Source organism: Myotis nattereri (genome assembly GCF_964212035.1).
Source record: "Myotis nattereri genome assembly, chromosome: 12".
NCBI lineage: Eukaryota > Metazoa > Chordata > Mammalia > Chiroptera > Vespertilionidae > Myotis > Myotis nattereri.
Genome location: NC_138087.1, coordinates 8,954,169 through 9,098,347, shown reverse-complemented (window position 1 = coordinate 9,098,347; position 144,179 = coordinate 8,954,169). Strand labels below are relative to the sequence as shown.

Here is a 144,179-nt window from a genome sequence, read left to right as displayed (position 1 = left end):
CCTTTTAGCAAATTCACCTCCTTAATGGACTCATTTGTAACTTTCGGCAACACTGGGCAGCGTCTCTCCCCAGCACTCCATGAACACGGGCCAGTGCGTTTAAAAGCAGCGAACATCTGGTGACTGTAAATGAGGAGCCCAGAGAAAACAAAACGCGACATAAACAAAAGGCAGCTGGAGGAGAGCCAACAGGACACCCCATTCTGTGGTCAGAGCAGCCGTCCCGTCCCCCGTGGTGTGCAGGACGCCCGGAGAGGCAGCGTCTGCAGTTCCTGGAGAAATGTTACCGCAGCAGCTTTGTTTACAGAGCATTTACTGGGAGCCAGGCCTGGTCCGGAGGCCACGACCCAGGGCCCAGGCCCCGCTCAGGCCCTCCTCCCCCTGGCCTGTCTCCGCTCCACCCTCCCCATCGCAAGACCTTTGCGCAAGTTTTTCCGTGTGCTGGAGCACTCCCCTCCCTCTCCTCCTCTGCCTAGCTAGCTATGGCTGTGTAACAAGTTACCCCCAAACGTAACCACTTAGAACTACAAACACTTACTCCTGCACAGTGTCTGAGAGTGAGGAAAGCAAGGAGCACCTTAGCTGGGTGGCTCTGATTTAGGGTCACTTGTGAGGGTGCAGTCAGGCTGACTCAGTCTCATATGAAGGCTGAACTGAGAGACTGCAGGATCCATTTCTAAGCTCAACCGTGGCTGTGGGCAGAGGCTCAGCTCCCCACCACACGACCTGCCCCAGGGCTGCGTGAGTGTCTTCAGAATGTGGTGACCGGGTCTCCCAGAGCAAGTGATTCAGGAGAGAGTCAGTACCCAAGGCCCAGTCTCTTAGGATCTGATTTTGGAAGCAATCGGATATCACCTCTGCCACATTCTGTTGTACACTGGATAGAATGATGTCCTCAAAATTCATGTGTACCCAGAACCTCAGAATGTGAATTTATTTAGAAACTGGGACTTTGCAGATGTAATTAGTTAAGATAAAGTCATTCTGAGTATGGTGGGCCCTCGATCCAACGACATGTCCTTATAAGGCCATGAAAAGGCCATGAGCAGACACTGAGACACAGAGGAGACACAGGGAGGAAAGCCATGTGACAACTCAGGCAGAGATTAGAGTGATGTGTCTGTACACCAAGGGGCGAGCCATGGCCCTGCCAACAACTTGATTCCAGACTCCCAGCCTCCAGAACTGTTGCTTTAAGCCCCCTGGTTTGTGGCACTTTGTTACTGTAGCCCTAGGAGACAAATACATGTTGGTCACACACATTCCTGGTCCATGTAGGAGGAACCATGAGGCTGTGAGTAATAAGAGGTGGGGACTCGAGGGCTGCCTAACACATTGCCTAAGCTACTCCATTTACTCTTCGGGCCTCAGCAACCATGGCTTTTCTGGGACACGTGCCCTGACCCCATGTGCCCAGGGCAGGTTCCTGGAGAATCCGGATAGCCTTGGTAACGCATTCCCACTTGGATTCTTTCCAGTCTTTCTCTCCTATTGAATTGTAAGATCCAAGTTGAGGGCGGTCTATCTTGATTGCTCCTGCTCACTCCTATCCCTGGTGATAGGCCATGTCCAGCATGCAGTATGCAGTAGGTGTTCAATGAGTACTTGAGTGACTGTTAGATGTGCTGTATATCTGCTACTTCTATGACCACCCCCCCTCCCATCATCAGTGACCCTCCCCTGAGGCTCAAAATGATAGAACTCACCCAGACCACTCAGCGCATCAGTGCAGAGCTGGGATTCAAACTAGGTCTGTCTGTCCAAGTCCTGGCTTTTTCCCACTGAACTGACACCACCTCACACCACTGCCAATGATGGGTGGGGCTTCAGGATTGAGTAGAGCCCTGAGGAAAGGTGCCTGTCTCAGGGCAACACTGGAGAAACACTCGCCTACCATAGTGTGGCCAGCTGTGACCTTTCCCAGGGCATCACTCACTGACTACCACTGCCAGCACCCGCTGACCACAAGGGCCTGCTCCCACTGACAGGCATTCAGACTCTGCTAGCTCAGTAGCAGGCCCAGAGCTGTTTCTGAAAAGGAGAGTAGTTGTCAGGGTAGGATGGCAGGGCCTTGTTCCCGAATCCCAAGGGCCCGCACTGCAGGGCACCTACAGGGACTGCCAAAGGCTCTAAACAACACCTTTAACTGCCATTGCCGCTCCGAGCACATTGATCTGTGGGTCCTATGGACCAGCGGCGGGGCAGCTCGCACAGCAGCCTGGACCTGTTGCAGAGCTCTCTCCTACTCTGGAACCCACTCAAAACTAGCAACTTTTGGGGTCACCCAATAAATGGGACAGAGGAATGCACCCACGTGAGGAATATTCTGTCTCCAAGAGCCATGGAGGCCCACTAGGCTTCGTGCCTTTTTTGAGTTGTAGGAGAGGTCAGATGCGATGACTTATGTTTTGCCTTAGAAGGGATATCTCCACATGCCTCCTCACGACGGGGCCCCTAGAAATATCACTGAGGTAGAAGATCCCTAAATTTTTGTCGATCTATTTCCCATCCTCTGACATGCAAATATCTTACCAATAATTCTAGAATGGCTGCTACTTCTTTTTTTTTTTTTTTTTTTTTACATTTTATTGATTTTTTACAGAGAGGAAGGGAGAGAGATAGAGAGTTAGAAACATCGATGAGAGAGAAACATCGATCAGCTGCCTCCTGCACATCTCCTACTGGGGATGTGCCCGCAACCCAGGTACACGCCCTTGACCGGAATCGAACCTGGGACTCTTCAGTCCGCAGGCCGACGCTCTATCCACTGAGCCAAACCGGTTTTGGCGGCTGCTACTTCTTGCTCACTAGATCCAGTCTGCATAATCTCACTAATGCAATGGGCCAATGCGCTATTTGTGGAAGGCAAAAGTGACCCAGATCCTGAAAACTATTGTGCCTGGGGCTGGAGAGTGGATGTGCCCTGAGACAGGGCAGTGCAGCTGTATCACTGGCCTTCCCAGCCGAAAGCAAACTGCTCTGGTCTTGTCTAAAGGAGTAAAAAAAGAGGCATTTGCCAGACCAATAGCTACGTACCCGGCAGCAGGCGAAGTGCCCATTTGCTCAAGCAGTGAAACTACACCGGGCCCAGCAATTGCAATTAGAATTAAGCTCATGAAAGCCCACTGTTATTCTCCAAGATCCACCTGCCTCCTCCCAGGCCAAATAGGAGATTTGAATGGGGATGTTGTGAGAGCCACCACCCGTGCACCTTTCAAGATCGTGATGGTGGCATTACTCTCTGCAATGTCTCAAAGAATTGCTTTTGCTTTACTGTTTTATGGGTAAGGACAGTTTTAGTGGCTTCCACTTGGCCTTTTCCACCATAATGGCCCCTACTTTATAGGTCATGGAACTAATACGGGGATTCTGTCAGCTGCTAAGTATATCTATTCCAAGTAAGCACTCGGCATGGAGAAGCAGGCACAGGAGAAGCTAGCCCCACTGTTAGACGGAACTAAGCTAAAGCTCCACTGACCGCCTGACCTCCATAGTAAGTCCCTACGTGACTGATATTTGGGGACTCATGGAATTAGTGTCAGTCCAGAACTAGCGTCCAGAATTCCCCCAAAAATCTGATTATTCCCTTTTCCCCAATGCATAGTCACCCAGGTGAATGGCCATAGGTTTCTTTCAAGGAGGCTGATTAAAAGATCAACAGTATAAGCGTTCACGCTGTGTGCTGGGTCCTTCCTGAAGGGGACTGTCTGGACAAAGAGAATTTTTATAGGAGTTTATTTGAGCCAAACTGACAATAATTGCTGGGAAGCAAGATCTGAAATGCTTCGGGAGAATAACAGTTTTGCCATTTCTCTTCTTTGCCATTTGAAATTAAGGCAGGAATGGAAGGAAGATTACATGAGGGTGTGAGACAGCAAGGCAGGGGTTGCATTACAGCATAGCTAACAAATCATGTGCTTTCCTCTGGCTGGTTACACTTGCTGCAAAGGTGTATGAGCCTATGCCCAAAAAAAATATATGGTAACAGAAGATTTGCCTTTGGGTGGTGGGCACACAATGCAGCCCACAGATGATGTACCATAGAATTGTACACTTGAAACCTATATGACCTTATTAACCAATGTCACCCCAATAAACATAATTAAAAATAAAATTATAAAAGATGAAAAGAAACAATGAAGAGGGCTTGCTTAAGGCAAAGATAAACTTTTACTAAAAAGTTATGTATATACCCGGGACATGACTATCCACCATGACCTGCCCAGTTAGGGAGCTAGGATCAGATTGCCCTGTGAGGTTACCTTCTGTAGAACCCTTTTTTGTCCACAGGACCTGAGCCAGCACAAGTGAAATAGGGAAACCGTGACAGTTAAATGGCCAAGCAGTTTACAGTCTCTAGTAAATGGCAAATTCCTATCTTCCCTAACCAAGGACACTTAAGAGTAAATGGTTTGCACTTCTCCCCTACCAGAGGGTAAATAGCTTAAATCACCCTACACAGGCAGACAGAGAGCAGAAATCCAGTTAGTGCCATTTGCCAGCCACACCCAAGGACAGGTGAAGTAAAGGGAATAAATCTCATTTTGACACATCGGCATAAAACTGATGACTATTCTACGGAGGTCCTCCTCTAAGACCTTCCTAAACTCCCAGCCTTTAAAACCCCTCAAGCCCTGGCAGGTGTTGCACATTGCTTAGAGCATCAGCCCATGGGCTGAAGGGTCACGGGTTCGATTCAATTCCCGGTCAAGGGCATGTACCTCGGTTGCAGTTTGATTCCGTCCCCGCACCCCCCCCCCCCCGCCCAGTCTCGGTGCATGCAGGTGGCAACCAGTTGGTGTGTCTCTTTCACATCAATGTCTCTCTCTCTCCCACTCCCTCCCTCTTTTCCTCTCTCTAAAATTCAATGGAAAAAAATATCCTCAGAGGAAGATTAATTTAAAAAAAAAAAACACAAAATACCAGCCTCAAAACAAAGGACTCAAGGTGCACTGTCCCTCCCAGGACCATGCCTGTGCCTTTCCCTTTCCCTCCTTCTCCCCCACATTGTGCGACTCCTAAACTCTAAGGGACCCCATGAGACTTGCCACCGGGGAGCAAGGGGGCAGTGGCAGCTCCTCCCAGGCTAACTCCCTGGCCCTACCCCCAAAGCCCTCTTTTCTCTGACTACTTAGTGAGCCAAAGCAGCCCAGCCTGGGCTCATTTCCCGGCCGAGTCCCTCTCCTGTTGTTTTTCTTCTATCCTAGGCCCTTCCTGTTTCCCTGTCCTCAGCTTTAATAAATGTCCTCTAAATATCACCTGGACTTGTCCTCACGAAGTCAAGAACCCACACACTACCGGCCAGCCCTAGGCAGACCCGCTCAGGGCCAGGTCCGTTTTCCGGTAACTGACCCAACCTCTCTTTATTCAAGGGGTCTCAGTCTACAAACTGGGTCAAATCTGGGAATTGAGGGGTGTAACTCTCTGCTGTTTTGATCCAGGTCAGACTTTCACTTCACTTAGAACTTTTTGGCTCATACAGATCAAGTATTTAGTAAACTACTCATCTGCTTCACTTCTTGGAACACCATGATCAATTAGTCAACAGGCAGGTCTCTGCAAGTCAGACTATTCTGATCACTGCTTTGACTCTGAGGTCTTTTATGGTAACAACACCCACCTTGCCTTTGGCAATTAAGAGCTGTCAGTTGGCCTTTGTCACCCCAGGACTCATTATCCCCATTGCATTTAGGTTCACCAATTTAGTTACAGCAATTTCCACTGTAATTTCTGACCTACAGAGAAGCGAGATCACAGAACTCTTTAAGGATGCTGCAACTCCCTTCACAAATTTATTTCTCTCAGTCATGATAAAAGGAATATCCTTCCAGGGTGGTGAGATCTTAAATGACACATCCACTCTAACACGCTAATCTCCCTAAGCCTCTGGATTCCTTCCTTTACAGTAAACCAAGGCAGTTCTGGCACCGATACCTCATTTACTGTGGGCCACCTATGGTCCACGTTATAGCTAAGCAGCCAAATGTACTGTCAGAGCCCCCATTCCCCAGCCAACCCCCCAACTTGCAACATTAAATCCAAAATCTCTGCTTAGTGGGCCCATATGCTCCTGATTCAACTTGATGTTCCTTCCACCATTAATCACACCTTTATATCCATTCCCACACATGTTCCTTGGATTTCTGTTTGTATAAATTAGGAAAAAAATATGTAATTATGGGAGGTACATTGGACCTTCTCATGGGTCACAGTTTGTACCTCACCTCTTGGGGCCTTTGGGACTTGAGTTTAGTCAACAATCTGGAAGCAAAGAGGGGTTGTGTCATCACAGGTTCTTCAGGTAACGGAGAGCTAACATCTCAGGCAGGGATAGGAGGGCTCTTCTGGCAAAGTTGGTCGAGCAGAATAGAGGTTCCATGTTCCCAGTTTCATTGGGATATTCCCATGCGTGTTCCTTCCAACGTTCAGGCTCCCATTCCCTCCCAATCAGTTCTTCACTTAATAGTGAGCACCATACAAGGTTGAGATGTCAGTTTGCTTTGTTATTCAGCCACTCACAGGATGAGATTCTGTGTTTGGTTTACAAAAATCTCAATCTGGAAATACACAGCAGGTAACTGCTCACTAGTGTTTAAGCCACCGAGAGGTAAGTGAAGCAGGAGGACTTCTTGAAACTGCTTTTGCAACGAGGCCACACCATCTCTTTCCTATGGTTCAAAATTCAACAGGCACAGAAGGTTCTGCAAGAATATCCTGCCTTCCCATTCTGGGCCATTTCCTGCATGTCCCTTTAGAATGTCTTTATGCACAGACAACATTTTATCTGTATATTATTTCATTTTTACCAAATACTGCCTATTGTGCCTTTGTTTTCCCCTTTACTGGTACCTTGTAAAGAGAATCCTCATGAACATGAGGTATGCCCTTGTTCTTAGAAAACTTGCCCTCACCTTCTCCCTTTGCCCCTCCCCATTCTTGGCTCAGAGTTCTTGGAAGACAGGACCAAGGGCAAAGCCCCAGCAGTTCTATCACCTACCGAGACCCTGAAAGCTCTTGGGGAGCCCAGAGTCCTCCTAAGATGCTGGCCTCCTTCCACTTCCAGAATGGAGCTAGACACAGCAGGGGGAGATGAGGGAAGGAAATGGGTCCAGCCTGGCTCCGGGCAGGAATGACGACTTCCGTCCTGCCCATAGCAGCCCCACAGTGACGCTGAGTCCATCCAAAGGTGCCTGGGCAAGATTTCCTGTGACCTCCCCCAGGAGGAAGGGAAGCTCCTGCACCTAGCAGATAAAGGGACAGGTGCAGGGAGGGACAAAACCTGGCCTCCATGCTCAAGCTGGCAAGTGGCCCGATCCCCCACAAGAATGATGGAAAACACTTCTCTGCTTTCATTGCTCTTGGGAGGACATAAGCTTCCAATGCCCCTGCCAGCCCCCGGCTTTGGGATTTGACAGCTCTCACCTGTGTCCTAACCCCTTGCCCTCCCTGGGCTGCAGTGTGCCACCTGGGACATGATTGTGCAGGCTGGGGATTTGAAAGCTCCTGGACAGTGCCCGGCAGGCCCTGCACTAAGAAGAGGTTGCTAGTCCAGGCGTGACTCTGTAGCACCATGTTGGTATTTCATGCTGCCCCATTGGCAGACTTGTCTCTTTGCTGTTTGCTTTGACTGTGTCATTTCCCTTTTGCCTCACTGACCTTCGACCAAGATTTAGAGCTTTATAACCACCCCATAGGTGTATAACTGGGCCCTCTCCTCTGTTTGAGCCCTGGCTGATACAGATGCCCGCACTGTGAATGGTTCCAGAGAAACAGGCTCTTAAGAATGAGTTCTCCGCGTTGGCTCTGTCCCTGAAGTTGCTAGATTCGAAGGCACTAATGACCCTGATTTTAGTGGTAAAGAAAATAAGGGAAGTCCATGTCAAGATGTGGCAACGACGTAGATGATTGCTATTGGACATTGGTAACCAAATACCTACAGATGGCAAGTGTCTCAGTAGCCACATATTTGCTGCTTTAGAACATTTTAGTCAAAATAAAGAGTATAATGTCATTGAGTGGTTGCTCCTATATAAGCTGAAGAAAGGGGAGAAATTAGAGGATGTGCTCAGGGCTTCAAACCCCAGCTCAAACTCTGCATTAATGACCTGAAATCTTCTGCATATGCCCTGTAACACAGCAGAGTTCCACAGCTGGGGTCTCTTGGTTCAAACTGTGGCTCCACCATCTACCAGCAGAATGGCCTCCAGCAAATCACTTGGCCTCCCTGGGCTTCAGCTGTTGCCTGTGCAAATAAGAATACTTGTAATGTTTGCCTCAAATGGTCACCAATGAGTACAAAATGCATGTTCCACATAAGTAACAAAAGAAAAATATAGGTAAACTGGATCACAATTATAAACTCTTTTGTACCAAAAGACACCATCAAGAAAGTGAAGAGAAAACCCATAAAATGAGAGAAAACATTTGCAAATCATATCTCTGATAAGGGTCTACCATAATATCTTTTATAACTCAACAACAAAAAAAGCAAACAACCCCATTTAAAAATGGACAAAAAATGAATAGATGTGACTCTGAGGAAGATATTCAAATAGCCAACAAGCACAGGAGAAGATGATCAACATCATTACTCATAAGGGATAAATGCAAATCAAAACCACAATGAAACACTACTGCACACCCACAAGTCTGGTTAGAATTTGAAACAACAACAACAACAACAACAACAACAGAAAATATAAGTGTTGGCAAGGAAGTAGGTAAATTACAACCCTTGTACATTGCTGGTGGAATATAAAATTATGTAGTCAATGTGGAAAACAGTTTGGTGTTTCCTCAATAAATTAAACATATGACCCAACAATTCCACTCCTGGATATGTACCCAAAAGGATTGGGAAAAGGTGTTAACTAAAACTTGTAGACAAATATTTATAGCATCATTTTTCTTGAAAGCCAAAAAATGGGAACAGCCCTAACCAGTTTGGCTCAGTGGATAGAGTGTCAGCCTGCAGACTGAAGGGTCCCATGTTCGATTCCAGTCAAGGGCATGTACCTTGGCTGCGAGCACATCCCCAGTAGGGGGTGTGCAGGAGGCAGCTGATTGATGTTTCTTTCTCATCGATGTTTCTAACTCTCTATCCCTCTCCCTTCCTCTCTGTAAAAAATCAATAAAATATATTTTTTAAAAAATGGGAACAATCCAAATGTACATCAGAGATGAATGGCTCAGCTAAATTGGTCTCTCCATACATGGCAATACTATTCAGCCACGGAAAAGGACTGAGGCACAGAAATACGCTACAGTGTAGATGGGCCTCAATAACACTATACTGAGTGAAAGAAGCCAGACAGAATGCCACATATTGTAGGATTCCGTTCATGTAAAATTTTCAGAAAAGGCATAGCCATAGAGACAGAAGGCTGACTAGTAATTGCCAGAACTGAGGCGAGGGGGATTGTGGGGGCCACAATTTAATGGGTACTGGGTTTCCTTTGGGGATAATGAAAATGTTCTAGAACTCAGTAGTTGTGATAGTTGCAGAACATTGTGAATGTACTCAATGTCACCAATGGTAAACTTTATGTTATGTGTACTTTACCACAATGAAAAAATAAAATATAAAAATTTAAAGCTTTTCCTCAGCCACCCTCTCACCCAAAATACTGCAGCCAAAGATGAAGGAAAGTGAACCCCCCCACTCTGCAATTTCAGTTGGGCTGATCAATAAGTTGATCTTTTGATCTTCCATTGCCCATATAAGTGGAAGCAGGAAGCAGTGATTCCATCCTCCTACCAGGGTGGTTTGGGCAGGATTGAGTGGGTTGCTTATCTCCCATCCCTTGCCCAGCAGAAGCAGGTGGCACTCCGATTCTCCTTCCAGGGCAGTGTTACTGAGCTCCAGCAGCAAGCTGAGCCTCTGTAACCCCCAAGAGACTGAGCAAAGTGATACAAGTCAGAACTAATAAACACTTCACTTCGTGCTCCCTGGAATCAGAGGGCCCAGCAGGGAGTTGATGAAGTAGCCAAAAACATGCACACCCACCTGACCCTTGTGCTACACATGAATAGGGAGGCTCCCTTATTAGGAGAAGAAGAGAGAAAAGAAGGAGAAGGAAGAGGACAAAAAGAAGAAATAAAATCCAGAGTTTTAGAATATAATATCAAAATGTCCACAATACAATAAAAACTAACTTGTCACATGAATGAGAATAGGCAATCAACATACATCAACATTGAGATAAAACCAAGTAGGATTTATTCCAGAAATGCAAGGCTAGTTCAATGTTTTGAGATTAATCAATGTAATCTATCACACCAACAAGTTAAAGGAGAAAAAATCATATGGTCATCTCAATCGATGCAACAAAACATTTGACAAAGATGCAAAACCTACTCAAGATGAAAACTTCAGCAAACTAAGTCAGATCAGAGAAACCCCCTCAACTTTATAGTGTCTACTACATTCCTGCAGCTAACATCACAATTGCTGGGAAAGGACTTGATGCTTTCCCTCTGTATGTCCACTCTCACCACTCTTACTCCACGTAGGAATGATGTTCTAGCCACTGCAACAAGGCCCGCGGGGAGAGCACATTTTAAAGGAAGAAATTAAACTGCTGCTATTTACAGATGAGATGATTGTCTACATAGAAAATCCAAAGGAATCTATAAAAGAAAAGAAAAGAACTCCTAGAGTTCGCAAGGTTGCAAACATACAATTGCTCACATGTCTATATATTAATAATGAACATGTATAGGATCTGAAATGCTGACAATTACAAACCCATTGTATGAAAAAAAATCAACAAAAACCTAAATAAATACCGTGTTCACGAATTGCACGACTCAACAACATGGTAAAGAAGTCAGTTCTCCCCAAATTGATCTATAGGTTCAATGCAAGTCCTTCCCCCATCCAAGAGGGGTTTTGTTACACTTAGATAAGCTCATTCTAAAAATCTATGTGGGAAAGCACAGGCGAGGGTAGCTAAAGAACTCTGACAAAAAATAGATGAAGAGGGAGGAGTGACTCTTCTGATATTAAGGCTTCCTCTGTAGCCACAGCAAAAAAGAAGTGTGGTGCTGGTGGGAAAGAGACACTGAGGTCAATGGGACAGACCAGAGGACCCAGAACACCTACCAAGTACAGCCATTGGTTGTACAAAGGTGCAGGAGCATTTCAAGGGAGGACAGACAGCCTTTTAACAAATGGTGGTGAAGCGATTGGACATCCGTAGACAAAATGATGGACCTCGATCTAAACCTCACAACTTACACAAAAATTAATTCCAGTGGATGACTGACTTAAATATAAAATGTAAAAGACACAAAAACACTTTTAAAAGATAGGAGTAAATCATTAGGATCTAGTACTAGGCAAAGAATACTTAGATTGACACCAGAAATTACCCAGGAAAGCTACATTGATAAATTGGATCCATCATATTAAAATCTTTTGCTTTGTGTAAGACTCATTTAAGAGAATGAAAAGACGAAAAAAAGACTGGAAGAAAATATTTACAAACTACATATCCAAAAAAGGACTACTATCTAGAATACATAAAGAGCTCTCAAAACTCAATAAAAAATTCCCAACAAACCAATCATAAAATGGGCAAAATATATGAACAGACGTTTCGCTGAAGATACTAGTTGGCAAATGAGCACATGCAAAGCTGTTTGACATCCTTAGCTATTAGAATAATGCAAACTAAATAACAATTGGCCATTTCAGCACCAAATGCCCTGGGGCTGTGGAGAAACTGGATCTCTTATACATTCCTGGTGGGGATGTGAAATGGTACAGCCACTCTGCAAAATTCTGTGACAGTTCTTTTTAAGCTAAAAATGGAATTACCAGAAGATCCAGCCATTGCATTCTTATGCATTTATCTCAGAGAAATGGATATGACATCCACACAAAACATGGTATATGGAATGTTCATATTGGCTTTATTTGTAAGAGCTAAAAACTGGAAATGGCTCAGATATTCTTAGATGAGTGTATGGATAAACTGTGGCACACTCCTACCAATGAATATTACTCATTAGTTAAAAGAAATGAACTACTGATGTGCACAAAACCATGATGAATCTCCAGGAAAATATGCTGAGTAGGGATAACAACTGATCACAAAAGGTTCCACTTAAATGACATACTTGAAATGAGAGACGTATTGAAAAGAAGACCAGTTGCTGCAAGGCTCGGGGTGAAGGAGGTGGGTGAGGCTGTTTAACATCCTGTGGTGATGGATGTTCTGTGGACCATATTCACATCGTTATCCCGGCTGTTAAACTGTGCTACAGTTTTGCAAGCTATAAGCACTGGGGGAAACTGGGTAAAGGACACACAGGCTCTCTCTGTGTTGTCTCTCACAATTGCTTGTGAACCTACAATTATCTCAAAATAAAAATGTATGCTGGTCTGCTCTGCTCCAGTGTTTTAGCTCCAGTGGAATGAGCCGCAGGGCTTCCAGAGCCGAGGGGAGCTGACTTACATAACAGCAGTCCCCGCCCCTGGTCCCTGATTGGTCCATCCTCATCCAAATGAGGACCCCAAGTCCTCACAGTTTGATTGGTCCAAAAGGCACTGACTAATAGGTCAGCAAAGAGCCACTCTGATAGATTGATGAAAAAGATGATGGGGGATATAGTTGTGCAGCTTGATTGGATGGGGAAAGCCTCAGTCCTATTGGTTGAAATAGGATCCCAGGAACTTCTCCATAAGGGCAGGCTCAGTTGGCAGTTAGTTCAGTGCAGGCTTTTTCCTAAAGTGCAATTTGCATGAAAGGCTCCCATGTAGAAATGGCTGCTACATTCTGTTTTTCTGGTTTTGTTTTTTAAATTTTCCCCCAGTTAGCGCAGGAGCCCTTCTCAGTAGGTGTCTTCTTTCTTAGAATACACAGACAGACAGCTAGATAACTGTGCACCATGAGGAGAGGGAGCAGGGGAGATCATAAACAGTGACACCAGAGACCACAATGCACAAAGCTAGCCCCTGACAAGTCCAGCTCCCTGTCCCAGAGCAGGGTTTCCACCTTTGCTGGCAGCCTCCTCCTTGTTCCCCATCCTGTGCCCTGGGGCCCAGAGACAACAGCAGGCACAGACACTTCTGGGCCTGTCCTGTTGGAGCCTAAGCCATCTTCCTGGATGCCCCTTGATTTTCCATCGAAAAGAGCATGTGAGGCTGTGGCTGAGAGTCGGGCCTGGGCAGGGGTGAGAGTGACAATCAGGCGGTGTTCTGGCCTCTGTCCGGTTCCGGTCTGTTGGGTGCAGTCAGGAGGTTCCTGACTATGATTGTATCCAGTTTCAGGGCTGCTGCCACTACAGCCTGGCTGGATTCTATCCTTAGACTTCCCAGGAAGCCTTGCAGGGAGGGACACAGAGAAACTCCAACGTGACCACCCAGCACTGTCCCAGAGGCTGGCAGAGGCACTGGGGGCGGCAGGGGTGGAGGGAATAGGGGCAGTCTCTGGTTTATGACTGGAAGGCACATGGAAACCACCCATTTCCAGGTTCACAGAGCAGAGGCAGGATTGACACCCCTCCCAGCAGTCCCCCAGGATCCAGAGGCAACTTGGTCATAGGCAGCCGGAGTTGGCCAGGCCACTTGATGACCAACAGCAAGGAAACTGAGGACCCAGAGAGAAGCCAGAGGAAGCCGGAGCTGGTCATGGCAGCAGCTGGCCCATTGGTCCCTGAGAGTCGATGCAGTGGCCTTACTGTGGTCATAAGCAGTGGTGGGTGTGGTGAGAACATGGCCCTCCCCCAAACTTCTGGGGCCACAACCTTTGTTTTCTGTCTTTAAACGACATTTATAGGGAAAAGCAATTCACAAAGTCTTCCTTGGGAAACATGAAAAAAGAATGATAATACCACTAATAATGAGCACTTATGTATCCCAGACTCTGTCCTGCTCCTGTTATATGTCCCATGATGCCCCGCTCCCCAGAATTGCTATAATGTGTTTGGTACAAAGTAGGTGCTTAATAACTAAGAGTTCCAGCTCCTTCTTTCCTTATGATTTCTCAGAAGAACCTCACAACCCCTGGCTCAGAGTCACCAGTTCTCTCAGGAGGGTGTTGCCAGCATAGGGCAGGCAGAACAGTGTCCCTGAGGGGGGCCCCTGCACACTTTTCTGTCTTGCAGCTGGGTAGCCCCATCAGGAAGCTGGAACCAGTGCAAAGAATGCCACTCCTGTTTTAAAATATGGCTGCATACGCTCTGACACTCCTACATCAAGAGGTGGATCTGTGTCCCCTCTTTGAGTCTGGGCGGTCTGTGGCTGCTTTGGCCAAGGAGAAGGGAAGTGACACTGTGTGACTTCTGAGGTTGAGCCACAGGAAGCAGTGCCATTTCCTCTTAATTGTTGGAACACTCATCCTTGGAGCCCTAGCCTGACAGGTGGGGAGTCTCACTACTTTGAGGCCACCATGCTGGGAGGAAGCCCAAGCCATGCAGATGGCCATGAATGAGCGCTCCAGTTGACAGTCGCCACGGGACCTGTCCGCCAGGCACCCTAGCACTGCTGACAGAGCGGAAATGCCCTGTCCTTATTAGTGATCCTCATGCCCCAGCTATTATAGCTCTTAGCCGTTTGATTCACATAAAACCCTTTGAGTCTTCCCAGCTGAAGCACCAGACACTTGATGCATTGGTTGATTAGCAGTGTTGTTTATTTTTCACATATTTGTGAATTTTCTAGTTTTTCTTTTGTTATTGATTTCTAGTTTCATTTCTTATGTCAGAAAAGAAACTTTGTATAATGCCCGTCAAACCTCAGAGGGAAGGCAGGGGAGGGTGTGGGGAAGGGGGAGAGGTCAACCAAAGGACGTGTATGTGTGCATATAAGCATAACCAATGGACACAGAACTAGGGGGGTGAAGGCATGAGCAGGGGCGGGGGGAGAAATGGGGGGATAAGGACACATATGTGATGCCTTAATCAATAAAGAAAATATTTTTTTTTATTGCTTAAAGTATTACAAAGGGTATTACATATGTCTCCTTTTTTCCCCGCCCTTGACAATCCCCTGGCCTCCCCTACACCCCAGTGTCTTATGTCCCATTGTTTATGCTTATATGCATGCATATAAGTCCTTCGGTTGATCTGGTTGATCTCTTAGCCCCTCCCCCTTCTGCCCCCTTACCCTCCCTGGCCTTCCCGCTGCAGTTTGACAGTCTGTTTGAGGCAGCTCTGCCTCTGTATCTATTTTTGTTCATAAGTTTGTAATAGTCTTTATTATCCATGAGTGAGTGAGATCATGTGGTGTTTTTCCTTCATTGACTGGCTTATTTCACTTAGCATAATGCTCTCCAGTTCCATCCATGCCATTGCAAATGGTAAGAGTTCCTTCTTTTTTACAGCAGCATAGTATTCCATCCTGTAGATGTACCACTGTTTTCTAATCCATTCATCTACTGATGGGCACTTAGGCTGTTTCCAGATCTTAGCTATGGTGAATTGTGCTGCTATGAACATAGGGGTGCATATATCCTTTCTGATTGGTGTTTCTGGTTTCTTGGGATATATTCCTAGAAGTGGGATCACGGGGTTAAATGGGAGTTCCATTTTTAGTTTTTTGAGGAAGCTCCATACTGTCTTCCACAGTGGCTGCACCAGTCTGCATTCCCACCAGCAGTGCACGAGTGTTCCCTTTTCTCCACATCCTATCCAGCACTTGTCGTTTGTTCATTTGTTGATGATAGCCAGTCGAACCCTCCCAACTCTCCCATCCACACTCATCTATCTGAAACAGTATACAAGACGAGTGTGGATGGGAGAGTTGGAAGGGGTCAACCTCAGCGAACGTACCTCAATCAGACTGAGGACATTTTTAGAAAAGTTCAGCTTAGAAGAGCCACACTCAAGGGGCCAAAGAGCTGCATGTGGCTCGAGAGCCGCAGTTTGCCAACCATGGCCCTAGTTGGTTTGGCTCAACGGATAGAATGTTGGCCTACGGACTGAAATGTCCTGGGTTTGATTCCAGTTAAGGGCACATGCCCAGGTTGTGGACATGGTACCTGGTAGGAGGTGTGCAGGAGGCAGTCAGTCAATGATTCTCTCTCATCATTGATGTTCATACCTCTATCTCCCTCTCCCTTCCTCTCTGAAATCAATAAAAATATATTTTTTTAAAAAGTGTTGTTGAGGATGTGGAGAAATTGGAACTATCACACGTTGCTGATGGGAAAGTAAAATGCTTCTGTTGCTATAAAAAAAAAGATTATAATTGCTCCTGAAAACGTTAAACATAGAATTACCATGTGACTCAGTAATCCCACTCCTAGGTATATACCTCAAAGAACTAAAAGCAGGGATTCAAACGATGCTTGTCCACTGTGCATAGCAGCATTATTTATAACCAAAAGGTAGAAACAACCCAAGTATCCATCAACATATACTAGTAAATGGATAAACAAAGCATGATATATACATACAATAGAATATTATTCATCCATAAAAAAGAAGTGAAATTCTGACACATGCTACCACATGGATGAAACTTAAAGACATGATACGTAAAATAAGCCAGACACAAAAGGACACACATATTGCATGATTCTACTTAGATGAAGTTCCTAGAATAGGAAAATTCAGAGAGTAGAGCAATGGTTACCACGGGCTGATGGAGGGGGGATGGGGAGTTATTGCTTAAAGATTATGAAGTTTCTTTTTGGGATGATAAAAAGTCCATTCTTGAGATACATCGTGGTGACAGTTATACAACATTGTGAATATACTTAATGCCATCACTTACTTGTACACTTAAAATGATTAAATGGTAAATTTTATGGTATGTATATTTTGCCACAATAAAAAAATCAGAAAAAGGAAGGGAGGGAAGAAGGAAGAAAAGAAGAGAGGAAAGGGGGGGAGGGAGGGAGAGAGGGAGGCAGCGAGGGAGGGAGGGAGGGAGGGAGGAAGAGAGGGAGGGAGGAAGGAAAGGAAGGAAGCTCAGCACCCTGGCCAACCTGGCTGCTTACGGGCCTGACTTGACTTTCACCTTTCCCCATCCAACCTCCATACAAATATTTCTCTTTCGCTGGGGTATGCTCACTTCCAAAATAAACAGGTGGATATTTTAATCCCCAAAGAAGGAAGCTGAAGGAAGAAAAAGTTTCCCCAATTTTTGCCGTCTTAATTCTTCAGATGAAGGAGAAAGGCTCATTCTAGTTCCAGAGGGTTACCCTGGCATTTCACAACTGGACTCGACCTCCTGAGTCCAGCAGCTCTAGAAGTAACCTGGGTGTGAGTTAGTCATCATAACTAACCATCGCCTGAGCCTCATCCCGTCATAACTAACCCCCCACATATGGAATGGGGTGCTTGCCCCATGTTACACACGAAGAACCCCTGGCTCAGGGAGGCGCTGGGCTTGGCTCCAGGTCTCATGGAAGAGGCTGTAATGGAAGCCAGGTCTGCGTGAATATCCCTCCCAATTTCTAGGAGTAGAAAGGAGGCTTCCTCAGGCCGGAGGCAGAGGACATGCTGCCGTTGGAAGTAGGTTTAGTTCCAGTGTTTGCCCCCGGATGACTGTCTATCCGGGTGCAGTCACCCCACCTCTTGGAGCCTTGTTTTCCTCACCAGGAACAGGAGGGTGAGCATCCCTGCCTCCAGGGCTTGAGATCTGCCCCAGAGCAGTGCTGGAGTTGCTGTGATGGAGAGCCTACGTGACCATCCGGGGAGAGTTTAGGTGGCTGGCCTGATTTCTTCTGTGTGTTTGAGGTCGATACCCTGAAAAAGGTGTGTTCTCTTGGCCTGATTCTTTTTCAGAAATGTTAGGATGGAAGTGTGATGAAGGAGGCTCCCCGAAGCGGAGTGAGCGCCCATGAAAGAGTGGGGCATGTGCCACCGGTGGCAGTGTATGAAGGCGATGTCTCTTCTGGACAGGAGCAAGACTCACTACCTTTGAAGACCCTAGGGAGCCTGGTGGCCTTGGAGGAACGTAGTCGAGAAGCAAGAGAGCTTGATTTCTCTCTGAGAAGCCACAGGAGAAAATCCTGTGAGCTAATGTGGGCACTGGCTTTGGGCCAGCACATCCTCCCTTCACGAGCTGTGTGACTTTGATTAGGTTCCCTCCCCTCTCTGAGCTTCACTAGCTTCTTTCTCCAGGCCCCTACCACCTTCTTCTGAGCCCTTAGAACAGTGGTTCTCAACCTTCCTAATGCCGCGACCCTTTCATACAGTTCCTCATGTTGTGGTGACCTCCAACCATAAAATTGTTTTCGTTGCTACTTCATAACTGTAATTTTGCTACTGTTATGAATCATAATGTAAATATGCAGGATGTATTTTCATTGTTACAAACTGAACATAATTAAAGCATAGTGATTAATCACAAAAAACAATACGCAATTATATATGTGTTTTCCAATGGTCTTAGGCGACCCCTGTGAAAGGGTCGTTCGACCCCCAAGGGGGTCGAGACCCACAGGTTGAGAACCGCTGCCTTAGAATAAAATCTTCCCAGCCTGGCAGACAGAAATGGAGTAGATGGCCCTGAGAGTGGGCAGACTTCCATGTGGGGCAGCTCCCACCCGCTGACAATGTCATTCCTGAGTGTAGGGGTTTGTTAGTCAGCAAATGCATTCTGAACACCTACCACTCCTAAGCTTCGTGCCCCGTATTGGATACAAAGGTCCCTGGCGGGCACCAGTGTCTCACACACCAGGTGGCCGAGTCTCAGAAACTGTCCTTGAGGTAGGAGTTCAAGGCAGTGGTGAGACTCAGAGACAGAGGCACTAAGAGGCCCCTGGGGGCGGCAAATACCAATGCCAGAGTGGCCGCATGAGTGAGTGAACGCAAAGGGCAAATGGGCAAAGTGGAGAGGCCCTGCCCCCAAATAAAGCCGCCGCTCAGCCCATCCACTAGCTGCCATGTGGAAGCTTGAGCCTCATGTGGCCAGAGCCCCTGATTTTTTCTAGAAAACCAGAGGCCCAGATTCTCATGTGCAATGTCTCTAGCCGTCAGGACCGTTTGGTTCTGCTACAGCAAAAGCAGACCCAGACCACGGTGGCTGAGAACAGCAAAGATTACTTCTCGCTCATTCATGCTCTGAGCCCCACGTCATCTGCAGGGGCCCCTCATCACCGGCATCATTCACTGTGATTTATGTCTGATGTGACGCATGGGGAGGACTCATAGGGGCCGGCCTGATTCAACACCAGCTGGAGGACTGCCCAATCCCAGAGGCCTCCATGCCAAGGAAAGAGATCTGGACGGCCTCCCCGTCGCAGTGGAATGCTCAGGACTGAAGGGACATGGCGCCTCTGTTCATCCCAGTGGTCAGCGCTGTCCACAGGCCCAGGTGGCCCCTTGCAGTCCTAGGTGTGAGCTAGCCATGGCCTTGGGAAGGAAGACGCCCACATGGCCAGCCACCCCATCTCCTGATTAGTCAATGTTGGGAACTGACGTTAAGCCCTTGTAATCAGTGTGCAGGCCACACAAAACCTTTCTGCAGGTAGGATGGGCCCAGGGGCCAGGGTGGTATCCTAGGACTGTGAGCCAGATATGAGATGTGACGGGGACCACATGGGACAGAAACAAGCCGGCTCTGCTCACGGGCAGGGACTGGCAAAACCGCCACCCACAATGCCCACCCTGTCCTGGAGGCGGTGCCTCTGCGGAAGCCTCTGCCCCCTGGTCGGCCCCTATGTGCTCTCTGCCACCTCATTTCTGCCCCTTGACCTCTCTGTCTGCCATGTCTCAGTGCCACTGCTCCCCCAGCCAGCCTGCAACCCCCAGGAAAGTCTGGTCCCATCCCAGGTCTGGGCCTACAAGACAGGTACTCAGTAGATTATTTTATTTTATTTTTTTTATTTTATTTTATTTTATTTTATTTGAGTTATCTTTATTGTTGAAAGTATTACAGATGTCCTCTTTGTTTGTTTGTGGGTCTTTTCCCCATTGACCCCCTCCACCCAGTACCTGCCCCTCCCAGGCCTTCACCACTCTATCGTCTATGTCCCTGGGTTATGCATATAAGTTCCCCAGTTAACCAATCCCCTCCCAACCTCCCCCCCGCCCGCCCACCCCGCCTTCCCTCTGAAATTTGTCAGTCTGTTCCATGCTTCCATTTCTCTGGTTCGATTTTATTCATTAGTGTATTTTGTTGATTAGATTCCACAAATGAGTGAGAACATGTGATACTTGTCTTTCTATGACTGGCTTATTTCACTTTTCATAATACTCTCCAGGTCCCTTCATGCTTGTTGCAAATGGTGAAAGTTCTTTCTTTTTTACAGTTGCATAGTATTCCATTGGGTAGATGTACCACAGCTTTTTTATCCACTTATCTGATGATGGGCATTTGGGCTGTTTCCAGATCTTAGCTATTGTAAATTGCGCTGCTGTGAACATAGGGATGCATATATTCTTCCTTGGTTTGTTTTTTTTAACTATTTTATTTTATTTTACAATATACAAAATAAATAGATACAAAATAATTAGCCATTTACATGCTAATTAAACATTAACATCAAACATTAACATTTCAAAAAAGATTTTAAATATATATAATGTTACATGCAATAAAAAATATTTCAAGAAAAAATGATTTAAAATATAATAATATTCTTTCTGATTGGTGTTTTGGGTTCTTAGGCTATACTCCTAGAAGTGGGATGACTGGGTCAAATGGGAGTTCCATTTTTAATTTTTGTGAGGAAACTCCATACTGTTCTCCATAGTGGCTGCACCAGTCTGCATTGTACTAGGGTTCCCTTTTCTCCACATCCTCGCCAGCACTTGTTGTTTGTTGATTTGTTGATGATAGCCATTCTGACAGGTGTGAGGTGATATCTCATTATGGTTTTGATTTGCATCTCTTAGATGATTAGTGACTTTGAGCATTTTTTTATATGTCTCTTAGCCTTCTGCATGTCCTCTTTGGAGAAGTGTCTATTTAGGTCCTTTGCCCATTTTTTAATTGGATTGCTTGTCTTCCTTTTGTTGAGTTTATGAGTTCCCTGTATATTTTGGAAATTAACCCCTTATCAGATTCAGTTGATTATTCTAGAAGAAGCAAACAAATAAAGACACGGGATCCCGTTTTTCAGGTAAGAATGACCCCAGCCCTCACGGCTGCCCAGTGACTGTGTTGGGCGCCGCAGCAAGTACCGGCCTAATGAACAGCGGCCACGTGCCAGCAGCTTCCTGTGCGGTGGCGACTGCTTGCACTCTGTTCTCACGGCACCTCTGATGTTGCACTTACGTATCGTTGCCCTGTCTATGGACGGGGAAACTGAGGCATGGAAGAGTTTGAAGCTTGCCCTTTACTGTGTCCACCCCAGGGTACTGTGTCCCTTCACCTCCAGGCTCAGAGTTCCACCTGGGGTCAGACTCCTTCATCCCCACGGAAGCTCCCAGGCCCTGGGTGCCTACAGGGAGGACCTGGCTCCTGGAAGCCAGACCGGTCCAGAGAGGGCGTCGACCCCGCTCGGCCCCTCGCTGTCCCTGTCGATGTCCCCAATGGCCACCATGCCCTGGATATCAGTTGGGGGGCACATTTGCCTCATCCTGGGAGAGCCATGTCCCCTTCTGGAGATGAGAAAGCCAAGGCCCCTGGGCGGAAAGGCGGCCACATGGCAGCCAGGTCTGTCTGGGTCCCAGCCCCAGGGGAGGCCTTTGCGTAGGGCCAGTGCCCCAAAGAAGACAATTGGTTTGACAAGACGGGGCACGTAACTCAGATTTTTAAAATTGTGATAAAATATACAAAACATAAAATTCATCATTATAACTATTTTTTTAAAGGGGAGAATGATGATTTTAATTTTTTTTTAAATATATTTTATTGATTTTTTACAGAGAGGAAGGGAGAGAGACAGAGAGTCAGAAACATCGATGAGAGAGAAACATCGATCAGCTGCCTCCTGCACACCCCCCACTGGGGATGTGCCCGCAACCCAGGTACATGCCCTTGACCGGAATCGAACCTGGGACCTTTCAGTCCGCAGGTCGACGCTCTATCCACTGAGCCAAACCGGATTCGGCGATTTTAATTTTTTTAATATATTTTATTGATTTTTTTACAGAGAGGAAGGGAGAGGGATAGAGAGTTAGAAAGAGAGAAGCATCGATCAGCTGCCTCCTGCACACTCCCCACTGGGGATGTGCCTGCAACCAAGGTACATGCCCTTGACCGGAATCAGACCTGGGACCCTTCAGTCCACAGGCCGACGCTCTATCCACTGAGCCAAGCCGGTTAGGGCTATTATAACTATTTTTAAGTGGCATTAAGCGCATTCACATTATTAACCCCTCTCCCCCCCCCCCGCCCCCCCCCCCAATCCATCTCCAGAACTCTTTCATCTCACAAAACTGAAACTGCACCCATTAGACGCTAACTCCCTGGCCCCGCCCCAGCCCCTGGCGTCCACCGTTCTCCCTCCGTCTCTCAGTGTGACCGCTTCAGGGATCTCAGGTCAGTGGAACCACACGTCTGTCCTCCGGTGGCTGGCTTATTTCTCTCAGCATAGTGTCCTCAAGGCTCACCGCGTGGCCGCCTGGGTCAGAGTCCCCTTTGGAAAGGCTGAGTAACAGTCCTCGGTATGACTATGCCGCATTTTGCTTCCTCATTCATCCGTCGGTGGGCACCTGGCTGCGCGCCTGTGTTCGCTGTGGTGGGTGCTGCTGCTGTGAACATGGTGCGCGAGTATCTCTTCAAGTTCCCGCCTCCAATTCTTTGGGGTGTGTACCCAGAAACGGAATTTTAGATCACGTGGTAATTCTACTTTGAATTTTTTGAGGAAGTGAGAAAGATACACATTTTAAAATGGCCTTTTCCGTCACCTATATTGATTATAGGAAAGTGGAGAGAGGACAGTGAAGAAAAAAGAAAACCAAAATGACTCTCCCCGCTGCCGGAGAGCCCTGCATGGGTTCCATCCCAGGTGAGACCACCTCACCCACTCAGCTTCTGGTCCCCGTCCACGCCCTGTTCCCGAGCTCCGCTCCAGACTCAGCTGGACCCTGGGATGGATCTGCGCCCTGGATGGACGTTGGGAAGAGCACCCTCCGGCCGCAGGAGCCAAAACAGGCCTCCCCTAGGCAGAGACCAGAGCCCCACGGGCATGCCCAAGGCCCAGTGCCCACACCAGCTTCCTCCGCCCTTCACCACCCCCACACCCCGCTCAGGGAGGCGCCAGGCCCGGTGCCTCACAGGTGCTGGGGCCCAGCCCCTCGGCCTCCCCGTGGCTCCAGAGTCATCTAGAGAATGTATTTGAGCTTCGTGTGGAGTTGAGTTTCTTTTGGCAAACGCTGGAGACTGACAAAAATACTCACGTCAAAACATTTCTGGGGCAAAATTTATGAAAGCATTTGAATTCGGCCTGGGCATTTTTTTTCCCTTTTTCCCTCTCCCCCTCCCCCTTGTCCCGAGTGGGAGGCAGGGGGAAGAGATAGAGTCCAGATGTTGGTGGGAATTACTTTCTCGCTCCCTCCCCCAAGCCCCTCTGGCCAGAGGGAAGTCGGAATCAATGGCCGCTGTGTGTCCACCAAGCACAGAGTGCCATTCGCCCGGCCCAGGGCGCTCCCGCGTGAGCACCGAGGAAGTACCCCGGCCTGGAGTTTGCCCCCTAACCCCAGGGTCTGGGGTAATTGTCTGCAGAGGCAGCCTGGGGCTGGGCGGGCCATAATGATTTAGGCAGGATCTATTTCACTTCAAGCCTTTTCTACTCCGAAGAGGCCTAATCGAAAGTAATCTGAAAATTAGAGAAAATAAAAACCATGCCCACCGTTACATAAATACCCATTTCCTTGCATCGGCTGCTCGAAATCACCTCATTCCAGAGCAATGTGATGTTTCCCTGATGGGGCCGAGCCCTGGGGGCCTTTTGATCCACACCGCAGGCCGCTGCTCCCTGGCAGCAGCAGCAGAAGGTGGGGGACAGAGCAAAGAGCGGGAGCAGGAGGGGGAGCCCTGCCGCGGGGCTGGCCTCGCACTAACTGGCCAGGCCTTGCACACCTTGAATGTGGCCTGGGGGTCGGGAGGGACAGTTGGGTTGGAGGTGGCCTTATGGGACTTTCGTTCACCCCTCGGTTGCACTTCCTACTCCTGACTCAAAAGGCCATCGCGACAACTCCAGGTGGCCTCTCCCTCACCCTTTCCCTCTGCTCCCCAGGCCCTCCTTCCGGCGCCCAGACACCAGCTCAGTCCCAGCCCCGGTTGCACAGCTGCTCCGGCTGCCGACGTGCCGGCTGCACTCATGCACTCATCGTGGGTCTTCTTAGCCCGGCCACGCAGGGGCCTTCGCGGGCTCCCGGTCACAGGACCCCTCCTCGCTGCCCCTTCACTTCACGCACCCGGTCGGGCAGGCCCTTACTAAAGTCTTGTCTCCCAGGAAACAGGGTTACATCCAGCTTGGTCACCATGACTCAATAAGCATTTGTTGACAGATGAGGTTTTTCATGCAACAAGGAAGTTGCATGGTTTACAGAAGAGGAGGGAGCCGTGGAGCCAGGGAGAAAACCTGCACCCCCTCCCGCCTGCCTCTGCACGGGCCAGGGCGGCAGCATCTGAGAAGGCAGGGGGGCAGGTAATGGGCGGAGGCGGCCGAATAATCTGCAGGCCGCTGTGTGGCCCGGTAAAGGGGGTGCTCGGCATGGCTGCAAACCCTCAGGAGCGCCATCAGAAGGTGGGAGTCCACCTGGGTGCTGGCCTGTGAGGAACAAAGCTTCTGGATGCCTCTGGAAGTCCCCAGCCATTTAAGCCTCCAAGTCAGGCTCCACTTAGGATGTATGCACACCCTCTCCAGCCACGCCAAATGCCAGGAATAGACATGTGCCAGGTTTGTGTGTCCTTGAAAGACAGACTCTCCCTGTGTCCAGGTGTGTCAGCCACTCAGTCTGGCCTGGGACCCTTTGTTGAGCCTCTGCCTTTATCAGGGTGAAGTGCCCTTGGCAGAGTCCTTACCCAGCTGCTGGCAAGAGTGGTGGGTAGAGGCCTCGGCTCACGCAGACAGGGAAGCCGAGGTTTAAGTCCTACACGGGAGCTCCCACGGGTGGCTGGCAGGTAACACTCACCTTGCTTAGCTCCTTCCTCCTGTGCCTCATTTCCTGCCCCTGCCCCCCAGCAAGTCCCAGGGCTCCTCCCCAACACACTGCTGCACTTGAGCTCTTGTGTTGGGTCTGCTTATGGGGGAGCCAGCCTCTCTGGGCCCCTCATTGGAGCAGGGACAGCTGTGATGGCAACAGACAAGGAGACCTTCACTGGCCAAGGTGAGGAACAGGGATGCCACAGCACTCTCCTCCGTGCGGCCGGGCGGCCAGCTGTTTGCCTCCAGCACAGAAGTCTAGCTGGAGTGCATGTTCTCTCAGCAACACTTATAAAAGAGTGGGGTGATTGAGACTCCCCGTGGTGGAGTCATGGCTGCTCCCCTTAACCGTATCACCCCAGGCTGTAGAGGCCCCAGGACACTAGAGGGCCAGGGCCTCCAATCACCCCCGGGCTCCAGGCAGGCCAGTCTCAGTGCAGAGTGGGGTGAGGTCGCACACCTCAGACTGGGTGCCACCCAGAACAATGCCCACAGCTGTGGGTCCATGGCTTTCCAGCTGTGCCCACGGCTGACCTGGGGGCAGGGCCCTGTCTAACAAGTACAGAGGGTGTTCTCGACCTACAACTGTCAGTCACTCACTCCCAGCAGAGGAATTCCGAGTTGCCCAGACATCGCTATACTTGACACCAGGTCTAGACCAACCCCCATCTCTACAGACGAGGAGACTGAAGCTTAAAGAGGTCGAGTGGCCTCCGACTCTTCACGTTACATATGGCGGTGTGAGCACACGGCTCCTGGGAGGCCACTCAACCAGCACACGCTTGCCCCGTTCCGCCATGTTCATGTGCTCAGCGGTCCCTGTGCCTGCAGTGATGGGCACGGCTCCTCCATCCTAGTCACTGCCTGTTCTCGGGAAACTGATCTGCACTCAGCTCCACGTGCGGCTCAGCGGCAGGCGGCATGGGCTCCGGGAAGGCGAGTGGGGGCCTGTGCCAGTTGCTGTCCTGGGCCTGGAGGTGAATGAGGCTTTGTCCAGAGGTCCCTGCTGGTGGCCCCTCTGCTCCTCCAGGCAGGGGTCTCCCAGCAGCAGAAACTAGCCCCTGAGGGTCCTACAGAAGCCCCAACCCCTTTTCGGGCCGCGCCGGGCTGGGTTGCATGAGTTCAGAATCCATCTTCGGAGCGTCCTGTCTACTGCACCTGAGGGTGTGGGCTGAAGTGTCCATGTCAACGTCCTGCAGTGCTTTCCAGGCTGGCGTAGACTCCAGCCCGGAGCCCAGACACAGTCCGGTCTGCTGAGGGCAAGGGGTGTCCACACCCACCTCTGAGGACCCAGAAGGTTGTGCAGCCAGAGAACGCGGTCCTGCTGGTAGCTATGGGGAGGCTGCTGTGAGGTGTCCAGGGGCACCCAATAGGAATGCAAATGGAAGGCCCAGGTAATGGCCCCCCAGGAGAGGGGACAGGTGTGCCGAGCAGGCTGAGGAGGGTGGTTTGTAGGAAAGGCTGGCCCATGTGGCAGGATCCATCCAACTGGGTGGATCAGCGAGAGTGGGGCTGGAGGGTGGACACCACGTGGGAGCCAGGAGGGACTGGAGCTGCTCAGACCTGAGCGGAGTCAGGGAAGGCTCCCAGAACAAGGCTCAGGGATCAGAGCTACCAGGATCGACATGACCCCAAAGGCCAGAAGCCCCAGGAAGCTGGGAGCTCCCTTTCCCAGTAAAGAAAACCCTGCCAGAAGCCCCACTTCTCTCCCTGGAATGAGGGCCCACCTAGCATGTCTTAGACCCTGAGGCTTTGGGGAGTGGGTGCTGTGGGCGGACAGGGCTCCCAGGGCAATGTGTGTTTACCTGCAGTAGTCGGGGAGGGAAGGCCACGTGAGGGCTCGCCGAGCAGGGCTGGCGTTCTGTTGCAATTACTCCTAAGCCTGGTGTTTACACGGGGGTTTTACAGAGAATTCAAAGCATATCTTCCTGTTGCTTTGGCAGTGAAGGCATATCAAGTGAGTGTTCAAAAGGGCCGAGCCACGTTTGCAAAAATAAAAACCAAATGGCTGAGTAATTTCCACCAGAGAAGAACTTACTCTTGCAATTGCACGGTCTATTTAGCATGTTTTCATAAAACCTTTAACGAATCAGCCCTGAACCCTGAGCCAGGCCCACCCCACCTGTCAGGTTTGCATTTCCTGATGTGCCAGGTACGGCTGCTGGGGAGATTGGACGCAGTGTTCTGTCCCACCCTGAGCAGAAATCCCCAGCGCCCACCTGGACAGCCCTGGGGAGGGGAGAGGCCCCTGTGCACAGCAGCCATGATGCTGTGCTACCCTCCCAAGGAGGTCTCCCCAGAAGAAATCCCAGGGGAGCAAGGGACAAAGCAACACTTCAGCTCTGGGACACTATGGCAATAGCAACGGACCCACAGGAGACCTAACTCAGTCTGGGAATCAGGGAACGCTTCCTGGAGAAGAAAGTGCCTAGACCAAAAACTGGAAGGAAAAGGTAGGAGTGAAGGACCAGGGTGAAGGAAGTCGTGCGGGGAGCGTGCCCTGCGAGAAGCCTGCGTAGTCCCAGGAGGCTGCAGGTAGTTGCCCAAAGGAGACAAGAGGAACAAGTCTTTCACTTGGAGGATTCCAGTCTAGAAGCAAACGGTGAGCCATTCAGCCAAGCAGGGCTGTTTTGGGGTGGGGTTGGGGGGAGGCAGGGGTATTAAAGGGGCAGGTCTTCTGCCTCAGATGATGGGAAGACATGGAAGATGTTTTAATGTCAACCTTATTGATTTCCATACTGTAACACTCACCCGTTGTTCCTGTAGAGCTGGATGCGTGGCGACCCGCACCTGGGCAGAGCACTTCCGTCACCCTGTAAAGTTCCCTCCGGCCCCTTGGTCCCTGCCCCACCCGCCCCACACTGGCCTCGGGCAGCCAAGCCTCTGGTCACTGCTAGGCTAGCTTTGCCTGCTGGAGAACCTCACACCCCACACACTGTATGTGCTGGGTTTCCATTCAGCAGAATGGCTTTGAGATCCGTGCCTGGGATTGCGTGTGTCTGGGCTTCACTCTGCTTGCTGCTGGAGAGGGATTCCACGTTGTGGGTGCACTAGAGTTCGTGGGCTCATTTGTCTGTTTCGAGATATTTGAGCTGTTTCCAGTTTAAGAAAATCATACCTAAAGCTACTGTGGCCAGGTCTGTCTGTGACCATAAGCTTTCATTTCTTCTGGGTAAGTGCTAAGAACTAGGAACCTTGGTTGGGTCTTATGGTAACTGTGTTGGGCACAGTAGAAGCAACCCAAGTGTCCATCAGTAGCTGAGTGGATGAAAAAGTGGTGGTACATATATATGATGGAATATTACTCAACCATAAAAAGGAATGAACATGTAAGTACCAAAATGTGTAACCCTGTGGGGTCCAATTTATTTTATTTTTTATTTTCCAATTACAGTTTACATTCAATATTATTTTGTATTATTTCAGTTGTACAGCACAGTGGGTACATAATCATATGCTTTGCAAAGTGGTCCCCTGATATTTCAAGTACCCACCTGGCACCATACATAGTTATTACAATACTAGAGGCCTGGTGCACGAAATTTGTGCACTCTGGGGGGGGGGGGGTACCTCAGACCGGCCTGCGCCCTCTCGCAGTCCGGGAGCCCTTGGAGGATGTCTGACTATTGCAGAGGCGGGAGAGGTTCCCACCACCACAACTGCACTTGCCAGCCGTGAGCCCCGCTTCTGGCTGAGCAGCACTCCCCCTGTGGGAGCGCACTGACCACCAGGGGGCAGCTCCTGTGTTGAGCGTCTGCCCCCTGGTGGTCAGTGTGCATTATAGCGACCAGTCGTTCCACTGTTTGGTTTATTTGCATATTAGCCTTTTATTATATAGGATTATTGACTATATTACCTATGTTGTACCTATGTCCCTATGGCTATTTTGTAACTATCAATTCGTACTTCTTAATCCCTTCACCTTTTCCACCCGGCCCCCCAACTCCCTTCCCCTGTGGCAACTATCAATCTGATCTATGTATTGATGAGTCTTTTCCTGTTTTGTTTGCTCATTTATTTTGTTCTTTAGATTCCACATATAAGTGAAATCATATGGTATTTCTCTTCCTCTGACTTATTTTGCTTAGCATAATATCCTCTAGCTGCATCCATGCTCTTGTAAATGATATGTGTTTATTCCTTTTTATGGCTGAGAAATATTCCATCATGTATATATATGTACCACCACTTCTCATCCACTCATCTACTGATGGACACGTGGGTTGCTTCCACCTTTTGGTGATTGTAAATAATGCTGTAATGAACGTAGGAGTGCATATACTCTTTCAAATTACTGTTTCGGGTTTCTTTGGACATACACCCAGAAGTAGAATTGCTGGGTCATAAGGCAGTTTAATTTTTAATTTTTTAAGGAACCTCCATACTGTTTTTCATAGTGGCTACACCAATCTGCATTCCCACTAACAGTGCATAAGGGTTCCTTCCCTTTTTCCACATCCTGACCAACACTTCCTGTTGCTGATTTATTGATGATAGCCATTCTGACAGGTGTGACTGATATCTCGTTGTGGTTTTAATGTGCATTTCTCTGATGAGTAATGATGTTGAGTATCTTTTCATATGTCAATTAGCCATCTGTATGCCCTCTTTGGAGAAGTGTCTATCCAGGAACTCTGCCTATTTTTTTTTTAATTGAATTGTGTGTTTGTTTTTTGGTGTTGAGTATGATGAATTCTTTATAAATTTTGGGTATTAACCCCATATCGGATGTATCATTGGCAAATATGTTCTTCCATTTATTGTGTTGTCTTTTCATTTTTTAATAGTTTCCTTTGCTATGCAAAAAACTTTTTAGTTTGATGTAGTCCCATTTGTTTGTTTGTTTGTTCCTTGCCTAAGAAGATATGTCAGAAAAAAATATTGCTAAGAGAAATGTCTGAGATTGTACTGCCTATATTTTCTTCTAGGAATTTTATGGTTTCAAGTCTTACATTAAAGTATTTAATACACTTTGAGTTTATTTTTGTATGTGGTGTAAGAAGGTGATCTAGTTTCTTTTTTTTTCATATATCTGTCCAGTTTTTCCAACTACATTTATTGAATAGACTGTCTTAACCTTATTGTACACTCTTGCCTCCTTTATCATATATTAATTGACCATATTGTGGGTTTATTTCTGGACTCTCCATTGTGTTCTATTGATCTATGTGTCTGTTTTTATGCTAGTACAATGCTGTTTTCATTACTTTGACCTTGTAGCATAGTTTACTAGGTAGCATAATACCCCCGATTTGTTCTTCTTTCACAAGATTGCTATGGCTCTCAGGGTTTTTATTGTGATTCAATATAAATTTTAGGATTATTTGTTCTAGTTTTGTGGAATACGCTATTGGTATTTTGGTAGGAATTGCATTGAATCTATAGATTGCTATGGCTAGTATGGACGTGTTAATGATGCTAATTATTACCATCCCTGAGCATGGCATATGCGTCCCTTTATTTGTGTCTTCTTCCATTTATTTCTTCAGTGTTTTGTAATTTTTCAAATATAGATCTTATACCTTCATGGTTAAATTTACTTCTAGATATTTTTTGATATAATATAAATGAGATCAAATCACTGAGTCAATCCTCTGCATCATCAAGCCTGCTTTTAATTCCTTCCAGTGTATTCCTGATGTCAGCGATAGTACTCGTCATTTCTGACTGGTTCTTAGTCATGGTTTCTATGTTCTTTTTGTTGCTGATACAGTTCCCACTAAGATTCTTATAGCTCCCATTAGTTCTTTGGAATTCTCACTAAGTTCCTAGAGCATCCTTATAACCATTACTCTGAACTCTGTCTAATAAATTGCTTCCTCTATCTCATTTAGGTCTTTTCTGGAGCTTCTTCCTTTTCTTTCATTTGGGGGTTATTTCTTTGTCTCCCCATTTTAGCTGTCTCTTTGTGTTTGGTTCTATGACTTCCAGGCTTCATGGAGTGGCCTTTTGTAGCAAATGTCTATGGGACCCAATGGTGCCATCTCCTTGAACTCCTGAACTGGATGCTCTAGGAGTGACTTTTGTGGTTTACTTCGTCTCTCCTGTTGTAAGTGGGATTTGATTGTTGTTGTCCCGTTAATGGGTGTGATCTCCACTCAGGCTGGCTAACTGTGAGGCTTTACCCCCACCACTGTGAGCTGTTGTACAGGTACAAGTGAAATTCATCTCAGCAGATTTTAGTGTCTGCTAGAATTTCCCTTTGGATCCTGTTCTTAGGATGTCTGAGGCTGTTTCGTGTGCTGATTTTGAGCCTCCTAGGAGGTACTTTTGTGCTAGTCAGTGTTGGAAGCTGTCCATGTTTGGCTCTCGGTGCCCTGTTCAAAGCTTCAGGTGATCCACAGTTTGTGGCTGCCTCCACTAGGCTTGGCTGCCTGTAGGAGCTCCTGGGCTGATTGATTTATTTGTTTGTTTGTTTATTTATTTATTTCTTTTTAGCAGCACCAAGACCTAAGACAGATCAGCAAACATTCACACTTCAGGGGAGACGGGGGCTGTCTTCCTGGATTATTTCCCTGTCCTTTGCCGGGTGGCATCCTCTTAGGCAGGCTGGTGGGGTCTCCCGGAAGCCAGGAGTTTCTATCAGCTCTCCCCTGACAAGGAAGCACCAGCCAGGTTTTGGGAATGTGGGGGGAATATCCCCACCCCAAAGCCAGCCACTGATGCTCCCTGAGGCTGATGCCCCCTTAGACTGCTGCCTCCTCCTTATTACATTGTAAATGGCGGTAGAATCTCTTATGATACCTCCTTTTCATTCTTGATATTGGTAATTTGGTTTTTCCCTATTTACCTCAGTCTTAATAGAAGATTATCAACTTTGCTGATTTGTTAATTTTCTCTATTATTTTCCTCCTTTCAATGTCATAGATTTCTGCTCTTATCTTTATTATTTTCTTTCTTCAGATTATTTTGGTTTTATTTTGTTCCTTTTCATAATTTCTTGAAATATGGATGTAAATTATTATTTTGAGGCTTTTTTCATTTCTAATATAATCATTTAATGCTAGAAATTTCCCTCTCAGAATGGCTTTCGCTGTACCCCACACATTTTGATATGCCATGTTTTTTGTTTGTTTTTTGTTTCCTGGTGGGTTTTTTTTTTGTTGTTGTTGTTATTAATACTCACCCAAGGATTTTTTTTCTATTGATTTTTAGAGAGAGTAGAAAAGAGGAAGGGTGGAGAGAGAAAGAGAGAAACATAAATGTGAATGAGACACATCAATTGGTTGCCTCCTAAACAACATACCCCAATCAGGGCCAGAAATGGAACCTGCAACCCAGATATGTGCCCTTGACCAAGAATCGAACCTTCCACCATTTGGTGCATGGGCTGATGATGCTCTAACCATTGAGCACACCAGCCAGGGCTTGATATGCCATGTTTTGATATTTACCTAGTTCTATTTTTTTCATTCATTTTTAAAATATTTTTAATGATTTCAGCAAGGAGGAGAGAGCGGGAAAGAGAAACATCTATGATGAGAGAATCATTGACCAGCTACCTCCTGCAAAGCCCCCACTGGGGATCAAGCCCACAACCCAGGCATGTGCCCTGACCAGGAATCAAACTGTAACCTCCTGGTTCATAAGTCAATACTCAACCACTGAACCACACCGGCTAGGCCCTCATTCTATTTATTATTGTATTTTCTTGAAGACTTCTTTTCTATCTCATGGATTATTTAGAAATGTGTTAATTATTTACCAAGTGTTTGAAGATGTTCCTCTTGTCTTTACCTTATTGATTTCTAAGGTAAATCAATTATGGTCAGACACATTCTATGCATGATTTCAATTCTTTTAAGTTTGTTAAGGTTTGTTTTATGGCCCAGAATATAGCCTACCTTAGTAAATGCCCCATGAAAAAGGATATTTATTCTGCTGTTATCTAGTGGAGCTTTCTGTGTTCTTCAGTTGCTAAAAGTGAGGTATTGAAGTCCCAAGCATAATGGCAGCTTTGTCTGTTTCTCCTTTCAGCTCTATCAGTTTTTGCTTCATGGACTTGGACGAGTTGTTGTTTAGTACATAAACATTTGGGATTAGAATTGCTATATCTTCATAGGGAACTGATGCTTCTATCATTATGTAACCTCCCTCTTTTTCTTGAGTAATTTTCTTTGCACTAAAGTCTACTTTGTGTGATATTAACATAAGCACTTCTTTTAAATATTAATGCTTGAAATGTATATAACTTTTTCCATTTTTTCACTTTCAAGCTGATGATGTCATTATGTTTGCAGTGGGTTTTAAAATATTCCAATTTTTATTGGATGACAGCCTTTATTTGTCATCCAATAAAAATTGGAATGTTTTTAAACCCACTCCACCAATCTCTGTCTTTTTATTGATGTATTGATATCATTTACATTTAAAACAATTATTGAGATTTTAGGGCTTAAGTCTGCTATTTTACTATTATTTTCTGTTTGTTCCTTTGGTGTCTATTCCTTCATCTCTTTTGTCTTGCTTTTCTGTATCACTTGAACACTTTTAAGGTCCCATTTAGATTTATTTGTTATAATTTTATAAATAGATATAATAATTTTAAAGTAAATCAAGTCTATCACTTGGAGTGGTTGCTCTATGTGTTACCGTATATTGACATTACTTTTTACAGCCTAGTGTATAGTTGTTTTCCCAGTTTGTGTGATGGGTAGTGTCAGCTGATGGTTGATGGCACCAACTCAACACCAACAGGAATCCCCAACTTAGGGTGCGGTCAAAAATAAATTTTATTCAGTGCAAAACAGCTCAGTTGTGACATAGCACAGCTGTGAAGACAGTATAGCTGTGGAAGAGTCCAATTTGGATACAGCACAGCTGTGAAAACAGCACAGCCATGTGGCAGCCAGGGCCAGATAGCTCTGCTCTGCTTGATGGTTTACTCTCCTCTAGGCCAGTCTGCTTTGTACTGCACTGGTCTGCTCTGCTCTGGCGAGACAACTTCAGTGTTTCAGCTCAGCCAGGCAGGGACTGTGCTCCCCAAGCCAGAGGGGAGCTGGCTTATATGGACAGGAGTCTCCGCCCCCTAGTCCCTGATTGGTCTATCCTCATGCAAATGAAGACTCCAAATCCTTGCAGTTTGATTGGTCCAAAAGGCACTGCCTTGATAGGTCAGCATGGCGCCACTCTGATTGGTCAATGAAGAAGATGACGGAGGGTTTTGCAGATGCTGCCACCACAGAGCTACCCGTGACCACCACAGTGAACCCCACCATGTTAGACATTGCTGTTGATGCTGAGCCCTTGGGCCACATCTCCTTCAAACCGTTTGCAGACAAAGTTCCAAATGTAGCAGAAACATTGCCTGCTCTGAGCACTGGGGAGAGAGGACTTGGTTATGAAGGTTTCTGCTTTCACAGAGTTATGTGCCAGGGGGTGACTTCACACACCATAATGGCACAGACGGCAAATCCATCAATGGAGAAATATTTGAGGATGAGAGTTTCATCCTGAAGCATACAGGTCCTGGCATCTTGTCCATGGCAAACGCTGAACCTAACACAAATGGTTCCCAGTTTCTCATCTTCACTGCCAAGGCTGAGTGGTTGGATGGCAAGCATGTGGCCTTAGGTCAGGTGACAGAAAGCACGGATATTGTGACAGCCATGGAGCGCTTTGGGTCTAGGAACGGCAAGACCAGCAAGAAGATCACCATTGCTGACTGTGGTCAGCTCTAATAAATTTAACATGTGTTTATCTTAACTACCAGACCATTCCTTCTGTAGCTCAGGGGAGTGCCCTTCACCCCAATCTGTTTGGAATGTTCTATAATCTTTGGCCTCTCGCAGCAGTTCATTGGATTCCATATTTTCCCTTCCAAGTCTAGCTAGATTGCAGAGTTAAGTTTATGATTATGAAATAAAAACTACGCAACAACAAAAAAGAACATGATGGAGATGTAGTTGAACAGCTTGATTGGATAGGGAAAGCCTCTGTCCAATTGATTGATTGATTGGACCGATTCCAGGAACTCCTCCATAAGGGTTGGCTCAGATGGCAGAGCTCAGTGCCAGCAGGTAGTCCAGTGCTTTTAAAAATTTGAGCCCAGTTAACCACCAGGAGCCTTTCTGGTTGTTGTCTTTTTTCCCCTCAGGGTTCACAATCGAAACCTTACTTCCCTCTACATATATTTTTTTTACTCTCCCAAATTTTAAAGTACAATTTTCCTAATTATTTCATCTACATATGTTGAACACCAAATCCAAGGGTACTACTACTTTTGTTTCAACCACAAAATAGAATTAGCCCAGCCAGCGTGGCTCAGTGGTTGTGCATCAACCTATGAACCAGGGGGTCACAGTTCAATTCCCAGTTAGGGCACATGCCCGGATTGCGTGTTCATTCCCCAGTGTGGGACATGTAGGAGACAGCCTATCAATGATTCTCTCTCATCATTGATGTTTCTATCTCTCTCTCCCTTTCCCTTCATGTTTGAAATCTATAAAAATATATTTTTAAAATATGATTAAAGAAAGTCTTGAGATAAATAGATTACTTCTAAATGTATCTATCTCATTTACTTTTATTTTAATCTATTCTTTCTTCTTTTTTTTGCCTATTCTGCTGTTCTTGCCTTTCTGAAGATCCCAGTATTCTACTATTATCATTTTACTTATGTTGGAGAGCTTCTTTTAGCTATTTTAAGAATAGATGTGCTAGCAACAAATTCTTTTAGTGCTCAATTGTCTGAAAGTATGTTTATTTCCCCTTTAGTCATGAATGATAGTTTTGCTAAATATAGGCTGTGAGGTTGACAGTTTTTGTCTTTCCTCACTTGAAAGTCATTCTGCTACTTCCTTCTACATGCCATGGTTTGAGATGAAGAATCTGCTGTCACTTCAATTGGTGCTTTATTTGTAGATGATGTGCCATTTCTCTTTGAATTTTTAAAAAGATTTTTTTCTTTGTCTTTATTTTTTTAAGTTTTACTTTGGTGTGTCACGGTTGGTGTGGATTTCTTTGGGTTTATCTTACTTGGAAGTTGCTTAGCTTCTTGAATGGGTAGGTTTATGTATTTCATGTATCAGAAACTCACAAAAAACAAGGCATTTTTATTTTGATGAATTTCAATATGTCAATTTTTAATTTTGTTTTGTTCTTTTTTGTCCATTCTAAGAAATATTTGCCTACACAAGTTCATGACATTTTCTTCTGTCCCCCCCGCCCCCCAGAATATGTGAAGTTTTGGCGTTTGAATTAAGGTCTCTGATCCCTTTAACTTAAATTTTTGTGTATGAATGAAGTTAGAGCCAAGGCTTTTTCCCCCCTAGCCAGATGTCTAATTTTCCCAGCACCATTTGTTGAAAAGATTTTTCTTTCTATATTGGATTATCTTGGTACCTTTGTTGAAAATCAATTGATCATATACATGTGGATTCATTTCTGGACATTCCATCCAGTTCCATTTTTCTGTGTCTACTATATTGCTTTGTTTTTGTTAGCTTAATAGCAAGCCTTTATAACGTTGTGTCATTTCTTGAAACCAACCAATGTAGATCCAATTTTGTTCTTTTTTAAATATTGTTTGTTTTGCTTGTTCTAGGTCCTTCGCAGTTCCATGTCAATTTCTCCCAAAAAGCTTGTCAAGATTAGAATTGCAATAAATGTATAAGTTGGGTTGGGGGAAATTGATATCTCACCATCAATCCTTTCAATCAATAAACACTATTTATTTCTTCATTTACTTAAGTCTTTAATTTCTCTCAGCCATTTTTATAATATTTAGTGTATAGTTCTTGCAAATAGTTTTGTTTAACTTACCCCCTTAGTTATATTTTATGCAGTTTTGCAAAGTATTGCTTTATAATTTCATTTTTCAGTTATTAATTGCTAGAATATAGAAATAACTGATTTTTTAGTAGTAATCTTCTATTCTATGACCTTGATAAACTAGCCTTTGCCAATCTGTGCAGTCTTACCACTTTTTTCTCCTTCTCGTCTTCGCTAGTCACTACACATAAAACTCATATATGCTCTGGATCTTTGTTCAAATCAGTTCCAGTATTCTGCTGTAAATTCTGCTGTAAAATCCTTAGAAAGTGCTATGTGCACAATAATGCCATTTGTGAATGTCATCTAATTTATAGGCCTTTTGTTTCTCTTTCTTTCCTTATTGCACTGGCTAAGTATACTACTGAATAGAAGTGCTAAGAATTCTGTTCTTGGGGTAAAGTACCCAGTTTTATCACTACAAATAGGTACTTTTTATGAGATATCAGATTGAAAATATTCCCTTTGATATCCAGTTTCTTGAAAGTTTTTGTTTTGAATATGTGCTCAATTTTATCAAGTGGTTGGTTTTATATTAATTTTTTAGTCTATTAAAATTATCATATGGCTTTCTTCTTTACTTAATATGGTGAGTTACATTGATTGATTGATTTGAGAATGTTAAACTAACCTTGCCTTTCTGAGCTAACCTCCACTTAAACATGATCTTTCTTTATATTGCTGGATTTGATTGTCAATATTTTATAGAGAATCTTATGTTTTTATGCATAAGAGATATTCATAGTTTTATCTGTAATTCCTTTGTAATATCTCTAGTTTTTATATCAGGGTAATTCTGGCCTCATAAAATAAGAAGCATTGTCTTGTCCTGTATTTTCTGAAAGAGCTTATATATTATTTCTTTATAAAATGCTGGCTAGAATTCACCAGTAAAGCCATCTGGTCCTGGAATTTTCTTGTGTGTGGAAAGGCTTTTCCATTATGAATTTTTCTTTAAAAATGTTTTTTTATACATACAGAAAGTTAATCAGATTTTCTATTTTTTCTTGCATCAGTTTGGTTATTTGTGTCTTTCAAAGAATTTGTCCATGTTATCAAAGTGGCAATACCTAGTTGCTTAAAATTGATTGTAATATTTTTTGTTATTCTTTTAATGTCAACAGGATCTGTAGTAATGACCACTCTTCCATTTGTGATATTGGGAATTTGTATCTTCTCCATTTTTTCTTAGTTTGTCTAACCAGAGATTTATCAATGTTATTTATCTTTTCAAAGAACCACATTTTGTTTTCATTGATTTTCCTCTATTGTTTTTCTACTTCATTGATTTTTTTAAAAATATATTTTATTGGTTTTTTACAGAGAGGACGGGAGAGGGATAGAGAGTTAGAAACATCAATGAGAGAGAAACATCGATCAGCTGCCTCCTGCACAACCCCACTGGGGATGTGCCCGCAACCAAGGTACATGCCCTTGACCGGAATCGAACCTGGGACCCTTGAGTCCACAGGCTGACGCTCTATCCACTGAGCCAAACCGGTTAGGGCTACTTCATTGATTTTTATATGACTTTTAAAAATTAAAATTAAAATTATATATAATCAATAATTCAGAACTCAGTCACATTAGCCACATTATAAATGTTAATTTCACTGTGTAAACATTTCCATCTTTGCAAGCAGTTTCATTCGATGTTTTTGTTCTTGGGATGGAGATCTTTTCTCAATTGGCCCCATCTCTCGTAGGTAGGCATTTTCTCTAAGCTTCATAGAAGGGCCAAGGACTCTCAAATCCATCCTGTCCTCTTGAAGACCCTGACCCCGGACCCAGCTCAGAAATTATGGCTGCCTCCTTCTTCTGGTCCCTCTGCTTCCTCCCAGTCTGGACTGCTCGTTCTCCATCTCTGCTTCCAGAGGGGGGTTCCACCACAGCTGTCTGCCCCTGCACCACCTGCTCAAAGAGCAATGCTCCCGTTACCTGGAGTCCCATGGGACTTTCCAGCAGGGCATGACTTATCTCCCCCACAGGCCTGAGCCATGGTTTTAGTTATTGTTTTCCTTTTTTTGTTGAATTTATTGAGGTTATATTGCTCAATAAAATTATATAGGTTTCAAGAGTACAATTCTGCAGTGCATCATCTGCATATTGCATTGTGTGCTCACCATCCAAAGTCGAGTCTCCTTCCATCAACCATTTATCCCAATTACTCTTTTCTACCTGCCCCCCTCCTTCCCTCTGATAATCACCATGCTATTGTCTGTGCCCATGAAGATGTTTTTTTTTTTCTTAATCCCTTCAACTGTTTCACCCAGCCCTCCAAGGCCCCATTCCTTCTGACAGCTGTCAGGCTGTTCTCTGTATCCATGAATCTGCTTCCATTTAATTTGTTTATTTTGTACATTAGATTCCACATATAAATGAAATCATATGGTATTTGTATTTCTCTGACTGGCTTATTTCACTTAGCATAACATCATCTAGGTCCATCCATGCTGTTGCAAATGGTAAGATTTTCTGCTTTTTTTACAGATGGATAATCTTCCATTGTATAAATGGACCACGGCTTTTCTATCCACTCATCTACTGATGGGCACCTCTACTTACAAATCTTGGCTTTTGTAAATAGCACGGCAACAAACATGGCGGTGAATATATTCTTCCAAGTCAGTGTTTCAGGTTTCCTAGGATATATTCCCAAAAGTGCAATGCTGGGTCATAAGGCAGTCCCATTCTTAATTCTTTGAGGAAACGACATACTGTTTTCCGTAGTGACTGCCTCGATCTGCATTCCTATAAGAGTGCACAGGGCTTCCTTTCCTCCACATCCTTGCCAACACTTGTCATTTGTGGATTTATTAATGATAGCCATTCTGACAGGTATGAGGTGATGTCTCATTGTGGTTTTAATTTGCATTTCTTTGATGATTAGTAATGTTGTTCATGTCTAATAGCCATCTATATGTCCTATTTGAAGAAGTGTCTATTCAGGTCCCTTGCTCATTTTTTAATTGGAGTGTGTGTATGTGCGTGTGTGTGTGTGTGTGTGTGTGTGTGTGTGTGTGTTTGGTTGTATAAGTTCTTTTTAGATTTTGGATATTAACCCCTTATCAGATGTATCATTGGTGAATATGTTCTCCTATTCAGTGGGTTGTCTTTTTTTTGATAGTTTGCTTTGCTGTGCAAAAACTTTTAGTTTTATGTAGTCCCATTTGTTTATTTTTTCATTTGTTTCCCTTGCCTGAGGAGATATATCAAAAAAAAAAAAGATTTCTCCGAGAAATCCCTGAGATTTTATGGCCTATGATTTCTCCTAGGGTTTTTATGGTTTCAAGTTTTACATTTAAGTCTTTAATCCATTTTGAGTTTATTCTTGTTAATAGTCTAAGGATGTGGTCTAGTTTTATATTTTTGCTTGTATCTGTCCAATTTTCCCAACACCATTTTAAAAAAATATGTTTTTATTGATTTTAGAGAGAGAAAGGGAGAGGGAGAGAGATAGAAACATTGATGAGAGAGAAACATCGATGGGCTGCCTCCTACATGCCCCCCACTGGAGATCAAGCCTGCAACCTGGGCATGTGCTGTGCCCGGGAATCAAACTAGTGACCTCTTCTTGGTTCATGGGACGACACTTAGTCCACTGAGCCACACTGGCCAGGCGCAACACCATATATTAGACTGTCTTTACTCCATTGTATGTTCTTGCCTCCTTTGTCAAATATTATTGCCCATAAAATCATGGATTTATTTCTGAGTTCTCTTCTGTTTCATTGATCTATGTGTCTGTTTTTATGCCAATACCATGCTGTTTTGATTACTATGGCCATGTAGTATGGTTTGATATCAGGTACCATGATATCCCCCCAGCTTTATTTTGCTTTCTCAAGATTGTTTTTGCTATTCGAGGCCTTTTGACGTTCCATATAAATTTTTGGCATATTTGTTATATAGTTCTGTGAAATATGCCATTGGTATTTTATAGGAATTGTGTTGAATCTATAGATTGCTTTGGGTACTATGGACATTTAATGATGTTAATTTTTCTAATTCATGAACACAGTATATGCCTACACTTTTTTGTATCTTCCTCAATTTCTTCTTCAGTAGCCTATAATTTTCCGAGTACAGGTCTTTTACCTCCTTGGTTAAATTTAGTACTAAGTGCCTTATTTATTTTTTTATACAATTGTGAATGGGATTGTTTTATTGGTTTCTCTTTCTAAGAGCTCATTATTGGTACATAAAAATGCCACCAATTTCTGGTTGTTGTGGCTCAGTTGGTTGAGTGTAGTACCATGCACCAAAAGGTAGCTGATTCATTTCTGAGTCAGGGCACATGCCCAGTTTATAGGTTAATCACTAGTCAGAGTGCATATGGGAGGGAATCCATTGATATTTCTCTCTCACATCATTGCTTTTCTCTCTCTCTCTCTCTCTCTCTCTCTCTCTCTCTCTCTCTCTCCCCCCCCCCTCTTTTCTCTCTAAAATCAACAGAAACATATTTTTAAATGCCACTGATTTCTAAATATTAATTTTGTATCCTGCTACTTCACTGAATTTATTATCAGTTTTAGTAGTTTTATGGTGGAATCCTTAACATTTCTGATATAGAGTATCATGTCATCTGAAAATAATGAGTTTTACTTCTTCCTTTCCCATTTGGATGCCTTTTATTTCTTTTTCTTGTCTTATTGCTGTGGCTAGAATTTCCAGTGCTATATTGAATAAGAGTGGTGAAAGCAGACATCCCTGTCTTGTTCCTGATCTTAAGGGAAACACTTTCAGTTTTTTTCCATTGAGTATGATGTTGGCTGTGAGTTTGTCATATATGGCCTTTATTATATTGAGGTATGATCTCTCTATTCCCACTTTGCTGAGAATTTCATTAATGGGTCCTGGATTTTATCAGATGTTTTTTCTGCATCTATTGATATGGTCATGTGATTTTTATCCTTCATTTTGTTTATGTGGTGCATTATGTTTATTGATTTGTGAATATTGTACCCGCCTTGGCATCCCTGGAATAAATCCCACTTGATCATGATATATGATATTCTCAATGTATTGTTGGATCTGGTATTGCTAATATTTTGTGGAGGATTTTTGCATCTATATTCATCAAGGATATTAGCTTATAATTTTCTTTCTATGTAATGTCTTTATCTGGTTTTGGAATTAGGACAATGCTGACCTTGTAAAATGAGCTTGGGAGTCTTCCATTCTCTTGAATTTTTTGGAATAGTTTGAGAAGGATAGGTGTTCATTCTTCTTTGAATGTTTGGTAAAATTCACCAGTGAAGTCATTCGGTCCAGAACTTTTGTTTGCTGGGAGTTTCTTTTCTTTTTTCTTTCTTTAGATATATTTTTATTGATTTCAGAGAGGAAGGGAGAGGGAGAGAGAGCATCAATGATGAGAGAGAATCATCAATTGGCTGCCTCTTGCACACCCCTACTGGGGATCGAGCCCACAATCCAGGCATGTGCCCTTGACCGGAATCTAACCTGGTGTCAGTTGTGACTTCTCCTCTTTCATTTCTGATTTTATTTCTTTAAGTCCTCTCTCTTTTTCTTGAGAGTCTGGTTAAATATTTGTCAATCTTGTTTATCTTTTCAAAGAACCAGTTTTTTATTTCATTGATATTTTGTATTGTTTGATGTGTTTTTGGTCTCTCTGGCATTTATTTCCACTCTAATCTTTACTATTTCCTTCCTTCTAGGTACTTTGGACTTTGTTTGTTCTTCTTCTAGTTCTTTTAGGTGTGAGGTTAGATTGTTTATTTGAGATATTACTTGTTTCTTGAGGCAGGCCTGTATTGCCATGAGTTTCCCTCTTAGAACTGCTTTGACTGTGTCCCCTAGACATTTGGTTGTTGAGTGTTCTTTTTCACTTGTCTGAAGGTAACTTTTTGTTTTTTCCTTGGTCTCATTGTAACCCATTCATTGTTTGGTAGCGTATTATTTACCTTTATGTGTTTGTGCTTCTTTCAGTTTTTTGTTGTTTTTTTTTTTTCTTGTAATTGATTTTGTTTCATACCATTGTGGTCAGAGGAAATGCTTGATATAATTTAAATCTTGAATTTAAGACTTGTGTCCTAATATGTAGTCTATCCTAGAGAATGTTCCATGTGCACTTGAAAAGAATGTATATTCTGCTGCTTTGGGTGAAATGCTCTGTAAATATCAATTAAATCCATCTGATCTAATATGCTAAGGCTGCTGTTTCCTTTTTGATTTTTTGTCTGGAAGATTATTCCATTGATATCAATGTGGGGGGCATTAAAATCTCCTACTATGACTATATCACTATCAATCTCTCCCTTTAGGTTCACCAAGATTTTCTTTATATATTCAAATGTTTCTATACATGTTGGGTGCATGTATGTTTGCAAGGGTTATATGCTCCTGTTGGAATGATTCCATTAATATTATGTAGGGTTTTTCTCTGTCTCTTGTTATAGCCTTTGTTTTGAAATCTATTTTATCTGATATAAGTATTGCTACTCCAGCTTTATTTTTGTGTCCATTTGCATGGAATATCTTCTTCCATCCTATTACTTTCAGTCTGAGTATATATTTTGCCCTGAGGTGGGTGTCTTGTAGACAGTATATATATATGGGTTTTGTTTCCTTATTCATTCACCAACCCTATGTCTTTTTTAAAATAACTCTTTATGGTTGGAAGTATTACATATGACCCTCTTTTTCCCCCATTGACCCTCTCCAGCCTACACCACCCTAGCCCCAGGCCCTCACAGTCCCATTATCTGTGTCCATGGGGCATGTATACATGCATACAAAGTCCTTGGTTGATTACCTCCCACCCACCTACCCTCCCCCACCTTCCCTCCCAGATTCTGTATGCTGTCCCATGCTTCCATGTCTCTGGATGCATTCCATTCATCAGTTTATTTTGTTATTTAGATTCCACATCTGAGTGAGATGATGTGATTCTTGTATTTCTCTGACTAACGTATTTCACTTAGAATGATACTCTCCAGGTCCCTCAATGCTGTCTCAAAGGTTAAGAGATCCTTCTTTTTTTACTGCTGCATAGTATTCCATGGTGTAAATGTACCACAGCTTTTTTATCCACTCATCTCCTAATGGGCACTTGAGCTGTTTCCAGATCTTGGCTATTATAAATTGAGCTGCTATGAACATAGGGGTGCATACATTCTTTCTGATTGGTGTTTCGAGTTTCTTGGGATATATTTCTAGAAGTGGGATCACTGGGTCAAATGGCAGTTCCATATTTAATTTTTTGAGGAAAATCCATACTGTTTTCCATAATGGCTGCACCAGTCTGCATTCCCACCAGCAGTGTCCTAGGGTTCCCTTTTCTCCCCATCCTCGCCAACACTTGCTACCCTATGTCATGTTTTTGTTATTCTTCAGAGAGGAAGGGAGAGGGAGAGAGAGATAGAAACATCAATGATGAGAGAATCCTTGATTGGCTGCCTCCTGCACACCCCCTACTGGGGATTAAGCCCACAACCCGGGCATGTGCCCTTGACCAGAATCAAACCCAGGATCCTTCATCCCACAGGCCGAAGCTCTATCCACTGAGCCAAACCAGCTAGGGCTACCTTATGTCTTTTGACTGTTGCATTTAATGTTTACATTTTAAGTAATTATTAATAGGTACTTGTTTGTTGCCATTTTACTCTTTATACCTATGTTCCTCTTTCTCTCTCTCTTTTCTTTCTTTTTGTTAAATAATACCCTTTAACATTTCTTGTAATATTGGTTTGGTGGTAATTAACTCCTCTAACTAATTCTTTTGGCCTGGGAAGCTCTTTAATTTTAAATAATAGCCTTGCTGATAGAACAGTGTTGGTTGTAGGTCCTTGCTTTTCATCACTTAGAATATTTCATGCCAATCCCTTCTGGCCTGAAGTATTTCTGGTAAGAAATCATCTGACAGCCTATGGGAGCTCCCTTGTCAGTAATTGTCTTTCTCTTTCTGCTCTTCATCGTTAACCTTTGCCATTTTAATTATGATATGTATTGGTGTGGGCCTCTTTGGGTTCATCTTGTTTGGGATTCTCTGTGTTTCCTAGACTGGTGTGTCTTTTGTTCACCGGATTAGGAAATTTTCAGCCATTATTTCTTCAACGGGTCTTCCCCTTCTGATACCCCTATGATGTAGATGTTGTTACACTTGATGTTGACCCAGAGGCCCCTTAGATTTTCCTTATTTTTAAAAATTTGTTTTTCTTTCTGCTGCTCTGCTTGGGTATTTCCTATTATCTCATCTTCTAGACCACTGATTTGATCCTCTGCTTCATCTAACCTGGTGTTGATTCCTTCTAGTGTATTATTTTTGTTGTTGTTAATCCTCATCTGAGAATATTTTTTCGATTGATTTTTAGAAAGAGTTGAGGGAGGGGAAAAGGGAAAAGAGATAGAGAAACATCAATGTGAGAATGATATATTGGTTGGTTGCCTCCCGCACACACCCCAACCGGGGCTAGGATTTGAACCAGCAACCCAGGTATGTGCCCTTGACTGGAAATAGAACCTGCAACCCTCTGGTACATGGGCCGATGTTCTGACCACTTGGCCATGCAGGCCAGGGCATTCCTTCTAATGTATTCTTCATTTCAGATATTGTGTTCTTCATTTCTGACTGGCTCTTTCTCGTGGTTCTTATGTCCCCTTTATGCTTACCATTTCTTTATTTAAGTTCTCCCTGAGATCATCCATTCTTCCAACCATTGGTATGAACTTTGCATCTGATATCTTGATTACTTCCATTTCATTTAACTCTTTTTCTGGGGATTTCTCTTGTTCTCTCATTTGGGGCACGTTTCTTTGTCTCCCCATTTTGTCTATATTTTTGCATTTGTCTTTGTATATTAGGAAAATCTGCTATGACTCCTGAACTTGTTATGTGGTTTTATGTGGTAAGAGTCTTTTGTGGCTCAGTGGCACTATCTTCCAGGCTGCTTAAGCTAGGTGCTCCAGGAATGTCTCTTGTGTGGGTTATGTGTATCTTCCTGTTGTAATTGGGGCTCGAATGCTCTTGGCCTGTTCATGAGTGGGTTTACCCTCAGGCTAGCTGACTGTAAGGATAGACCTTGATCACAGCGCATTTGCCTCCTGAGGCATCTCCCTTTGGGAATACCACTTGTGTGGCTAGTTGGGTCAAGTTTGGTGTGGTTTGAAGTCCTCCACTGGTTGCTGGTTCTGGGTCCACTTGGGCAGGGTTCTGGTGCAGGTTGTTGTCAGATGCTGCCTGTAACCAGCCTTGGGTTACCTGTCTGGAGCTACCATGCAATTTTCTATCCTGGGCCTGGTGTGCATGGGAGGGGCCATGCTGTGTACAAGGGTGGCTTCCTCCAGCTCTGAGTTGGGGGCAGATTAGTAAAAGCTCCAAGGCACCCTGAAGTCTACCTCCTCCTGTTGCTCTGCCGTACTCTGAGGTTGCCTGGTCTTTCTCCAAACCCTTCTATAGAAAACTGTGGAGTGGGCTCAGGCAGGCCGCAACCACAGACCCTTCCACACGGCTTGAGCTCAATAGGGTGGGGTGGCTGGTGTCAGGAGGACGGGACTAGTGGACCTCCGTTTGGGGGCAGCATGACAGGCACTCAATGCAGGAGAAGTGTCCCCAGCTCCAGAGCCATAGCACTCAGTCTGTCTGAATTTCTAACCCTCGCTCCCCCAGAAGGAGCGCACCACAAGTTCAGTTTGGGTGCAGCCAGCCGGCCCCTCTGCAGGAGAGCAGGGCAGGGCCTTTGGGCATTGGAGGAACACCTCAAACAAGTGTCCTATTGGGGCATAGTGCGACTGAGCTCACAGCAGGGATAAGAATGCTGAGCCGTGGTTTTAGATGGGCCACTGAGGACACCCCATCACTCGTGTCCCTTGGTCTCAGTCACCCACTGGTCTACATACCCATTTCTCTTGGGCCTGGTTTATGGCCTAAGCCCCAGAGCCAAGGTGCAGAGAAACCACCTCCTCGTCAGACCCCACAGAGCTTAGTAGGTTCCAGCTCTCTGAGGCCAGCTGAGGCCTGGGAGGGCATGAGCTCCCTTTCAGGGGGTCTATGGGATTGAGGTCTGACAGCACTTATCTGGAATGGCGTAGGGCTATGTCAAGAGTCTTATACCCTTTCATCTGGGCTTCCAGATGCCCCAGGCCTGCAGGCATGGGTCAGCCCAGCCCACCACAGAGGGAGTGGCCAGCCCCCATCCCTGCTGTCCTAGCCATGCCCCTGACCCCTTGCCCATCAGCCCTCGCCATGAATCATCAGCAGCCTCAGGAGAGGAAGCAGAGATAACCTCAGGCCCCGGAAGGACCCCTCAGATGCTAGTCTATCCCAATCCACCCTGCAGGGCCAGGGTCACCACAGCCTCCCCCACTCCTTACCCCACCTGCGCAGCCCAGGGCTTACAGGCCCTGCCCCCCATATGCCTTGTATCCTCTGCGTGGAGCCCCTTCCTCTCCCTGCTTTGGCGGCACCACCTCTCCTCAAGGTCCCACTTGTACTTTTCCTCTCCTTTACGTTTCCTCCCCCATCATGGGTCCCTCGTCCTTGCTCTCCCACCATCCACCATCCACTGGTGCCCTTGCCTGCCCAGAGCTGGGGGCTCCCCATGGCCCCAGCGCCCAGTGTCGGGTCGTGCAGAAACTATCCTGAGGAGTGAGATGGGCCGGGATGGGCCCATTTGACCCCTCCTGCTGGGGTTGCAGGAGTTGAAGCACGAGAGATTGCAGGGTCTGGAATGTGGGGATCTCAGAGGCAGTTAGAGGGGAGTCACAAAAGATGGCCGAGCTTCAGGATGACCGGAGGAGGTCGTGTTTGGGCTAAAGTGGGGGCCAGGGGAGGATCTAGAGTTCTGGGCGTCCTGGGAAGAAAATCAAAGTGACAGAGAAAGGGCAGGGCTGGTATAGGGGGTCCCCGGAAGGAGCGGCTGGGGTCCAGGATCCCAGGGAGGGAGGGTTGGGACAGTGCCGGCAGGTCCCTGAGATCTGACAAAGCCAGACCAACCCGGTCTAGGGTTGTGGGAGCAAGAGCAGGAGAGAAGGATCCCCAAGGCCCAAATAACCTAGGAGTGAAGGTTTGGAGCAGTAGAGTGGATGTGGCGAGGTGGGGGGGACCCCAGGGGAGGATCTAGAGTTCTGGGGGTCCCGGAAACTGTGTGGTAGGGATGAGGGAGAGCTAAGCCCACGGAATGTCTGCATCTGTGGAGGGAGGTGAGCAGGCGAGGAGGAAGCCCTCCTCTCTGAGCAGACATTAGATGGAGCACAAGGCCCATCGCCTGCCGGTGGAATTCCTCACAGGGTGCAGCCCTCCGCTCCTGGAGGGTTTCATAGATGGTAGCCACATCCTAAAGCCACAAAGTGTGGGATAGGACTGAGTCTACAGCAGAAAGAAAAGGTTCCTCAGAAAGTGTCCTTATTCCCACCTGCCACGAGTCCAAGATGCCTCCTTCTCAAGGAGCGCCCCCGCCCCCCCGCCCCCACCCCCGCCCCCACCCCCCACCCTGCAGCTCCTGGAAACCCAGAGGAGCAGAGAGAAGCTGCTGACAAGCTTTCCCAGAGCTGACATCACCGCCACCAGGAGGAACGCACCACCCACTGCGGTACGACACAGGCCACAGACACCTGGCGGGAGGAAAACCGGGGTCCCAGCTCTCAGCTACGAATGACAACACATTGTGAGGAGTTAGAGTTAGGGTGTTTTAGAAAGTAAAGAGCAAGGAAACAGGACTGTTTTACCCCAGATTTCCAGGTGAAATAAGTGACTTTTTGAGCAAAGATACTGATCCCAATGCACAATGTGGGACCCATCCGTGAGCAGGCACTGGCTTGGCCCTGTGGCCCTGTGGGCGCCCTGAGGTAAGAGACTGCCCCATGTTCCAGAGCACAGGGGTGGCTTCCCCACCAGCCGGGGTGCAGAGCAGCGAGACCCCTGATGGCCACCAAAGGCAAGGTCCTGCAGTTTTCTTAATTCTATAACAGCAGGAACCCCAAGAAGAAGGAAGGAAATATAAATGTGGGGGGTAGCAGACTAAAACTTACTGTACAAAATATGTGGGGAATTGTTGCCTGTTGATAAAAGATTCTCTTTGACAAGAGGAAGAGGTATTATTGGTATACATGTACACACGAGGTACCACTGATTCTAGACAACATTTTAGAACAGGCTTCTAGAACAAATCCTCCCTCTTCAGGGTAAAAAGACACATGTAACTATGTCGAGGCAGCCTTACACCCTTATTAAATCCACCAAACTGCACTGACCCACCCCCTGGACAGCGAGGCTGCACGCCAGCAGGTGGGTGCCCAGCAATGACCCACCCCCCTGGACAGCGAGGCTGCAGGCCAGCAGGTGGGTGCCCAGCACTGACCCACCCCCCTGGACAGCGAGGCTGCACGCCAGCAGGTGGGTGCCCAGCACTGACCCACCCCCTGGACAGCGAGGCTGCAGGCCAGCAGGTGGGTGCCCAGCACTGACCCACCCCCTGGACAGCGAGGCTGCACGCCAGCAGGTGGGTGCCCAGCACTGACCCACCCCCTGGACAGCGAGGCTGCACGCCAGCAGGTGGGTGCCCAGCACTGACCCACCCCCTGGACAGCGAGGCTGCACGCCAGCAGGTGGGTGCCCAGCACTGACCCACCCCCCTGGACAGCGAGGCTGCACGCCAGCAGGTGGGTGCTCAGGCTTGTGGGCCTTATTCTCGAGACCACGGGGAGGCCAGGGTGATGACTCCATTTTACCAGGAAAAAAGTTGACGCCCACAGAGTCAGGAACCCTCTCCGTGCTTCCTACAAGCGCCAGCACATCCGCTGTTTGGTAAGTGCTGTTTGTGGGAGGCGAGGAGAAATTGCAATCTTGAAATAACACTGGCTGGAGTGTGGGCCCCGGCTGCTGGGCCAGCAGGCGGACAATTAATTACGAGGATCCCTCTTTGAGCCAGCGAGGGCCTGGCCAGGCCCGGTGTTTACATACACACTCGTCTGTTTAGGGCCTGCAAATCCGTGTCAGATGTTAATGGAACAGCATCATTTTTCTGCCGAGGTGGCATCCCCAGGGATGTTTGGATGAGGCGGTCGGCAGGACTCAGCCTGGGAAAGGCAGGCCGGCGGCTAAGTTGGAGGCCATTTGTCAGGCCGCCCGACAGCCTGGCCTGGACTCCCCTCCGCCATCACTCTTCTTCCACTGGCTGTCCCACCCAGCGCCCCTCTGTCCACTGGGTTCTGGGGACACAAAACTGAGTTGCGAAAAGTAAGCCTCAATGCAACCAAACACCTCAAGCGGAGCAGCCTCACACCCCAGCCCTCGGGGTACAGCACACCATGGAAGACCCTCAGGCCGGCCCGGCTGCCTGAGGCCCAGCTGTGCCCTGCTGCACCCACCTCTGCCGGCCATGGTGGGGAGGCTGTGGGCCCGGTTGCATGGGACAAGCTGCCTCTTTCAGCTCCAGTTGCCCCCCGCCCCCCACCCCACCCCATCCCTATCCTTATCACCAAGAAGGCAGACAGGAGAAGAGGCCCAGAGAGGGGAAGTGACCTGCCAGAGATCACACAGTGCATAGGCCCAAGGGTGGGCTGGGGAAGCGTGGGGGGGCGGGGGGGGTGCCCTAGCGGAGGACCAGATGGTGTGCAGGGAAGAGTCAGCCCAACAGCACCTCTGTGTAAGGTTGCGGCCACCACCCACCAGCTCTGCAGATGAGGAAGCAGGTCACACAGCCAACCTGGGCAGGAGCCAGCCGAGAAGTCTTTGGGCCAGCAATGCAGCCACTCACCGCAGGGGTGGCAGCCTAAGCACCCTGCCCAGCACGCAGTATGCACTCAGGAAATGTGGCCACACCGGCAGCACGGTCACCAGACAAACCCGTGGAATTCAGCACCGCTGTCTGATGCCTTTGACATGACTCGCAGGCACCATTATCACTGGGAGTTACTGTGAAGACTTGCTCATAGGGCTGGGAACACAGCCTAGATTTTTACATGAGCAGCATCTTTTTTAAACTCTTGATGGGGAGCCCTCTTAACTCTCCAACACCCTGTCCAGACCCTCAGTGCTGTGGACAGAGAGGGCAGGCCCCCTGCAGCTATGTCCACATCTGCTCCTTGCTGTGCACCAAGGTGGGGGCGCAGGGCCTGGAGGGGGACAGGTGGTGAGAGATGGCAGGCTCAGGGGTCTCTGTGCAGCCTGGAAAGAGGGCAAGCTCTGTGATGGAGGGGAGAGCCTGGTGAAGGGATGCTGCCCTTTAGAAAACCTCCAAGCGCCACAGTGTGGCCTGGCCTGCTGCCCTGCTGCACCTCACTACCCCTGCCCTGTGCACAGCTCCTCACTCCAGCTATCGCCTCAGGCAGGCACTTCACCTGGTCCCTGCCTCAGGGCCTTTGCACAGCAGCTCCCTTTTCTCTGCGCTGGCACGGCTCCTCCTCTTGGGGGCTTGGGGAACTGCCCATCAGGCCACTTTCCACAGGAAGATCTCCCTGGGTGTCCGTCTCATCAGCCCACAGGCCCTGGAGCTGGCCTACCTGGACTTGAACCCCAGCTCCACCAGCTATGAGGCTCTGTGCCTCGGTTTCCCTATTGGTAAGATAAAGACTGTCGTAGGCCTTCCCTCAGAAGGTGCTAAGATGTGCTACCACAGATCCTGGCACATCTAACACATAAACCTTTCAGGACAAAGCTGATCTGATTGTTACCATCTCCTTGCCAGCACTCACAGCCGCCCACACTTCACTTCTCAGCTCCCTCCAGCCTGCCCAGCACCAGGCACTGACGGAGCTCCTGCTGCTGCCTTCCTAGGCCTGCTTGTTTCTGGCCCTCCCCTGCCCTCTACTGGTCACTCTCAGAATTGCCCCAGGGGCCCAGCAGGATCCTTTCCTGCAGATTCTGGGACTGGCTCCCTCCAGACAGCAGGGACATGCAAAACAGGCAGAGCTGCCTGCAGTGCTGAGCGCTCCACCCATGCAGCGACCCTGGGAATGTGCTGATGGGCACAGGGCAAGGGAAGAGGGGACCCCTGGGGGCCTTGTTCTCAACCCTTCCCCAATAGGCTGCTCCCCAAGAGAAGCACTGCACCTGCTCACTAGCCTGCAGGGCCTCCCCAGGGCCTGCCAGGTCCCCATGTGGATGCCCGTGGTCCTCACTGAACCGGCGCCGCCTCAACTCGCACCGTCTTAGCACCCTGAGCCTGCCTCAGGGCCTTTGCTCACATTGGCTGAGGACACTTTCCTCTCCCATGGATGGCTCCTAGGATATCTCAGACTGCCCTTCTACCCGGGGTTGTAGAGGACACCAGGTGTCCCACTGTTCCCGGGAGCAGGCGATGGTTAGGGTCCCAGAGCTGGCAAGGCGCGGGGCAGCGGGCCCTTTGCTTCGCTTGGTGTCCTTGGCAAAGTGGGCTCGTTGTCGGCTTTGATGAAGGCTCTGGGAGATTCTCAACAGCCCAGCACACAGTAGGTGCTCAGAAAATGACTCTGGAATCCAACTGAAGTTTGGGAATCTGAGTTACAGGCTGCTTATTTCAGCGCTGTTCCGTGCACAGGCTGCGGCTGCACTGCATCGCGGGAGGACAGAGCCTGCGTCTCCGAGGCCTCGCATGCAAGTTCCCGTTTTCTCTGCAAAGTCCTCTGCTGGCCAGGTGGCTCTTCTCGCAGTGGGAGCTCCAGGACCCCAACCTCTGGCATCCTGCGGCCCCTGGGGCAGCAACAGGATGGTGGTGCTCCCCTCTCGCCAGCCACCCGCCGCCAACGGCTGCAAAATGGCGATGGGCACGGGGTCTTGCAGCACCCCTGCGGCACTGGCATTGTGTCAGGACATCTGTGAGCCAGGCTGGTGAGGTGAGCCTGGGAGGGAGGAGGTCTTGGTTCTGAGTCCTCAGGGCCTGTGGCCCTGTGTCTCCGTGTGCCACGGACCTGCCTCACCGGGGACACAGCTCTGGGTTTGGTCCTGAGACCCTGAGAGGGGACTGCACACAGGGTGGGCCCAAGGTGCCCCAAAAGGCTTCTCCTGGCAGCTCACGAAAGCCGTGGTGAAGGCCCAGATGCAGAAATGGCCTGGGGGGCTTAGTGGAGGAGCTTGCAAGGCCGAGTCTTCCCTTCCAGTGGGACCACTATCAGGGAGGAAGAGGTTGGAGCTGGGCCCGTGGGCCACGCTGGGAGCACATTCAGCCCCTCCTCCCAGTTCATTGTCATGGGGCTCTCGGCCCTGAATTGAGAGAAGACCTGGGCCCCTTGCTGCCCCTGCCACAAGCTCACCCAGACACAAGTCTCAGGTGCTTGCAGACACACCCAAACACGCTGCACATGGGGCCACAGTGAGGTCCCGTGGCAGGGCTGGGCCACATGGCACCAGGATTGCGTGGGTGCAGACCAGGATGGGGCCTGGAACTGGGGGGCTCTGGGGGGCCTTTGGGAGCCCTGCCTGACAGCCCTCTGGAGGTCCAGTACCAACACCAAGGGACCCATGGAGCACAGCTTAGCCTCCAGGGCCCGGGCTCGGGGCCAGCAAGCCTGGGAAGGTGGGGAGGAGGCAGAACTGGGCCTGGAGGGGCTGCAGAGGGCAGCCGAGGGTCAGGCATGGTCTCCTGGTTCTGTGAGGTGAGGGTGTGGGGAGCCACAAGGCCAAGTCTGGATGGATCTGGGTAGAACACTGTCCAGCAGGTGCAGTGCCGAGCCTGGGATGTGGAGGGGCCATGCCTCCTGGAGGCCCAGCGGAATGGACTCAAGCTGTGGGTGCCTGGGGAGAGGGTCCCGTCCCAGGGCTCAGTGATGCCCGAGATGCCTGGCAGCCAGGCAGCCCCGCGCTCCTCCACAGCGGCCCCTCCAGCAGCTGGTCTTTCTTTTCCCTCCAATCCTTGACCTTCACTGTGCCCACACTTGTCTGGTAGGGGTGGGGGGTGGGAGGTGAGTTCTGCTTTTGTCCATTTGCTGTGAATAATGTCTGATGGAGACAAAACCCTGTATTTGTTCCTGACTGCCTTGTGGTTGGCCCTGTGCTCACTGGACTCAGCCAAATTGCCCATCTGTGAACCATAAGGTTTTAGAGGGTGCTTGGGGCTGGGGCTGGGGCTAGGAAGGTTAGGGTCTCGAAGGCTGCCTGCCCCACAGGTGTCTTCTGCCCATTCCTGCAGGCTGCTTGGGGTGCAGGCAGTGTATGTGCCCATAGGCCATCGGGGGTTTCTGAGGGGAACACTGGCGGCTCTGATGTGGGCAGGGGGCCTGGTCTGACTGCCCACCCTCACACCCAACCCTCAGGGTGCACAAGACCTCCCCCCCTCCCTCCCCCAACCACAGTGCCTCCCGCCCCATTGAGGACCCCTGCCACCCTCACTGCAGGATGGACGGCGGTGAATGAGGCAGAAATGACACAGACATGGTTCTGTACAAAACCTGAAATATCTTTACTCTTTTAAAACTTTGATTTAAGTTGCCTTAGACCTCATGGACTCAATACAAGAGTAATATGAATTGGGAAATAAAACACTTTAATAGCCACGATAAACTTTGTTAGAAATGTACATGTTGCCAAAATAATAATAAAATTAAAAAATAAGAGAGAGAGAGAGAGAACAGTTTGATGGCCGGGTTAGATTATATAAATGTTCAACAGTAACAGGCAAGGAAACCTTCAAAACGCTGGGCTGGAGTCGCCGGGTCCATGAGCGTGGCCTTGCCCATCCCCAGGCTCGGCGGCCAGGTCTCCGACAGGCGAGCCAGGGGCCAAGGCCGGCACGAAGCGGCCTCTCCGTGCGGACAGAACACCCAGGGATGGGCATATAAACGAAGCTCATAAGAAATATACAAATATAAAAAGCTACAAACATTAATAAATTACAGCATCACAAAACACAGAACACTTCACAAGGTGCTAGTAAAATAACTGTCCCCCACCCCTTCATCAACAAGAAGGAAAGAAAGCTGGTATTCGAGTTGAAGACTCATCTTCAAACATATCTGAAACAGATCTTTTGTGTACTGTTCGCTTCTGTAAAGACAGATATAAGGCTGCACAGACATCACTTGTTTTTCAGGCAATACCTTAGTCCCTAAAATAAAATAAAAAAATAACCATAGCAATAAAAAAAAAAAGGAAGGAAAAGAAAAAGCATCGGAAACCCAACTGTTCGTCAGACTCAGCAAAAAACTCGTATAAATGTTAATGAAGGACTCTACAAAGAAATTCCTAAAGATACTTTTACTCTTATAAAAAAGAAGTTATTTAAAAAGCTATTTACACGCTACATTCTATGAAAAATATGCTTCAGGAAATACATCTAAAATTAAAATACAGGATTGCCTGAGAAACAAATCCAGCCCCTCCGTGTCCATGGGTGGACTCGCGGTCCAGGAGCCACCCATGCACTCGACACCAAGTGACAGGTGACAAGACAGAAGTGCCAGGCCCCTGGCAACCTTGGGCCGCCATCCGCCCCGCCAGGCCCGGGGCAGGGTGCCATGGCTGGCAAGTGCTTTTGGGAGTGTGGACAGTGGGACTGGACAGGACCCACCATGTGGCTTTGCCTGGGCCCCCTGGGCCTGCATCAGGGCTGGGGATCCCACGGTGGCTCCCCTACCCATGAACACACTGACCCTGCTGCCGGGCGTCGTTCCTAGAAATGCCCTGGGCATTCAGGGGCGACCCCCACCATCTGGCCTGCCACGTGCCGGAGGGAGCCTGGAGGCCCCCCTCTCCTGGCCAGAATGGACGCTCGCTGGACATGTCGGAGAATCACTTGGGAAGAGATGGGGGCACATTAACACCCTGCTTTCTCCTCCTCTTCCTCTCTAGTGTTCTTTGCCTTTTTTTAAGCCTCTGGAGGCTACCAGCCTGTGGCTGGCTCAGGCTCTGGGCCTGGTGAATGTTGGCTCACTCCTCCTTCCTCGAAGGACTCATGCTCCCGCAGAGCCGCAGAGGCCCTGCCACCACCCCTGCGCTCGGGGCGCCTAGAGGCCGCCCTGAAACCGGAAGGTCCTCACACGGGCGGGCCGAGTTTCGGGAACTGGTCACTCTAAGCAGCGTGAGAAGGGGCGGCTGTCCGTATTGGCGAGCTCCGCCTGCTGAAGCCACAGGCGCTGGCTCAGGTGTGGGGAGTGGAGGCTGGGAGGAAGCCAGGCCTCCGGGGCGCGGCGGCGCGGCCACCCTCCTGGGGCTGACGATGTAGCGGGGCTCCGGGGTCCTGAGCGGAGCAGAAGGATCCTGGCTCTCCAAACTTTAAAGGAGCAGTTTTCCATTCCGATGAATTTTCAAAATTTTCCCAAGCCTCTGCTTGGCGGTGGCCATGCCCTTTTTTGTACGTTTTCCTGGGGGTAGAAGAGGGGACACAAAAAGGCAGATAGCTGTGTGAGAGGGCAGAGGAGCAGCGTGTGGGGTGGGAGTCTGCAAACCCCCCTTCACGCTCCCATCGGGCTGTGAGTGGGCCTGTGGCCCCGAGCCTGGGGTCCTGCACCCTCCAAAAGCACAATTCTTCCCCCGAGCCCCCAGCTCAGAGGCCGCATCGACGGGGGGCAGGGATGCAGGAGTGGGGCTGAGGCCAGGGTGGGAACGGGCCAGGCAATGGCACTGGGGTGGAGAGAGACCCCTGCCTACCTCCTGGCTACAGGGCCACCTGGAGCCACACGAGCTGTGTCCGCCACCGGCTGGGCCTCATGGCCAGCGGGAAGGACTCTGCTGGGAGCGTGAGTCCTTCGAGGCAGGAGGAGTGAGCCAACCACTAACCAGGCCCGGGGGCCAGGGACCGAGCAGGGGAGATGCCAGGCAGTCATGCCACCCCCAACTCACACCGGGTCCTGGGTCAGTCACCCTGGACCCCTCCCAGAGAACCCTTGGCAAACCGTTTACCACGCTCTGACTCCAAGCTAAGCCCAAAGCCAAAGCACTTGGGGTCTGGGGACCTGGGCCAAACTCAGGTAACCAGACCCCCCGTGTGCGACTCTGGCCCTCAACCTTGAAAGAGGCCATTCCTTTCACACACTGACCGTGTGGCCACACACACAGGGCTGCGGGGGACAGAGGAAGCCTGTGGTCATCTACGGAGACAGTCTGCAAGTCTAGGCTGCGTAGGGCCGGCAGGTACGGTACCTTTGGCAGCGGTGTTGTTGGGGGACGACGCGGAGGGCCGCCTCTGTGTGAGGAAGACCCCGGGGGCCATGGGCTGAGAGGCACGGCTTGCCTGGGCCCCGCTGAAGGTGCCGGCCACCGTGTACTCGTGGTCGGCCAGGCTGCTGCTGTGCGCCTCGGGTGGGATCTCGGGCGAGCTGCCCTCCTGCGAGGCCTGGCTGCTGGCGGTGCTGGTGGAGGCCGTGCTGGTGGAGGCAGGGGTGGCGGAGGCCGGGGTGGTGGAGGCCGAGGTGGTGGAGGCCGAGGTGGTGCTGGCCGAGGTGGTGGAGGCAGAGGTGGAGGTGGAGGTGGTATTGGGCGTCAGCTTCCTCTTGGAGTTCTTTTTCTTCCTGCTTTTCTGCTCCTCCTTTGAACAAAGCAGGTGGGCAAGTTGGCCGGCAGGGCGGGCCGGGCCTCAGGTGCTGGGCAGGCAGGCAGGGAGCAGCCCTCACCACCCTGGACCCAGGGGAGGCAGGTCCCTGTGCATGAGGCCTCTCCAGGGAGCTGAGTGCCTGCGCCCCTCAGGGCAGGGCGGGGCCTGAGGAGGGCACCGCGCTCCCTCCTGCGGCGGGTGCCCTGCACAGGGGACCATGTGGGATGGCGCTAAGCTCAGCGCCCTCCTCCGTCACCCTGCTCTGAGCCGCCTCGGGACTCTTGGCTCTAGAGTGTTCACTGTGGTCCTTTAACCTCCTCAGGTGCCCAGATGGGGCTGGGGCTGGTCTGGGTGACACCTGAGAGTCCGGGACCCTCTCTTCTGGGGGAGCTGGGACCAGGAGGAGCTGAGGTGGCAAAGGAGATAGATGGAGATGGCGCAGCCCCCTCAGCTCCGTGAGGACAAGAGGAAGATGCCGGGTCTCCAGCGACGGGGGAGGCCCCGAGGAGCTGTGTCCCCCGCACCTGGGACAACGGTCCTCACCAAGACAGTGTGAGGGGCCCAGGCACTGGTTCCCGCCATCGCCCCCCCCCGTGGGGACTCGGGGGCCTGAATAAAGCAACACTCAAATCCCCTCAGCTGTGCCAGCCCTCAGCACGGGTGGCTTCTGCACCGGGTGGGGCCCTCCTCACCTGCTGGGACAGCTTGGCTGCAGCGGCCGCCAGCCCGGTCTCGATGGAGGCCACTCTGGTCCCCTCTCGAACAGGCCTGTCCTGCCTCGGCACCGAGGGGCCGACCCTCGCTTTGGGAAAGAAGGGCAGCGTTCCTCAATGGGTGGCCCACACTGCGGGCACCCCTGGGCCCACTCCAGCCCAGCCTGCTCCTGAGCCCAGGGACACCTCACAAGTTGGGGAGGGTCAGTGAGAGGCCCAATCAGGTAGGGGATCCCACCCAGAAAGGCAGGAGTGGGCAGGAGGGGGTCATGTGTAAAGTGGACAAGCCCCCCCTCCCACCTGTGCCCCCACTGGCTGCCATCTGGGGGCCAGAAGCAAAGGCAGCTCTCCCAGGGCTGCTCCCTGAGAAGAAACTAGGCAGGGGCTGGCCCACCCGGGGCACCACCCCAGCCCACCCAGGAGCTCCTGGCACCAGGCCCAGGAGAGCAGCAGGCAGGGACACCCCTCTCGCCTGCACAGAGCCCACGTGCCGTGGCTCTCCTGCAGGTGTGGACGGAGCCCCTCCCGTCCCAGCACTACCTGTTGGGCTGTAGGGAGCGTCGTCTGAGGCTTTCCTCTTCTTGGACCGGGACTTGAAGACGGGGCTGTCCTCGTCAGACTCCAGGGAGGGATACACTGCAGAGGCAAGGGGAGGGAGGGCTGAGCCCGGCCACCCGGGCGTGGGACTGCAGGCCAGGACCTGACGTCCTGGGAGCCATCCTCAGGGTGCAGAGCGTTGGGCACGGGGTGCCCCAGAAACTACCCAGCCCAGGGCCCCTTTAGGCTCAGAGAGGGGCGGCCCCTGGGCAGCCGAGAGGCCCATCCGGCCCCCGGGGGCACCTCAACAGCCTCGCCCACCCCAGCCTGACTGCAGCACCCCCGTTCACCCATTCTTCTGAGAACGTCTCGCTCTCTGCTGTTACCAGAAAACAAACATCCTACGTCCACAGAGCTGATGGCTCTGAGCACCCCCAGACCCGCCTCAGGGAGTCTCTGGAGGAGACAGCCTCATGCGGTCGCTCTAGGTGACTGGCAGGTGCCACCCCCACCTCCCGCACTGTAAGTTGTGACCTTCAACCACCAGGACTTGTGGCACCTGAAACCCCAGCACCCACCCTGTGCCCAGAAAATGGCATTCATTCCACTTCCGTCAGCCCGGGGCAGGCCCCGGCGAGGCACGGACGTGTCCAGCAGATGGGGCAGGGCAGGCCCCCCTGGAGGGCTGTGGGGACAGGGGCACGGGCACTGGGCCCCTGGCCCATCAGGGCAGCGCTGAAGGCAGGCCTTACAGCATGGAGGCAGCGCACTCCTCACCCTGGGGAGCGGGAGCCTGTGTTAGCACGCTGTGGCCATGGGGACAGATGCGTCCCAGGGCAGCTCCTTGATTACAAATCCCCTTCTAGAGCCTGGACCCCAGAGCCTGGAGGGGCTGTGCCCCCGGAAGATGACTGCACCCATGGCCCAGCCCCTAACTCACTGTCACCTCAGACGCAGGCCACAGAGCCACTCAGCCTGTGTCTCATCTACACGCAGACGGCAGACGCAGCCTCAGTGCATCCACTAGTGTGGAATGGCAGCTGCATGGAGGCCGGCCGGCCGGGACCCCAGAAGGTGAAATGAGCTAAAACCTTCCACCCAGCGATGCCCCTCCCACGTATGTACCTGGGCACACGAGCACGGGCCACACAAACCCCTGCACACCAGTGTCCATGCAGCACTGGTCACAACCAGCCCTCTGGTGTGCAGGGGGAGGAAGGGGCGCACGATGCGGCGGGCACACTGTGTGTTCAGCCACCGCACTGTGTGACGGTGCTCAGCCATCACGTGAGGGGCTGCCACAGGCTGCCACGTGTGAGCCCTGAGGAGAACGCCGACGAGAGAAGCCAGACACCAGGGCGACGCACTATTGGATTCAGTGAACAAGACACCCAGGCTGACCAGGAGACAAGGTTACCAGGGGCAGCGACAGGCGGGGGAGCGGCTTCCTCTGGGGGGGTGACGGGCTCCGATTGGCTGTCGTGATGGTGGCACACCCTCTAAGTACAGTAAACACCACTGAGCTGCACACCTTGTGTGTGTGTGTGTGTGTGTGTGCGTGCGCGCGCGTGCGCGTGCTGTCCCCACAGCAATGGTGACACGTAGGTCCTGCTCCAGCGGAGCCAGGAGCCGGCAGGACAGTGTCCTTTAACGTTCCTCTTTACTTTCCGAGCCCCTTCCCCATACTTCATTGGAGCGGAGTGGGAGCCGAGGCTGCCGGGGGCATCCTCACCCGGTGAGAGGGGAGGGCCTTGTCGCACGCGGCCAGGCCAGAGCACAGCCCAGCTGCGCAGCGCGAGCAGCGCTATTATGCCTCTGGGCCGCCAAGGTCTCAGGACGGACACGGTCATTTACTTTCTTACCGGACGTTTGTCTTAAACCTGGGCGAATTGCGCTGCCTTCGAGGTAGTACGTTGGCCTGGCCCGCAGCGCCTTTGCTCTGAGAGGTGTTTGAGGCTAGCAACCGGTGCGCACTGCGCTGCGCACCCTAACGGGACGCATGGTCCCTGAACTCTCCCCTAGGAAAGGCCAGCTCCACGGTCAGGCTCTGCGCGCGGCGCTCACCATAGTCCGAGTCCTTGAAGCAGGCGTCCAGGTGGTCCTGCTCCTCATAGTCGTCCAGGTCCACGCTGTGCTTGGCCGCCCTCTTCAGCAGCCGCTTGCCTGCGCTCTTGCCGCCCGCCCCGTTCTTCCGGGCGCCGTGGGCCGCCAGCGAGCTGCCCTTGGCCTGGCCCGCGCCCCACGCGGTCTGTAGGCAGGAGTCCGAGGCCTGCAGGTTGGCCATGGATAGCATTCCCTGAATGGCTTCCTGTGTGCTGGGGGAGGCCGGGGGCTGGCTGGAGGCACAGAGAGACAGGCATCAGACCCAGCCACACCACAGCCCGCACATCCTCCCTCCAGTGATCAGTGGAGATGTGGGGAGGGTGGTGGTGGTTGAAGACTTCCCGTGGAAATGGCCCCTCTGCCCTCCTCCCGATAGACAGAGGGGCGTAGAGAGGGAACACAGGGAAGGAAAGCGGAGGGAGGGGAGAAAGAGGGACAGAAGGGAGGTCATTGGCAGACTGAGGCCCCAAACTGTCAGCCCCCCTCCACTGCGGCTGGCTGTGTCTGACATCCCCCCCATGCTGCTTTCCCACCATGGACCCTGCCCTCAGTCACAGCCCACGTGCTCCTCCCAAAGTGCCTTCGAGGGCACCCTTCACGGGGGTACCACAGCACTCTCGCTCCCATGATATGATCTGCCCAGGTGACACTCATGTTCTCTCTGTGACTGTGCCATCACCTGCAACTACATCTACACTCAAATCTACACCTGATCCTGTACACACATCTAACCTACACCCACACCTGCAACTGTATCTACACCTGGACCCACACCTACACCCACACCTCTACACCACCCCCACCTATAGCCACACCCCCACCTACACCTGCACCTACACCCCACCTGTATCTGCATCTATACTCACACCCACACGTGCAGCTGCACCCCTACTTAAACCCACATCTGCACCTCCACCTGCTCTGACCTCCACCTGTACGTCACCTGGCAGAGAGCCCCACCTCAGCTCCATCAGACCTTAGTCCCTCTCAGCCCCCAGGATGCACAGGCTGAAATGAGGCAGCTTCTCAATGCCACATCCACCCCCCGACCCCCGACCTCACCCTGCTGCCCTCCAGCTCGGGCAGCGCTGTCCCCCAGCACCAGCATATGCTTTTCTGACCACGTCCTTGTCCCCTGCCCCATGCTTGAGCCCCTGCCGCCTCCCCTGGCTGCTCTGGCTCCCTCCCTCCAGAAGGACCTGCTCTGGCTTCTGAAACACCCAGTGCAGCCGACATCACTACCCAACACCTGGTTATGTGTTGTCCTGGTTCTGGGAGGGGCAGGTGGGTGGCCCCTGTCCACAGAGCCAGGACCAGAGAGCTCTGAACAGTCCAACACCCCAGGCTGAGTCCAGGCTTCCTCCAGCGGCCTCCCTCCCCTCCTCGACTGCAGACCCTCTCAGAGGGCCCTGCCCAGCCTCCTCGAGTGTGGGGGGCACGTCTCTGCTCCATGCCCTTCCCCTGTCTCACAGCCCACCATGCCCCAGCCTACACCTCTCACAGCCAGTACCCCTAAGGATACCAGAAAGTCCTGGTAGCTTATACACACCAATAGCAATAAATGCCAGAGATTCTAGACTGGCCTGGGCTCCAGGTACCCCTGCAACTAGGACAGAGGGCCCTGCCCTGCTCACCCCCCACATCCCCACAAGGCATACTGCCCAGCCAGGCAGCTCCCAGAGGGCCTAGTCCAGTGGGGCATCTCCCTTCAGGGCCATTTCTAGCCGTCACCTGGGACAGAATGGCAACCCAGCCTGTGGGTCCCACCCACACCTTTCACTGCATCAGGGCCAGTGGGGGAGGGTGGCCCTCCCTCTGCTCCCTGGAGTCCTGGGGGGCAGGTCCGGGAGCCGGGCGTGGGGTTGGGGAACTGCAGCCCCGCTTATCCCTCCTGTCACAGACCCCAGAGTCCCAGGAGAAGGCAGCAGGAGCCCCATCCCGTCTGCCCCTCTGACAGGCCTCCCAGGGGAGCACCTGCCCACAGGGTTGCCGTGACCCCGAGGCAGCACCAAAAAGCACTGATCCACGCGGGAGGGCTCTGCCCCCTCCCCTCTCACACTGTCTCCTCCTTGCTCCCACCTCCACTTCCAAAAAGTGTTTGAAGCATCTATAATAATAAAAGCGCAATATGCTAATTAGACTGGACGACCTTCCAGACGAAGCTGGGGCTGCGGGGGAAGCCGGTGCCGGCAGCCCGGGGAAGGAAGGCCTGCTCTTGCATGAATTTCGTGCATCGGGCCTCTGGTATTTATTAAGACCATTAGAGCGAGAAGAGGTCAAGAGCACCTGCTCAGAAACAAGAGCCTCCCAAGGCTGAAGCAGGAGGGGGCGCAGAGACGGAGCTGACACAGAGGGCACAGACACGCAGGACAGTCCCTGAGTCAGGGGCCCCTCGGCAAGTGTGGACAGCAGCCGTCCTGCGAGAAGCACCGCTGGGCTCCAGGCCACGCGGAGGGGGAGGCGATGGGCAGCCCCCTCCAACACCAGCTCCCCCTCCCACCCAAGATGCACTGGCCCAGAGTGTTCTGGGGTTTCACTGGAACTGAACAGGATTATGTCCCTAAGCCACAAACAATAGGAAAATCAGGTAGAGTCAGACCACCCTGGTTCTTCAAGAACCCCCAGCTGGGCCTCTCTGCCCCAGTGCCCAGGACTGGCCCCCCAGCACCATGACCTGCTCTGCCCACGAAGCACGAGCAAAGGGCTGCCCAGACCCTGCTGGGGGCATGGCACATTGGGCAGCGTCACTGCCACACCGTCTTCACGGAGGCTCTCGGAAGCATGGGAGCTAGCAAGCCCACAGCTGGCCCTCCACCCTCTGCACCAGGCCCTGTGGAGGGAGGGCAGGATACGGCCGGCCCTAAGGTCTAGGTCCCTTACCCAGCCTCGGACCAGACAGACGCCAGGCTTCCGAAGGGGATGGGAAGGTGGGGGCCAGAACCCTCCACCTGGAGGGCTCCCTAGGAGCCAGCCTCCCGCTCATACCAGCTGAACCCGGAGGCCCAGCTCAGCTGCACCCACGAGGGCCACCGCCGGGCGGCATCTGTGCACAGCAGGCGCAGAGCAAGGAGCGAAGGCTGAGCAGTGCACATGGGAAGCACCACCTTAATCCTCCAATTATCCTGCCCAAACCCTCTCCTTCCCCCAGAGGTAAACACTAAGCAAACCATCCACCAGGAATTAACATAGTTTCCTCCATTTTCTTCAGCAGATTTTTTCCAAACAGCCAATACTTAAAACAGAGCAAATGGACCATCAAACACTGACCTACGCTCCAAATGGGAGACTGGAGAGGGCCTGCTTGTGGCAGGCTGGCGCGGGGGGGGGCGGGGGGGGGGGCGGGCGGGGACGGCCCTGCAGGCACGTGTGCAGTGTGGGCAGCACATCCGCAGACGCACGGTCCTCCTGGAGCTGGGCCTGCCAGGCTGGTCGGGAGCCCAAGCCAAGGCACCTGTGTTCCCAGCTCCAAGCGAGTCCTGGGCACCAGCCCGTCTTCCTCGACCCGGGGTCTCTCCCTGGACCTTGCAGGAGCCCAGGGTGTCTAGGGCTTCTCTCCAGGTCAGAGTGCCACCCAGGTACTGAGGTGTTGGCTCGCCACAGTTCTACTCAGAAAAAGGCACCCCAAAGGGGCATGGGGCCTCCAGGAAAGCGGCTCACAGCCAGCCTTCTCGTGGCAACGGTCCAGGGCATCCCTGCAGTGAGGGGCTTAGGTTTCCCACCCACAGAAACCCCTTAAAGCTGACAGGGAACCTGTACCCACCCCCGTAAGAGGGCGTGACACTGCACAAAAAATAGTAACTTATGAATGAAAATACGCAAGAGCCCTTTTCAATTAAGCCCCAATCACCTCCGAGAGCCCCTCTATCTAAGGTGGGCCTGGCGTGTGGCCTCCACAGACTCGCAGCCATGGGACCTCGATTCTGGGAACATGGACTCGGAGGGGAGGGGGATGTGTGGAGGGCAGATCTGGGGGACAGAGAGGGCATCACGCAGGCCACACGGGCCCCAGCTTCCTCAGGCCAAGTCCCTCTGGCCTGGATGGCACCACCCCACAAGATCAACCTTCCTGGTGCCCCATGTTCGGTTCTGTTTCCAGGCAGACGGAGGTTCTGGTCCTCCCTCTGCTGCCTCCTAGCAGAGTGGCCTTGAGCCAGAATGGCCTTTTCCCATCTATGCTGCAGGGATCTGCTGCTGCCTTGAGCACAAGAAGGGGAGACCTCCCCACAGTGGTTAAGGTCCTCGAGTGGGAGGCTACAGGGGGCATAGGCCTCAGCTCTGCGGTACTTGTTAGAAATTCCATGTTGGAGGGTGGGGGGAGGAGAATTGCCCGAAATGCCTAAAACAAAACTTAACTGGGAGTGAGAGAGAAACAAGCCCCAGCCCTTCATCGAATGCAAAGCCCAGATTAATCCATTTTTCTTGAATCAGAGAATCGAACTCGTCAGGCCTGGGCGGGAAGGGCCACCTGGTCTGAGATGATGGATACACACCCTGGACGACCTGCCCATCAGCTCGGAATCTCAGGGCTCCAGGACAGGACAGCATCCCCACCCCCGTGAGAGGGCTCGACCCAGCTAACAGGCCACACATCTAGACTCAAGGACAGTCTGCCCCCGTTGGTGCCAATTCAGCCCTCAGGGGGCAGGTGCTCACTTCTGTGCTCTGAGCCACTGTCTCCCAGGCCTCAGGGTGAGGCCTCTGCAGGGAAGGCAGCCTTGGGTCTCAGAGAGGCTCATCACATGCCCTTGACTCGGACGTCGGGTGCGCAGCCTGGAAATTTTCTGACATTATGTTTATGGCATTCAGAAAGTGACAAGACAGATGGCTGTACGTCCCAGCCGGGGGCAGCCCTGACACCTGGCAGGTGCCTGCCCGGGCACTGCTTTCCCAGAGGGTCCCCCAGGTACGGCAGCCCCTCCACCGCCCCTCAACTCCTCCTGCCACAGTCCCCACCCGCCATCACTTCTCAGCCGCCTCCCTGCCTGGCACCTGGAACTATGGTGGGAGGAGCCTCTGTCCTTGGAGCTCTGTGCCCTCCATCAAGACCCCGCAGACATGCAGGACCCGCATGGCCAGCAAACCTGCACCTCCCTGACTGCCCGGCACCCCCTCTGCCAGGCAGGGGTCCTCCTCTGCCTACCCAGTCCCTGGGGCGTGGGCTCCTGCGACGTGAGCTCCCTGCGTGCAAACTGCCACAGCCAACAGAGCCCTACCTCAGACCCCGCACGGCCCACGCGGAGGCACCCACGCCCCTGGCCACCGCTGGCCCAGGCCTACCTGTTGGGATTGTAGTCCAGCGCGCCCACCTCCTCACTGGCCTGCAGCAGGTCCAGGATGCCCGCGGCCGAGCCCCCGCCGTCCTTCTTCGCTTTGGCGTTGCGGGTGGGCTTGGTGTCCGTGTCGATGCGCAGGGAGCCCTCATCCGAGGAGTCGTCGCTCGGCTGTGGGGATGGGGAGCCGGTCAGAACAGAGCTGGGGGGAGCGACAGGACTACCGTTCCCCTGGACAAAAAAAAGAAGTTTTTAAAAATTAAAAAATAAAATAAGGAAAAATAAAAAATGTGAGATCCCAACCTGTGATGAGCACGTGGGGCTGGCTGGCCGGACGCCCCGGGTGGTTACTGGGGTTTTCCATCGGGATTGTGGAGCCTGCCCGCAAAGGACCTGGCGCCATCCTGCCCAGCACTGTTTCCCAGAGGAACCCTGGGCCCCAAGACCGTATGCAGGAGCCCCGGTATTGAGCACAGGTACAAAGGTGAGGAGCGGACAGGAGGACTCCCCGCACCCAAGGCTCCAGTTAACAGTCCTGGCAGGAGGCTCTGAGGGGAAACGCCGGGCTCCCCGGGCAGCAGGGGAGACCCCCATGCAGACCCCAGGCTCACTGGAGACAGCGCCACATTGTGGTTGGATGAGGCCTTACCAGTCCTCTAACTTAGTCCCCCAGCAGGTCCAGCCCTGCTCTGCACCCGATCCTCAGGGTCAATGAGGCATCGTCTTCATGGCATCTGGCTGGGCGCTCCTGAGGCCCACCCCTCGCACAGACCTGCAGACCCTCCACACCCGCACCTGCTCTCCCCGCTTCTGTGCAAGGCCTTGGGCTCACGTCCCCACAGCTGGCACCCAGCCAGCCTCCCCACAAAAACTCCAAGAAGAGGGCGGCACATGAAGACTCTCGGCCGCACCCCAAGCAGAAAGCGCACGGCCACGGCCACGGGGTCCCCGCAGGAGCTCACCTTGTAGAGCGCCGAGTCCGGCTTTGGCTTCGTCACAGGTGTGGGCAGCGGCTCCTTCCTGTCCAGTAAGACTGAGGCCAAAGCAGACGGGAGTGGTGGTGGCTTTGAGAGGATCGCTCTGGCCAGCCACGCCTGACACCCACCCTCTGCAGGATGGCCCTACAGGGCTGGGTCTGCCCCTCCATGTCCCCCCAACTTACAGGACAGGTCTCTCTTCGGGGCATTTTTCTTCCTCCTGATGGGAAACTCATCAATCTTGAGCTCCCCGTCATCCGACACGTACTCATACTCATCCCGAACGGGCTGGGGCTTGTCCTCCTTGAAGTTCTGCAAGGCCCCAAACACCCCTGGGCTCGGCTGTGGCTTGAGGGCCTTGGAGCTGGGACAGAAGTGGACTGGTCAGTGGGGGGTCCACATGGCCCAGCCAGTGCCCCACCACTCTGCCACGGGCGCAGAGGGTCAGCAGTCATGCCGAACACGGCCCGATCCCACAGCTCCCTCCCAGATGCCAGGGGCCGGCGAGGACAGCGCACAGCTCACGAGGTATGGCCTGGCCCTCCCCGCCCACACAAGGCCTCTCCTTGAGCTGTCTCAGGGTGTGCCCTGCACTGCCCCACCCTGGCCACTGGACCAGCACGGCCTTCCTTCTGCCCGCCCCGCAAGCTCTGGCCGCAGCCTCCCCCTGGCTCGGGCCTAGGGAGACAGAGGCTGGGCTACGGCTCTAATCCCCAGCTGTAGAAACACAGAGGCTGACCACCGGCGAGCCTGCTGGGTGTGGGTATGAGCCGGTAACACCACACACACACACAGGTGTGATGTGGCTACAGAGTCATGTCCACCTTCCTCTCCCGCACTTCTAAACTCTCTGTAGCATGGTGGGTCCCAGAGTGAATGCGTTCAAAACCTCTCCAGGATGAGCTCAGAGCCATGAGGTCAGGGCAACAGGGCCACAGACCAGACCCTTCCCACCTGCTCGCCGAGCGTCCTCGGCATGTGGCCACGCGTTCTTGGGAATAATGGGCCTGCCTACCCGGCTCTGCCTGGTCACCAGATGCCGGCCCCACCCCACTGCTCCGCCACCTGGAGTGGCTTTCCCCTCCCATTTCGCAGGTGAGGAAACAGGCCCACCACAGAAAAGGGGCCCATTCTGCTGCGATGTATCTGCTTCCTGGCTTCGGGGCACCCAACCTGGACTTGACTCAGCAAGCAACCTGTGGGCCCACAGTCAGTGAGACTTCTCAGGGGCATGAAGCCCGTCCCGTACACCTGGCACTGGGCTGGGCTGGCATGCTGTCAGCAGACATGGGCCTGTTCCACCATCTGGAAACCACACACCCACTCCCAGGCTGGCACCCCAATGTCTCAGCTCAGGTCACCTCCTCTTGGAAGCCCTCTCAACTCCCTTGGCACACAAGGACCCACAGTCCCTGTCACAGGCATAATTTTAGGTGGATTTGAGAGTACTGGGTTCACGCTGCCCCCCACACTGGCTCTGGCCTCCAAGGACAGGGTCCTGACCTCCACTACGTCCTCTGCCCCAAACAGCACTCAGCTAATATCTACCCAATCACGCTCTCCCCCTCCCTCCCTCCCAGCCAACACACGCTGCTGTCCCTCCCCATCCACACAAGCTACTGGCTTAGGAGGCAGAGGAGGGGCCTGCCCGGCGTGGCCCTCACAAGAGGTATTCCCAGTGACGTCAGCCAGTTCAGGAAGGGGCTGCTCCTGAGGAGATCTCCAGGTAAGTGTGTGTGTGCAGGGTGTGTATGGAGGGGTTTGAGGGTATGTGTGCTGTGCATGGAGGGGTGTGCAGGGCATGAGTGCATGTGCATGATGTGTGTGATGTGTGTGCAGGGGTATGCTGTGCATGGAGGGGTGTGCAGGGCGTGAGTACATGTGCATGATGTGTGTGATGTGTGTGCAGGGGGCATGTGTGTGTGTGTGTGGATGGGTGTGCAGGGCGTGAGTACATGTGCATGATGTGTGTGATGTGTGTGCAGGGGTGTGCAGGGCGTGAGTGCATGTGCATGATGTGTGTGATGTGTGTGCAGGGGGCATGTGTGTGTGTGTGTGTGTGTGTGTGTGTAGATGGGTGTGCAGGGCGTGAGTACATGTGCATGATGTGTGTGATGTGTGTGCAGGGGTGTGCAGGGCGTGAGTGCATGTGCATGATGTGTGTGTGTGTGTGTGTGTGTGTGTAGATGGGTGTGCAGGGCGTGAGTACATGTGCATGATGTGTGTGATGTGTGTGAAGGGGTGTGCAGGGTGTGTGATATAGGGGGTCTGGGAGTGTGTGTGTGACTGTGACCCCTCCTGCCAGGAGCATCACGTACCCCAGCAGTTTCTTGTTGGAGAAGGAAAATAAGAATTTGGTGTCCTTGTTCCCTGATGTAGGAGGCTTCTCCAACTTCTGCTCTTCCTCCATCTTCAGCAGGGAGTCGGGTTTGCTGTTCTGAAAAGCAAACCCGGGACCATTGTTAAGTCCCACACAGGATTCCAGTGGGCAGAGGCAGTGGGACCAACCAGCCTCCTCCCTCTGAACACGTCATCCAGGGACCCATGGACCTGGAGGACCTGTCTTGGGAGTGTGAGCTCAGCCCAGGGTGGGGTGAAGGAGGGCAAAGCCATCAGTCAGCTCAAAGGGCAACAAGCTCAGCCTCAGGCCAGAATGCTCCCATAACAATCCCATGGGGAGTGGCCCCTCCAAGGTCACACACACCCAGACCTGACCTAAGGACAGGTGGGCACACAGCTGTACATGCCCTACAAGAACAGGTATGTACCTCTACTCACAACACCAAGCCCACAAATGCCCCACACACCACCTCTCATAAATGCAGCGCTCCCTGGAAGTACTCACTCACCCACATGTGCATGCAAACGCACAGGTGCATGCATGCACACAATGCATGTCCACATATGTGTGCACACAAACACATATATGTGCGCATGCCATGCGAACACACTGGTGCATACACATGCACACCCACAGGCACACGTCTCACCTTGTACTTCCACTTGGCCTCTGACTTGCTCTTGGTTTGCTCTCGGATTTCCAGCCTCTCCACATCGTTCTGTGTGCTGAGTACCTCCTTGTTGGGCACACTCAGGACGCTCTTTGTGGCCTAGAAAACAGCAGCCATAACTCAGTGGTGGACATGGGAGGGCAGGGAGCTACCTTAGGCTACAGGACAAAATAAGAATCACAGAGTCCCTCTCTCCTCCTGGCCCATATGCAGCAGCTCATCCATCCATCCATCCATCCACTATCAATCCACCCACCCTTCTATTCATCTATCCATCCACCCATCCACCACCTATGCACTCACCCATCCATCCATCCATCCATCCATCCATCCATCCATCCATCACTCACCCATCCGCCCACCTTCCATTCACCTTCCATTCACCATGCACCTATCCATCCATCCATCCATCCATCCATCCATCCATCCACTATGCACCCTCCCACCCATCCATCCATCCATCCACGCACTCTTCCATCCACCAACTATCCATCCATCTACTCTTCTTTCCTCCTCCCTCCCTTCTTCCTTCCATCTGTTCATTCATTCATTCATCTACTCTCTTTGCGATAAGGAAGGGAAACCAGGCGTCCCACTGCAGCCCTGCAGCACTGGTCCTGGTGGTCGCAGACCTCCTGGGAGGTTAACAGCCTTCCGCCAGCAGCAAATCACTCAATGAGACCTGGCCTCAGAAACTCATGGCCCCTGAAGCCCATACTTAAGACCTTCTGATTAAACTGGTGGGTCCTCAGGGCCAGGCCTGCCTCTCTTGCTGCCCACAGGGTCTCGGGCCCCCACTGCCAGTCTCTTTCCTGCTCCCCACTGCCCTCCATTTGGTGCCTCACTCACCTTCAGATCTCAGCCAATGTCTGGGTCTCGGGAAGACTCAGCCAGCTCACTCCCCGGGTGACCCTCCATGCTGCCACCCTGTCCCAGCACAGACACTGCTGCCTTTGTCGTGATGGTCTCTCCCCAGCTGCCCACCACATTAAGCTTGGGCAGAGCCCATCTGCCCTGGGTCCCAGGCACAAGAACAGGCAGCTGCCGCTCCATCCGACAGGCCTGGCCCCAGAGGTGTCTGTGGGCTAACTGACCACAGGTGGGGAGGCAGCCACTCACCTTGCCCTTCTTAGGCGGCTCGATCTTGGTCAGTGCCTCCTTGGTGTGGGCCTCCAACAGGTCCAGGTTGGGGATGGTGGGCGAGGCTGACCCCTTACACTTCTTCCCTTTCTTCTTGCCCCCATCCTTGAGCTTCAGTGACTTGGGGGGCTTCGGGGGCTTGGGAGATTTGGGGGGCTTGGGGACTTTGGATGGCTTGGGTATCTTCATGGTTTTGGAGGTCTTTTTTTTGGACACTTTCTCCAGGAAGGAGCGAGGAGGGCTGGCTTCAATGGGGGATGGAGGTTCCTCCTTCTCTCGGTCCCCAAAACAGACCTCATTCGAGATCGCAGAAGTCACTTCTGGTCTGGCAGCCTTGGAGGCATTCTGAGGAAAGGAAAGAGGTAACCAACCATCTCCTGTCAGAAGGGGATCATGGCCCAGGCCATGGGAGACATTCAAGCAGAGAAGGAGCATGCATTTACACCACTGTGTGTACACTCACATCTATCTATACCATTCACATGACACAGCACATCCATCTACACCACTGTGTGACATGCCTACATCCATCTATACCATCATCCGTGTGATACACTCACATCCATCTCTACCATCCACATGACACAGCACATCCATCTCCATCATCATCCGTGTGATACACTCACATCCAACTCTACCATCCACATGACACAGCACATCCATCTACACCACTGTGTGACATGACTCCATCCATCTACACCATCATCCGTGTGACACACTCACATCCAACTCTACCATCCACATGACCCAGCACATCCATCTACATCATCATCCGTGTGATACACTCACATCCAACTCTACCATCCACATGACACAGCACATCCATCTACACCATTGTGTGACATGACTACATCCATCTATACCATCATCCGTGTGACACACACACATCCAACTCTACCATCCACATGACACAGCACATCCATCTACACCATTGTGTGACATGACTCCATCCATCTATACCATCATCCGTGTGATACACTCACATCCAACTCTACCATCCACATGACACAGCACATCCATCTACATCATCATCTGTGTGATACACTCACATCTATCTATACCATCCACATGACACAGCACATCCATCTACACCATTGTGTGACATGACTACATCCATCTATACCATCATCCGTGTGACACACTCACATCCAACTCTACCATCCACATGACACAGCACATCCATCTACATAATCATCTGTGTGATACACTCACATCTATCTATACCATCCACATGACACAGCACATCCATCTACACCATTGTGTGACATGACTACATCCATCTACACCAGTGGTTGGCAAACTGCGACTCATGAACCACATGCAGCTCTTTGGCCCCTTGAGTGTGGCTCTTCCACAAAATACCAACTTCTGCACATGGGCCACGAAGTTTCAATCGCACTGTACATGTGCGCCCACATGTGGTATTTTGTGGAAGAGCCACACTCAAGGGGCCACAGAGCCGCATGTAGCTCGCCAGCTGCAGTTTGCCGGCCACGGATCTACACCATCATTCGTGTGATACACTCACATCCATCTCTACCATCCACATGACACGGCACATCCATCTACACCATCATTCGTGTGATACACTCACATCCATCTCTACCATCCACATGACACAGCACATCCATCTACACCATCATCTGTGTGATGCACACACATCTATCTATACCATCGACATGACACAGCACATCCATCTACACCATCATGTGACATGCTTGCCTCTGTCTATACCATCTGTGTGACACGTCTGTACTATGATGTGCCATGGCCACATTCATCTATACCATCAGCTACCTGATTCCTCTACCTCCTTGGTGGGTACCCCTGGCAGGGCTGGAATTATCCTCCCTCACGCCCACCGCGAGCTGCAGAGGAGCCCCCTTTCCACCTCTCACTCCCTAAACTCCCACCAGGAGACGCAGCAGGGGCCAAGGAGTCTGATCCCACATCTTGCAGGTGACCACAAGGCCATTCCAGACAGGCAGCCCTAAAGAGGGCCAGAGAAGAGAGGCCTCCCATGACCAGGGCCAGCGGGCCCGAGTCAGCCCTACCTCACTGAGCCGGATCTCTTTGGCAAGGTCTTTGATGAGCTGCGAGGGTTTGAAGTGCTCTGGGAGTTCATCTTCATGCTCTGCCAAAGCCTGCAGGACAGCCATGCACAGGGTCAACGGGTCAGCCACTGAGTCTGGACGTGGATGCCCACCCTCTGTGCCACGCCCACCTCCCCTCCACCTCCCACCCACAGGGGCCCAAGCATGCTCAGCCTCTGATTCCTGACTAATCCTCTCTGTCCCACCAGGCCCTGCCCTGCCCTGCCCTGCCTACTGGGCCAGGACCCACCACTACCCCGACAGGCATGGGGCAGGGGCTGCCTGCATGGGGTGCTGGAGAAATCAGGCCACTCCAGCCAGACACTGCCCTGACAAGAAAGCTCTGCCATGACCCCACTCTATCGATGGAGAACCTGAGTCCCAGAGAGGACAAGGTACCCAAAGCCACCACCAGCTATGGAGTGAATGTGGGCTGTCTTCTTCCTGACACAAGGTCGCTCTCCTGGCCACCTGCTGCGGTGATGCAGGAGGGATGCCATGCACTACTCACTCTAAGCCTTAAGACCAGAGAAGATGTGGCCACAGGACAGCGTTGGGGGGGCACTGGCCACCCACCCACCAGGCCCACCCGTGAAAGAAGCAAGAAGCACACAGGTGTTCCCCTCCTGGCCCCACCCCCTCCTGAGGGCCTGCTCAGACAGTGCTGGCTCCCCTATGGGGGACGGGACGCTGCCACAGAGAGTGCCCAGGCTGATGGGGCCCTGCCCTCGCTCTGTCCCCACAACCCAGACAACATTCCAAGGGAAGTCTGAAGCTGCTTCTCTGGGGCCCCCATTGTCGGAAAACAGCTGCTGCATAGGAGCTAGTGAAGGTGTTAACATTCAATGTAGGGGCCACCGGACAGTGGAGGGCACAGGACAGTGGGGGGGCATAGGACAGTGGGGGCCACAGGACAGTGGGGGCCACAGGACAGTGCTACTGTGGGGGATATGGGGGCACAGGACAGTGGGGGGCATAGGGAAGTGGGGGGCATAGGACAGTGGGGGCCACAGGACAGTGGGGGGGCACAGGACAGTAGGGGCACAGGACAGTGGGGGCCACAGAACAGTGGGGGGCATAGGACAGTGGGGCCACAGGACAGTGGGGGGAGCACAGGACAGTGGGGGGCATAGGACAGTGGGGGCCACAGGACAGTGGGGGACATAGGACAGTGGGGGCCACAGGACAGTGATCCTGCAGGTGGCCTTGGGCAGTCCCAGGAGGAAGAGCAAAGCTGGAGAGAGCTGAGCCTGGGCCGGGAAGGGCTGAGAGGGAGTCCCTCTCTCCTGCCTACAGTGTAACACTCGGCCAGCCAGTCAGTGGCTGCTCAGAGTCCTCCCACTCCCTGGCCTCTCTCCCTGGGTTCACTCAGTGCTGTCTCTACCACCAGCCTGGCCCCCTCAATCTCCAGGCCCCCCCGCCCCACCTTAGACCAGGCTCCAGGAGGAAGCGCGCTCCCGTTTCCACACCCCGCACCCAGCTGTCTGACTTGGGCTGCTGGCACCTCCCACTCTTCAGACACTCGTTCCCCGGAAAGGCAGATGAGCCCTGGGATGGCTTCCGCCTGCCATCCTCCCGCACCCCGGGCCACGCCGGCACAGGGCCTACCTGCTTTTTTGTCCATGATCTGAAAGCACCATTGAGAATTTTAGCTCCTTGAACTAAATGAGGGGGCAGCTGCTTCCCGGATTTGTGAGAACCTGGGGAGAGATGGAGAGGCGAGCTCAGGGGGTGCGGCCGGTCCTTACCTGCTGCCCACAGGCAATTCACACCCAGGGTGGGGTGGAGGGTGGGAGACCTTCCAGAGGCCTCCGCCCACTGCCACCTGCCCAACTGCCAACGGTTCCTCTTGGAACCTGGGGGACATGCATCCAGGATGCCCTCAGGGCAGAACTGGCCTCCCCCGGTCCCACTCGGGCCTCTCACACAGGTGGCCGGGCTCTCCCTCGGCCTGGTCCCCGGTCCACCTCAGCCAGGGGTCAGAGTTGTGCGCACCAAGCATCCCTCGGTGCTTTCTGATCCCCACCCTCACATCGCCCCCTGCACGGCTGAGACACCAGGGAGGGGGTCAGTTCCCACTGGGGCCCATCACGAAGATGCCCTTGGGGGCCGGGGCCAGCCCCATGGAAAAGGGACAGAGCAGCTGCCGGAGAGCTGACACCACCCATGATTGTTTCCCTGGCAGGAGGCAGCTCCCTCCGTCCTCCTGGCCCCGGAGAACTATGCTATGAGCCTTCACAGAGGACTTGAGGCAGAGCAGCTGGGGACCCCAGCATGGCTTGGCTGGCCAGAGTCCTCCTGGGCTGTCAGTCAGTGCCAGCTGTGACTCCACCCACACTCCCCACCCCACCTCCCACCACACCCCCCTGGGCAGGGTGCTCCCTCTGCCACGATATAGCTCAGAGCTCTGAATGTGGGGCTCAATGGACAGATTTCAATGAAACCTGGCCGGCTCAGATTAAGAAACATTTTCAGCTTCCTCTCCTGAGAAACTAAAGCCCAAACCAGAGTCCCAGTAGGTGGGCTCCACTCTGCTCAGCAGAGCAGCTTCCAGAGGCTCCTCTGAGAAAGGAGCGCACGGCAGCACAGGTCCTCCATGCCCCACGAGGCTGCGGAAAGTCTGCGGACCTGGGAGTCGGCGCAGCCCCAGCACCCACGGCCTGGCCTGCAAGGGCCTGGGACTGAGGGCACCATGTCCTCGGAGGTCAGGGACCCGCTGGAGCCCACCCCTCCCCGGGGACCCCCACAGGACCAGGACATGCACACACAGGGGGGAGGCCTCAGGAGTCCCTCAGCTGGTGGCCCAGGCCAGCCAGACCCCCAGGCCTCGGATGTCCCGACTGAGCCCTGTCAGTATCCACATGAGGCCACGGCCACCAAGCAGAAGGCACGCCAGGCTGGGACCACGTGGCAGCTCTCTTTCTGAAACACCAGATGGCCCTACAGGCCAAAGTCCAGTCCAGCCCCACAGGCCCAGCCAGGGGACCGAGCCGGCGCTGAGGAGCGTGGGCAGCCTCCTGCAGGCAGTGCTCCGTCTGCCCCAGGGTCTGGCTGCCCGGCTGCGTGAGGGCAGCCCTGTTCCCCTCCCGGTGTCCCTGAGCCGCCCCTCCCCCCCTCGCCCACACACACACACACACACACACACACACACACACAAATGGCCCGAAGCTGTAGGCCAAGGTGCCGGGACGTACCTTTGAAAGCCTCCAGCAGGTGCTTTCCCATGTACCAGCAGGCAGTTTCAAAGTTGGGAAACTGAGTCAGGCTGCCCAGTTTTAATCTTCTTTCCACCTCGTATGCTCTGGAAGCCACAGCAAAGAACTATTCAATGCTCTGAGCACCGAGCAGGCGACACTAAACACTGGTGGGCCCGTGCCACACCCATGGCCAGACAAGGCCACACCAAGGCCATGCCTGGCCAGGCCTCCCTGCTGGCCCTGGGTGGTGAGGTGAACCAGGGGATCACTTTGGGGCAAGTGCCCAGTGCCCAGTGCCCGTTGGCCGTGGCTTCTAGACCTCTGGGTCAGTGCCTATGGAGAAGGCAGCTCGGCCTTTCCATTCATTTCAAACCCGCCATGGGCCATGGAGGCTGTCCAGACACGAGGCACCTCAAGGGCCCATCTTTTCCTTCCTCCCACAATCATGGAGGCCCAGCCACTCAGGGGAGGTGGCATCACACTGATGGTGGGGACCCTGCCTGGTGGAGCCCCGAGGCAGGTATGGCCCTACCTCATCTGCATCTCCACACTCAGGCTGTGGAGGAAATGTCCCGCGAAGGCCAGGCAGTCCACGGGCGTGAGTGTGGCATAAATCCAGCCTGGGGGAGACAGATGTGGCTAGCCCTTCACGGCGTTCTCACGCCAGGCTCTCGGTGGCTGCCTGGCCTGTCTGGCCAGCATGGGCTCAGTGCCCCTGCCCACCTGATACCCATGCAAGGACCTCTGGCCTGGCCTCGTGTACTGAGTGGGTGGGCCCTCCAGGAAGGAGACTGTGTCCGAGCTGGCCCAGTCTGCTCAATCCAGCCCTGAACAGTACAGATGGGGAAACTCAGGCCTGGGAGCGGAGGGGACGTGCTCAGACCACCCAGGGTCAGGCTACCCATCATTCCCGATCCCTACACGCAGGGACAGAAGGAGATGACGCAGGGCTGCCACCTCTCCTTGGAGAGCTGGGGTTCTCCCTACATCATCCGCAGAGATGCAGCCTGGGCCAGACTGGGAAACTGATTGTGGGGAACCAGGTGTGTGTGTGTGTGGGGGGGGGGGGGTAACCTAGATCAAGAAAGGCACAGGGGCAGATAAGTCAATGGAAACATGAGGTCTCATCAGAAAATCTGAGCATCAGCCGGCTATTTGGTGACACTAAGGACTTGTTAACCATTCATTTGTAAGGTGCAATGACAGGACTGCAATCATGTCCTTTTAAAAGGAAGCCTTTCAGAGATGGGGACATATTTACGAGTGAAGCACTATGACACCTGTAAAGGGCACTTATTTGCTCACGTCCTGCTTCCTCCTACGATGTTTGAAATGTCAAGATCAGCAAACACCTCAAACAGCATGGCCCAGCTCTTGGGGGCCCTGGCCCGGCTTCTGTGAGCATAGCCAGGCTGGGGGCTGCTAGGGCTCTTGGCCTGAGGTGACCCCAGAAGTGACTACACAATGGGCCTGCCCCAGGACAAGGCAGCAGACACCCACACGGGCCCTCCCGGGGCAGACCCCAGTGGTGGGTATGTGGTACACGGACAGAGGACTCACCAGAGGGGATGAAGAGCGTCTGGCCCTGCTTGAGGGTGCACTTGTAGCATTTGTCTACCTGGTCGGCAAAGAACATCTCACTGTGGTTCGAGGCCGACTGCCAGCGCTCATACAGGGAGATGTTGGCCGAAGCCGGCTTGATGAGATAGAAGATCTTCTCCCCCTGCCAACGAGAGGCCATTGACAGCTCGCCATGTGCTGTGAGCTCCGTGATGACAGAGCCTGCCGCAACCCGGGATGCTGGGGCCTGGGCAGGGCCCTCCATGTCCTGGTGCTGGGTCCTGGCTCAGCCTACCCAGGCCACCGTCTGGCAAACGCTGGAGCTACACGTGTTTTAAGTTCGGAAGTCGGTGTGTTTGGAAGGTTCTAGGCATAGGAGTCCCCAACACGTTTGGGCACCCTCACCACCCCACATAGCATAACTCTGCAGCAATAGGGGCACCATGTGTGCCAAGGGGACACAGAGCTGTGACCCCCTTGGTTTCGTGAATTACAGGAAAGCTGTACTTAGAGAGGCTGTGTCTCAGCTGGAGATGGAAGGCGGCCCCTGGGGTTGCCAGGCCTGGCCAGCCCCACCAGGAGACACAGAGCCCCTCCCTCTCAGGGCAGACAGACTGAGGGACACACAGGAAGGGACCTGCTCAGTCTGTAGGGACGCTCAGATGCATCTAAAGCCCCACTCCTTTAGGGAAAGCGTCCTTGTCCCCTCTTTCAGGAATTCTTCCCAGCACTGCTCTCCCTTCCCTGGATAAGAGTGGCCACTGAACACTCAGTCACCACTCCCCTGGGTGGGCCTCTGATTGCCTCACGAGTCCCAGTTTTTAGAAAAGGGAATGCAGGCCTGTTGCTTTGGTCTTGAGGTGCCCCTGTCCCCCACACCTCCAGTGGTAGAAACATCTTGTCCCTGGTCCTGCCCAGGCATTCGTGCTCGTGAAGACTGCAGACCCACAGTGACCTGGTCACGGGCGGGGCAAGCCCCCAGGGCTCACCTTGAGCACGTGGTACCAAGCAGAGGCGCCCCCAGAGTCGATGTGGAAGTCGGTGTAGCTGTCCTTCACACAGATCAGGCAGTACTTAGTCACCTTGGGCTTGGCCAGTAACGCATCATCGGGCCAGTAGTTTTCTACCCAGGACAGTTTCTTCACAATATCAGGCGGCTCCACGAAGCTGGACATTCTGGGGGCAGGGACAGGAAGAGGAGTGAGCAAGGTGGGAAGTGTCACCACGTTTGTTATGCCCTGGACAGGGAGGGAAAGGTGCCCTGAGACTCATGTCCCACACACATTTCTCACTTCTGGCTACACGGCCTCGTTCCCATCTTACAGATGCGTAGACTGAGGCTCAAAGAAGGCAGAACAAGCCCAGCCCCCAGGTGCGGCTGCGGCAAATGTCTAACACTCGTCTCCCGGCCCACAGATGGGTGTGGAGAAGGCCTGAGGACCATCCACCCTGAAGACAGGCTCGTCCTGAAGACCCAGAAAGGGAGGTTTCCTGGGTTGGTCCACACTGTGCTGGCACGATGGGCTGAGAGCAAGTATCCTTCATGCACAGCCCAGGCGCCTCCTGGCCTCGCCTGGATAGAAGCCACCGATCTCCAGTGCTGACAACAGGAGTCACATCAGCCACTACCAGACCAGCCAGCTTACTTCCAGGGAATGTGCAGAACGGGGAAGGCAGCCTTTGGTATCAAGGAAACGTCCCTGCTTTGGGTAAAATGCACAATGATGCATGAAGAACGGCACCTGTGCAGTGACACCTCAGTTGCCGTGAGGGCCGTCTCCTAGCTCTTGCTGCCTCGGGCAGGATGGAATCCGCACATCTCTGCATGGAAGGCCATGCCGCCATACAAACTATCACAGGTCAGAGGTCAGGCCACCCTGAGCTCAGTGGCCTCAGTCACCGGCCCTCCTCTTTAAATTAAATCTCTGGCTTCTTCCAAACTAGACTCCCTCCCCATGTCCCATGAGAGCCCTCTTCGCCCATCTCTGCCCGTGCCCACCTCCCGGTCCATCCACAGTCCAGGCGCAGCACTGCCACAAGAGAGGGGCCCTGCCCCACCAGCCTGGGGCGCTCATAACCCTCCATACACCCCATACAATAGTGGGGCCACTGCCACCTCCCCACATGGCCCCAAATGTCCTTTTCTTGCTGTTGGCTTCTCAGGTACAAAACCTGCCGCCAATGCCAGTGGCTCTTCAAAGCCCTTCAGAAACCCATGGAGAGAAGGGAAGGTGACGTAAGGATGCCTTGAATGCAGCCCCAGACACCCCATGGGTTTGGCCCCCATTTTTCAGCCCCAGAAGCCATCTTTGAGGACAGATTGCACTGATGAAACAGAGGCCGTACCTCTTCCCTCTTGAATGGTGTGGAACCTAGTCCCAGCGCATTCAATAGGTCTGGCGCCATGACCATGAACAACCTGGTTTGAAGTGTACATGTCCCCCACCCTCACCCACTGTCCTTGGACAGGACCAGAGGACACCAGAAGCACCATATATTTTTCTGCCAGCAAAGCAGTGGCCATGAAAGACCCAAGGAGAAACCCTAGGCCTAGCTCCATCACCCAAATCATCCCAGTGCCACTCTGTGAAGATCTCTCGGCCAGAGAGGCCAATCAAGTTGATGACAACATGAGTGTGAGCTTTGATACCAAAGCAATCCACTCCTCAGAACTCAGTCTTGGAGAACATCCTTCTTGTACACACACAGATAAGAGACCATTTTCTCCAGATACAGTAACCCATCTTATTTCCCTTTTTGCCTTTGCTGTCAGGAAGCTCAAATTAAGCCCACTGCCCAATTACATTATTTCACTATGGCTCCTGGTAGTTCTGTATTTTACTTCTCAATGTGATTCTTGATAACTCTTATTTTTTCCTACCTGACTTTTTGCACCTGTGCTATTTTGTTATTTTGTGGGCTTTCTATAATTAGCAAGGTGGACATAATTCAAAAATAAAACTGTTCTTAAATTAAACCATCATTGACTCACACCTTGTGGGGAGAGAGTGTACTGGGTCTTTCCCAAGGGCCAGCTGGAGAGCAGTGGGCACCTGACAAAGGGGCAAGAGGTGCACAGCGTGGGTGGGCACAGCTAAGCAGGTGGTCCTGAGAGAACAGGGTCATAAAGACACAGGGCTGCACCAGAATCCGACCCACCTCTGAAAACAGGACCCTGGAACCAGGTGGGCCCAGACAGCCAGACACCTTGTGTAGGGACCTCGTCCCTGAGAACACAGCAGGCAGGACAGGGCCCCAACACGGGGTGGTGGGGGGCAGGCAGGAGCAGAGCAGCTGCTCAGGTGTGATCCCACTGTGCTAAAGGTGCTAATTAAAGTGTGTGCAGCCCTAACCGGTTTGGCTCAGTGGACAGAGGCACATCCTTGGTTGCAGGCACATCCCTGGGGGGGGGCGGGGGGGGGGCGTTGCAGGAGGCAGCTGATCGATGATTCTCTCTCATCGATGTTTCTAACTCTTTATCCCCCTCCCTTCCTCTCTGTAAAAAAAAAAAATCAATAAAATATATTTTTAAAAAAGTGTGTGCAGGCATGTGAGCAAGTGTGTAATAAGCATGTGTGCATATGTCAGTATTGCTTAGAGGCGGATGGGATAATACACACCTGGGTGTGGGTGTGAGCGACTGCATAAGTGTGTGTGTGTGTGTGTGTGTCTCAGTGTGTGTGTGTGTGCATGTGTGTGTGCACGTGCGCCAGGAGTGTGTTGTGATGGGCACATGCGTTCTGGAGGGAAGCACTGTTACCAATGGTTCTCTCTGGGGAGCAGGGCGGGCAGATCAGAGGAGGAGCTGGCATCTCATTCGTTATTTCCTATTTGAATTGTCCACAATGAATACCTTTCATACTTCAGAAGAGAAACACCAAATAATGCTATGTGTGGAATGCTACACACCCTGAGATGGGCCACGGGTGTCCCGCCCCAGGCCCACCCACCCGCTCACCTGGTGTCTGAGAACTCGAGGCTGGTGAGGCTGAGGACCCGTCTGCGGCTGGTGCTGTAATAATAGTCCACAAACTCCTTCAGTTTCATCTTGCAGTCCTTCTGCTTGGTGACATCTGTCACATCCACGCTCCGCTCTGGGCCTGGGGAGGCAGTGGAGGAGGGTGGGTGCCCCAGGGGTAAATGGCCTGGCCACCCACGAGGTCGGGGCAGGACAGAGGGGGAGGCCCCTAAGGGGAGGGCTGCATGCGGAGGTTCTGATCTCTACTGCCCAACCCCTCTGCCCTGCCCTGCCCCTGCCCCAGGCTGTTAGGAGGACCCATGGTGCTGTAGGGTGGCAGAGTCACCACCCTCAGCTAAGGTGGGGCCAGATCAGCAATTAAAAATATAGGACTCCAGGTAAATTTGAACTTGAGATAAGTAATAAAGACACTTTTAGTATATATCCCAGATAAAGCATGGCACGCGCTTATATTTTAAACATTAAAAAATATCAAAAAAACTTCTGTGTTTCTAGGGCACCAACTAATTATTCTGAAAATGATAAATAGAAGGAAAACATTTACCCCACGTTTCCTACGGTTGATGAGGAAAAGTGCAGGTAAAAATCATTGATGATGAAAAGAAAGTTCGGCACAACCGAGTCACCATTGAGGGAAATCCTTTGTATGAGACTCACAATGAACAGAGGGAGGAAGGACAGGATTAGCCAATCCCGACTGTCCTCCACAGCTGCTCAGACCTCGAGCTGAGAGGCTGACGGAAGTGTATGTGGACAGATGTGGCTGGACTGCCTGGCTCACTGCCTAGAAGTGGGCGGCTGGGCACCGCAGGCCTCGGCTGAAGGAAGCACCCTGCTGGGAAGGCGCTGCCCACAACCTGAACGCAGACCTGAGCAAGCTTCTCACCACGTGGTGCAGGGACGCCTGGGGACAGAGGAACATGCTGCATGACGCCACAGGGAGGCCAGCGGCCAAACCCCCACGGTAGGGTTTTCCTCAATTCCCACGCGGGACATTTTCCAGGACCAACACCCCCATCCTTCCAACAAGGAGAACGGGAGGGGAGGGGCTGTTCTAAAAGTACATGGACTTGAAGGGACATAAAAACCCAGGGCAGCGTGTGGTCTTGTTTGGATTCTCACTCAAACAGACAAACGTAAAAGGCTGCTCTTGAGGCAACAGGAGAGAACTGCCGTGGGCCGGCAGTGATAAGGAGTTGTCATTTGTGTTCCAGAGTGCCAGAATAGAATGTGATGACTTTTTTAAAAATACAGTCTGTTAGAACGGTGCGCTGGAGCTGTCATGGGTGACATAGCTGATGTACCAGTTTGGCTTCAAAATACTTGGGGGGAAGTAGAAGAGACAGAAAAACAGTTGAAAGTCGGTGGTTTTTGTGGTCAGTACTGGGCACATGGGGACTCACTGTTGACTCCTCTCATTTTTTTGTGGGTAAAAAGTTCCATAATTAAACAAGAAGGGAAAGAAAGACACTTACAGTAAAAGCCTAAGACCATCTCCCCATGCAGCACAGTGGTGGTGCAGGGGGCGGGGCCTAGACAGACACAAACCTGGGGCCTGGAGGACAGAGCGTGTAGCGCATACGTGGGAAGAGGCTAGAAAACAACGTGTGCTTGGGAGGCATCCACCACATGTTGGCTGCTCTTCCAGGTGCTCTTCCAGGCCCAGCGCTGGTCATCGCCAGGCTGGAAGAGTGAGCCCCTCCCTCCCTGCCTCAAGCTGGCCAGCCCTGGGGACCCCAGCTCCAGAGGGCGTGTGGTCTCTGGTTTGAATACAGGCTACCTCATTTAGTCTCCATGCCAACCCCCACTGCAGGCTTTGCAGATGCAGAGGGTCAAGCTCTGGGCAATGGAGCAACCCCTCTGCAGTCCCAGTGCCTACACCCTCACCTGTCCAGCTTGTGGCCAGCACCGGCCTGGGTATTTGCCATTTCAGGGAATCTTTGCTTCCCGCCCCCCGCCCCCCCCCCCTCCCACTGGCCACGCAGGCAGCCCTGTGAACATGCCAAGCCCTGGCAACCACAAGAGCCTCAGAGCCAGGGCTGTGCTGCAGTCAATGCCAGGTGTGTGCTGGCCTCTCCATGCTAGCTGCCTCACGGATGATGCCTCCGCACACACGGGCACTTCCGTGGACCCAGAGGTGTCCTGCCTGAGGGTGTCTATGTGCTGGGAACTGCCGGGGGACATGAAACTGAATTCCAGACGGCATCGGCTGGATCCCAGAGGGACCCAGGAGAGAGGTGGCCCTGGGTCATGGGAAGGTTCGTCCTGGGGCAAATGAGTGAGGCAGCCACCAGGAGAAGGTGAGAACAAAGCACAGCCGCAGGAGAAGGTCCCGTCCCGGCCGAGCCCTCCTGGCATGACTGCCCTTAGGACCCAGCAGCAGCAGAACTGGCCGCTGGTAGAATCAAGGAGTCTCCAGGACAGACCCCACTTTATAGCTGGAGTAACTGAGCAGGGAAGGGGCCAGGGTCACATGCCACTCAGGTGGGACATGTGGTCTAATTCTAAAAGCTCCCAGAACAGAGAACAGAGACCCTGAGTCACACTCACTCAGATGGCACAGGGACACAACCAGGGCTCCAGGCCAGCAGGCCCGGGTGCCCACAGCCACATGAATGGCGGGGGGGGGGGGGGGTACTTACCCACATAGTTCTCGACATCGCTGACATAGAAGGTGGGGGCCGGGACTGCCAGGCCCAGCCCGTCTTTCTTGGGGACGAGAATGGGCTCCGTGAAGCCGTGCTCCTCCATGTAGCCCAGGGTGAGCTGGCTGCCTGGCACGCGGGCCACGACATCTTCCGCACTGTGGGGAAGTGCAGGTCAGAGGTCACATCAGACCAGGTCCCAGCCTCTCTGCACCCTGACAGGCCTGGACAGGGCCTTAGGGCTGGAGACATAGGCCCGCGCTCCTGCCACCCGTCTCCCATAGCCCCAAGTAGAGAACGCCCCACAGCACCATGCCCAGGGTCACAGGGCAGCCACAGAGGGTCCTACATACTCCTCACAGATGGAAACCTCAAGGTCTGGGAGGCCTGGCCAGGGGTGAGATGAGTGGTGAGTGGGGGGTGGGGACACATCGCACCCATCCCTCCTACCAAGGCCGAGATCCTCCCCTACCTCCCTTGTTCTCCTAGCTCCCTGCCCCAAGCCCCTTCATGGGTGAGCAGATGTTGCGCAGGGTGAGTCTGGGACTGAGGATACAGCAGATGGAGACAAAGTCCTCCTCAATGATAAACTGACATACAGGCCCCACATGTTCCCTATCAAAACCCCAGTTGACATCTTTGCAGAAATTGACAAGATAAACTTGGAATGTTGGATGGAAATGCCAGGTACCCAGATGACCAAAATAGTCTTAAAAATTAACAACAAAATTGGAAGACACTTCTCAACTTCAAAATTCACTAAAAAGCTATAGTATTCAAGACTGTGTGGTACAGTCATAGAAAGAATCCAGAAAATAAACCCAAATATCTATGGTCAACTGCTTTTCATTAAGGTGCCAAGACAATTCAATAGAGTAATTTAGAGAAAAATACAGTAATTTCAATAAACTGTGCATGGGAGAACTGGATATCCACATGCAAAAGAATGAAGTTGGACTCCTACCCCATAGCATATACAGAAGTTAACTCAAAATGAGTCAAAGACTCATATATAATAGCTAAAACCATAAAACTTTTAGAAGAAAACATAGGCATAAATCTTCATGACCTTGAATTTAGCACTGATTTCTTAGATGAGACACCAAAAGCACAAACAACAAAAGAAAATATAGATAAGTTAGACTTCATCAAAATTATAAATTTTTGTGCTTTCAAGGAGCACTATCAAGAAAGTGGAAAGACAACTCATAGAATGAGAGAAAGTATTTGGTGAGTGACGAGTATCTAGAATATGTAAAGGACTCTTACAACTCAACAATAAAGACAATACAATGAATGGGAAGGGGTTAAAATAACATGGAACCAGACTTCTGGTTTCAAATCTCACATGTAAAGAGCCTGGAAGTTGTCACTCCTGTTCTCAAAGAAAAAAGTTGAACAAAGTGAAAACCAAAGACTTTTCTTAGATTCATCAGATAATTGAGGTTACAGGGAAAACAGTCACCCCAAAATCTGGAGAGACAGGCAAATACAGAAAATCACAGCCAAGATAACCTTATCTGAAGCAGAAGCTGAGGCAGTAACTGGCAGGGAAAGTACTTAAATGGTAATTTTTGACAGAGTGTGGAACTTGAGGGTGGACTAGCTTAATAGTTAAAAACTCGTGGGGGCCCAGTCTCAGAGAAGACCCACACTTTCATGGATTTTACCTCCAGAAATTCTACCAGGTTCTCACAATAAAGAACTGCCCCTGTTTCAGGCAGAGGGAGGGGAGAAGTGACTATGTTTAAATACATTCTGAGTATTCTCCATAATAAAGTTTACCTCCAGGAGAACTTACTTTACCAGATCCTTACCTGACAGGGAGGGCAAGCGGCCAACTGTCGCCTCACAGCTCCCTGCCTCCAGTAAGTAGAGAAAAAGAAAAGGCCAAGATATACTTCTGAGGGTGACAGCCCAGAGCCTCAGGCCACTAAAACACTGAACTTTATCATTAAATTACAGAACACGTCCCCTCTCCCAATCCTTTCCACCATACAACCGTATAATAACAGTTAAGTATAGTTGAGAGACCTGCAAGATACAGGTTATTTAAGAAGGAGTTCTTAAGGAAACCCAAGGAAAACAAAACAGGAAATAAAGGCACAAGGAAACTAGAAGAAAGTGATGCCTCTGACACCCACAACTACAGCAAACACTAACACTGACCCAGCTCCCAGTCAGGTCTCTATAAAACCTCACACGAAATGCCTAATTACCTCAGTTCTTATCACTCAGCTTTCAACAAAATATTACAGGGCATAATAAAAGGCAAGAAAACCCATAATCTGAAGAGATAAATCAAGAATCAGAACAAGACTCAGATTAAAGCACAGTATTTGGAATTATCAGATAGGAAATTTAAAATAATTATGATTAATGTGTTAGGAGCACCAACAGAAAAAGTGGAGAACATGCAAGAACAGATGGTAATGTAAACAGAGAGATGGAAACTCTAAAAATCAAAAGGAAATGCTAAGAAGTAAAGAAAACAACCAGCAGAAGTGAGGGAAGCATGCATCAGTAGACTGGACACAGCTGCGGAAAGAATCCGTAAGCTTGAAGTACGCCAACAAAAATTGCTCAACCTGAAAGGCAAAGAGATAAAAAATGGGGATACAGAATATCCAAGAAATGTTGAATAATTACAAATAGAGTAATATATGCATGATGGGAATACCTAGAAAGAAAAGAAAGAACTAAAGTAATAATGGCTGAGGATTTTCCAAAATTAATAACAGACACATAACCACAGATCTAGAAAGCTCAGACAGCACCACCAAGCAGCATAAACACTCTCTCTCTCTCTCTCTCTCTCTCTCTCTCTCTCTCTCTCTCTCTCCCCCCCCCCCGAATGAATAAATAAATAAATAAATAAATAAATAAATAAATAAATAATAAAAATGAATAAAACTTCACTTAGGCATGGAATATTCAAACTACAGAAATCAAAGATAAAGAAAATATCTTGAAGAAAGCCAGATGAGAGAGATCAACTCCGGCATGAAAGACTGAAGAGCTCAGCTGACCTGCACCCCAGTGAAATAGTGAAAACTGTTTTAAAAACTATTCAAAGCCTCTGGAATTGGTCGTAAGAGCAAACAGCAAAAGAAGAAACATCTATGTAAGAAAAATCTATGAAAGCTTGGTACAAGAATGGTAAGATTATGTGATATTTGGCCCAAAACATGCCTTCCCTACATTTGCCCAGCTCAGTGAGGAGCAGGCGCCACTCCAGGCTGCAGCCAGGGACCAGGAATGCTGAATGGACACTCTCACGGGCCCAGGCTCTCTCGAGGAGCAGGATGTGCACCTTTCTTATCCCTCCCGCTGTCTGGTGCTGAGGCTAAGTCCTGGGCAAAGGCTGCCAAAAGGTGGGGGCTCCCTTTTCCCACCTGGCCCACACTCGTGGAACTGAGGCTCTGCCCGGAGTGGGGCACCCTGAGAATACTGGGGTCCTGATCACCCTTGCCCGGCCATTTCTACTCGGCATTCTACTGGAGGTCCTGGCCAAAGAAAATAGGCAAGAAAAAAATAAAATAAAATAAAATAAAATAAAATAAAATAAAATAAAATAAATAAAATGCCAAGACCGGTTTGGCTCAGTGGATAGAGCGTCGGCCTGCGGACTGAGGGGTCCCGGGTTCGATTCCGGTCAGGGGCATGTACCTGGGTTGCGGGCATATCCCCAGTGGGGGATGTGCAGGAGGCAGCTGGTCGATGTTTCTCTCTCATCGATGTTTCTAACTCTCTATCTCTCTCCCTTCCTCTCTATAAAAAATCAATAAAATATATTTAAAAAAAAAAGAAAAAAAATAAAAGTAACCCAGATTGAAAAAGGAAGAAGTAAAACTTTCTATTCAAAGATGATATGATCTTGTGTATAAAACAAAAACAACAACAACAAAAAAAAAAAACAAAAAAACCACAACACAAGGATCTACTAAAAAATTAGAATGAATAAACTAGTTCATTAAGGTTTCAGGATATAAGATCAATACATAAAAATCAATTGTATTTCAGTATAGTAACAATGCACAATCTGAAGATAAAATTAAGAAAACACACTTATAAGAGTATTAAAAAGAACAAATTATTTAGGAATAAATTTAACAAAGGAAGTGCAAAATTATACTCTGAAAACTATAAAATATTGTTGAAAGTAATTTAAAAGATCTCAATAGATGGAAACATATCTCATATTCATGGGGTCAGAAGACCTAAAAGTATTAAGATGGCAATACTCTGATTCTACTGGTCTATGGATTCAACCCAATCCACATAAGAGTCTCAGATGACCTCTTTCTAGAAACTGACAAGCTGATCCTAAAATTCATATGGAACTGCAAGAGACTCAAAATGACCACAACAATCTTGAAAAAGAAAAACAAAATTGGAGGACTCACACTTCTCAATTTCAAAACTTACTGCAAAGCTACAGAGCTACAGCAATCAAGACAGTGGAAAACTGGACTAAGGATAAATAGAGATCGGTGGGATAGAATGAAGTCTCCAGGAATAATTGCATACATCCATGGCTGAGAGACTTTCGATAAGTGTGCCAAGACCACTGAATAGTGAAAGAATTGTCTTTTTCCATAAATAGTGCAGGGACAAATAGGCAGCTGCAAGCAAACAAGAAAAATGAAGTTAGATCCTTACCTCACACTATATGCAAAAATTAACTGAAAATCAAAGACCAAACTGTAAGACCTAAAACTATGAAACTCTTAAAAGAAAACATGGGGATAAATCCTCATGACCTTGGATCTGGCAAAGGATTTTTAGACATGACAATAAAAGCACAAACAACAAAGGAAAAGGTAGAAAAATTAGACTTCACCAAAATGACAAAAGTTTGTGCTTCAAAGGACACCATCAAGAAAAATGAAAAGTCAACCCACAAAATAGAATAAAGTATTCGGAAATCACATGTCTGATAAGGAACTTGTATATAAACTATATAAGAACTCTTAGAAACACAACAATCCAAAACCTATGGGACACAGCAAAAGCAGTCTTGAGAGGGAAGTTCATAGCTCTACAAGCCTACTGCAAGAAACAAGAAACAATGAGAATAAATGACCTAACTCTACAACTCGAAGAATTAGAAAGAGAGCAACAAAAAAAGCCCACTGTAAGCAGAAGGAAGGAAATAACAAAGATCAGGGCGGAGATAAACGACATAGAGACCAAAAAAACAATACAAAAGATCAACAAAACCAAGAGCTGGTTCTTTGAAAGGATAAACAAGATTGATACACCTCTAGCCAGGCTCACCAAGAAACAAAGAGAGAGGACCCAAATAAACAAAATCAGAAATGAAAGAGGAGAAATAACAACAGACCCCATAGAAATACAAAGGATTGTTAGAAAATACTATGAACAACTCTACTCCAACACACTAGACAACCTGGAGGAAATGGACATATTCCTAGATAAATACAACCTTCCAAAACTTAACCAGGAAGAATCTAAAAATCTCAATAGGCCAATAACTATGGAGGAAATCAAAGCAGTAATCAAAAAGCTCCCAGCAAACAAAAGCCCGGGGCCAGATGGCTTCACAGGGGAGTTTTACCAAACATTCAAGGAAGACCTAAAACTTATCCTCCTCAGACTATGTCAAAAGATCCAAGAGGAAGGAGCACTTCCCAGCTCATTCTATGAAGCCAACATCACCCTAATCCCAAAACCAGATAAAGACAATACAATGAAAGAGAATTATAGGCCAATATCCCTCATGAACATAGATGCCAAAATCCTCAACAAAATCCTAGCAAATCGGATCCAGCAGTACATCAAAAAGATCATACACCATGACCAAGTAGGATTTATCCCAGGGATGCAAGGATGGTACAATATCCGCAAATCAATAAACGTGATACATCACATAAACAAACTGAGAGAAAAAAAACCACATAGTCATATCAATTGATGCGGAAAAAGCATTTGACAAAATCCAACACCCTTTCTTGATAAAAACTCTCAGCAAGATAGGAATTGAGGGATCATACCTCACCATAATAAAAGCCATATATGACAAACCCACAGCCAACATCATAATCAATGGGCAAAAACTAAAACCATTCCCCCTAAAAACAGGAACAAGACAGGGATGCCCCCTCTCACCACTCCTGTTCAACATAGTACTGGAAGTACTAGCCATTGCGATCAGACACGAAGAAGAAATAAAAGGCATCCAGATTGGAAAAGAAGAAGTAAAACTGTCCTTATTTGCAGATGACATGATACTGTACATACAGAACCCTAAAGACTCCATCAAAAAATTATTAGACTTAATAAATGAATTCGGCAATGTAGCAGGATACAAAATTAATGCTAAGAAATCCACGGCATTTCTTTACACCAATAGTGAACTTACAGAAAGTGAAACTACAGAAGCAATCCCATTTACCATTGCACCAAAAAAATTAAAATACCTAGGAATAAACTTAACTAAGGAGGTAAAAGACTTATATGCTGAAAACTACAGGACACTGAAAAAAGAGATAGAGGAAGACATAAACAGATGGAAGATATACCGTGTTCATGGATTGGTAGAATCAACATCATCAAAATGTCCATACTACCCAAAGCAATTCCCATTAAATTACCAATGGCATATTTCACAAATCTAGAACAAACGTTCCAAAAATTCATCTGGAATAAAAAAAGACCCCGAATAGCTGCAGCAATCCTGAAAAAGAACAAAGTAGGTGGGATCTCAATACCAGATATCAAACTGTATTACAAAGCCACTGTTCTTAAAACAGCTTGGTACTGGCACAAGAACAGACATATAGATCAATGGAATAGAATAGAGACCCCAGAAATCGACCCAAAGCACTATGCCCAATTAATATTCGACAAAGGAGGCAAGAGCATACAATGGAGTCAAGACAGTCTTTTCAATAAATGGTGTTGGGAAAATTGGACAGATACATGCAAAAGGATGAAACTAGATCACCAACTCACACCATACACAAAAATAAACTCAAAATGGATAAAAGACTTAAACGTAAGACGAGAAACCATAAAAATACTAGAGGAATCCACAGGCAGCGAAATCGCAAACATATGCCGAAGAAATTTCTTTTCTGATAATGCTCCTAGGGCAATGGAAACTAAAGAGAAAATAAACAAAATGGGACTACATCAAAATAAAAAGCTTTTGCACAGCAAAGGAAACCATCAACAAAACAACAAGAAGACCCACTACATGGGAGAACATATTTGCCAATGATACCACCGGTAAGGGTTTAATTTCCAACATTTACAGGGATCTCATGAAACTTAACAAAAGGAAGATAAACAATCCAATTAAAAAATGGGCAACGGACCTAGATAGACACTTTTCGAAAGAGGACATACAGAAGGCCGAAAGACATATGAAAACCTGCTCAAAGTCACTAAATATACGAGAGATGCAAATCAAAACGACAATGCGTTATCATCTCACACCTGTCAGAATGGCTATCATCAACAAATCAACAAACAACAAGTGTTGGAGAGGATGTGGAGAAAAAGGAACCCTTCTGCACTGCTGGTGGGAATGCAGACTGGTGCAGCCACTGTGGAGAACAGTATGGAGCTACCTCAGAAGACTAAAAATGGAACTCCCATTTGACCCAGTGATCCCACTACTAGGAATATGTCCCAAGAAACCAGAAACGCCAATCAGAAAGGATATATGCACCCCTATGTTCATAGCAGCACAATTCACCATAGCTAAGATTTGGAAACAGCCTAAGTGCCCATCAGCAGATGAGTGGATTAGAAAACTGTGGTACATATACACAATGGAATACTATGCTGTGGTAAAAAAAAAAAAAAAGGAACTCTTGCCTTTTGCAACAGCATGGATGGAACTGGAGAGCATTATGCTAAGTGAAATAAGCCAGTCAGAGAAAGATAAATACCACATGATCTCACTCATTTGTGGATTATAGAGAACAACATAGACTGATGAAAATGGACAGACCCAAAGACTGAGAAACAGCGATCAGGCTATCAATCCCCAGAAGGAAAGTAGGGGAGGGCGGGGGTAAGGGGAAGAGATCAACCGAAGGACTTGTATACATGCATATAAGCCAAACCAATGGACATGGACAATGGGGGGATGGGAGCATGAGTTTGTGTGTGTGTGTGGGGGGGAGGTTGGGGGTTAATGGGGGGATGAGGACACATTTGTAATACCTTAACTAATAAAAAAAAAATTAAAAAAAAAGAACTCTTAGAGCTCAATGATAAAGACAAAAATAGTTTAAATGGGCAAAGGATCTGAACTAACATTTCTCCAAGGAAGATATACAAATGACCAAAACGCACATGAAAAGATGCTCAACATCAGTAGTGATTAGGGAAATGAAAATTAAAACCACAGCAAGAGAAAATCTTACCTACAAGTATGATTAGAATCAAAAGTCAGATAATAAAAAGTGCATCGTCCTGTATACCAGAAGGTGGGGAGTTTGATTCCCAGTCAGGGCACATGCCCAGATTGCAGGTTCGGTCCCCAGTGGTTGGGGTGCATATGGGAGGCAACTGATGAAAGTTTCTCTCTCACATCAATGTTGCTCTCTCTTTCCTTTCCTTTGCTTCTCTTCTCTCTCCCTGAAATCAATAAAGAACATGTTCTCGGGTGAAAATTGAAAAACATTTCATGAAAAGTGCTGGTGAGGACATGGAGAAACTGGAGCCCTCATACGCTGCTGATAGGAATGGAAAGTGGTGCAAACATTATGGAAAACAGACTGGAAGTTCCTCAAATAATTAAATATAGACTTACTCCTAAAATATGAAAACATATGTCCACACAAAAACTTGTACAAGAATGATTATAACAAAAAAAAGGATTGTTATAACAGAATTATTCACAGTACCCCCAAATCAGAACTAACCCAGATGTCTGTCAACTGCTGAGTGAATAAACAAAATGTGGCCTGTCCATACATGGGAATATTGTTCTGCCATGAAAAAGGAATGAAGTGCTGGTACACGCTATGACGTGGGTGAACCGTGAGGCTATTACGCTGAGTCAAAGAAGCCAGACACGGACGGCCACATACTGTATGATTCCACTCAGATGAAATGTCACAACAGGCAAACCCACAGCGGCAGAAGGCAGACTCGTGGTTGCTTAGGGCGGGGGGGGGGGGGGGGGCGGGGATGGGAGTGATCAATTTACAGGTTTCTTCTGGGTGATGAAATGTTCTAAAATTGATTGGTGCACATGTCTGTGAATGTACCCAAGACAACTGAATTGTACCCTTTAAATGGGTGATCTGTATGGTATATGAATTATATCTCAATAAATGGGCAAACAACCAGAAAAGAAAGAAAGAAGCCAGAGGAAGAAAACTGCCTTGTCCATAGAGAACCAAGGATAAGAACTGCACTGGATTCTCATTAGAAACCACACATGAAAAGAGAATGGGGTGACAGAGAAGCGGAATTGTCTAACAACACTGTCGCCCAGGGTGGAGGCTGAGAAATGGCTCCGGGCAGGTCCTACGTCACCAAGCCCCTTTCCCACAGAAGGCGTTCCCACAGCCCTGCCCCTGCCCGCTGCCCTCACACAGGACGGGGGTGGAGGACAGGGAGGCTAGAAGAGCACCTACTGACCGGGACCAGGACCTGCCACATCTGAGAATGAATGATCTTAGCTGGACACTGGCCCACCCCTCTCCCCTCAGAATGCCCCCTGGGAGGACACGCCTCATGGGGACATGGGTCTCTTCCCTCCCACACTGCCCGGAGGTTCTGAGAGAGAGGTCAGCCTCTGCCGGGGGCCTGGAGTTTCAGGGACTATCCTCTGCCCAAGGGGTAGGCCCTCTGCTCCTGGGCCCCTGTAGGGGTGCGCGCTGGGCCTGGAAGTGGCAGGGGCAGGGCGATCTGACGGCCCACCTGGGAAAGGTCCGACTCCGTAACTCCTTGATGAAGAGCTGGCTGCCGTTCTGCACGGGTTTCACGTCAGGCGTCTGGCCCAGGCTGTGTTTGTGCCAGGTCCGCTTCTTCTTCACTGCAGGGGACACGGCGGGTCAGCACCCCCACAGGCCCCTGCCTGCATCCCCCTCGCCACGCCTCCAGAGACCAGCCACGAGGGCAGCCAGGGAATCTCGAATGCAGCCAGGCTCAACCCTCCTCAGGCCAAGTCCTCAGGGTCCCTGGGCCCGGCCCACCAGCCTCCCACACCCTCATCACCCTGTGTCATCACATGGTCAGGAGCCCTCACCATCCCCAGCCTCTGGTTCTACACCCACCTCCACTCCATTTCATACCTCCCAACCCTGTAGCTCAGTTGATGGCACCCAGAAGCTGGGGTCTCCCAGGACCCCTCCCTACTCAGCACCCAGTCGTGAGAGGCATCTCCTGAGAAGGTCCCACCAAGGTCAGCCTTCAGGACAGCCCCCCTCCCCGAACTTGTCTTCAAATAGCACAGACCCTGTCACCACCCTGCTGGGACCTTCCTGTCTCTGCAGCCCACAGCTCACACACAAGAGAAGGCTGGCCACCACCTGCTGTGCTGTCCGCCCTCTCTAGCCCCGGGCTGTGCCCACCTCACACACTTCTGCACAGCCACCCCTGCCCACGTCACCCTACCCACTCCCTCAGGCAGCTCTGTCCTCATGCATGCTCCCAGGGCACTGATGCACACACCTTGGACTTTTTACACATGAGCGTGTGCACACACCCTTGCTGGACTGTGATACACTTGCACCATACATGTGCACTCACACATGCATACATGCACATGCATGCACACACACCGTACTGGACTGTGAGCGCCTAGGGAGGGAAGTGACTTCCTTGTGGCCCCCGCCCCTGGTTCAGGGCAGTCACAGGTAACTCAGTGAGTGAGGAGGACCTGCTCCTTAGAACTGCTGGGGGGTCTGAGAGAGGTTGACCCTCAGGAGAAATGAGACTGGGTATGAGGAACTGATGGGAGTGTCCTCAGGGTGCCTGTCCTTCCCAGATGAGGATGGAAGGGAGCTGCAGGGATGAGCCCTGGGACTCCTGTGTCCCAGAGTTTGTGGGCATAAAGGCAGCTGAGGACAGCCCAGTGACAATGACTGCCCCTGAGAAGGACTTACCTGAAGCAGAAAGGGGAAGGTGCTGGGAGGCTGAGCTGGCCTCCGTTCCAAATCACCAACCCTTCCCCATCTACATCAAGTCAAGTTGGAGACTATCTCCAACATCGGGTGATATTATGGCATGCCTGCCCCACGGCCAAAATGTGAGTGGATGTTATGGAAACCTGGCAGAATCTAAGCTGTGACTTCCAGAGGCAGCACCAGGCATAGACAGGAGGTCCAAAGGGCTCAGAGTCACCCGCCCAAATCTTTCTTGCCCCGCCATCTTATTGCTGTGTGACCTTGGGCAAGTTACTGGGCATCTCTGTGTCTTATCTTTAATAGAGAGATACTAGTCCCGGCCTCCTGGGATCCTTGTGACATGTAATAAGGGAGTGATACTCGGCACCATGCGTACTCTGGGGAGCTCTGCAGGGCACACCCTTAGGCCCCTCTCAGCTGCTTGGTCCACAGGCAAACTCAGCACCTGTTCCAGACCCACAAGCTCTTCCTCATGCACCCCAGTGTGCCCCTCTGTCCAGAGCCTCTGGGACGGGGGATGAACTTCAGACAGGAAGGGCTCAGCACACTCCTGCCCCTCGATGCCCACCAGAGCTGGGCAATGCCTGGGCCATGGAAAACTCCCCACTGCCCTCTGGCTACCCCATCTCAGATCTGTTCTCCCCAGAAGTTTGCAAGCACACGCCGAGCAGCTCGGCTCTGCACAGGGGTCACCAACGTGACAGATGGCCTGGGGTCATACCAGCTTCCTAAAGAGCCCAGGGGCCTGGGACAGGGCACCATGGCAAAAGAAGGCCCTGGGACACCGCCCCAGTCACAGTCCAGGTAACTCTGACTCTGAAAACAGACTGAGCATTATTGTCCTTTCTGCTGAGCCTGTAGCTGCACCAGGAAGTGACCTGGGACATCCAGTGTGCGCAGGCGTTAGAGTTTACAAGGCGCTCCCCCTCAAACGGCCCGAGGAAAGGAAGGAGCCGCGTGGAACTCAGTGTGCCCAGCCTCCTGGACCTGGGCTGTCCCCACCAACCGGAGGGGGTGGGGGATGCCTGCAGTGGGAGGTGAGCCTAGATCTAAGGGGTCCCCACCCATGAGGCGTCCAGTACATTCAGGGATCTGAGGTGGGATGAGAAGGGAAGTCCAGGGCATATACTGGCAGCCATGACAGTGCAGAGAGCAGAGGCAGGCTGACGAGACAGTGATGCTAGTGCTGTGTGGGGCCAGTGGGAGGGGGCAGGAGGGGAAGGAAGGTACTGAGGAGGGGACCCCATATGAGCCCCTCCAGGAGTGTTCCCCATGTTCCCAGCCACTGTCTTTCCAGCAGGGCCTGAGGATGCTGAGTTAGCACCTGCACCGGCCCCTCCCTCTGTGAGGCAGTGTGGCCCCAGGGCAGCCCCACCTCAGAGAAGAGCTCGAGGCTGGAGCCATGCCAAGATCTCCCCTAGGAGGGTATGCAGAGCACAGGGATGCACACTGCCTGGCATCGAGTGCCTCACCCCGGGAGGCCACGTGGGAAACCTGAGTCTTGGGGGTGGGAGGGGCTTGGGGCAAAGTGACAGAGGTGCAGTGGACAGAAGGAGGAAGCAGCAGCATCTCCATGTGTCCCCAGAAGCTGGGTCTGAAAAGCAGGTGCCGACCGGCCAGTCCCTCACTCAGGACCAGCAGCTCACCACCTCACGGAGAGACTGCCCGCCGAGGCTGTGGCTGGACCAGGTGGGCAGGGACAAAGCCAGGGACAGAGCTGGGAGACACGACCGAGTTCTGCCAGGCTCCCCGAGACTGAGCGTCCTCCGACCTGCGGCACCCCAGCACCCCTCTCTGGCAATGCACAGCCTGGAGACAGCTGCTGAGTGGGGCACCTGGAGTGTGGGGGCCGCACCCCACCTCGTTGGGCATGACAGGATCCTCAGAGAGGATCAAAGTGAGAAGACAGTGAGTGAAGTAACCTCTTAAGCATCACAGAGCTAAAGAGAGACAAAACGGGGTCAGAGCCACTTTGAGGATATGCCACCTGCTTTGCATGAGCCTTCGTGTCAACTGTCAGTGGGGACTCCTTGCTGGGTTCCCATGGGGACCACTGGGCCCTGCACCACATCTATCTGTGGGCTCTCCCTCCTCACCGTGTCACGCCTGCTGCAAAGCCCACTCAGGGAAGGGAAGGAGGCAGGCCTGGGCCTAAGAGGGCCTGAAGCGTAGCCCACAGGTTTGGGGGCTCCCCTGGAAACACAGTGACATGAAGGAGCACCTTGTCCCCAAGGGGCCTCGCTGTGGAGGGGTGTGACTGAGTTGATGTGGCAAACACCAACCTGTGCGTCACTGACAGGCTCCAGAGAGAGCACGGACTCAGTTCAAATGAAGAGTGATCACCAATCTGGAGTGCATGCTAGTGGAGGGTGCTAGAACAGGGGTGGGCAAACTTTTTGACTGGAGGGCCACAATGGGTTCTTAAACTCCACCGGAAGGCTGGAACAAAAGCATGGATGGAGTGTTTGTGTGAACTAATATAAATTCAAAGTAAACATCATTACATAAAAGGGTGCGGTCTTTTTTTTCAATAGTTTTATTCATTTCAAACGGGCCGGATCCGGCCCGTGGGCCGTAGTTTGCCCACGGCTGTGCTAGAACCTTTGTCCCTGATAGCATATGGCCACCAATAACAGCAGACAGGGACAGCATATATGCATATTTGCATAAACATGCAAATACTCATGCACACACATTTACTCATACGCATGCACACACATACATATACCCTCCAGACACATATGCACATATGCACAAGCAGGGAGGGGCTGCTGGGTCCCACCAGGCTGCTGTCCCAGCATGCCCTGGGGGTGCCTGGCTGTAAGTGCCAGGAAAGGGTGCCTGCCCTTGACTTCCAGCGGCAATAAGAGGCAGCTGGGGACCACCCGGCCTCTGCCCAGACCCAGGAGCACAGGAACAGGGGCTGGTGAGGCAGGCACATAGAGCTCCGGCAGCAGGCAAGCTGACCCTCAGGGAAGGGTGCTTCTGGGACACGCAGGGGCGTTGGAGAAATTGCACTGCTGTGCACACCAACACCCACCTCCAACCCTGCAATAGCCCAATCCCAGCGCCCCCAATTCATGCAACAGCTCACGAACCACACAGATGTGGCCTCACCTTCCCTGAGCCCCCTAACACTGGGCCTCCCCAGGACACGGCTCTGCCAGGGGGTGAGCAGGGGTTTCTGATCCAGCCCTTCTTTGTCCCTGGCTCCATTCCCATGATCACATGGTACACCCCCTCCTGCCCCGTGTCCCCACCCTATTCATCTTTCCTAGGCCCTGAGCCTGCCCAATGGCTCAAGAGGTGCCAGAAATACCACCAGCTGGCCCATGGAATGGTAGTCACCTCCTGTATCTGCTGAAAAGGATGAGGTAATGAGAGCAGACACCAGTGCTGCCAAGTCCTCAGGGTGCGAGGGGAGGTTAGAAACTGCAAACTTTCCTGCTTTGGGACAGCAGGGCTGTGATCTGCCACCAGCCAAGGCCAGTGTCCAGCCTGTACCTTCTGTGAGTAGCCCGGCCCAGGATGGAAACCAGAGGCCACGTTCACACCCCGTGCCATCTGCCTCATTTCCAGGCCGGCACTCCAGTGGTCCCTGTAGACCATAGCATCTCATTCCCCAGAGAGGTTAGCCTCGGAAGTTGCCTTTCAGCCAGGGCACCCTGGAGTCACTCGGACGAGCCTGCACCCTGGGGAGCTCCCAAAAGAACTGCCACACCCCGAAGGGACCAGAGGAAGGCAGGGATCAAACAGCTGGGATAGGCAAACAGCAGGCAGTCTGGGAAAGGAAATCACCTAAGATTCCCTGCAGGGGTGGAGAAGGGAAGTAGAGCAGATTCCCATGATGCAACTTTCAAGACCCCATCAAGGTGGAGGTCAGCTGGGCAGGGCTGGGCTGCACAACCCCTTGGACAGACCTGCAACATGTCCCTGTCTCAGACGAACTTGGCCCCTGCAGGTGCTGGAGTCTGTACCCCCTCCTGAGGCCTTTGAGAGCAGATGGAGTCTCTGCACAGCGGCTGTGAGTGGAGGAGCCGATCAGGAGGGGCTGTACGGGTTGGAAAAGGAGGCCAGAGGTGTCCCCAAGCACCAGGGTGTGGCCACCCAGAGAGTGTTACCCCAGCAAGCCAGGTCAGGAGTCCATCAGATCCAAGGTGAGGCGCATGGCGCTGTACTTACAAGTAGACTTCCCATGGGTTTTCTCGCAGTTTGGGCAGTGGTATATGTCGATGTCTGGGGCCTCCTCCTCTTCTACGCCAACACAGCTGAAATGCAGGAAACAGATGTCACTGGCGGTCAACAATTCCATGAGCGCTTCCCTGCAAAGCATCCAGGCAACTCTTGCTCACCTCTTGGGAGGGTCCAGGGCAGTGTGTGCACAGACGGGGCAGAGTGTTGTGAGGACAAGTCAGGGGTCAAGGAGGAAGGAAGGGGGTGCAAGGAAGGCCTCACCAACGCATGACCAGGATAGGGGAGGGCCCAGGTGGGCCAGCAGGCCTCCCTCCATGAAAGCTGCCACTGCCCTGTCACCACAGAGCTCAGGGAGGCTAAGGGAGGCACTTCACTGGGGCAGCTCAGAGCCATCAGCAAGGTCCCTCTGGACACCATGGGGGACCGCCATCCATCTCCCAGGGGCAGCACTGGGACAGCAGGCTAGCAAAAGAATGAAGATGAACTCCTATCTTACTCCATATAAAGACGTTAACTGAAAATGGATTAATCACCTAAATATAAAAGCTAAAACTGTAATACTCTCAGAAGAAAACATGGAGGTAAATCTCCATAGCCTTGGATTCCTAGATATGATGCCAAAAGCACAAGCAACAACAACAAAAATAAACTGGATGCCATCAAAACTAAAAACGTGTGTGCATTAAAGGACACTATCAAGAAAGTGAAAAGACAACATACAGAATGGGAGAGAATCTTTTCAAATCATACATTTGATAAGGGTCTACCTTCAGAATATATAAAGAATTTATAACTCAACCACAAAACAACTAAAAAGAAGCAAAGGACTTGAACAGACATTTCCCCCAAAATGAAATACAAATGGCCAACAAGGTCACGAATAATGCTCAACATCCTTAGTCATCTGCATGCCTCTGACATGCACATCAAAACCATGACAGACCACCTCATGCCCACTAGGACAGTTACAATTTTAAAAAGAAAGAGAAAAAATGGGAAACTAACAAGTGTGGCAAGGATATGGAGAAGTTATAACCCTCCTACAAATGTAAAATGGTGTGGTTTCTATGGAAACAGTATGGTGGTTCCTCAAAAAGTTAAAGATAGGATTACCATATGACCCAGCAATTCCACTTCTAGGTATATACCCAAAAGAACTGAGACTGGTATCAAATCCTTTTACACAAGTATTCACAGTAGCATTAGTCACAATAACCGAAAGATGGGAGCAACCCAAGTCCACTGACTGGTAAATGGATAAACAAATTGTGGTGTGTCTATACCATGGAGTATTATTCAACCTTAAAAAGGAGCAGAGGGCTGACACGTGCGACAACATGAAGAACCTCAAAAAAATTATGTTGACTGAAAAAAGCCAGACATAAAAGGCCACATATTATAGGATCCCAATTATATTAGACTGAAGACTGGCTGGTGGCACTGTGGGCAGGGGGTACAGGGGAAAAGGAAGTGACTGTTTAGTGGGATGAAATGTTTTGGAACCAGCTAGAGAAGATGGTTGCACAACCCTCTGAAATGTGCTGAAACGTTCACTTTAAATGGCTGATTGTATGCTGTGTGAATTTTATGTCAATAAAAAATAAAAAGAACCTGGCCTTGTGAGAGGGACACCGTCCTATCACCACCACAAACCCGTCATTGCTAATGCTGGCTGACTGCTCACTCTGCAGCGGGGGTGATTCCTGCAACAACGGGGGGGGGGGGGGGGCGTGTTCTACTAGCCCTATTGTACAATGGGGAAACCGAGGCACGAGAGGTTAGACGTCTGCCTAGACCGAAAGGTCTCCTCACTATTCAGTGGGACAGTCCCTTGCCCCAGGCACTGGGCCAGCACCCGGCAGACAAGGCCCACGCAGGGGACCAAGGCCACAATCCCACAGCTCTGGGAACAGACCCTGCAGCCCAGAAATCTTGGCACCTGTTTTTGAAAACATTAAGTCCACTCTTCGTCTCAGAGCATAAACTGAAATAAAGCGCAAGCGGTCTGAAGAGCCGACTGGGAAGCAGGCCGTGAGGACGTGTTCGCTCTCACCATACAGGTAACTTTCTAAACAAACATACAAAAAATGGGAAAGGAAATCAAAGAGAATACTGATGGATTGAAAGTGCTCCACATCACGAAAACAAACTTTCAAGGGCAAAATATAAACATTAACAACAAACACAGCCAAGTGTCTCTACCCTTCCTCCAGGAACGAAGGGTCCCTCCCACAGAAGACAGGGCAGAGCCAGAACAGAACAGGCACCCGGCTACCGTGTAGACAGGCGCCCTCACCAGCCCGCGGAAGGCGCACCCCAATCACACCACATGATGTTCACCTCACAACCTGCCACAACCCAATACGTCACACTGGTGACACCCCCTGTTGGCGAAGGCACAGTGAGGAGGCCAACCGCAGCCACCACTGCAGTGCTGGTCGGCCTCCACAGCACCGACCTGGGCCGGCCGGCCTCTGCTCATTCATCGGGTGGCCTCTTGAGACAAGTGATCACAGGGATGGAGAAGGCTGCACATGCCGTCAGCTCCCACAGCCCACATCCACCAAGGCCCACGGGCCAGAGCCAGGGGCAGAGCAGAGTCCTGTACCTGGTTGGGATCAGCCAGGTCCAGAGACTGGACACAGAATCCACACCCCACGCCCACATCCAACTAAACCCCACGCCCTTGTACACGCCCCAGGTCCACACCTTGAGTTCACATCCCACATCCACATCCTGTATCCAATCCTGAGTCTACATTTTAGGTCTACATCCTGAGTCCATAACCTAGCCAGGGGTGGGCAAACTTTTTGACTCGAGGGCCACAATGGGTTCTTAAACTGGACCGGAGGCCGGAACAAAAGCATGGATGGAGTGTTTGTGTGAACTAATATAAATTCAAAGTAAACATCATTACATAAAAGGGTACGGTCTTTTTTTTTCAATAGTTTTATTCATTTCAAACGGGCCAGATCCGGCCCGCGGGCCGTAGTTTGCCCACGGCTGACCTAGACCATCCCTAAATCCACACCCCTGTCCACACCCCACCTCCACACCCCAAGTCTACACGCTGCATCCTCACCTGGATCCCTATCTCGAGTTCATACCTGACAGTGGCTCCAGGCTTCTTCTCACTGGCAGTTCCTAAAGCAGACACTTGGGACAGCCCACCTCCCTGATGCGTCTGCTCCAACCCAGCAGGGACCACACACACCCATGACTATCACGTACCCTTGTCTGTCCCAGCCACAGGAGCCCTGGGGGCCTATAAGGAGAGCACAGGCTCTGCCACCAGGCCTCTATGCACCACCCTCACCCGAAGGCGGCATGAGGGTTGAGTTCCAGGTCAGTCAAAAGGAAGGCTATCAACACCTTAAAGTACAACCCCCCAGTGGGTGGTCCTCAGCCCTGGTCACCAGGGCAGGCTCCCCACGCATTGCTGCTGGTCCCACATGTCCCTGAAGCCCCATTGTACTCTGGAAGGTAGAGGGGGGCATCCCATGTGACAGGTAGGAAGCTGAGGCCCAGGTGTCATGACCATGTGCATGTCGCCACCCCTTCCCCTGGGGCTCCTTCTTCAACTACCAACCAATGAGGTGCAGGTCTCACCTCAGTGGGATGGCAGCCTGGGACTGAAGAGAAAAGTAAGAGGTGGGGGTGGTCGGTCCCCTGTTCTGCCCCAAACGCCTTGGAGCCACCCCTCACCTGAAAGAGACACTCAGGGGTGGGCCATAGGCAGGGGCCAAGGCTGCAGCCAGGGCTGCCCACCAGGGGGACGACCACAGGCGGGCTGGCCCCGCCTCTAATGGGAATCCAGCAATGCCCCCAGGACTCACCTCGCAGCCCTAACTGCCTGTGCCTGCACCGTGACATGGATCACCTGGCGTGCTAACTAAGGCCCTGGAACTCCCTTACTGTCTGTGCTGTGTGCAGAGGGGACAGCCCTAGCTCCTGCCCGGGGGTCTCGAGGGTCCAGGGACCCCCCTGTTCAGTGTGAGCTCCTGAACAGGTCAGCGCGGTGAGGGCTTGACCTCGTCACGGTCAGCTCTATTCTCGCCGGGCAGGCCATTCACGGAAACTGCTCGTTTATTTTATTATCCCAAAGTGAAGGCTTTCTGAGTGACCCTTAAGAAATTATCTAGAAAAGATACCCAAAACCATGAGAGGAGAACAAGAGTTACAGGAAAGTCCGAAGCATTTCCCCTGCACTGGAGCCAGGAGCAGACGCTGCACTCAGGAGCCTGCCCCTCCAGACCACACCCTCAGGGTCTGACCACGCTGTCCTCGCTCACTAAACACAGCGGTCAAGTGCTGAAAGAGCATCAGTGAGAAGAAAGTCCCCAACACGCACATGCCTGTGGGCGGACGTCCACACCACGCCTCTGCAGGAACCTGGCCAGGGCCGCCTATGCCAGTGATGGTGAACCTATGACACTCATTTTTTCTTTGTTAAGTGGCATTTAAATATATAAAATAAATATCAAAAATATAAGTCTTTGTTTTACTACGGTTGCAAATATCAAAAAATGTCTATATGTGACACGGCACCAGAGTTAAGTTAGGGTTTTTCAAAATGCTGACACGCCGAGCTCAAAAGGTTTGCCATCACTGGGCTATGCCCAAGCAGCTGGCTCGCACTGGTCTGGAGGTCTCCTCCCTGGACAGGAGGTCTCCACACTGCCTGGCCTGCTCAAACTCCTGTGTCTGCAGCAAGGTGGCCAGGCCGCCCTGCCCAGGGGGTGTGCGTCCCTAGGAACTGCGTGGGCAAAGGCTCGGTGAGGACCTGGATGTGCCAAGGAGGGAAAAGGACGCCCTCGCAGCACCGGCCCGAGACTCCAGGGATCCTGGAAGGAAGGTGGGCACCACCTCCTGGGAAGCAGGCGCTAGAGCCCGCTTCACGCTCCAGTTACCTCCTGATGGTCCAGCTACATATGGAGGTCGAGGGACCAGCTGGGTAAGAGCCAGGCCCTGGACACGGCCAGGCCCTGCTGCTTGTGTCCCCAGAATTGCCACATCTGCATCAGGCAGTCCAGACCCAGGATGGGCCCACCGAGACTGAGGCCTGGGTGGCTCCGAGAGCTGAGGCTAGGAGCCAGGTGAGCACAACTGTGGAGACGGAGGGGACAGGAAGAGGATGTGGAGGGAGAGGGGAGGAAGGGGATCAGAGAGAGACGGAGGGAAAGAGAAGGCACTGAGCCCAGGCAGTTAACTCAGTGCCAAGGGGAGGAGACCAGGAGCTGGGAGGGGTGTGGCAGGGCTACAGAGAGGATGGGAGAGGACAAAGCCACCAAGATATCACTTTCAAAACAGAACAACTGCAACGCCAATGGCTCTGACACCGCAGCAAAGAGACACAGCCAGGTCACTGAGCGGCCCCTGGGCTGCAGCCTCCTGAGTACAGGCGCTTCGGGAGCCGGCCCAGGCCGCCCAGCCCCAGCGCCCCTGGTGGGAAGCCCTGGCCACTCTGGGTGGTGGGCAGCAGCTGAGGGCACAGGTCACAGGGCTCACCTAAGTCAGCTCCTTGGGACTCTGCTGACCCTGCCCTCCCTTCCCACTGCTGAGAACCCAGGCCACCAGCGCCCAGGGCCCCAGGGTCCCAGGAGACAGACTCAAATGAACAGGTGGTGTTCCCATCAGCATGGGAACCTACCAGGGGCCTGGGGATGGTGCTGCCTGTGTGACAACTGAGGGAGAGGCTGGGACAGGAACCAAGGATGGACTCAGGCTTCATGCAGTAAAGAAGTGGAGACCTCCAGTTGGTCCGATGGCACGCGTGGGGAGCAGTGCACTGCAGTCCGAGTAGGGGCGAGGCACTCAAAGTGCATCTGGGCACAGGGGACGAGGCCCCACACACCACGGACTGTGGACCAGGAGGTGACAGCTGGGACCCGCAGCTCTGAGTGTGCAGCCACGAAACGACCGAGACGCTGGGGGAAGCTGCCGTGTCCTGTCACCACAGGAGACACGATGCAGAGTGCTCTGTGTGGCCAGGATTCTGCCAAACTAATTGTAAAATAAGAAGACAGCAGATCTTAACATACTGACCTGGGAAGAAATTCACAATATGTGGTGAGGTGAAAGCACCCAGGTTATAGGAGAATGTGAGTAGTACAATTCCTTTATTTTTTAAAAATATATTTTATTGATTGATTTTTTACAGAGAGGAAGAGAGAGGGATAGAGAGTTAGAAACGTCGATGAGAGAGAAACATTGATCAGCTGCCTCCTACACACTCCCCACTGGGGATGTGCCCGCAACCAAGGTACATGCCCTTGACCAGAATCGAACCTGGGAACCTTGAGTCCGCAGGCTGACGCTCTATCCACTGAGCCAAACCCGTCAGGGCTACAATTCCTTTAGATGGAAAACCCAAAACAAAGATGTGGGTGTGCCATGTGTGCATACGTGTGTGCTCACGTGTGTGTATGTGCCTGTGTATCCCTGTCTCTGAGCTCTCCCAGGGGACCCTGCTGAGGAGGCCAGGAGGCGAGAACTGGGGAGGGAGGAGACTGCATTTTTGGGGCACACAATCCTGTGAGGCCTGAGGTGGCCCAGGGCACAGGCTCTCAGCCACCAACGGCCCTGGAACCCGGCACTGAGTCAACCTCAAACAAGGTTAAAACTAACTTAGTGCCCAGAGCCCAGGAGGTAGAAAGATAACAGAATTCCCAAAGGTGGAGGAGGGCAATGAGCCACCCACAAAAACGGCGAAGAAAAAAAAACTGAAGGGGTGGGCGGGGCAGAACTCAGAGGCTGGCAAGGCCACAGAAGTGCATGGGCCGTGCCCAAGCATCGAGCACCAGGGAAGGCACTCCTCCCGCCCAGCCCTGCACAGCCCGGTCTGCCGGCGGAGCTGTGGGGTGGGCCGTCCCGCACCAAGGACAGCGGCAGGGGAGGAAGGCTTCTGCCGCTGTCCCTGCTCTTCCCGGCAGGAAGACAGGAAGGGATTTGAGGACAGGAGCTCCTCCGGGCACAGGCTCCCAGGGTCCGGCCTGGTCGCCCCACACCCCATTACACAGCCTGTGCAAGTCAAGGGTGGAATTATGTCCTGACTCCACAACTAGATTATATCATGGTTTTTCCTAATGTTGTCCAGGGTGTTGACTTAATGTAAACCAAACCTTACGTAATCTTGTGCTGACATTTATTTTTTTAAAGTCATAGGCAGAGCCTCAAAAAAAGGAAGTGGCCCCTTTCAATCCCTGAGTGGATAGGCAGAGCCTCCCTTCACGTGGCTGGCCCTGCAGCGTCGGTGGGAGGCACCCGGGAGCTCAGTGGGGCACAGGTGATCGGTCAGTGATGCTCATGACACGGACGGGGCTGCACGGACCAGGCGCTCATCCTGCTCATGGAGGGACCAATGTGGGGAGAAGTCATGTGTGCCAAGAGCTTTGAAAAGGTTTTTATCCTACATCAGCCATTCCACATCTACAACCCTATTCTAAAGCCAAAAGCAGAAATGCATACAAGGTTCATGCACAAGGTGGGTCATTCCAAGATTACCTAAAAAGCAGACATTAGGAGCAGCAAACCCCTCCCACCAGGAGGTCCGATCCCTAGGGCATGCTGCGCTCACACGGTGGAACATTAAAACTCAGGTTGCACACATTTTTTAAGTTAGACTTTTAAGATCTAGGGACACTAAAGCCACAGCCCTGACATAGAGTGACACTCAGAAGGGCTCGATGCTGGTGCCAGACGAAGACATGCTCATTTTCTCTTTATACTTTTCTGTACTTTGCTATGTCACTGAAAAGGGTGTGAATTCCCTTTGTAACAGGCAGCAAAAGTCGTGCTTTGGCTTAAAGGTTGAATGGCCCCCGAGTGGCCCTTCCCAGTTCACTTCCTCTGTCTTTCCTGGGTCCTGGTGCTCTATGAAGAAGCCTCCTGAGCTGGACTCTGATGCAGCCGGGCCCTCTGAGGACAAGCCACAAAAATGAGCAGGAAAAGGAAAAGAGGAAACAGCCAGCAGAGCCTGGCTGACCTGGGGCACACGTGCAGGGGGTGACAGGGTGCCTGCCACACAGCCAGGGAAAGCAGGTGACACTGTCCACAGAGGGGGGCTCCCTCTCTCCTGGAGGGTTACCAGCCTGGGGACTCGGTGCAGCAGGGTCACAGACCAGTTGGCTTCCACCTGGCCCGCCTGGGGACCCAGCCACAGTGTGATGGCAGGGCTTCGGGGGCCCAGATGCGGTCTATCTGTTGAGTTCAAGATGCAGACTCATGGGAAAACAGTGTGATTATTGTCAGAAGCCACTAGGCTTTGGGTAACCATTACACAACCATAGATAACCAGGACTATGAGTTCATGCTCAGAAGAGATGAACACAGACTCTGAAATGCAAAGGACAACTGTACTCCTGGTCCCTGCTGGTGGGACTGGTAAGCTCAAGAGGGGTTGTAATAATGCCCAGAACCATATCTGGCACACAGAAGAGGCCTTCAAAGAGAGTTTATTGCTTGTCATATTCATCACCACCATCACCATCCATCCTCATCATCATCACCATCATCATGATCATAACCATCATCATCACCTTCATCAACACTATCATCATCACCATCACATCATATCACTCCCACTATCATCATCACTATCAACCCCATCATCATCATCATCACCACCACTTCATCAACACCATCACCACCACCATCACCATGATCATCACCAACCATCACCACCACCATGATCATCACCAACCATCACCACCACCATCACCATGATCATCACCACCATCACCATCAGTATCACCTTCATCAACACCATCACCACCACCATCACCATGATCATCACCAACCATCACCACCACCATGATCATCACCAACCATCACCACCACCATCACCATGATCATCACCACCATCACCATCAGTATCACCTTCATCAACACCATCACCACCACCATCACCTTCATCAGCACCATCGCCATCATCACCATTACATCACCACCATCACTATCATCATCATCATCATCATCATCATCTCTTTCCTCTGCTGGGCTGATGAACCACACAAACATGTTATCATTCCTGGCAGCAAGTGGCTGAGAAAGAACAAAACTCCAGGTGGACTTACAGAATCTGCATGGGAAGAATGTAACGATCCATTCACCCTGACTCCTCTAGGCCTATGAGAGGAGTGGACCCAAGCCCAGGCCCTTCCCATCTCCAAGAAGATGATGGAAGGGCTGGCAACCCCTAATCGGCTGAGTCCTGCCCCTACCTCACCCAGAGTTTTTTCCTCCCTGGCATGACACCTTTTCTGTGCCTCTCTACACTTCCCTTTAGCAAGATAAAGCATCCAGGAGAAACGAAAGCCATAGGAAGACAGAAGTCTGTGGGGGGGGGGAGGCGGGGGGGGGGGGGGGGAAAGCCACGCGCAGGCTGGCTGGGGAGGAGCCTGCACCATCCTGAAGGGAGAACACTGCTCATGAGAATATGGAGGAAGCCCAGTTGTAGGGTGAAGATAGTCAGGCCCAGAGAGCCTGTGCTTCAATTTCTCAATGTATCACAATTCACAAGAGAAACACGTGCATCCACACCTACAATGGAAGCACACGCTCATACATGTACCTTTATGGGGTGCGTGGAGTTTGCTCCTCTCTCCTAGATCAATAGTTTAACAAGGCAGGTCATGACTCTATAAACTGGCGTCGCTCGCTCTAGTGGAAGAAGGTAGAGTAGAGGTCAAGGTCCCTGACATCCAAGTGCCCCTCCTGCCGGCGGCCTTGGGGCGGGTGACTCACATCCCTGGTCCCTCATCCGGAAAGGGGCGCCAAAGGTGACGTGAGGATTAACTGAATGAGAGAGGGGCAGGGGCACCAGCACGGGTCCGAGGGAAGAGTCCTGAGTCAGGCACAGTGCAGCCCGAGACATCTACAAGTGGGTGTCACTCGGGCATAGACAGGACCTAGGCCCTCCCCTGGCACAGATGAGGGACGCAAGCAGAGGTAGGCAGGTGGCAGTTCTCTGCCTGCTCAACTCTGTCACCTGAGAGGGCTCTCCCCACCCAATTCCTATTTAAAAATTTTTAAACTTAAAAAATGTTGACAGATTAATACAATGGATACCTGTGCTCCCTTCACTCACGTTCTCCAATGGTTGGCAATTTGCCTCATTTGCTTTATATCTCTACCTTCCTAATTCATCAGCGTGAAGTCTCCACAAAGCAGGGCCTTGTGTACTGTAACCATAGCACCCAAGTTAAGCCCCAAGATGTATCCTAACATAGGTGTCTACGCGTTCACATTTTCCCAGTCGTCCCAACAGCATTCTTTGCAGCTGTTACGAACCCAGGATCCTGCGGGCACCGATGCGGGGCCTCTGGGCTCCTTAAATGGGACGGGCTTTTTGCCTTCCGCACTGTCACCTTTAGCGGGCTCCTGGCCAGCAGTCCCTAAAGAGACACATTCTGGACTGTCTGGCATCACCGCACAACCTCCCTCGGGCTGTGTTTCTGATGTGGATGCCCCACGAGTGGTGCTGGTATGGACCAAAGACACGTCAGCCTGTCCCCCGCAGGCACGAAGGCTGAAGTCTCGGGGCCAAGGCAAGTCCACTATCAGGTGATGAACAAGGGAGCCTGAGGGGTCACTCTGCTCCCCCACAACTTTGACCAATGGCCTCAGCATCCAGAGATGACCCAGTAGGAATCAGCGATTGCCTGGGAGGTTTCAATTTAGCAAAATGTCCTGGCAACTCTACCGCCTTAGCAATCGGTCCAGACCACAACTGAGCGCTCTGGGGAAGGTTCTGAGTCGGGCCCGTTTCTAGACACAGCCCAGCCAGGACCAGGAGCTGCTGCAGCAGGGCCTGCTTTAGGGCCCTTGGGGAGCTGGGTGGAGCTGGGGCTGTACCAGGCAACCCTCGAAACCTGGGGCTAAAACTTCCTTCTTAGGGGGACAGAGAACCCCTCCCAGAAAAGTGGCCAATACGTGGAGCCCAAGTCCCAGGCTTCCTTCTCATCAGCATCCTTTGCCGTCAGCCACAGCCTTTGCCTTGCTATCTAGGAATTCACTACTCAGCTGCCTTTCTGGACTGTTATTTGCTACAAGAAAACCCAAGTGTGACTGGTAGCAACCACGGACGAAGCCGAGCCCCCTGCCGTGGGACGTAAGTCACTTATCTTTGGAGCCCGTTATGCAGCAATAAGGGAACTGTTCTTCCTGGGTCGTCTCCAAAGTCACCGAGGCTCTGAGGCTCTGCAACCGAGAAACCTAAGGGCCACCGGTCCCAGAGGAGTCGGGGAAGTGCTTGATTTCCCATCGGCACCCTCACTCCAGCGGAGAATACAATAGAGCAGACACCCGCCTTGTGAGCAAACAAGAACAGAGCGACCACAGTGGGGACAGCACCCCAGGGGGCCAGAGCTGTGCATGTGGACTTTGCTCAGACAATGCATTCCAAAGGGCTGCCCGCATAAAATGTTACTCCCAGAGCATTTAAAAGTACAAACCCCCGTTTGCAGGTTTAGCTTAGATGAGTGTTTGTTGGAAGGAAGTAAGAAGGTGCGCAGTGTCGTGGCTCTAATTAACCAAGGCCACGTCAGGGTTGGCTGTGGACCCTGAGGGCGACCGGGCAAGTCCTTCCCGCACCACAGACACAGCCCAGGGGGACTCCTTGCCAGTCTCACAGACACAATAATCCAAACAATGAGCAGCAGCATCAGAAGTAAAAAACACCGATTGCCCAAATCAATGACTGCTTTCTGTGGAGTCTTACATGCTCCCGGGAGGCGCTGTCTCCCTGTGAAAGGTACAATAGACGGTAGGAAAACTCCGTTTCATCGGAGAAAACAATGAAACTGCCTGGCCGCGGTCTAAATCGTGACTAAGTAAACAGCTTACAGAAAAGGGCATCAATGGCTTTTCAACATATGGAAAGAGGGGCGGCACCACGTGTCAGACGTCCTGCTCACCTACCGGCTGGCACAGAACGAGGCGCCTGGAGAGCACTCGGTGCGCTGCCGCTGCACACACAGCGCTCCCACACCCTCTAAACTGGGGAGCTGACGCCGGGAATGCGTGACCTGGCCTGTGGCCCTCTTCCCAGAATGCACCGGCACGCTGGCACAGGTGTGCACAGGGCGTTCACTGAACCAGCGACCGGGGGTCCATCGATGGGAGATGTGGGTAAATGGAATGCCAAGAAGTACAAACCCCACACTTACTGATCTGGAACGACCTCAGGATGTACTGTTTAGCAACGAGCATGCGATGGAGAAATAAGGTGCAAGCCCATTTTTTTGTGGGGACTGGAGGAAATGCATACACAGGCTCTTCTTTGATCAGAATGTTCTGGAAAGATTCAGAAACCTGACCCTACTGGTCACCTCTGGAGAAGTCTGGTGGTCAGAGGGGAGGGAACAGACTTGTCTCTGAAGACAAATTTTTGGCTGTTGAATTTTTCTCCTACATGTACATATTGCTATCCATCTTCAAAAATTTTAAAGGGGGGGCGAAAAGAGATTAACCAAAGAACTTACATGCATACATATATGCATAACCCATGGACACAGACAACAGTGCAGTGAAGGCTGGGGATGGGTGAGTGGGGAGGAGAGGGCAAAGGGGGGAACATCTGTAATACTTTCAACAATAAAGTTTAAAAAAATTTTAAGAACTATCATAATCCTAATAAACTGGTTTGATTCAAATCAGAAGAGCTCTTTGCATTTTTTTAAAGTATACACAGAGTTTTAAGAAAATATTCTCCTGATTCTCAAAAATAAATCTGTCAAAATCAAGCATTTATGGTAAGTGCTCAGAACTTTCTGAGAGTGTCTTAAGTGGGCAAGCATTTAAGGCTCTCGCAGCATCAGAAATGAAGGGACTCTCAGCAAAACTCCATCCTGCCCAGCCCTGCCACTTGTGAGATGAGGATACTAAGGCCAAGAGCCTCAGGACAGGAAGGCCTGCCCAGCACACTTTCACCCCTTCAGTAAGGCATGCTCCACGCCGTTCTGGGACACAGCGGGAAGCCGGAGTCCGATGCTTTCCCTGACGGCACGCTAAGAAAAGGCGGGAATGGAAACGATAGAAGCCCCAGTGATCACGGGTCTCCACACAGCCAGGCCCTCAGAGGCTCACCGCAGGGTCACCTCGACAAGCCACCAAGGGGCCTCTCTGTTCACGGGGGCGCAGTGTTTGGCTGCAGGGCGGGGGTGGACAGGTGTGAGGGGACGGGGGTGCGGCCGCTGTCAGCTTAGCAAGGGGTGGGAGACAGGAGATGGCAGCGAGGTCTGAAGCGGCCCTGGGGGCGCACTGTGGGTGTGCACTGAGCACTGCCAGGTCTCCTCGTTTTTCAAGAAAACCTCAAAATGCACATGTTTAGGTAAAATCTCCTGATTTTAATATACTGCAGCTAACGGAACAGGTTTTGAAAATCCTGTGTGGACCAACATCACGGGCCCTGCAGATACCAGTGTGCCCAGCAAGTGGGCAGTTTGCAACCTCTGCCCCTCCCCAGTCAGCATGTCCCCCTTGCTCTGGGAAGCCGAGCCACCCAAAGACGTCCTCCATGGCCAGACATTAGGGGCGTGAGAGATCCCACCAGCCTCTGGGCCTTCCAGTGTTCCCGCCGTGACCAGGCCTCAGTGGTGACGTCCAGGCAGCAGCCCTTCCTCCCTTGCCAACACAGGGTCTGCACACCCCCTGACGGAGAGGCAGTCCAATGGCCCAGCGGCCACACCTTTGCTAAGAGACTCCAGGACTCGGGACCCCCCTGAGACAGTGACCTGCAGACCCAGTAGCACAGCTGGCACACCTCATAGGATGCTGACGCCAGGCTCCCTTGGACAGAGTCCTGGTCATGCCCAGACCTGCAGCAGCATCAGAATGACCAGGAAGGAGGCGGCCAGCCTGGGCACAGCGCCTCTGGACCTCCCTCAGTCTCCTTGTCCATCAACTACAGCAAGAAAACCTGGCCTGTAGCTTTCCTGGGCGCGGGAGACTAAAAAACTCACAAACCAAAGCACCCAGCATTGGGGAAGCTAGTAGATCAGTATCTACCTCGTAGATCATCATGCAGCCAAGAGCTGTGCTGACAGGGACCCCGTCGTGCCCGCTGCAGGAAGCAGCACACTGAGTCATCCCAACGTCCACACAGAAAAGAGGCAAACATGTGCAGAGGTTCCAGGTGAGCCTCTCTGGATGGTGGCATATAAGGGGGACAGTTGTCTTGCCTTTAAAATAGTTTTCTTGCAACAACAACAAAAGAATAGGCCTATGAAAAGACCAAAAAAAACAGTCTGATGAGACAGAGAAAGCATGAGATATGCTCTCTCAGATATGGCAGGGATGGTGGACGTATACCAGGAATTAAAATAACTATGATTAGGGGACGGCAAGATGGCAGCAGAGTAGGTAGAAGTTACACTGGCTCCTCCCAGAACCACGTCAGAGTAGTGACTCAAGTACAGAACAGTCAACCTGAATAACTGTCTGAAGACCAGCTGGACAGAAGGCTTATCCTAAGGATTCATGGGGGAGCCCACACCGAGACGCACAGAAAGGGCAGAGACGAGAATAGGGCTGGCCCACCCTCATGAGCAGTACGGGAGACTCCAGAGGGAAAACTCAGCTGGGAAGGTTTCCCCCAGAGGAATGAGGGGCCTCAGCCCCAGGGCGGGCTCCCCAGCCCAGAGTGCTAGAGCTTGGGAGCGGAGCCCACACAATATCTGACTGTGAAAATTAGCAGGGATTCCGCCAGCCCTGGTGAGAAGGAGAACAACTCTGTTGAAGGGCCAGCGCAAAGAACCTCAGTCGCAGCACCTACCATGGGCTCAAACAGAGGACAGCAGCTCGGAGTGGACAGGACCCCAGAAGGGAAAAACTGAGCGGTGTGGCTCCTGGGAAAGGACTGGAGTCATAGCAGCAAGTGTCCCTGTGATCGGCCCCCCACTGCCCACTGACACCATCTCGCCTGAAGCGAGCATCCCCCTCCATACATCAGCCTGGGAAATGGCAACAGCTCTTCCCTGCTGACCCCTGGAGGCCCTGCCTGGCCAGGATATGTCCCAGCGGAGAGGTCTTTGGCAGACTCCAGCCTGCGCCCACGGCGCACAGCTTACGGAGGAGCTCTTGAAGAGGCCCAGGCAGGCTTGCACAGCCAGAAGCACACAGGAAGACTGCACTGTGAGGCCGGAGAGGAGGACCACACCCCTTACTCCCAGGCTCCTGAGCAGTGCCTGTTACGGTATGGAGCCCTCCCTGCACATGGCCAAATCTTGGACTGCTTTAACCTGGTGAGCTTTGCTGGCCTCACCCTGGCTACTCACCTAGATTCCGCCGCCATCACAAAGGTCCACAGGTGCCCGGGGGGTGGTTGCTGGCCTTGGTGTGCCCTGAGACTTGTGCCGAGTGGCCTCAGACCCAGCACCGGCATAGAGTTTGAATCTGTACCAACCTGGTGAACAGCACTCGCCCCTACCTGGTGCCTCACTGAAACCTAACCCATGCAACTGGCCGCACTGCCAGAGGCGTCTAACAGGCAGCTGACAGGTGGAGGTGGATCTTGTGACGTGGAGGCCTTTTGCCGACCTGCCCCCAGACTTGAAGCTGGGACACAGCTTGGCCCCTCCCACCCACACCCAGGCCCAGCAGAGGAAGCCACAAACTGCAGATCACATGGTAGCTCCAGACGTGTAGCCCGAGGCCAGGTACAGGCAGCGTCTGACACTAACCTGTTCCCGAGTCCCTCGAAAGAGTCCCCAGAACCAACACATCCAGTGGCGGGCTTCAGGCAACACCAAAGCATGACCCAATTAGCTCCAAAAGTGTCCCATCCAAAGGATATCCCAACAGGCAACAGACCCTGCTGGGCAAATTCCCTTCCACACAGCACCTTAGACAATGTGATCAGGGTCAATTCCAATAGCCTGAAAGTCAGCAAGTGAATGACAGTTACCTACAAGGAAACTCCCATGAGACTGACAGCTTATTTCTCAAACAGAAACATTTCAGGTTAGAAGGGATTGGCACGAAAGATTCAGTGAAAAAAAGCAAGGACCTACAACCAAGACACCTCTACCCAGCAAGGCTATCACGTAAAACTGAATGAGAAATAAAGAGCTTCACAGATAAGAAGCTGAAGGAGTTACCAACAATGAACCAGTATTACAAGAAATGTTAAAGGGACTTTTCTAAGAAAGAGGGGTGTAAAAAGAACATAATTATAGAGAATAAAACTAAAGCACGGCCGGCGTGGCTCCATGGTTGAGCATCGACCTGCGAACCAGGAGGTCACAGTTCGATTCTCGGTCAGGGCACATGCCCAGATTGCAGGCTCAATGCCCAGTGTGGGGCATGCAGGAGGCAGCCAATCAATGAGTCTCATCATTGATGTTTCTATCTCTTCTCCCTCTCCCTTCCTCTCTGAAATCAATTAAAAAAATATTTTTTAAAAAGTATAAAACTCAAAGTGTTTCCCTTAAGATCAGGAACAAGACAGGGATGTCCACTCTCACCATTTTTATTCAACATAGTACTGGAAGTCCTTGCCCTGCAGGTGTGGCTCAGTGGTTGAGCTTCAACCCATGAACAACCCAGGTGACAGCTGGATTCCTGGTCAGGGCACATGCATGGGTTGCAGGCTTGATCGCCAGTAGGGGGCTTGCAAGAGTCAACGGATCAATGATTCCTTCTCATCACTGATATTTCTCTCTCTCTCCCCTTCTCCCTTCCTCTCTGTGAAATAAATTTAAAAAAAAAAATAGTTAAAAAAAAAGAAGCAAAAAAACATAGTACTGGAAGGCCTAGAATAGATACAGTAATCAAAAAAGAAGAAGAAATAAAAAGTATTCAAATTGGAAAGGAAAAGTTAAAATTGTCATTATTTGCAGATGACAAAATACTGCATATAGAGAACTAAAGATTCCACCATAAAGCTACTAGAATTAATAAATGAATTCAGTAAAATAGCAGGATACAAAATAAATATTCAGAAATCTGTGGTTTTTTTATACACCAATAATAAACTATCAGAAAGAGAAACTAAGAAAACTATAACATTTACAGTTACATCAAAAAGATACCTAGAAATACATTTAATCAAGGGGATAAAACACCTGAGCTCAGAAAATTATAAGACAGTCAAGAAAGAAATCAAAGAAGATACTAATAAATGGAAGACATGCCGTGCTCATAGGTAGAAAGAATTAACATCATTTAAATGTCCACACCACCCAAAGCAATCCCTAGATTCAACACATTTCCTTTCACAATACCAATGTAGTTTTTCATAGAACAAATAATCCAAAAATGTGTATTGAACATAAAAGACCCTGACAGCAATTAAAAAAATAATAACAAGGTGGGAGGTATCATACTACCTGATATCAAACTAAAGTGCAAGGCTATAGTAATAAAACCAGCACAGTACTGCCATAAAAACTGACATACAGATCAATAAAACATAAGAGAGAGCCCAGAAATAAACCCACACATACATAGTCAATTAATCTATGACAAAGAAGCAAGAACATACAATGGAGTAAAAACAGTCTTCAATAAACGGTGTTGAGAAAATTGGACAGATACACGCCAAAAAAAAATAAAACTAGATCAAGTTCTTACACCATATACAAAAATAAACTCAAAATGGATTAAAGACTTAAATGTAAGATCTGAAACCATCAAACTCCTAGAAGAAAAAACAGACAGTAAAATCTCTTAGCAATGTTTGTTTCTGACATATCTCCTTGGACAAATAGACAAAGGGGACTACGTCAAACTAAAAAGGTTTTGCGCAGCAAGGGAAACCTTTAACAAAACAAAAGGTAACCTACTGAATGGGAGAACATACTCACCAACTGTACATCTTATTAAGTGTTAATGCCCAAAATTTATAAAGAACGCATACAACTCAACACCAAAAAAATAAGCAATCCAATTAAAAAGTGGGCAGAGGACTGGAAGAGACACTTCTCCAAAGAGGACATATAGAAGGCCAATAGCTATATGAAAAGTTGCTCAACATCACTAATCATCCGAGGTATTAACGTTAAAACCACAGTGAGATACTACCTCACACCTGTCAGAAAAGCTATACTCAATAAATCAACAAACAAGTGTTGGCAAGGATGTGGAGAAAAGGGAACCTTAATGCACTGTTGTTGGGAATGCATATTGGTGCAAGCACTATGGAAAAGTGGGGAGGTTGCTCAAAAAATTAAAAATGGAACTGCCTTATGACCCAGCAGCTCCACTTCTGGTATATATCTGAAGAAACCCAAAACATTAATTTGAATAAATATATATTTGAGATAGCACGGAGTGACCTGGAGAGTATTATGCTAAGTGAAATAGGTCAGTCAGAGAAAGACAAGAATCACATCATCACACTCATATGTGGAATCTAAATAAACTGATGAACGGAGTGGATCCAGAGAACAGAGTGTGGAATCCTGGAGGGAAGGCAGGGGATAGTGGTTGGGTGGGAGGTAATCCACCAAAGAACTTGTATGCATATATGCATAACCCATGGACACAGACAATAGGGTGGTGAAGGTCTGTGGCGGGGGGTGGAGGGTGGACTAGAGGGGGTCAATGGGGGGGAAGGGGGACATATGTAATACTTTCAACAATAAAGAATTATAACCTCCTGCAGGAGTAAAGATATTTGCCTTGCAAAAAAAAAAAGAATTATTTAAAAAAGAAAGAATATATGCACCCCTATGTACATTGCAACATTATTTACAATAGCCAAGATATGGAAGCACTCCAACTGTTCATCAACAGACAAGTGGTTTAAAAAGTGGTGGTACATATATTTATACAATTGAATATTACTCAGCTATTTTAAAAAAATGAAATCCTACCATTTGCAATAGCATGGGTGGACCTATAGGGTATTATGCTAAAAGAAATAAACCAGAGAAAGAAAGACAAATCCAGCCCCGACCGGTTTGGCTCACTGGGTAGAGCATCGGCCTGGGGACTGAAGAGTCCCAGGTTCGATTCCGGTCAAGGGCATGTACCTTGGTTGCAGGCACATCCCCAGTAGGGGTTGTGCAGGAGGCAGCTGATCGATGATTCTCTCTCATTGATGTTTCTAACTCTCTATCCCTCTCCTTCCTCTCTGTAAAAAAATCAATAAAATATATTTTTTAAAAAAAAGAAAGACAAATCCTATATAATAAAAGGCTAATATGCAAATAGACTGAACTGTGGAACAACCGAACAACCAGTCACTATGACGTGCGCTGACCACCAGGGTAAGTGTGTGGAACATGGTGGGCATTGGTCGCGGCAGGATGGTGGAGCAGTGGGCAGGGACACCAGACCAAGGTGGGGTGCTGGTCGCTGTCATCGGGCGAGCCTCTGGTGGTTACTGAAAATTCTTTGCTCCTGTGTGCCACAGTCCCACCCGACACTCATACCTGCTGCCGGCGCCAGCCCCACACACCCACAGCCGGTATTGGAGCCACTGCTAACACCTGCTACTGTGCCCGGTGCCAGTCCCTGATCACTCAGCACCATCAGCGGGTGCGAGCAGCAGCTGCCAGCTCTGATAGCCCGTGAGGGCTTCTCCACCTCCCCTTCTTCTGAGGGGCGATTGGGGCAGCAGAGCCACTCGCATCCACTGAGAGCGTGGGCCCCAATCACTCCGCATGGGGCTAGCAGCACGTGGGAGGGGAGGAGGCAGCAGGAGTGGGGCTGCCAGCAGATGGGACTGGGCGGGGGCATGGAGGATGGGCCAAGACCTGCTCCTGTGCCTAATGCAGCCTCACAGCCCACAGTTCCTTTCAAGGTGCATGAATTCATGCACTGGGCCCCTAGTATCATATAAAATAATATCAATGAAAACCAGAGAAAGCAGAAAGAGAGTGAAAGACAAAAAACAAAACAAATAACAAAGGCAACAAATAGAAAACAAAAACGAATACTGTAGCTATTAATCTAACATTATCAATAGTTTTTTAATGTCAATGGTTGAAATATACAAATTAAAAGACAAAGACTGTAAGAGTGGGGGAAAGAAGAACCAACTATACATTGTATATAGAAATCCATTTTAAATATAAAAATACATATTGATTAAAATCAAAGGGATGGTGTATGGTGTAGAGGGGATATAAAAACTGTCTCTGATTTCTGCTCAATTTTGCTGTGCACCTAAAACTACTCTAAAAATAAAGTCTGTTAAAAAAAATTTAATGGAGAAAAAAAGTAAAGCTGTAAAGAGAACAACATACCATGCTATACTATTCAGAAGAAAGCCAAAGTAGTTATATTAATTGCAGACAAAGTAAACTTTAGAGCAAGAAAAATCATCAGGATAAAGAAAGGCATTACATAATGATAAGAGGGTTAGTTTTCCAAGAAGATATAACAATCCTTAATGCGTCTGTGCCTAAAGCAGAGCATCAAAATACAGGAGGTAATAACTCAGAGACTGCAAGGAGAAACAGATGAATCCACTGTCATACTGAAGATTTCCACATCCTCTATCACTAACCGACAGACAAAGAAGACAAAAAATCAGTAAGAACACAGCTGCACTGAACAACATCATCAATCAACCCGATCTAATTGGCATAATAGAGTAAGTACTTCAACCAACAAAAGCAGAATAAACATTCTTCTCAAGTTCACACAGAACATTCACCAAGATTATCACATTCTGGGCAGTAAATCACACCATAACAAATTTAAAATATATAAATCATACAAAGGATGTTCTCACATCACAATGGAATTATACTAGAAATCATAACAGAAAGATCTCAGGAAAACAACAAAATACTTAAGAGATTAAACAACTGAATTCTAAATAACACATAGACAAAGTTTGAGGAGAAAATTTTAAATATTTCTAACTTAAGAAAATTTCTGGGATGCAGCCAAAGCAATGCTTAGAGGGAAATTTATAGCAGTGAATACATACATTAGAAAAGAAGACCTAAAATCAACTTCTACCAGAGGAAACTAGAAAAATAAAAAAAAAAATTAAATCCAAAGTAAGGAGGAGAAAAGAAATAATAAAAATTAGAATAGAAAGAAATAAAAGTGAAAACAGCAAATAGAGAAAAGTCAATGAAAGCAAATGATGATTCTTTAAAAAGATCAACCAACTGATAAGCCTCTTGCCAGGTTAATAAGAAAAAAGAGAGTAGACACAAATTACTAATATCAGAAGTGAAAAAAGGTCATCACTACAGATCCCATGGACATTAAAGGGACAATAAAGGGATATTATTAACAATTCTATGCCCACAAATTTGATAACCTGGATTAAATGAACCAATTCCTTGAAAGATTCAACCTATCAAAACTCACACAAGGAGAAATAAAGAATCTGATTAGGCCTCTCCCTACTAAGGAAATTGAACCAAATATTAATAGCCTTCCAAAACAGAAAACACAAGGCTTAAATGGGTTCTGTGATAAATTCCACCAAAGATTTAAGGAGGATATTATACCAATATTCTACAATCTCTTCCAGAAATTAGAAGCAGAGAAAATACTTCCTAACTCATTCTATGAGGCACAGCATTACTTTAATACCCAAGTCAAACAAGGACAGGAAAAGAAAAAACAGACAGAAAGGAAGACCAGATAGACAAAGACAAAAAGAAAAACTACAGACCTGTATCTCTCATGAACACAGATGCAAAAATCTCTTGTTCAAAACATTCACAAATCAAATTTAACACTGCACAAAAAGAATTATACATCATGATCAAGAGGGATTTATTCCATGTATGCAAGGCTGGTTCAATATTCAAAAGTTATTATGTAAATCACCACACGCACAGAGGCTGAAGAAAAAAATCATATGCTCATATCAATAGATGCAGAAAAAGTATTTGACAAAATCCAACATTCCTTCATGATAAAAATTCACAGCAAACTAGAAATAGAGCGGAACTTTTTCTACTTGATAAAAAACAACTATAAAAACCAACAGTTAACATATACTTAGTATGATAAACTAAATGTTTTTCCCCCTAAGATCAGGAACAAGGCAAGGACATTCACTATCACTATTCCTATCTACACTAATAAAAGAGAAACATGGTAATTGGCGTACGACCGCTACCCTTCCTATTGGCTAATCATGGCAATATGCAAATTAACTGCCAACTAAGATGGCAGTTGACCGCCAACAAAGATGGCGGCTAATTTGCATACTGCAGGCAGGATGGGACAGCGCCATCCTGCCTGCCCCTCCGCCATCCAGGCCTGCTATCTGTGATCTGGATGGCGGGCGACCCAACCCAGGGCTGGTGGGGCATGACCGCAGCTGTCCCCTACTGGCCAAGACCCCAACCGGCTCTCCCGCCAACAGACTGGGGCTGGCGGGGCAGCTGCGGCTTCCGCCCGCAGTCATGCCCCCAACCCGCCCCCGCCGGCAGACCCAGACCCAGGCTGGCGAGGTGGCTGCGGCTTCCGCCCGCAGTCACGCCCCCGACGCACTCTCGCATCAGTGTTGTTTTTACATCATGAGTTTGTTGTTATATTATTTTATTACTGTTTATTTATTAATAAAATTATGTATTATTTTCATATACATTGTACTCATTTCCTTTTATCTCTCACACTTCTATTATAGAGAAAGGGCAAATAGCAATATTAAAATATTTCCTCTAATTAATTCCCTTTCAATGTGCACAAATTTCACGCACCAGGTCACTAGTCCTATCTAATAAAAGAGAAACATGGTAATTGGCGTATGACCACTACCCTTCCCATTGGCTAATCAGCGAGATATGCAAATTAACTGCCAGCCAAGATGGTGGCCGGCAGCCAGGCAGCTTAAAGCGAACATGAATGAGGCTTGCTTGCTTCAGTGATGGCGGACTCCAACGTTCCCCACCTGCCTTGCCGGCCTCTGAGCCTGCAGTTTGAAACACTGTAACAAATACAGAAGCTAAACAAAACCCCAGAAACCTGCTTTCAGCGAGCCCGGATCTCAGAGCTGGAGTTGATACAGAGTTTTGATTATAGAACGCAGACAAACCAGATACCTGCTTTCAGCAGCAGAGGCCTCAGAGCTGGAGCCAGAGCTAAAGCTGGCCCAGAATAAAAAAGAAAAAAAGGAGCGGTTGGGAGCTTCAGTCACCCGCCAGCCTAAAAACAACCCTCAGCCCCTCACCCAGACTGGCCAGGCACCCCAGTGGGGACCCCCACCCTGAAGCGTGTGTGACCAGCTGCAAACAGCCATTATCCCCTCACCCAGGCTGGCTAATCACCCCAGTGGGGACCCCCACCCTGATCCAGGACACCCTTCAGGGCAAACCAGCCGGCCCCCACCTGTGCACCAGGCCTCTGTGCTATATAGTAAAAGGGTAATATGCCTCCCAGCACCGGGATCAGCGGAGCCGCGAGGCCTCCCGGCACTGGGATCAGCGTGACAGGGGGCAGCACCCAAACCCCCTGATCGACCCTGCTCTGTGTGTGACAGGGTGCGGCGCCCCAACCCCGCCCCTCCCCCCCCGCCCCACGGGCACTGCTCTGTGTGTGACAGGGTAGAGCCAGAACCTCCCCATCGGCCCTGCCCTGAGTGTGAGAGTGCAGCACTCCAACCCCCTCATCAGCCCTGCTCTGTGGGTGATAGAAGGTGGCGCCCCAACCCTCCCCCCCCCCCACGGGCCCTGCTCTGTGTGTGACAGGGTAGAGCCAGAACCTCCCCATTGGCCCTGCCCTGAGTGTGACAGTGGCGGTGCCCCAACCCCCTGATCGGCCCTGCTCTGTGGGTGATAGAGGGCGGCGCCCCAACCCCCTGATCCGCCCTGCTCTGTGTGTGACAGGGGGCGGTGCCCCAACTCCCCTATCAGCCCTACTCTGTGAGTGACAGGGGGGAGCTCCCCCACCCCCTGATGGGCCCTGCTCTGTGCGTGACAGGGGGGAGCTCCCCAACCCCCTGATGGGCCCTGCTCTGTGCATGACAGGGGGAGCTCCCAAATGCCCTGATGGGCCTTGCTCTGTGCGTGACAGGGTACAGAGCCCCAACCCCCCTGATGGGCCCTGCTCTGTGCGTGACAGGGGGCAGCGCCCCAACCCCCTGATTGGCCCTGCTCTGTGCGTGACAGGGGGTGGCGCCGCAACCTCCCCATTGACCCTGCCTTGAGTGTGACAGAGGGCAGTGCCCCAACCCCCCAATCGGCCCTACCCTGAGCATGACTGAGGGTGGCATCGCAACCTCCCAATCCGCCCTGCTCTGTGCATGACAGGGGGCGGCGCCCCAACTCCCCAATCCGCCCTGCTCTGAGCCTGACCAGGGGCTGCACCTAGGGATTGGGCCTGCCCTCTGCCACCCGGGAGCAGGCCTAAGCCAGCAGGGCGTTATCTCCCGAGGGGTCCCAGACTGCTAGAGGGCACAAGCCGGGCTGAGGGAGCCTACTTCCCCCCCGAGTGCACAAATTTTTGTGCACCGGGCCTCTAGTTCAATATGATACAGGAAGTCCTAGCTCATGAAATAAGACAAGAAAAGGAAATAAGCCCTAACCAGTTTTGCTCAGTGGATAGAGCGTTGGCCTGCAGACTGGAGGGTCCCATGTTCGATTCTGGTCAAGGGCATGTACCTTGGTTGCGGGCACATCCCCAGTAGGGGGTGTGCAGGAGGCAGCTGATCGATGTTTCTCCCTCATCAATGTTTCTATCTCTCTATCCCACTCCCTTCCTCTCTGTAAAAAATCAATAAAATATATTTCTTTTAAAAAGAAAAGGAAATAAAAGATATGCAAATTGGGGAGGAAGAAATAATACTGTCTTTGTTTGCAGATGACATAATCGTCTATGTAGAAAATCCCAAGCAATCAGCCAAGTACCTCCTGGAGTTATAGGTGATTATAACAAGGTTATGGGATACAGGTTGATATACAAAAGCAAATTGCTATTCTATATACCAGCAATTAACAATCAGAATTTGAAATTAAAAACACAATAACTTTTACATTAGTATCCCCCCAAATGAAATACTTAGGTACAAATCTAACAAAATATATACAAGATCTATAAGAGGCAAACTACAAAATTCTGATGAACAAAATCAGAGAACTAAATAAATGGAGAAATAGTTTATATTCATAGATAGAATCAATATTGTCAAGATGTCAGTTCTTCCCAATTTGATTTCTGCATTCAATGAAATTCCAATAAAAGTCCCATTAAGTTATTTTGTGGATACTGACAAACTGATTCTAAAGTTTACATTGAAATGCAAAAAGGCCCAGAACAGCCAATTTGATATTGAAGGAGAAGAACAAAACTGGAGGATTCACATTACCTGACTTGAAGACTTACTACAAAACCACAGTAATCAAGACATACAGTGGTGTTGGCAAAAGAACACGCATATAGATCAATGGAACAGAACACAGGGCCCAGAAATAAAGCCACATAACTATGATCAGCTGATCTCTGGTGAAGAAGCAAAGGCATTACAATAGAGAGAGACAATCATTTCAACAAAAGGTGCTGGAACACCTGGACATCTACATGCAAAAAAAAAAGGATCATAAACCTAAATATAAAATGCAAAACTATAAATCTGCAAGAGGATAACACACAAGAAACCCTAGATGACTTTGGTTTGGTTGTGACTTTTTAGATACAATATGAAAAGCAAGATTCTTTAAAAAAATGATAAAACTGGACTTCATTAAAATTAAAAACTTCTCTTCGAAAGACATTTTTAAGAGAAGATAAGCCACATAGGAAACCTTTGCAAAACATATATTTGATAAATAATTAGTATCCAAATATATACAAAGAACTCTTAAAAACTCAACAATAAGAAAACTAACAATCCAATTATAATATGGGCCAAAGAACTAACAGATACTTCACCAAAGAAGATATGCAGATGTCAAATAAACATGTGAAAAGATATTCCACATCTTATATAATCAGGGAAATGCAAATTTAAACAGTGAGGTGCCACATGCATCTATTAGAATGGCAAAAAATCTGGAACACTGACACCACCAAATGCTGGTGAGCACATGGAACAATAGGAATTCTCACACACTGCTGGTGGGAATGCAAAAACGGTACAGGCGCTCTGGAAGACAACTGGCAGTATCTTACAAAACTGAATGTACTCTTAACATGTGATCCAGAAATTGCACTTCTTGGTATTTGCTCAAATGAGTTGAAAACTTTGACTGACTACACAAAAACCTGATGTCTACAGCAGCTTTAGGCATAACTAGTGCCCTGGTGCATGGATTTGTGCACATTGAAAGGAAATTAATTAGAAGGTGGCTGGAGGGGCAGGACTGGGTGAGACGGGCTGGACACGTCCTATTGCCAACCTCCCGCAGTCCCTCACCGGCTGGCCACACCAGGGGTGGCGCCGCGGCCGAGTGAGTGGGGTCCCTCTGGCAGGTGGGGTCCCTTGGCTTGGCCAGCAGGGACTGGGCCGTAACCAGCTCTCGGACATCCCCCGAGGAGCCCCGGAGTGCAAGAGGGCACTCTGCAAAGTTGCTGTCATACAGGGTGTGGAACGCAAAGGCAAGTGTGCAGTAAACCAGATTCGGGCCGACAGTGACCCGGCAACAACATAACCCACGGCCGAAGGTGGAATCACGTGGCCCTGCATGGAATCAGGCTCCCTCCTCTCTGGTTTTATGGTGCATCACCTGAGAACTGCCACTGCCAAATCACTGTAGCTCGGCAGCTCCTGCGTCGAGCGTCTGCCCCCTGGTGGTCAGTGTGCATCATAGTGATTGGTCAGACGTTGGGAGGGATACTTAGCATATTAGCCTTTATATATATCGCCAAACATGGAAGCCACCAAGATGTCCTTCAGTGGGTGAATGGATCATTTGTGGTACATCCAGATAATGGAATATTATTCAGTGCTATAAAGAAATGAGCTATACAAAGATGCCTGACATGCATACTCCTAAGTGAAAAAAGTCAGCTTGGATATGCTATGTGCTATACGATTTTAACTCTATGACATTCTGAAAAAGCCAAAACTATGGAGACAGAAAAGATCAGTGGTTGCTAGGGGTTGTAGGGAGGGATCACCTAGGATACAGGCAGTGAAACTATTCTGTATGATATAATGATGGAAGGAAGCATGTCATTATACATTTGTCCAAACTCAAGGAGTACACACACCAAGAGTGACCCTAATATAAACTATGGACTTTAGTTAATAATAATGTATCAATATTAGCTCATGAATTGTAACAAATGTACTACACTAATACAATCTATATAATAAAGAGTTAATATGCTAATGGTGTGACCGCCTCACGTGTAACGACCCATCAGCAGGAGGCTGCATGCACAGCAAGTGCTGGGGTTTGGGGACTTGCAGCATTGGGGACTTGCGTGAGGCTCGCATCCCCACCCCCAGCGCCAGCCCCGGGAACATGAGGCTGAAGGGTTCCTGGGTTCAATTCCAGTTAAGGGCACATGCCTGGGTTGCGGGCTCGCTCTCTCTCATCACTGATGTTTCGATCTCTCTCTCCCTCTTCCTTCCTCTCTGAAATCAATAAAAATATATTGGAAGGAAGGAAGGAAGGAAGGGAGGGAGGGAGGGAGGGAGGGAGGGAGGGAGGGAGGGAGGAAGGAAGGAAGGAAGGAAGGAAGGAAGGAAGGAAGGAAGGAAGGAAGGAAGGAAGGAAGATTGAATCTGCTTTCAACCTCCAGCACCCCACCTCCTTGAACCATCTCCACCATCACCCATTTGGAATTTGTTTAAAACCCCTCCTTGGTCCACTGGGTCCCACTTCTTGAGTTGCCAGAGTGGAGGGGCTGACCAGGGTCATGGGGGGCTGGTGCATCACAGTGTGGTGGTGCCAGCATGCTCTGGTGGGTACACATCCATTCTCAGGCCAGGCCAGTGCTACCTGACCCCTGCCTGCCCTGCCACTGGCAGGTGAACATGCTGGACTAACCCTGAGCACAGCCCCAGCCTCTATAGTGCCCCTGGAAGCACCCTCAGGAGCCTCTGCAGGGCGTCTGAGCTGCCCCCCCATCCCCACAGAGGGATGGCCGGCAGACCCCACCCCACCCCATGACAACAAGGTGCGTAAACGTTGGGCTCACTGAGGCCTGTTAAAGGGAAGAAACAGGCTGCAGAACAACTGGTGCAAATGAAATCACTTATGAAGAACATGCACAACAAAAACCATTTCCAAGGGCAAACACATGGGAGAGGTGGGGTCTGGAGCCAACAGGACAAAGTGGATCCAGCTTCTCAGGGAAATGCCCTCCTGCGTCCCCCTGGAGAGGGGTTCAAGTTCCCTGCGTGAGGACTGCTGCACCGGACTCTCTCCTGGGGCCCTGGTGGCCGGTCCCCTCAAAGGTGCTCCCACACACACACCCTCGGGGGAACCCTCTCAGGAAGGATTGTACCATGTATACCACACACATGAACACACATGCACCACACACCACAGGATTGCACTTCCTGAGGCCTGGGGCCAGTCCTGGGGCAGAGAGACCCAGCCGCCTGGCCAGCACCAGGGGTGCTGTTTTCAGGGACAGGAATGACCTGAGCACTGAGAACAACCACTTGGAAAGCCAAGACCCTTGCCCACTGTGGAGCCACCCATCCTGGAAGGCTCTCCCCACCCCATTTCCCCAACCAGGAGGACCCTCTTCCAACCTCCTGGACCAGCCTCCTGGGCCTTCTCATGGTCCGCAGGGCAGTGTCCCCACCCCAGGAGGTGCCAGGACACCAGGACCCTCATCCAGCAGGCGAGGCGACAGCTGGGACAGATGGCCCTGCTGCTTCTAGCTTTCCTGCTCAGCACTGCCCCCCATGGAAACTCAGTCCAGCCCCTGCACACGCTGCTGACTGCCCGTCCCCCAAACACCGGGCCCCGCCCCAGAGCCTTTCCAGTGGGACAGGGATCAAGTCTCAAGGTCTGGAGACAAGGAACTTGACAGCCCCGCCAAACACAGGGCCACATTCAGGGGAGTCATGTAACCAGGGCACAACTTATTTCACCTACTGGGATCAACAGGAGGAGGTGAGTCAGGCTTTCCTGTCTCCTTATGGCATCTGGACTTCTCCTGGGCCCCCAGGTTGATGGTCACCAGAAGCAACAGACCTCCCACCCAAGTGGATGAGCAGCTAAGGGCTGCAGTGGGCGGAAGCGCAGCACCCAGTGACCCGAGCTACAGGAGGTGCCAAAACGGGGACAAGTTTCCAGCAAGTACTAACTGCAACTGCCCCACTCTGTTCAGGGCACGGGGTCCTGACAGAAACAAGGAAACCTCCGTGACACCGTTGTCCGGAGTAGCCCACCAGGACAGCCATCCACTTGACTGGAGGCTTCAAGGACCCTACAGCAACCTCAGGGATGACCCCAGGCCCAGACAACAGAAGAGGAGGAGCCCTGCTAAACAGAAGGCTCAGGAACACGGAGCCAGGGGGCAGCTCGCCCAAGAGGTTGGATGGTTGGTAAATGAGCAACCGGGAAAACGTGCAGTCCTGCGGGCCGCCCTGCACACGACCACGCAAACAGGGGAGCTGCCAGCTCTCAGAGACTCACAGGACCAGTCCTGTGGGGTGGAAATAAAACCACGTCAGGACAATGGTCGGTGAAGTGGAGAAACTGGGTCAGCTTCAGGACATGGATCTTTTGTTTGAGGGAATACCTTGTGGGGGCCCCAGGTCCACCAAGAACAAGGCATCTTTGTAGGGAAGGGTAATGTGGGGAGGCACAAACTTGCAGCTACAAGACAAGTAAGGTCTGAGGATCTGATGGGCAGCATGAGGACTAGAGTTCATAACCTTATACTATATACAGGGCACTTACACTATATACAGAGAACCACCACTTGGAAAGCCAAAGCCCTTGCCCACTGTGGAGCCACCCCATTTCCCCAACCAGGAGGACCAAGACAGTGTGAGCTCAGCGTCCCCACCAAAGAAAAGGGTGAGCTGATGAATGGGACAGTGGGCATCCTTCCACGATGTACAAAGGCATCAAATGATCACAATGCACACTTCACACACCTTACAATTTCATTTGTCAATTATACTTCAATAAAGCTGTAAAAATAAAACTAAATCTTGTCAACTGTGTAAAAAAAAGAACAGAACAGGGCCTCTTTGGACTCGCCCCTCTATGGTGCAGCCAGCCACGTGGACACGCAGTGTAAAGCATGTGTGTCCGGTGCTGTATCTGCAGCCACATACATCCTCGTGCAGCACAAGGGGCACTGGCACGCTCAGACAGGGCGTGTGCACGTGCAGACACGTGTTCCCAGGGCATCCCAGGGTGGGCACTGTCACACCACGAATGTGCTCAGAAAATATTTTCTGTGACACGAAACCCTAAATTTCTCAAGGGTCACCTTACTAGCATATTTCCAGAATTCTTTCCTGTTGTTCCCAAAGTAGATCCAATTGGAAGTGGCTCCCCATATATGCTGAACTTAGGTTGCCCTACTCTCTCCCTTCAGGTGGCGCATCTGTAAATAATAATTTAGTATCTGTAAGTATCTGAATGTCTAAGAGTAACCATTCAGTATCTAAAGCAATGGTTTGAAGGCCTCTGCAGGAGGACTCCCTTCTACAGTGTTTGACATCTCAGACTGGAACTAACCCATGCTGGTCCGTGCCTCAGCCTGTCTGGGAAGGCTGGTGTCTGCTCAGCTCTCTCCAAGGACCCCCACTGGGGTCAGATCCCCCTCGGCCTTGCAAACCACACATTCTGTGGCAAGGGGCCCCACATGTTCTCCCATGTTCTCCCCTCGTGTGGAGTTCAGCTGCCAGTCCACAGCAGAGAAACGCCAGGACACACTGGATGAATGTGACGTGGCTCATAAGCCCGTGGTGCCCTCCAAAGCTGACTGTGCACCTGGGTCCCCACGTAGGGTGCGACACTTGGGCATGAGCGTGCCTGGTGGCAAGACGGTTCTGCTGCTCTGGGAAACGGTCATGGGGCTTCGGCTGCTCCTCTTAGTGCAGTGGTGGCTCCATCCCAACCCATCAGCCTGAGGCGCCCACCCCTGCGGTGGCCCCAAAGGAGGGGAGGGGCTCTGACGGGGCAGGGCCATAGGGGCCTAAAACGATACCTGCACAGGGACCTCAGGGTAGCTCTGGCCATGGGTGCGGAGGGGCCCCTTCTCAGCAGACAGGCTGCCGGCTAACGTGCATTACTGGGGGTCACATCAGAAGGGGGTGCCAGAAGGGCAAAGACACCCCAGCCCAGCCTTGAGAGCAAGGGGTCCTAAAGTGGACATCCCCTTCCCATCCCTGGTGATTGTGAGTGGGAGAAGCTTGGCCACAGTGTCTATAAAACCAGAGTCCACAAAGCCTGTGCCATGGGAGGCTGGGCTGGGTGACCTCTGAACTCTGACAATATTACTTTTTATTATAAAAGTAATTTTATGCTCCTGAAAAACAAGATGGAAAGTAAAGGAAGTACAAAAGCAGTAGGAAAAGCAACACTCTCAGCCCTTTTTGCACACTGGCCTCTTTCCTTCCAGGGCGTTTCTGTCTCAACTAGTTAGTACCAACTCTCATGCTATATAAATAATGCTGTATCTTGCCTTTTCCCCATTCAATTTTATAACAAACATTTTCATTTACCACTAAAACCTGACTGTAAACATCACTGCTGGTCACTGCATAATTCTCTATTGTGTGAGTAATCATAATTTACTTAATCGTTCCCTCAACTCTATCATCTAAGAGTCCAGAATCCTTGATATAGTAAGTAAGTGGGTAAATGTCTCTATGTTTTTAAACCTGTTCCACTGGTTTTTTTAACAGACATTCCAGATAGAGAAATAGTTGCTTTAAATCAGAAGCAGGTTTCGGAGCATCTATCCCAGCAGCTGTGTACAGATGTACAGCGAATGCCTGTGTGGAAGCTCTGGGAATTACAGCCTTCCCCCTGGAATAAACATCCCAAGAGACTCACACAATCACTGGGAAGACAAATTTGACCCAAGAGCAAATGCAGTCCAAGGTCATATAAACAGAAGTACTGACTCTAGACCAATGGAGGTGAGGCTTCTGTCCACAGGCTCCACCACACCCCTGAGGACATCAACCTGGGGGCAGCCCCAGAGAGAAAGGCAGGTGGCTCTCCACAGAGGGTGCACCTGGAGAAGGAGGGACGCTGCTCTCCAAGGTCCTGTCCCACTGGAGCATCCTATGATCTGTTCTTTGCCTCCCCTGCCCAGAAGGACAAGAAAAGCAAAGATTAGGATATGGAAACCGGGACGGGCTCTGACTGAGCCCTGCCCTAGACCCCCAGCTGCAGCGGGTGGACCTGGAGCAGGAGCAGCACTGTGGCCCCCTGGGGCGAGCGCCTTCTGATGGGCCCCCAACTCCAAGGGCTCCTGAGGCCATGAGGCTAGGAAGGCACAAGCTGGGCCTCTGGGACACTTCAACAGCGTCAGCACCAGCCGAGGGGGTGCGGGAGAAAGGACACGAGCCGTGCCAGACCACCTCCAGCCCAGCAGCCCGTGCCTGCAGCTCCCGAGCTGCCCTGAGCACCAGTGTCCCATCCCCACATCGGGACCCCACTGGCTCAGAGCCGACTGAGGACAAGATGAGGCGCACACAGACCTCATGCACAGGGAGCACCAGGGCCCTCCATCCACCGAGCGATACTCACCGACAGATCCCGGAGAGCGCAGCATTATGCCTCACCCATAAGCCCCACCCTGAAGATGGGACACTTCCAGAAGGGCCTGGAAGGATTCTCTTGCCAAGCAGTGAGTAAGAAGGGCAGACTGCCAAGTGTCGCTGGGTGACTTCACCAGGAGCCTTCTCCTTCACTACCTAGCGGTGCGTGCCCGTCACGCCGACAGGCCAGTCCAGGAGTGACTGCGCCTCCCGAGGAGCGGACACGCAGGTGCATCCTCCTGCATCCACTGGGACAGGGGCCCCACCACAGGGGCTGTGGCTCAGGGGTCCCCGGGAGTTTAAGACCTTCCTGGAGTCCTGGGTGTCAGGAGTGACATGTGAGCCTGGAGACAACCTGGCCAGCTCTGCGGCCCCTCAGGTCTCCAGTGACCAGCTCAGACGGAGGCTGGCGGGCTGGCTCCGGACCCATAGTTTCAATGGGGGAGCATGCCTTGGGACCTCTGAGAGCCGGCCAGGCCCCCCATGACACAGTGGCCCCACGGAAAACACAAGCAGGCCAGCCGGGAAGGGCCCCAGCAGGGTGACGTGCAGGCCTGTACTCGGACAGGCCTCAGGCCTCCTCCTCCTTTCCCCAGAACCACAGTCCAGCTGGCCACAGCCCTCCCTGCAGGTGGGCAGTCAGGCCACACACTGAGGGTCCGGTCCTTCTGCAGGGACACCTCAGGGTCTGCAAAGAGCACCAGGCCAGGCTGAGAGAGGCTACTGGTGTGCAGCCTCCATTTCCTGTTTGTGAAAGAGGGGCTTGGATCAAGTGCTCCCCGAGACATCCCCCTTGCACATCCTGCTCCCACAGTGCACCTGGAGGGCAGGGGCCAGAGTGGACAGCATAACACGTGCTCCTGGATCAGTGGGCGGAGCTTCCACCCTAGCCAGCAGAAGCCCCAGCCTCAGTGTCCACAGAGCTGGCTCGAGAAACCCTGATCTAAATGCGCATTAGTTCCCCTGATGTGCCTGGTTTGGGGCCAGTTTCCGTTATTAAAGTTATTTCTGAAACTGAACCAAAACTTGCCTGCCTCCTCCCAGCTTTAACCCAGCACCAGGTTCCTTCCCACCTGAGGCAGGGGCAGCTGCCGAGGACCAGCAGGGGGAGAGCCTCACGTGCTCTCTGGTCCCACCACTGCCCACTTCTATTCCCGAGGAACACAGCCTCCACAGAGGGGAGAGGAAACCACGCGCGGAGCTGGAGAAGGACGGGAGGTGTGGGACTGGCTCGGAGTCGGGCCCGGGAGACGGCTTCACAGCTGCCTGCTCCAGGCTCTCCCCGCCACCCCCCAGATGGCCGGAGAGACTTCCGGCCTGAACCCCCTCGGTCACTGCCAGCACTGCCTGCAGGGCTCCACAGAGGTCTCAGGGGGCTGTGGGAGTCGTGGGGGGTGGGGGGCACACACTGGGCAGATCTGGGCTGAGGACAGAGGCACTTCTCACTGTCCTTTGAGGCAGGAAGCCAAGCAAAAGGTTCTCAGAGCCCTAGACCTGCACCCAGTTGCAGCTCAGAGGGGGGGAGATGTGGCTGAGCCCCTAGATGCGTGATCACACACTGCCTCTCACACTCACCTCCATGTCTGGGGCCAGGACCGAAACACAAATGCCTGATCCCTGCACAGTAGGTAGGTGGCAGGGATCTTGGCAGGCAGGGGCCCAGGTGCGCCAGGACCAGGGCAGGGCCGGCTATACAAACCGGGATCAGGGAGTCACCATGACGACATGGGCCCTGGGAACCTCGAGGCCAAACAGCAGGTGACACTGCCACCCTCCAGCAGCACGGTGGAGCTCAGGGCAAGAGCGACATAAGGCTGACTCTGACCTTCCCAGGGGGCAGGCAAGGTGGAGAGCCAGACATGCTGCTGGTCTCCAGGCCCTGCCCCCGGGGCCCCTAGCTGGCCTCAGGTCTCTCTCCATCCTGCCCCCTCATACAGGGCACACAGCGCTCTGAGAGAACCTGGTAAACTACAGATGCCGCACCCCTGCCTAGATGCAGCACTGAGGATAAAACGGGAGCTCCCACTCCTGGCCTACAGCCCAGGCTCCCACCGCATCTGCGCTGCACTCTGAGTCACCTGTGGCCACCACCCCGCTGCCCCAGCCATGAGGGCGCCCGGCACTGTCTGCCGGCCGGCCGCTGGCATGTGCTGCCCAGTGGTGCAGGGACCCACTGTCTTCCTCGGAGCCCTGAACCCCAAGATGCTAAGCTGGACAGACCCCCTCACGTGGCAGGCGAGTGCCAACCCCATGACTCCCACCGCAGCCTCCGTGCAACGCCCCGGCCTTCCTGAGACTGGGGTTCCCAGCCACGTCGGACTCAAATGTGAACACAGTCTGCGACCACAACAGGAACCGCACAAAACCGTCATGGCTGCTCACTACGGCTGTGGCGGGCAGGGAGGTTCCCCAGGTCTGAGCAAAGCCCCACAGACCACCTGTCAGCGGGTGACCCAGGCCGGCTGCTGGCCCTGCCCCAGAGAGGGCCTCCTCAGAAGAGGCAGGTCTGGTGCCCCTGGGAGCTGATGAGAAAAGAGGAGGCGGTGGCCGTGAGCAAGTGCCTGCACTGGGTGCGAAGGCGCGGCAGGAAACGCCCCTCCTCTTTTTATGAGCTGCAACTCCAAAGCAGAGCGGCAGAGGTGAGCTGGAGTGGTTCTACATGCCAGGAAAGAGACTCCACAGCACTCATGGCAACTAATCCTCCAAGTTCCAGAAACGTAAGCAGAAGGAGGTTTAGGGAGAACCGACGTCCTGTCCAACATGCACCCCTGTGTGGCTTCATGTGGTACCACGGGGTCCCTCTCCCCAAGGTGTCTGGGGAGCTCTCAGGAAGTCTTACCCGCCCCTTCCCAGCCTTGCTCACTTGGGAGGCAGACTGAATCCGCCGGTAGTTTCTAGAATTTGTCAGGATGCCACATGTCATGCTGCACCAGAACCCCAGGCCGCAGCCTCTCCCGCAGGAACATGGGGCCTGAATCCCCAAATCGGTGTCATCTCTCCAGCAAAGGCAGGTCAGCCAGGAGATGTATCCCATGTCCTGCTGGGACACACTCAGGTTCCACTTTCTCGCTGCCCTTCCGGCTCAGCCCCGTTTGTTGGAGATTTGCACCCACACTCGGCCTTAATAGGGCTTCTAAGGGTAAAGCAAAATAAGGGGCAAATGTGCAAAGTTACAAGATCTTCAAGTACCAGAGTTCACACAGCCAGGCTATGGGCTACTCATCGCTGCTCTGGGACTGCCAGCTGCAGGGGTGGAGGAGTGTCAGGAACCCAAGCTGAGTCTGGCTACCCCAGGGATCAGCACTGATGGGGCTCAGACCTCTCCAAGGCCCATCCAGACGTTCACATTGTCCCACTGTCTGGCACTGTGGGACACGTGCCCAGTCCACGGTGTGTCGGGTGTAAGGTTCACTCTGCACCTCTGTTTGAAGCAGAAAATGGCACCCCAATTGGGGAACCCAGGCTGGGGTGCATGCACAAGGCCAGAGGCTGCCCAAAGAGAACAGCTGACCATCCTGCAGTTAGGGTCCCCCGGGACCAGCCTGCCCTCTGGGGTCCCTGGCGCCCCCCATCACTCTCATCAATGCAGAGGCACTGGGGGCGGGGAGGGCAGCGCTGGGAAGACATGCCACAGCCGTCCCAGCCTCTCACATTGTCCTGTAAACCTCCACGTGCTGATCTCTCCAGCCTCAGTTTGCCGGTCCTCCCAATCAGAACAGGGCAATGGGAAGGCCAAGGTCATGTCAGCACACCCAGCAGCGGTCCCTGATCGACCGCGGTCAGGGTGAAGGAGACGGGGACCCACATATAATACAAGGAGTCCCCACATGTGGAGGGAAAATGCCTAGCGGGGAAGTGACAGAGGCAAAGCTCAGCAAACACTTACGGTTAGAAAGGAGAGCAGCACCCCTCCCCAGGCATGCAGACACGCTCTGGTCACAGGGCACCCACAGGAAAGCAGCTGCGCATGTGCCCACCCCAGCAGGTGCGTGGACACCTGCGCCCCGCACGTGTCTGGTTCTGGAAATTCCTCTGCCACACGTTAAAAGGTGATGCACTTTAAAAGGGTTAAAGTGCCAGCAATAAACAATCCTCAAAGGAAATTACAAAAATGATCCCACTTGCAATTGCATCCAAAGGAATAAAATACCTAGAGATAAATTTAACCAAGGAATGAAAGACTCATACAATAAAAACCATAAAACATTGCTGAGAAAAGTCAAAGACCTAAATCTAAGTTCATGGGAAGACATCTGTGCTCATGGATCAGAAGACATAACATTGTTAACATGTCAGTACTACCCCAAATGGCCTACGCTGCAATCTTCAATGCAATCCCTGTCAAAATTCAACAATCCTTCCCGCGGAAATGGAGAAGCCAATCCTCAACGTCACAGGGAATTGCAAGAAGCCCTGAAAAGCCAAAACAATATTTTTTTAAAAGCTCAAGGTTGGAGGTCTCCCAATTCCTGATTTCGAAACTTACAAAGCTATAGTAGTGAAAACAGTGTGGCACTGGCAGAAGTAGAGACATATAGACCAATGAAATGGAACAGAGTCCAGAGCTCATGCACATGGTCAAATGATATTCAACAAGGCCACCATAGTTTTTATTGAATGGGTCTTTCATAGGGAAAGATAATTCTTTTCAACAAATGGTGCTGGGGCAACTGGATATCCACATGCAAATAAATGACGTTGAATCCCTACCTCAAATCACATACAAAAATGAACTGAAAATAAATTTCAAAAAAAAAACTGAATATAAGAGCTAAAACTATAAAACTCTTAGAAAAAGGCAAAGGGGTAAATCTTCATGACCTTGGGTTTGGCAATGGATTCTTAGATATTACATCAAAAGGATAAGCAACAGAAGAAAAACTAAAAACTTTTTATACATCAATGGACATTATCACAAAAGTGAAAAAAACAGTCCACAAATGGGAAAATATTTACAAATCATGTATCTGATAAGAGTCTAGTGTCCAAAATATATAAAGGATATTTTCAATTCAAAAATAAAAAGACAACCCAATTTACAAATGGGCAAAGTGTTTCAATAGACACTTCTCCAAAGAAGATACACCGATGGACAACAAGCCCATGAATGCATGCTCCACATCATTGACCACTAGGGAAATGCAAACCAAAACCACCCTGCGGCGCCCCTCACCTCCACTAGGACGGCTATAATTTTAACAATGGAAAACAGCCAGTGCTGGTGAGGATGAGGAGAAATCAGACCACTCCTCCACTGGTGGTGAGATTGTAAAATGGTGCGGCTGCCGTGGAAAGCAGTTTGTTGGTTTCTCAAAAAGGTAAACATAGACTAACCATATAACCCAACCATTCCTAAAAGAATGAAAAACAGGTCTTCAAACAAATATTGGCATAGCCATAAGTGGAAAAAGCCCAAATGTCCATCAACAGGTGAATGGATACACAAGCTGTGGCGTACCCATACAATACAGCATTATTCCACCATTAAAAAAAAATCAATGAAGTTCTGATACATGCTACAACATGGACGAACCGAAAAACACACCATTATGCTAAGTAAAAGAAGCCAGACACAAGAGGTTTTGTTCTGTATTATTCCATTTATATGCAATGTCCAGAATAGATAGATCCATAGACACAAAACAGCGGTTGCCCAGGTTTGCGGGAAGAGGAGGGAAAGTTGTTGTTTAATGGGTTTGGGGTGATAAAAATGTTTGGGAACTAGATGGAGGAGATAGTTCCACAACATTTTGAATGCACTAAATGCCATAAACTGGGCACTTAAAATGGATAATTGCATGGTATGTGAATTTCATCCCCCAATTTTTTTAAAAAAGGATACAAGGCTGGATTCTCCATTTGCCTGGACAAACACCACCGACCTTCAATTTTTATGCTCTGAGGTCAAAGCCAGCCATTGATTGGAATTCTATGCTTTTTCATGGATGACCCATCACTTTGAGGGGAAGTAAACAGGCACTAAATTCTTATTTTTTTCCTCATCCAAGGATATGTTTTTCATTTGTGTGTTTGTGGTTGACTTTAGAGAGAAAAACATCAATGTGAGAGAGAAATATAACATCCATTGGCTGCCTCCCATACGAGCCCTGATTGGGAATCGAACCCACAACCTAGGTATGTTCCCTGACTGGGAATCAAACCTGCTACTTCCTCAACCTTTGGTGTATGAGACAACAGCTGAACCACCCGGCGAGGGCCAGACACTAAACTCTTAACACACAGGGCCAAGCGCCATTCTGGAGTGCACGGTTAGGGCCACCCACCAAGCCAACAAGCTGAGAGCCACGGCAGGCAGCACTATGGGAATGATGGGGCGGGGGGGGCAAGAGGAGGAGAGGTGCAAAGATGGAGACGCAAATCTAAGCACGAGGCAGGTGGGACACGGGGGCCACCAGAGACACAGAGGCCCTGTCCTCACCTGGAGGCCACCTTCCTGCTGTGAAGTTGTTTCCATCCATGTTGCATGTGTGAAACCATGGACACGAAGGGGGAGGTCAGTACCTGGTATTTGTTCAGGCCCTTGATCCAGAACAACTTAAGCCGGTGCAATCCCTGCCCCTGCCCCTGGGCGGAGGAGCATCTATCTCAGAAGGGTGAGGAGGCAGGGCGCCCCCTCCCTACTGGAAGTGGGAGGACAAGGAGGTCACTGCGGGAACCAATAGAGAATGACCTGGGACAAACCTTGAGGCCATGAAGGCCAGCTCCAGGGTGAGCCCTGCAGCGCTGTTATCACACTGGTCATTTAGAAGCCAAGTGACCACTCCGCCTTCCCCACACCCGGAATTTAGGAGTTAGATTCCTCTAGTTACCAGAGTCTAGTTAGTACATTCGATGTGGCACATTATTTCCTGGCTGACGCTCACTCCCAACAGCAAATCTGCACATTCTTTGGGAATAAGGCAAGACCTCCAAACCTTTGCCCAAACTCAGGCCGTCGGCAGCATACCTGGACCCCACAGGACCCACGCAAACGTGGGTGGCAGTGAAAAGGCTCACACCAGCACATTCCCTGCCCAGTATTTTCAATGAAAGCAAACACCCTGGCAATTCCGATGAGCCTAACTCCAAGTGACTCCCTATGAGACTCACCTCACCTGGGGAGGGTCGGCGGACAGGGCACCTCTGCTCTGCCTCTGGGAGCTGGCCCTCCCCCCCCTTGCCCTCCCTCCCTTCCCCCCGCCCCCCCCCCCCACCTCCTCCAGAACTTCTTAAATTCACAGGAAGAATTTCTCCTTTCAAAATGATTGTTATCTCTAAACATGTCAGGCCACACTCCATCTTCCTGGGGATGGCCCTTCCCTGGTATTTCGGAATCTCAGGTTCTAGGATTTAACTGTCAGATCTAATCACCCAGACTGCACCACTGAAGCTTGACCCCTGGCGGGCCCTCCTTCCCCTGCGAGTGCACACATGCTCCGCTGGCCAACAGAGCTGGCCATGAGCCCCACTGTGTCGCCAGGCACCGTGAGAGCCAAGGACCTCTAGCTGTGGCTCTGCCCCAAGAATCTTAAGGCTGGGTGGGGTGAGAGGTCACAAAGGCGACGAGTCCTGGAGGCGGTGGGCACGGAGAAAGGGCCCTGGCAAGGAGGGCAGGCAGAGCCCAGACAGACGAAGAGCACACAGGGATTGGAGGGGATCCACGCCAGAACCTGACCCCTTCTCACCACCGGGGTGCCCCCTCCCCCTTCCTACCCGGCACCTCTCACCTGAACAGTGGCTCCTGCCCTGCCCCTGTCACCAACTGTCCCCATGGCAGCCAAAGGGACCTGCCAAATCCTCAGTCCCCTCCCACCACTCCTTTGCTCAGAGCCTCCAACATGGCTGCTGCCTCCTGGCCACACTGCAGGCGGCCCCTGCACTGCCTCCTTGCCCCCGCCCGGCTCCTGCCCCCACGATGCTGCCCCACAACTCTGACAGGCTGGCCAGGCTAGCCTGGGCCTCCCGGTCTATGTTTGACTCCCATAGAAGAAACCCCATAGAGGCACGGAATCCACCGTGTTACTCCAGGAACCCCACAGCCAGTACGGCACCCCACAGAGAACATGCCCCCACAAGTGTTCACTGAGGAATAGATGAAGCTGTGTCACTGCAGGGCTTACACAGCAACTTCAGCTCTCAAACTTTTTAACGTCCACTTTACTGACTGGCCTCCAAGAACCCTTCAGATTCCACAGAACAGGTGACCGAAAGAGGGCCAGGAAGCTGTGGGATGTTTGCTGCTTTAACAGAATCATGCCTGTGTCCCAGAGACAGACAGATACTCTTCACATCAGGGTGGTGACAGATGAGCCACCAGGGTCATTTCGTAGAGCGACTGGTCCCCAGGCACTGGACACCTCCCACGGGCAAGGCGGAGGGACACGTGGGGTCTGGCGAAGACACAGAAGCTGTCTAGTGCTTGGCCCAAGTGGCTCTGTGGCACCCTAATTGGGGAGGAAGGTCCCCAAGGCCGACGTGGGTCCACACTTCCTACCAAACACACAGAGAAGACACTTGCTCACGAGGTGACTGGCTGCAAACTCCATCTCTTCCTCGTCACAGCCAATTCCCAGGCGAGGCCCAGGCAGTGCCAGTGATGGCTGGGTGGGCGGACAAGGTGCCCCGACTCAAGAGTGACCCGCCACGGCCAAGACGAGATGGAACATGGACTCCTGGCTTCCTGGCTGACCGTACTGTAGCCCACCCCAGCAGAGAGGCCTCCCCAGGGAACACGGGGAGGGGTGCTCGGGGATCACACCCTGGGAACAGGCTCTGCCCCTACAAAAGAGCTGCCCCGACTATGTTCTCGGCTGGCACGCTCCGCTGGCATGAATGTGGGTAGCCTCAGAATCCCCCTTCCAATCCCCTCAAAATGCGGCAGGCTGGAGAGATGTGATCGATCACAGGGGGGTGGGGGGCAAGACAGGGCCTGTTACTTGAACAGTGATGCTTATTTTCACAGGTACTACCTCTGGCAAAGGACACTCCAGTTCTGGAGAGAGAGTAAGGAGACCCGAGTGTAAACGGCACTGAGTCCTGGAACAAGAAGTGGGCAGCAGGGAGAAACCCGTCAATAACCTGCTGGCGCCGGCAGTCCGGATGACATGCTGCCCAGTGTTTCTGCCTCAGTGTCCATGCCCGCAGCGTGAGCGTGAGCGAGGGAGATGTGAACTTCAGTGGAGGTGAAGGATGGGGAAAGGGCAACTGTACCCTTTTGGTAACTAACTCTTCTCTAAGTCTAAAATTCTCTCAAAATAAAAAGTTACAAAGTATTCAAACTTTTAAAAAGTGAGATGAGCTGTGGAATATTAAGTAAACAGCAGGACCGATGGTAAGAGGATCTAGAAAGAGCAGCGGGCCATCCAGGAATTTCTAGAGATTGGGAAACACGCATCATGTCACACACCTCTCTGTGCCGAGGAGGCGGCCTGGCCCAGAGCTGCCAGGGCCCTTCTGTGGGTGGAGGGGGAGGGAACTCCCGGAGGGTTCGGCCTCAGGGCTCCCTTCTGCAAGTGAGTCTTAATAGATGTGGAGAAGATACGCCCCCTCTGCAGGGGGAAGGCCCCCTCTGACCCCAGGGCCATCCACATAGGTGGACACAAATCTGTGCTGATCAAAGGATCTCTGCCTGTGGGATCAAAGGAAAGACCTCAGACGAGAAATGAGAAATAAGGAGACAAGGCCTCCCAAAAACAGCCCTTTAAGGTGTCAGGATGCACCTCCTCCTGTCCTCTGCCCAGGCCAACCCAGCAAATGCCACCAGCCCCTCAGGCCAGCCGCCAGCTCCAATCCCCTACCTAGCTCAGACCTGGCCTTCCCTTCCCCGCAAGGTGGACAGGGCCCTGGCCGGACAGACAGAGGTCCTCCCAGGCCCTCACACCTCCCCCAACCTGGGCACCCCGGGGGGGGGAAACCCCTCACTCGCAGGGCACTGAGGGCCACCTTCTCAGCACCTCTGGACCTGAGGGGACCTGCGGGATCCGATGGCAGCTCTCCCCCTTGGTCCAGCTATGAACTTTGAGGGGATGCCAGTTGGTGGGTGTGCACAGCCCAGTGTTCACACCCCAGGCTCTGCTGCTGGGGGCGTGGGGTGGGGAGGGTCCTCTGCAGCCCCGGGCACCGGAAGGAAGGCAGCCGGGGAGGCCCAGGAGGTCTCGGCAGATGTCTTGCTTCACGGAGTCCCACCCCCTCCTCGCCGGGTCCCCGTCACAGGGACTCCGGCCTGGCGCTGACCAGTCTGGACAGGTCCTGTCACATCTGGCTGCCAGGCTCCCCCCCTGGGAACTGGCAGGACTCGACCCCACAGCCATGGGGATCAGGGACCACCCACTGGCACATGCCCTCTCTGGCCCCCTGACCTGATCTTGGTGGCCTCGGAGGGCACAGGGCCCTGGCCAGCCTCCGGCCGGTGCTGCAGAGGCCCAAACCCATGCAAACCTGTTGGAGCAGTTCGGGCAGCAGTGCCACCTCCTCTCCCTCCCCCTCCACTTACTTCTGGGTGGGAAGGGACCTCGGCTTTTGGAAACTAGGCGCAGGGCCAGGTCATGGCCACGGGCAAGAGATAAGCTTCAGGTCCCCAACCCCATCTTCCTCGGAGGAGAGCGTGAGGTCCCCGTCACACCGGGGTGTCCCCGCCGGGAGCAGAGGAGAGGGGCGGGGGGCCGTGCCGGCCAGCGAGGAGGCGGCCAAGCCGCAGCACCCACCCGCAGACACCCTTCTGTCACCCACTCCCCCGGGGCGAGCAGGCCGCCGGGACCGGGGCCGCGGGGCCGGGAAGGGGTCCCGCCCGCCAGGACGAGGCCGGGCGCTCTGGCCGCGGCGCTGGGTGGGCGCGCCGGCCGCCCCCTCCCCGGGCCCGCGTCCGCCCAGCCCCGCCGCGTCCGAGCCGCCGCTCGCGCCTCCCCGGGCCGCGCGGGGAAAGTTCCTGCAACTTCGCGGGGGAGGCGGCGGCCGGCCTGGGCCTCGGAGCCGGCCTGCGCCCCGCGGTCAGGCGCCAGGCCGCCGGCGCCCCAACTCCCCGCCCGGCCCGCCGGCCCCCGGCCCGCTTTGTGCGCGGCGGCGAGGGGCGCCCGCAGGCCTGGCCCCCGCCCCGGGCACAAAAGGGCGCGCGGCCGGCGGGCGGCGGGGCCGGGCCTGCGAGGCGCACGGGCCGGGCCGGGCCGAGCCGGGGCCGGGGCGGCGACCCGGGCCGGCCACGCTCACCTGCCGTGGAACCAGTCCTTGCAGGCGTCGCACTCGATCATGAAGCGGGTAACGTCGTAGGGCAGCCGGCAGACGCAGTACACCGGCACCGTCGCCATGTTCGCGCCGCCCGCCCGCCCGCCGCCCGCGCTGCGCTCCGGGTCGGGCCGGGCGGGCCGGGCCGGGCGGGGGCCGGGCGGGCCGGGGCCGGGGCCGGGGACGGGCCGGGGGAGCACGACAGCCCGCGCGTACCCGCGGCGCGTCCACACAAAGCGGGGCGCGCGCAGGCCCGGGAGCCGCCCGCCGGCCCGGGGCGCAGGGCGCGAGTGTGCGCGGGGCCGGCGTGCGGGACACAAAAGGGAATGGACGCGCGGGGGCGGCGAGCGGCGGGCGGGGAGCCGCGGCCCCACCGAAGGGACCCCCGGCCGCCGAGCGGCCTCTACGTCAGCGCCCCGGGTGGCGCCGCCTCCGCCTGCGGCCTGGCCGCCGCTCCTGCCGCGGAAGGCGGGCCGGGGACCTGCCCGGGAGAAGGTGGGCCGGGGACCCCGCTGGGGGACAGGGGGACCGGGGACCCCTCCGAGGGAGAAGGCGGCCTGGGGGTCCGTCCTGGGCGAAGGCGGGTCCGGACCCCGGTTAGCGAGAGAAGGTGGGTCGGGGGCCCATGGGGAGAAGGTGGGCTTGGAGACGGGCCTGGGCAGCAGGTGGGCCTGGGCAGCTCTCCGAGGGAGAAGGT

General features: G+C 51.2%; 1 protein-coding gene across 2 annotated transcripts; it reads right to left on the bottom strand.

Moving 5' to 3' along the window:
• Positions 1 to 54,079: 54,079 nt before the first annotated feature.
• PHF2 (PHD finger protein 2) lies at positions 54,080 to 143,599 on the bottom strand. Of its 2 annotated transcripts, none has more exons than XM_081103528.1 (22): positions 143,468 to 143,599; positions 99,697 to 99,782; positions 94,307 to 94,421; positions 84,395 to 84,555; positions 81,732 to 81,873; positions 78,763 to 78,949; positions 77,774 to 77,936; positions 76,746 to 76,833; positions 76,211 to 76,317; positions 74,625 to 74,716; positions 72,978 to 73,067; positions 70,903 to 71,268; positions 69,763 to 69,882; positions 69,091 to 69,209; positions 66,958 to 67,136; positions 66,758 to 66,828; positions 65,803 to 66,026; positions 60,487 to 60,758; positions 58,426 to 58,521; positions 57,865 to 57,974; positions 56,782 to 57,166; positions 54,080 to 56,003 (listed from the first exon to the last, which is right to left on the bottom strand). In XM_081103528.1, the coding sequence occupies exons 1-22, from the start codon at positions 143,563 to 143,565 to the stop codon at positions 55,915 to 55,917; spliced, it is 3,360 nt and encodes a 1,119-aa protein (XP_080959654.1). In that variant the 5' UTR covers positions 143,566 to 143,599; the 3' UTR covers positions 54,080 to 55,914. The 2 variants fall into 2 exon arrangements, with proteins under 2 accessions (XP_080959654.1, XP_080959655.1); XM_081103529.1 differs by having other exon boundaries at positions 65,803 to 65,966.
• Between the last annotated feature and the right edge of the window lie 580 nt (positions 143,600 to 144,179).

Coding starts and splice junctions, on each gene's coding strand:
- PHF2 (XM_081103528.1), bottom strand. CDS start 143,565: ATGGCGACGGTGCCGGTGTACTGCGTCTGCCGGCTGCCCTACGACGTT. Junction 94,422..99,696: donor AACCCATGGGAAGTCTACTT/GTAAGTACAGCG, acceptor TGTCCCCTGCAG/TGAAGAAGAAGCGGACCTGG. Junction 73,068..74,624: donor GATCATGGACAAAAAAGCAG/GTAGGCCCTGTG, acceptor GCTGTCCTGCAG/GCTTTGGCAGAGCATGAAGA.